This window comes from Dysidea avara, chromosome 5 (genome assembly GCF_963678975.1).
Source record: "Dysidea avara chromosome 5, odDysAvar1.4, whole genome shotgun sequence".
Classification (NCBI taxonomy): domain Eukaryota; kingdom Metazoa; phylum Porifera; class Demospongiae; order Dictyoceratida; family Dysideidae; genus Dysidea; species Dysidea avara.
Window position 1 is genome coordinate 34,376,878 of NC_089276.1, and position 144,179 is coordinate 34,521,056.

A 144,179-nucleotide genomic window follows, 5' to 3' on the forward strand; every position below is an offset into this window, starting at 1 on the left:
TTCTTAATAGTGTTACATGTGGTGAGTGTTCAATATGTAACTGACTGCTTTATTAGGGTATCTTGATCTTGGTTTTGTGGAATTTTTTGGGCAAACTATACAGCATAGCATTTCATTCTTATAGAGAATATGTAGCCCCTATATTACGAATAGAGATTTTGCAGGGGACATTCACATATGAGAATATTAGTAGTGGAATGAATACAGTAAAATAAATACCAATAGCCAGAATACATTAGAAACTTGCAACTGGATTTTAATTTCTCAAGTTTCAAAACATTAGTGTCACTGCAGGTTGCCTCTTGTTACAATGGTATTTTGACATAGTTGTATAGACTACACCAATATTGCTTGCTTTGTGGGTTTAGCAACATGTTACTAAAATGTTCATTGGTAACAAAGCTTTGAAACTTCAGTAATACTTCCAAAAGAAGCTCCGAAAGGTGTGTTTGTACATTTTTCCTTCCCTAGCAGTGTTGGGCAAGTTACTTTTTAAAAGTATTTAGTTACATATTACATATTACTTGCAACCAAACTATTTAGTTACAGTTACATATTACCCATAAAATAAAGTAACTATAATAATATTACATATTATATTACTTTGCGTCTACGGCCTTAAGCTGTCACGTGTGAAACTACCACCTTATCACGTGACATGATTTCATTGTTGGGAAATGTGCAAATCTTGGTTATAAGTAAGAAGCTGGTGAATAAGCTTCATTCAATAGGATTCATTACTTCGTTGTGGCTAAGCGTTAGTTACTCAGTGGATTACTAACGAGATTAGTAACTTCGTTACTTATAGTAATAATATTAGATTCGTTACAGTAACTATATTACTTAGTTAATGTGTTACATTTGTAAGTAAAGTAACTTGAGTTATATTACCTGTTTTTATAGCGTATTTCGTTATATTACTTATTTACCACAAAAGTAATAATATTACGTAACGCGTTACATAAGTAATGCGTTACTCCCAACACTGTTCCCTAGCATGTGTACATATGACTCAGGAATTCCTCATGCTACTTTATATGCTGGGCTAGTTACATCTTTGTAATCAGGGCATGACCCATAATAATCATGTTACAAGGAACAAAGGTGATGGGAATTGTTACTCTTACTAGGTAATTCCATTGAAGTTTTGATTAAAAAATAGTAAACCGACTGTTTGATTTAAGGAGTATTTAGCACTGCAAACAATCAACTATAATAGAGCATTCAAGTATGCCTAAATTAAAGTTCTCTACTGAGAGCATGTTAGAATGGATGAACTTGATCCAGGAATTTAATGATGCAAATTTGTTGTCTTGCAAAAGAAGTCCGCTAATTTGAATGTATGTTGGTTACCACCCTAGGATGCTGTAACACATTCATCTCCTGTTGTAAAACAATCACAATTCTTCATGTGGAGAGCTCCAGACAATGATGTGGGCAGGATTCATTTCATGTAAGAAAAGGATGTTTGTGCGTGCGTGTGTGTGTGTGTGCATGCGTGCCTGCCTTTCTGTGTGTGTAGTGTGTGTGTGTTGTGTGTGTAGATCTAAAGAAGGTGTATTACTTGGTACTTAGGGCTGCAATGTGGCTAATTCTTGCCAAGTACGGTGCATCTGATGTTCTGATCAGTCTAATCAGGCTGCACGAGAACATGCTAGCTGGAATTCCACTGGGTACTTGAGGTTTCCAACAGGGATGTGTTCTTGCACCTACTCTGTAAATTTGTTTTTAATGTTGTGATATTATGTTGGCGTCAGGGATGTGCACAACTTGGAGTCAAGTTTCTTTATAAATGTGGAGGTAAGCTTAGTAGGTGAGAGGATTAGAACACCATCCAAATCTTGAGTGACTCAGCTGAGCCTTGCTAATGATGTTGCTATAGTAACATCTACTAGAGAAACCTTGTTAAAGCTACTGTTGAGTTAAATAGTATTGTGACAGCTTGTGGGGGAACTATTAGTGTTTCAAAAACCAGGCTTTTAGTTGCAGGATGTGGTGTGGTGCAGAACAACTTGGATCTCATTGTTGTCAGTAATGTATCTGTAACAACCTTTTGTCATCTTGGTTCTCTTGTGGAATCCCATGGTGGAGTGCACATGGAATTGAACACTAGGATATCACGTGCTGCCAGTGTTTCTGGAGCTTTCAGAAGGTTTGTTTTCAGTGAATATATGCTATCTATAACCACAAAGAGTATATATGGTTAAGCAAAGTGTGGTGCTGGGTGCTGACCTTTGAGGCAGAGGGAGGTATGTACGTATTTTATAGACTCAGTCTGCTGTGAGGCAGTAGGACATCACCTTATGTATGGTGGTCTGATATCCAAGTCCAGGCACGTACATGCATGTGTGCATGTAGGTTTGGATGTGTGTGTTGTGTGTGTGTGTGTGTGTTGTGTGTGTCTGTCTGTCTGTCTGTGTGCGTAGTATATGTGAATGTGTTCATGTGACGTGCACGTGTGTAAGTTGACCGGTCGAGTACAAGCATATAATAGTAATGCGTGTATATAGTGTATGCATGTGTACCAATCTGTTTGTATGTTATGTTTTCTTTCATCAACAGCTACTCCATTGCTCAAGCCTATAGTACTATTTATGTCAGACTAAATGCAACTGTAGAGAGGGTAAGAGATAAACTGTACTGATAAATGTGCTATTATGTGTATTAAATTTTTTCTACATAGCCTTCTGGTGTTATTGGACCTCCTAGTCAACCAGTAAGTTTCATGTTTTGCAGTGTTTGCAATGTGTAGCTGGTGTATTTCTTAGTGAGAATGCACCAACAAAGTTTCTATACAGTGTACATAAACATCTACACATGTGGGAAGGATGCAGTGAATAATAGTCCTGCTGTAGTTCAGCTCTTTTCATGAGCCATGCAAGATTAGTGTCTGTGGGCATACATGCAGCCATGTCCAGCAGTATTGCAGTCTATGCATGAATCCATCTCCATTACTGTCAGCAGACGTATGTGGAGCCACACCCACTAATTGATTGTTAATTAATGAGACAAAGTCTAGTCTTACAGTAGACCAGCTTCTTTCATGTGCCATGCCCGCTGTAATATTGGGAGTGTGTGATATTGTTTTTGTAAGTATACATGGAGCCATGGTAATTTATCAGAACGATGAGTTGAATATGCATGAAGCCACACTCACTTACAGGAACCGTTTCTTGCTGTCTGTAAACTTACGTGGAACCATGCATGCCCACTGACTGATCATTAATTATGAACATTATATTACCTGTTAAGTGTAGCTACCCTTGTACTTAAATTAAGAGCATCTGAAAAGTAGCTCTTGTTGCATGTCTCATCAGTTTTAATTAATCCAGGTCACATCGTGGTCAAAACTGGGATTTCTATCCAAGTCATCAGGTCAGCAGTAGTGACCTGCTAACTCATATAGACCTCTGAAACATACAGTAGCTACAAGTGTTTAACATTAACAGCAATGTTAGCTACTGGGATTCTTTTGTTACCTGTCCATCATACCAACAATACTAATTTTCTTTTAAATACTGAATTATACAGATTTCTAACTATTTATTAACTTAGCAACATCAGTCTATAGAATAGATGTTATTAAACCTTCAGATATTATAGGAAAAATGTTCAGGACATATGATACAGTGGACGAACCCTTGGTTGTCCGAACCCCTTTGTTCTCAGTTAATGAAGTGAATTGTTTGATAACCAAGTCCATACATCAAGACACATGGTAGTGTGTCGTGCGGCCAAGTAAGCCAGTGCACCACACCATGAGTATGAGTATATGGACAAGAAGAAAGAAAACAGCTTTTTCATGCATGCATAGCTCCATGGCCCCTTCTCCAAAGTACACCATTTTTGCATTATAGCTGTCCCCCACGTAGGGTAGGCCACACAGCAAATTTGATTAAATTCGCAATAGCCATTTGTGAGATATGGGAATTTAAAGTTTTGTTTTTAATTTCTTCGGTTTTTCTTTTAAAGCTATAGAAGGGCTATAAGGGCTTCAATTTATTTTCGCACACTTTACAAAAATCGCTATAAAACACAAATGTGTAACTCAATTGCATCAATATTTGGTACAAATGAATAGCATATAAAGGTGAATTCGAGTACCAAGTTTGCTATGAATCTGATAAATATTCAAGGAGTTATAAGCATCTATTCACATAAAAAAGATGAAAATATGTCACGGCTACAGGGTGAACCAAGTAGGAATAACTTGAAAATTCATGTGTACATAGGCTGATCATCGTAATAGTGCCTTTTGGTGGTTAGAATGGCAACAGACTCACAGTTACAAAGTTATAAAGCAAAAGCCAAACAAGTGTAAAATTGTGGGATCGAGATACTCTAATAGAGCAGTCACCGCAGGGTCAAAAAGGCACATAAAAATGTGTTTAAAAAAAAAAACTTACCAGAGTTTGAACCAAAGACTTTCTTACCAAATGCCTGCATCCTTAACCACTGAACTGCTGCTACCTTGGCTGATCACTTCACTTAATTTCTCCTGTAATTTCTACCTTATAAATGAAAATTCTACTACTCAATATGTAAAACTTAGATCTACCAATAGAAAATCTCGAACATTCTATGAGATGATTTAACAAAAGCAAGATGTGCGCTCTATTAGAGCATTAGCACCATACAATTGTTGTAACACTTTGAGGTCTCTTAGGAGAAAAAAGAAAATTCAAACTTTTGTCACAGCTACAGGATAAATTGCTAAAGCGAGTAACTTGAAATTTAGTGTGCACATGGGTTAGCAGTGCCTTTTGATGGGTAGAAAAATTAAGAAGTAACAGCCTCCGAGTTACAATATGAAAAACAAACACTGTAAATTATGGGGTCAAGATAGTCTAACAGAATAGCAACTGTGGGATAAAAAAGTGAATGAAAAATTAGCAGAGTTTAAACCATGGACCTCCATACAAATCTTTAACTACTGAACCACTGCTATCACAGCTGTTCATCTCGTTTAGTTTGTGCTTAATAATTGAAACTTCTAGATAAAAATCTGCTCAGTAGTAAAAATTTATAATTTCATAGACCCACGAAATTATAGAACATTCTGTGTGTTCCATTAGAATTCCTCAATAAAATTGTGCTCTATTACAAATATTTACAATAACTGTAGCAATACCAAAAAGTCAAATAAAATAATACAATTATAACTTCTGTCTTCATTAATCATCATTGTGCTTATAGATACATAATAAAATTGTGGATAAAAACAAATGCCAAAGCCTTTGGGGTCACACAGAGCATAAAAAGAAATGAAATCCGCACAAAAATAGTCGAGCTGTAAAAAAAGGGGTGCAGCCTTCAATAAAAAAAATGCTGTTTTTTTCAACCAAACTAACCAATCACCCTTTTTTCACAGCTTGAAATTGGGTGTTTTTGTGTGGATTATTATGTTGAAATGGAGAAAAGTTGCTCAGGCTATAGCTAGCAGAGTATGGAAGTAATGGAAGCAGGATGTGTGGAGAAAATGATTCAACAACTAACAATTATGTAGTACAATTAAAAATAATAAAAATGAAGTAGGATTCCAGTTATAAAAAGTAGTGAAGCAAGAGCTATTACAATGTAGCTATGTGGAAAACCCCTATATTGGCATGTTATCTGTTCAATGTCAAAGTAGGGATTTTCCCACATACAGTATATAGCTAATAGCTACCATCATTCACTGGGTCAAAAAGTTTTAACATGTGACTGTAATCACTACATTAGACTGTTTCACAACTCCTCATCATTGGAACTCTGCATATGCATCATGTTTAATTTTCAACTGTACCAGTTTGTTAACTTTATAATAGCATAGCTATGTTATACACGTGTAGTTGTGACTGCTTTATTAGAGTATCTCAATCTCCCTGTTTGTCTTAATTGATCTGCGTAGTACATGTGGTTTGTCATGTCTATTCCTCTAAGGAATGTATCAGTGTGAAAAATTAATGTTTTGGAATGGTTTTATTATTATTTTATTTTATTATTACTGGACAGACAGAATAATTGATATGTTCATGGGACCAGCCATGAGTAAGTTATAAAAATCAATAGTTACATAAATAAATAATTAAAAACTGTTCAACAGTAGGAGATTCATTTGTTTCAACAGGTAAATTATTCCAATCATTTATTGTTCTGAAAAAAAAAGCTGAATTTGTATGAATTGGTTCTTACTGAAGGAGTGATAAAAATGAAGTGGATGTTGGTGGCGTGTAGGATAGGAGGTGGTGGAAAAATATGGAGGAATTTTCAAGGCCGAGTGATCATTAATAGGTCTTGAAATCATGTGTCGATATGATAAGGTGGGCCACTGAAGGTCTTCAAGAATAGCTGTAACACTACTATTCCAATTGTAGTTGGATCAAGCACCTCTTCTCTGTACCATTTCTATAGAATGAATAGTGCTCTGAACATGTGGGTCCCATACTGATTCGATTATGCATATTCTAGGGTAGGGAGGACCATGGTGATAAACATCATGTGTTTGATATTTGTAAAGATTCGTCTAATAAAGTTTAGCATTCTTGTGCCTTTTAGAACAATATTTTCTATGTGAGACTGAAGTGAAGCACTCATTTGAATCAAATATGACACCCAGGTAAGGATGCTGAGAAACACAGGTTAAAGGGAGATTGCCAATAGTGTAAACACAGGAGGATGGTGATAATAGTCTACTACATATAAGTATCACACATTTATTGACATTCAAACCCATCTTCCACACTTCCGTCCATTTAACTATATCCGATTGAAGTTGTAAATGGTTTTGTTCACAAGTAATTGTTCGGTAAAGAATGCAGTCATCAGCAAACAATCATATCTTAGAAGAAACCCCCTGTAGTGATGTCATTTATGTATGCTAAAAACATCAACAGTCCAAGTACTGTGCCTTGGGGGACACCAGACAGAACTTTAACAAAGTTGGATTCATGACCATTGATAACTACACGTTGGGTTTGCTGTATCAACCAAACATTTATCCACTGAAGTGCTCTCCCTTAAATTCTGTAATGATGAAGTTTGTAAAGTAGTTTTTGGTGTTAGTATGGTTTCCTTGCATGGAGAAGAAAATGACCATGTATATGAAGATAAAAGGAAAGGCAAAGCACAGAAGGTAGATACTCGGAATTTGTTATTGTGGCGTGAAACAATGGTCATACGCTGCTTTGTTTGGCCTCTAGCCTTGCAGGCAGTGAGGTAGGCGGATGAAAATAATATTATGGATTTTGACAATTTAAAAAATAACTGACTGCCTTGCTTTTAACACTGGATTTTAATTAGATACATGAATGGCTATTCCATAAAAGTGATTTTCATGTTTATTGTTATGTATTGTCCATTTGAACTTTCTATGTGAGATCAAATCTTACATAATAATTATTTTGTGTGTGTAATCTATAGTGACATCATTACACTGATACTACATGTATAAGATTAATAATGAGTGGACTGAGACAAATTTTATTTTATCAAATACACCTACCATACTATAAGCACAGATGATGGTGTCATCAGATGTCAAACTACACAATTATCTTGTCCATTGTAATGATGCAGTGATGTCACTTGCTATCATGTTTGGCAACTTCGAATAATCTCTTTCTAACCTGCTCATTGATTTGCCAATTTCTGCAGTTGAGCTATAGTGTAGTTTTCAGGTTCATGTTCTGTGCCACAGTCACCTTCCTGCAGGTCCCTAGAGGGCTATATACTTGAACAATGATATAGCATATCCATTGTGGGGACTATTCCTACCCTACATCTAATGTACCTTAGGTGTTAGAGGTCAGTGAAAACTCACTCACTGAAAATTTATATTTGTCATAGAACTTCCCGTATCACTTACTATGGCTTTAATTTTCTGTTGATATATTTAATGGTACGTGGAATAAATCACATGTTACATGGGGACATACCCTAAAAAGGCAAGCTGCCTATATAGATAGTCCTAGTATACCAATGCATTTGTGAAATACTTATTAATAGTATACAGAAAGTGTAAAGCTACGTATGTACACTGTACCAGTCAACAGCTAAGTTATACATGACATCATTACATAAACTATCCATTTAAACTTTCTATATGATATGACATGCAATATGTACATGAACTGAATGTGTACTAAATGTTATGGTGTGATAATGAACAGTTCATATCAAAATACTCAATCACTCATTTGTCCATATCTTGCATACCAGTGATATATGTAAGATTTTACTACAGATATTATACAACCCATGTAGTCAGTGGCACGAGACATGTATTATCAGTTTCATGCTTTGGTGTAGTAATACCACTAACATACATTCCGGTATCTCTAAAAATAAAACAAATCATGACAATGCTACTGGTCAGGAAAAGAAACATCTATTTTACATTTAAATGAAGGCCTTGATAACATCACAGGCATGCATGGTAGCACAAGACACAAAACAAAACACTAAAACAATTGTGGTGTGCATTAGAATGTGCCAAACATCTCATGTACCAGAAAACTGTGTCTGTATTATAATGATTGCAGCAAGCAGATTGCAGCTGCTGTGGTATTAGGAAGCAACTACATACCTCTATACATTTTGTTTGAAAACTCTCTGTCTGGTGTTAGTGATAAATTTCAACAGCCAGCAATGAATTTTAAATGCAATTATAGTTGTTCTCTTCACCACAGCCAGTTGATGCAGTGTTCCCCTACTCATATGGTCAACCAGAGGATTGTAAACAGGATGAGTGTTACTTCTATGTTGAGTGGAGAAACAATGGAGATTTTATAGACTTTAGGATGGAAGGAGATGCAAGTGGTTGGATTGCCTTGGGACTATCTGGAGCAAATACTCCTCTGGATATGGTGTGTATAGCTTGTGTGCGTGCGTGTGTGTGTGTGCGTGCTACCCATGTGTGCGTGTGATCGTGTTTGTGTGTGCGTGACTTGTAGTATTCACCTTATTGTGTAATATAATTAGTAGGGCAGCTATGCCATGAGACCTACTTGACATGGCCACTATAATGAGTTACCTTGGAGATGAACTAGTGGTGAAGTACACTATAGCTGTATTTAAACAAGTATACAGAAAAATTTGGAATTTTCAACTAGAATAGGGACCATAACACATCGATAAAAAGTATTGAAACAAGCCGGAGTAGTGGACGATATTAAATCACAGTAAAACAATAAGAAGTGTTATATCCCTACTGTGCACAAGATACCACAATGGAAATACACAGTAGGGATATGACACTTCTTATTGTTTTACGGTGATTTAATATCGTCCACTACTCCAGCTTGTTTCAACACTTTTTATCGATGTGTTATGGTCCCTACTCTAGTTGAAAATTCCAAATTTTTCTGTATACTTGTTTGGTAGCTTTTTTTGTAAATGAATTATTATGCCTGGTGAACCCACGCACATCACATCTGAAATGGCACCGCGCTCCCCAATTATCGTCTGAAAAGTGAAGCATCCATTACGCTTCGTTATCAGCTATGTTCAACCTGTTACGCAGCATTTCTAATCAAGAACTGTTCGAAAAGTGCCTCTGAAATCAATGCCTACCGAAAGAAGAAACGGTGCCGGGCGCCCCAGTTATATCAATTATTGTTTGAAAAGTGAAGTATCCATTACGCTTCGTTGTCGACTATTTTCAACCCGTTACACAGCAGTACGAATCAAGAGCTGTTTGAAAAACACCTCTGTTATCAAAATAGCCACTATGACAAATACGGACGATTTCCGTTACGAAGGGAAGCCATCACGTGCTATCACCAAATCAACACTTTTTCGCTGTCAGCAAAGATGAATGGGACACAAAGGAGGACACTGTTAAGTCCATGAAGAATGCATTGTGCATACTGCGGTATGCCAAAAGGCATGTCTCGGACCGAAGCGACGTCGAACAGTGAAAAAATCAAACCCGTAGCCTTAGCCGTTATCGAGTTACGCTTGTCTGGAGGCATCAGTCAGTTACTTACTTACTCAGTCTGTCAGTAGAAAATTCCGTTAAATAAATAATTTTTAAAATTCCGTAGCAACTTGTTGAAAACGTTTTGGGTCGATCTGAAAGTTTGCTTGGGCTTAGTTTTACCTAACCAATACTGCCTCATCGTAGTCTGGGAAAATTGAGGCTGATGTTTGGGTGATATTATTTTGTGGGCCACGCCTACTCCTTTGTGGTCCCTACTATACAGTTACTATTGTACTGTATGATTTTAAAAGCCCTGAAATCTCAGCTGTCTCTTAAGTGCAATTAAAACAATAGTTTTCTGTGCTCTACATTATATAGAGATTGCTTCCCATCCAATAAGTCACAATGTGAGGTTTTTATTTCAAGAAACCCAACACATGCCCACCACTAGCTTGTGGCCAGCTTTTAAATTGCATAAATTATCATGGAGTTTTGCTGAATGCTCCTTGCCTGCTTATAAGCTCCCAAGGTAATGTGTTAGTACTATTCCATCGTTACACTAAGTATATGTGTCCAGGCCTGCAGTGGGCTAAAAGTGGTGGGCACAAACTACATCCCATCATATATCTCAGTAGTGGACTTGGATTCTGTAAAACGTATCACAAAACCAAATTTAAGGCTGAAAGTTACACGACCATAGTAAAATTTATGAAAATTTGAAGAAGTGGGAAAATTTTATATGCCATGTATATACATGTATTTCAGGTGTTTTGACCTACAGTAGTAGACCCAACATGTAATATAAAATCAGTTAGTAATTGTATAAATGAATGTGAAATAGAAGTCATCCTTACACTACATGTTGTGTGGACTGTTCAGCTGCACAGTTGTTATACACACATCTCCACAGGTTGGTCGTGTGTTCAGTGATATATTGATGTGTCAGGCAGAGTCAACAGGAAGTGTAGCTAATGTCAAGGATATGTATCTTGCTGGTGGTTCAGTCAATCCATTGTTTGATAGTAGTGTGGTGAGTAATATTACCTCCTTCAATGTGTTGCATTACCAGCCAACAGTGTGTACAAATTGTAGATGTACTACATTTCTCATTGTAATATCACATAAATGGTTGTGTACAATGTGTTTTACTGCATTTCATGTACTTGTAGAATGGAACAGAATTTACCAGTGGAAGAATTGTCAGTGGTCGGATATTTTGCAAGTAAGTAGTTGTATTAACAACTACAAAATATGTACATAAATGCATACAAAGTATTGTAGTGGAGAAGTGACACATGTTTACTCCAACAATATGCACACTAGCAACGATATGCTCTATGGTATGATGCTATTCAGATATTTTTGGATAACCAATACATGTACTCTAATATAACAGTCACTTTGCTTGTCAGCTTACTTTCTAAAGAATTTTATGCTGGACTACTCTGCTTCTTTCTTTCTCCACCATGGACAATATTTTGTTTACACTTTTCATCCTGAATTATTGTATGCACAATCACTAGAGTAAAATACACAGCATATAGATTGTATTGTTGCTATAATCTTTAACAGTTTTAACCAGATACATTTCTGTGGCAAAATTTGGATGCATACATATCCTTAGCTGAAATCCACACACTGTAATATTGTTGCTGTGTATGAGATTTTACTATAGTATAGGATTATAAAATACAAAGTCTACGCATCTTACTTTTGGTTATGGTTATAAAGTTTAACAAGTGTTCTTTGTTACATGTACTGCAAGGAGTGTATTCTGGTCTCTTCTAATATAGAGGGTTCTTGTTGAAACATAATCATGACTATGATGTTGTGTGCAAAGTTTCACAACATGTTGTGACATACAAACATGTGACATAACAATATAATCTCTGTATAATTATGGACATCACTAATTAATAGTTCACCTCTTCTCCATCACTATGCACAAATGGTCAACAATATAATATACCTGTTTTACAATATCTTGTGTGATCTTCTCTTTCTCCAGTTTTAGTCGTGTGGGATTTGTGTTGTTAGGACAAGAGGGTCAAGATGTTTCATTTAGTGATGACAACTTTTTGTTCTTCTTGTTTGGAGATGACACTGGTAAGTTTGTTGGTCTCCCTTAGAATTGTGTTCTAGTCATTGTTGTTATGAATAGTTTGATATGTATTACAGGAATTTGAGCATCATTATATGCATCTAGTTAATACTTTTTAAGTAAGAAAGAAACTGGCATGTTTTGGTTTAATGGTCATTATACACACAAAAAAAATTTGCATCAAAATCACTCCTGTACAGCCATCAATGTTATTATATATCTGTATTGGAATTGGCCAATTCTGTGTCCTTTGTTTGGTAAAATTCAGAAACAGTTCAGTTCCAGCTCTATATGCTGTTTACAGGTATGGCAGGTGATATACCAGAAGATTTTAACACTTCAGTTAGTGATGCTGAGTTCAGCAGTACTGCGATAAACCTGGAAAGACCAATTTTGATTCCTGTGCATTTTTTTGGCTCGGTATGTGTATCTCTGTTTGCTGTGTGTGTCTCCATTCATCATTCATGCACCCCATCCAGCCATCCATCCATCCATCCACCCACACACACACACACACGTACACACGTACACACACACGCACACACACAAATGTACACACACATTATGCTCATACACACATTACTAACACTCATTACTAATATTATATGTTCACATGTTGTCATATGTGTAGTATATCAAACAGATATATACTCTACCCATTTCTAGATTAACTCTCTTCATGGGAGGGGAAGTTTTCCATCAGATGATTGTGATCCTAGTGATTGTGACTTCTACTTCAGATGGGGTGTCAACCCCAACAACTCTGATTACCTCACGTTCTTCATCAGTGCTGATATTGGAAGAGGATGGGCAGCAATTGGAGTATCACCTGATAGGAGAATGGTACGTGTTATATGAAGAATGGAATACTAAAGTGGTACAACCAAAGACTTATGTAGTTGTCAGGAGCATATGCAGGAATTTTGAAAAGGGGTTTCCACTACAGATAAGTGACTGTTATATTAGAGTAGTTTACATTGCCTGACTGTTTTATTAGCGTATCTCGACCTTTTCACCAAAATCATAATCCAGAACAATGCTACAAGTGTTGCTATCATGTGAGAAACTATTACTTAGCTAAGATAAAAGTTTAAAATGTGTCCTGTTCCATTGCAGATTCCAGATTCTGGAAACCTGCAGTTTCAATTTCTTGATGTTTCAAATAATGTGTAAAATCCAAAGGGATTTCCTGAAACCCTTGAAAACCCCCCTTGGTACGCCCCTGGTTGAGTAGCCAAGTGAGTACATTTTATAAAATTTAGTACTCTAATAGAGCAGTCAAGATACAAATTTCTGTAAGTGCATGTTTGCAGTATAATAGAGTAGTACTGACCATGATTGGAGCAGAATAGGAAAAACTTTGTATCATAGGCTGTATCAAAAGCATCAGGTCTACTTATACAGTAATTCAGGATACTACAAAACATGTATGTACCTACCAGTTGATATATATTTTTGTAGGGTGGTGAAAAAATTGATGATGTGTTTGGATGTATTACTAGAAGGACTGGTGATGGTGACGATGTCATTGTTGCTGCTATAGACACATATAACATACGAGGTGGAGGGAGAGAGAATGTGGGAGATGGTATAACGGTAATGTGTGTGTGTGTGTGTGTGTGTGTGTGTGTGTGTGTGTGTGTGTGTGTGTGTGTGTGTGTGTGTGTGTGTGTGTGTGTGCACAGCCAAGTGGTAGAGCACTAGTCTGGTAATACTTGGTTGTGTCTAGTTGCTGGTATTGTTTCCTTAAGCAAGAAACTTTGGTGCTGTCTTGGTGTGTACACACTATTAATTTTTAAGAGAAAATATAAAGTCTCTGTAAATAATTAATAATTATATTCAAATAATAGTTATAATGAAATATATGTCATAGTTAAAACACCGCCCTGCATATGTATGGAAAATACAGCACAAGGGTTTTTTTCAAGAGGCTAATGACAAAGCTGAGTGCTGTATCAGTTTCAACACATCCCTTGAGTGCTTTTAAGTGTTATATTGTACGTACTTCCTGGTATTCTTGCTCAAAGCATTTATCCCAAACCACTTCAATTTTCGGTGATCAAACTATTAGTAGTGCTCATAATTATTCTAGTCATAAAACAATCTGGTAGGAATAGTTTAACTAGTTTTAGGAATTTACAATATCATGCACATGATCAATCATGCTGTTTGAGGGGAACATTTCTTACATAACCATATATATATTTTACTGTATTTGTCTAAGTGTACTGTATTTGCCAAATTACCATATTTCCTCATATAACCGCTCGGGCTTTCATTTCCTTCCCAGCATCTTTGACCCAGCCTATGAATAAATACGGCCGTCCTTGAGATCAGGCATTTATTTTTGATAGGTATAGTGACACCCAGCATTTAATCAAATTCTAATAGTAGTAGTATGTCATGATTGTAACAGAAGGCAGAGAATTTTTATACAGTGTGTTACTATACTATTATAAAAAGGTGATGCTGGCCTAAATGTTTGGCAAACAGTTGTACGAAACATATCTGTGTGCACACTGACAACTCACATAATTATTCATCACCCCACAAATGGTTGTATACTAAGTTAGAGGAAACAGGAGCAGCAAAATAAAGAAGTAACAGTTTACGGCTTTATATATATTAATTTTGCTGTATGACTCATAATGTGGATAATTGGCCATACTGTATAGATAGTATAGTACACGTCAGCACTTTGATCCCTGCCACACAAATTAAAGTACAATTCTGCCCATAGGAGACTATACTACTAACTAAAGACTATGAGAGGCTACAAGGACTACTATTATTTGCAGAGATTATATATTTCTCTTATCATTGGTGTATACAATACCAAGACAACACCATTACATCACTCGCATTGCTCCAGTGTATCCAGTTGTACCTGTGAAGGAAATACCAATTGTCCATGTCTCCCATACAATAGCTATTGGGTAAAGGTTTAGTGCCCAAACCAATTACCTATGAGATATGGTACAGCATTATTGGTCCTACCCCAGGAGGATTTTTCTGTGCTAATTCATAACACCTTCGAAGGTAGCACATCCACAGCTGTCCCAGTGCTGGTTCAGTCATACATTCCACCAAATCTAATCACAGAAAGTTAATTTTCAGGCCATGCCTCCCCCAGAAAACTTATGCTTTACATTTCACATAGTGCGTAAAGCATACTCTGCAGTAGTCACTCCTACCAGTGCCCCCCCCCCCTTCTTAGCAAAAATCCTAGATCCATCCTGACTGATTGAGAGCAATTCTGTTCTATTTCCACACATGATAACACAGGCAACACTTGCTGCCTTGATTACCTGACCATATTTTATTTTTGTATTAAGCTATTAATCATGATGTGATGTATTGAGTGTTTACACCATATGTCATTAACCCTGTGTTCAATTGGCATCACGGGTTGCATATTCTCTGGCAGGATGGGATTGTACTACACAATGGATCAATAGTTGATGCTCGGATAACTTGTATCTTTAGTCGTGTGATTTCCGTGCTCCCTGAAAGTGAAGCTTCAGATTTAAATCTTGACAACTCTTACTACATAATGATTGGAATTGGAGAATTTCCAGGTTCTCCAGGTATGTAGTGTGTGTGTGTGTGTGTGTGTGTGTGTGTGCGTGTGTGTGTGTGTGTGTGTGTGTGTGTGTGTGTGTGTGTGTGTGTGTGTGTGTGTGTGTGTGTGTGTGTGTGTGTGTGTGTGTGTGTGTGTGTGTGTGTGTGTGTGTGTGTGTGTGTGTGTCAGTGTGTGTGTGTGTGTGTGTGTGTGTGTGTGTGTGTGTGTGTGTGTGTGTGTGTGTGTCAGTGTGTGTGTGTGTCAGTGTGTGTGTGTGTGTCAGTGTGTGTGTGTTGTGTGTGTGTGTGTGCGTGTGTGTGTGTGTGTGTGTGTGTGTGTGTGTGTGTGTGTGTGAGTGTGTGTGTGTGTGTGTGTGTGTGTGTGTGTGTGTGTGTGTGAGTGTGTGTGCAAAGGTATATATGTACTTCCTATTTACATAGACTCTTCTCGCACTCGTTTCCTACAACATGAGCATACTCCTCTAGTAAGCACCTCCAAAGTTAACCTGGTTACAGTGACTTCTGTCAACTTTGACTATTCCAAGATTATACTCATCAAGTTACATGGTATATGTTAATGTAGTTGAGATTTCTTTGATACTGGCTATTTAGGAATTTTCATGATTGTGGCATGGCCACTATTAGCCTACATGGGCACATTTTTGGCTGCAAATATGAAGCCTGCTCTCCCTAATGGTGAATGGTTCCAGGCACACCGGATCTTTATGATTCTAGCCTTGTTCTTATCATGTCTGGGTTTTATACTAATATTTGTGGCATTCCATAATGCTCCCACTCGAGGGTTAATAACTCTAGGTGAATTGGTGAGTATATCATTATTATAAGAGACACTTTATTTTAATTTTGTTATACAGAACAAAACTGGGACAGCTCATTTCATATTAGGAATCATTCTCACTACTCTAATAATATTGAATGTAAGTGAACACAACATACATGCTTTAATATTAGTAGAACTCCAGCCTCACCTTTCCTTCACAATGACATGGTAGTAACTGGTACCTGTCTCCACAATTCCCCTGACACGTTACTACAAAATATTATTATTTAGCCAAACTTAACAACATGTGACATCTCCAGTCCTTTCCATTATCTGTTGATTTGTAAACAGCTCAGTAATGGTTGCTGTTCTAGATATCATGAGAAACATCAGTAATATCCATACTTAGTGTAGAATACTTTTGTTTGTTTGCAATACTGTATAATGGACAGAACATAAAGTAGCAGAATAGCCACTCCAATTTTTATTAATTGATAGTCAGGTGGACATTCAGTTGTGTAGCTGCATGTACTAGTGTATCCCTACATAGTTACGTATCCTATTAGTAGTATACAGTAGCTATGCGATGATGTTAAAACCTATATGTGACTGAATTTTGGAAAATCACCTATGGGCGTGCAGGAAATAATTAGAATTTCATGTTTAGTGGGTTGCTAACAGTGTTGGGAGTAATGCGTTATATAAGTAACGCATTATGTAATATTATTACTTTTGTGGTAACTAAGTAATATAACGAAATACGCTATAAAAACAGGTAATATAACTCAAGTTATTTTACTTACAAATGTAACACATTACCTAAGTAATATAGTTACTGTAACGAGTCTAATATTACATAATATTATTATTAAAAGTAACGAAGTTACTAATCTCGTTAGTTATCCTCTGAGTAACGCCTAGCCACAACGAAGTAATGAAGCCTACTTGAAGCTTATTCACCAGCTTCTTACTTTAACTCAGTCTTCTTTCCAGTGTGGTGGAGGTTATTCCATCCTCGATTCCATCAGTAAGGCGAGTACATGTAGACTCTATGTATTTTTGTAATTTGTGACACGGATTTCTATTTGCTTGAAATCCACCTGGCTTCGAAATATGCATTCTTTGAAATTAAAATCTTCGTAATTCGGATTTTAATGTTCCTATGAAAATATCTGGTTCAAAAATATTAACCAGCTATACGGTAGTTGAAAACAAAGCTAAATGATTGGATCACAGAAACAGAAAGCAATGAAACAAGGGAGGATGTGTACACCTACAACACTACTATAGTTACACAGTGACATAAATGAAGAACAATAAGAGATTGCCTCTATAATTGTTATCAATCATGTCACTAAAGAAATTACAGATGATTATGATAGATAGCACAATAAGCCATTGATGCTCTAACAACAGAGTAAGAAATATAACACAAAGGAGGGCAAAGTAAGCCTGCTTTAAACTTTACTGATTACTGAAAGTTGAGGCTAGTTTTTGAGTTTTATTTTTGGAATTTTCATTATCCCTACTATACAGTACTACCTACCATACACAATATGTAATTTATAACACATCTGATGTGGATTTCTTATTCATAACAGCCCATCCTTGCAATCTTCCGCTGTAAGCCTGATTCAGACAAGTAAGTTGTAATATATATGTATGTTAACACACACACGCACACATGAACAACACACATGTATACACACATACATACATGCATGCACGCACGCGCTCACAAACACACACATTCAGTCACACATGTGCATGCATGCACACACATACACACACACTCACTCAAACACGCTACACTACACGCAACACACACACTCAATCAAACACATGCACTACACTACACTACACTACACTACACTACACACACACACGCACACACACATAATGCTTTATCATAGTTTCTTTCCTACACCAGTCGGTGGATATTTAACATCATCCATGGTGTTGCTGTTGGAGTACTGACCATAATATTGTCTGGTGAGATGTCTTTATAGATTTATGATGTATACAATGTATAATATCACGAATCTGGAGGAATTGATCACATCTGTTCAGTAAACTATCAGTATACTATTGCATTTCAAGTGATTCAAAAAATGAGCTTCATTGATGCTTCATAATCTATGTAGCTAGCCACTTTCAATGGAGCAATAAATTGTTTGTGATTCTGTCCAGCTTGTCAACTAAGCAGGGAAGTTAATTTTACATGAAAGATAATGAATTTATACGAATATGATATGGAAAATCCTTTTACTTCATACTGTGATGTTATCAGCATGTTCTTGTAGGTGTCAATATTGGTATTGGATTATACCTGTTCGCTGAAAAGTATGCTTCTCATGAAGAGCAGGGTATTGATGCCTTTGGAGCAGTAATTACATTTATCATAATCTATATCATCACTTATATTGTAATGAACATCTATACCAAAGTGACCAAGAAATACAAGGACAAATGGGTGGTGCTTGAAGAAGAAGGAAAAAGGAAAAATCCATCACAGGTAAGTCTGTTGGTATGTCCATAGAATCAATTGTCTGTCTGTAATACCATACCATTCCATTCTGGTTATAGGACTACCTCTTTCGCTGGGTTATCTGGATTTCAATGTTCATCCTCAGCATACTTTTCACTATAACTGCCATAGCTCTTGTGAGCAGTGCATAGAATGACTAGAAACTGACTGATTGTATATTGAATATTTTCTAATAAATTTCTAATTGTTTGTTTTGCACTCATACTCATAATTTAATATAAAGCTGTACTTTAACTTTGTTGTATTATTTAAGATCACAAAATAAAGTACTAGCGTTGTGTGTACTTGGCCTATGTACGTAGCTATATACAATTAATTCACCATGGTGAAAATTCTTTGAAGCAATTAAGTTCTTCAAATGTTACAAGATTGTTTAAAAACCAATTACCGTATAGCTGGTAATTTTCGAACGGTTTTTGTTTTTGGATAATTTGAAGAGGCCCTTCTCTTCGAAAATAAATTCCCACATCCGGTTGCTCTTTGAAAATAAATTCCCACAATTGAAAGCAACGATCCAACTTTCGGTGATATGCTTGTTTTGGTTCAGTATTGCTGATGATAGTGGGTAAACTGTATTATTAACCGTGCCAATAACCAGAAAACAGAATGGGAATTGATGCCATCTGCTCTAGAATCTATTTTTTTTTTTTTATTGTACTAGGCAGTCAGCATAGCTGATAAATGCCCAGGAAAAAAAAGAAACAGCATACAGCAGAATTAATATACAGTTAATTATTGGTTAGGTGTAGTAAATTATTTGAAAAGGTGTCGTAGTCAGTTGTGTCTAGTGGGTAAGTTGTTCCATTCTTTGATTGCTCTTGAAAAAAATGATTGTAGCTAGATGTGATGTGGTTGATACAGATGGGAGAATGAAATGATAAGTGTGATAGGGTGATCTATGGTAGATATGTAGCTATAGCTATGATTGAGCATAGCATGATCAAGCCACTGAATTTACTCAGCCACTCAAGACTCCCTCAGTCTTCAGTGCACAGGGATGGGGATTATTCTATCGGTAAGTCAGTTTTTGACAAACATTCATGCATCTTCATAATTTGTGACATGAATTTCCATTTTTGAAATCTATCCAGACTTCGAAATATACATTTTTCGAAATTAAAATCCTTCGAAATTCAGATTTTGTTTCTTGTGCAAAATTTTCTGTTTTGAAAATAACCAGCTATACAGTAGCTAGTATAACTGCATGCTTAGCTTGTTAAAAAATTTAATGAATTGTGCAATTGGTACAAACCCAGACCAGACAAAGAAGTATCTTCTTGGCTGTTTTATCGCTCTGTCGTGTGCTTGTAGATACAGTTCAGTATGTAGTAGTGTTTTCATCATCTGTGGTTCACTAGAAGTGCTACCACCATACAAAGCCAGAGTTTTTGCTCTTGATATATAAAAAAGCCTAAGGTTTTTAGAAATGGCTGCACCCTTTTAACATGGCAAAAATAGTTTATAAGAAGCCAACTATCACAGCTGTTAGTACAGTCCATCTTCGTTAATAAAGTAAAGTACGTATTTAGCATTAAGCTTTATTGCTCACTTGCATGGGTGTGGACAGACACAACCACATGATCATTTCTAACCAATTTTAGGAAACCAGGCATGTCTAAGTAAAAAATTACATACTGTTTAGGCAATCTACAATTAAACCAGCCACATGTCCTACTAGAGTCACAATAATGTGAATATAATATATAATATTGTACATGATAGGGTTGGGCAATATAACGATACAACATTGCTATTGCAATAAAATCATGAGACAATAACTGTATTGAGGTTAGTTTTACTCTTCATGACATATTGAGGTTATGATATATCGTGATATATTAAAGTAACCCTGCTGAGATACTGTATCAGTAAGAAACAAATCACCATGTAGAGAGTTCAGCTACAAACAAAATCACCCTGTAGAGAGTTCAGTTACATTTCAAGTCACCCAGTAGAGAGATCAGCTGCAAACAAGTTATCTATAGGAAATAATTGACATGTAATAAATGTGTGTATTTGTATATAGTTTGTACATTTACTGATAAAATCTGAAATAGTTAAAGTATTTAAAATCTGCTTCATCTTGTTCTTCTTCCTGTGGTAAAGAAAAAAAATAGGTTAAAAAGCCCTAAAGCCGGCCATAGGCCAGCTTTGGGGTATATAAATACAAAAAGAAGTGAAATCTAATCTAAAACAGTCAAGCTGTAAAAAAAGAGTGCGGCCCTCAGAAAGGCTATGGTGAAAAAAGATGTGAAATCCAAGGTGGCGGCCAAGAAATGGCTGTGATGATAGGTTAATGGTAAAATTTTTACTAACAATTCAGGTGAATTTTGTGCCAAGACCAAACAGAACCAAATTCACCTTAATTGTCGTTATTAAATTTTTTACCATTAACATACCATCACAGCCATTTCTTGGCCGCCACCTTGGATTTCACATCTTTTCACCATAGGGCCAAACTCTTTTTTTTACAGCTTGGCTGTTTTGGCTTAGATGATATTGAATGTAAGTAAACACACCATACAGTATAGTGGAGATCCTGAGTATTTACATTTAATATCAGTAGCACTCCAGCCTCACCTTTCCTTCACAGTGATGAGTCAGTATTGGTTACTAATAGGTATAATCAAACCCAACCTGTCTTCAGAATGACCCACAAATTATGCATCCCTGACAAGTTATTACAAAATTTAAGAAAATATTATTTAGGCCACATAAACTTAATTATTAGTTTCTCATCCCCACCGTCATCGCCATTTTTCTTACTTCATCGAGGATTTTTGCACCACTGGTGGCTAAGGAAGGCCATTTATAGTTGGTACCTTGCTAGAGCCATCTAAGAAAATTGCATTTTGAGTTATTTTAGCTAGCTAATTTAGCTACCTAGTTAGGAAATTAAAAATCCACCCTCCTGCACTGATATTTTGAGCACAGGAGGATAACAAACTAATAATTAATGGCCTTAGCCAAAAGTTTTAATGATATAATGTGCCTCCATCAAGCACAACTCAGTTATGATAATTGCTACAGATCTTCGCTGCTCAATGTTTCTTAGCCCCAAATATGCCTTTTCATGAACTACAATATAATATAATACATCATGGACTTACCTTTTTGTCCCCTATTTCTTTCTCCATTACTTGTTGATTTGTAAACAGTTCGGTAGTGGCTGCTGTGCTAGCTATCATGAAAAGCACCAGTAATTTCCATGCTGTCTGGATTGATTGCAGAGTTGCTTCTCATACTGTACTTTGTAAGTTTGTAATGCCGTATAATGAGAAGAACATAGCTGAAAAAAGGAACAGAATAGCCACTTCAATTTTCATTAATTGATAGTCAGGTGTACGTTTAGTTGTGCAGCTGTACTAGCAGGGTGACCCACGGGTGGGGGGGAGGGGGGGGCAACTGGGGCATTATGCCCTGGGCCCCAGCCTGATAAGAGTCCCAGGAGGCCCCACAAAGGGCCCCTTGAATACTTGTGTAAAAATCAATATACTCTAATAGAGCAGTCAAGATCTAGATACTCTAATAGAGCAGTCACGGTATTCTTCAGAGGAGCAGTGTAGCAAACTTATAAAAAAGGAGATATGGTTTGTAAAGGGCAGCTATTGTCATTGTCAGTGTGTAATGACCTTTTTTTTTGGTCTTCAACTTACAGCTAGGCTGAAGTTGTGATTCAGAGTGGAACCGTCCTTGCCCCTGGGCCCCATTTTAACTCTTTGCCCTGGGTCCCTTAATTTTCTGGGCAGCCCTGTGTATTATACTAGTGTGTCTATAATTCCTTTGTATGTAGTTATACAGCATAGGAATTAAACAAGCACTAGTACTGCTGCAGGTGTGTGCATCCTCCCTTGTTTCATTGCTTTCTGCTTCTGTGATCCGACTGTTTAGTGTTGTTCTCAATTACGCTGTGCTATTTGCGCAGTGCTACAAATGCAAGAACAATAAGAGAAGTGTCTCTGCAATCATGATCAATCATTTCACTATAGAAATTACAGATGATTATGATAGATAGCACAACAAGCCATTATTGCTCTAGCAACAAATTACCAATGTGATAATTGAGAAAGAAATGTTACACAAAGGTAAGCCTTATTTTTGCTGCTTTGAACTTAATTGATTGAACGTTGAAGCTGGTTTTTGGGTGATATGTTTTGGGAGAAACCTTCATTATCCCTATACTACAATGGCGGATCCGGGATGGGGCATTTGGGGCAAATGCCCCCCCCCCTCCATAGCTACTTCTGGTTAAAATACTAAACTTTATGTCAGGCCTGAAACCCTAACCCTAACTCTAAAGTACAAGGCGTATCCCCTAAGGTCGAATGCTCGGGGCATACTACGCGCGTCCCCTAAGGTTGAAGGATATCACTTTTTTCACCCTATTTCATAACCCTACAGAACTTAGACAAAAAACGGTGAACCAAAAAGGCGGAAAAAAAAGTGCAATATTGAAGGGGGATCGAACCCAGGATCCCAGTGTGATGGTCCAGTGTTCTACCGATTATGCTACCGCTGCTAGCCCCTTCTTTTGTAGCTATCTTATAAATGTGAGTAACGAAATAAGCTGTATATAGTAAGAAGAACCTAACCCTAAAGATGAAGAAGAAACCAAAGCTGAACTCTAACCCTAACCCTAATGCTACACTACTAGACGCTTCCCCTAAAGTCTACTACTCGTGGCAACTACTGGACGCTTCCCCTAAGGTCTACTACTCGCGGCAACTACTGGACGCATCCCCTAAAGTCGACTACTCGCGGAAACTACTAGAAGCGTGCCCTATAAAGTCGAAGAGAGAGAGCAACAACTACAGTAGGAAGTCTGGATGCTTTTGAGCTTAATATTACGTAAGGGTTATGAAAGGTGGTGAAAGAGTAAAACCCTTCTAACCCGCTGCATGAAACGTCGATATTGTATCACAAAGATCCTCTGCGATATTTTAACACCAAAGCATTCGACAATTCACTCTAGTGCAATTATGTGCATTCGCGGTGCCAGGTCCAGTTTGCGCTGTCCCATTGCTGAGGCACCGATTGCAGTGCAGGTCGCTGAGGCCCATATGTAAGATAATTTGTTTTTGTTTATTATAGTTTGTTTTTGTTTATTATGTACTGTAAAAAAGAAAAAATATATATATATACCTAAAAAAAAAAAAAAAAAAAAAAAAAACAATTCACTCTAGTCAAAGATGTACCAGACGTTCGCACCACCAAACGTGTGTATAGTTCCGGAATGCAAAAATAGTTGACTCGACTAGCTCGTTTATTATGAATCACGTGACTGCCGTACAAATAACCTAAGAACAACTATTCATACGCGAGTGCCGTACGAATAGCCACTCCGTATTTTTTTACCTGGGCTCAATCCCCTGAGTTACAAGTTAATCCACGGGGGTCAATTTTTTTCTTCCCCGGGCTGGATGGACTACCACCCCCAGCACAAAGAAAGCACGTGCTGCATGGACAACTGAATAAAAAGGACCAGATTGCTGAAAGTTTAAAAGTCCTGTGCTCATCAATGCGGCCCATCTCAGGAGAGGCATCAGCCGGAGGAGCGATGCGAGATGGACCTATTTCCACGTATACACATTGTAGCTGACCGAAGTAGAGAAAAAGACAATGTGCATCGGATAAAAGCCAGAATAATGTGCATTGGATAAAAAGACAATGTGCATCGGATAAAAGCCAGATAGCTATTTAGATGTTCAATTTTTTTCATTGCCAACCCTAACGCTTGTGAATGCGTCATGACCTAAACGTTAGTGCTACGTTTAAGCATGCACTCGGATATATTAGTGAAGCACGTAGATTAAATTTCAACTGGGGAGGCTGAGATGGAGCAAAGTATCGACGTCAGGTCGACTAGATCGTCAAGTGAACAGCCTCTCTACACTTTGTTGTCTCTTCCAATAGAGTTGCTAGTGTACATTTTCTCTTTTGTGACCAGCGCACGCGACAAAGCAAAACTGCGTTATGTCTCACAACGACTACTAGAAGCTGTAGAAACCCCATCATTGTGGAGGAATTTTACTTGGCCACATTACGATTTTCGTGAAGAACGCTCAATTGAGGGTGCGTTTAAGTCGTGCGGTAGGCACATGAAGGAGTTATCGTTTCCGGATCGGACCTTGTTACCTGTTGAATCACTGCAGCATTGTAGTAACGTCCTACGACTTAGTCTGCCATCAGTTAAACTGAATTTTATTCAACTGAGAACAGTGATGCAATGTATGAAAAAACTACAATATTTAGATGTTTTGTGGACAACAAGAAACGAAATTAAAACTTTACTTTTAATTGTAGCTTATCCTGTCTATGGTTATGCTATCAAAGAGCTTACGATCAGAGAGAAAGTGAAAGATTCGTCATTTTGTGAAGCATTACATTTTTTGCTAAATGAGTGGACAGCATTGAAGCTAATGCCACATACTTTAAATGTTGTTACTGCTACTCCTTATCTTACTATGAAAAAGGTTGTTGAACAGTGGGTGCATTTCGGGAAATCCAGTTCAGCTAATCACATTAGCTACCTTAATATGTATGGCAGATTTAACACTGTCATAGATTTTGTTTCTAAACCTCCCTTATTCCAATATCAGATTTTCGGTTCACAATGTGGCAACTATTCATTTGTAAATGCCAGAAATTATGGGTTGTTGGAATTGGATAGTGATTATTTACTGTTGAGTAGTCGTACTCTCAGTAATGGTGATTTACTACAGAAGGCTATCTTAAGTCACAGCAGTATTCAGGGTACTCCATTGAACATAACCAGCATTCAATTTTTGACACATTTTGTTGCTACTCAATGTAGTTTCCTTTACTCTGGGCACCTAGAACAACTAGCTATTGCTTGTCCCAATTTACAACAACTAGACTTAACGGAAACTTTTAACTGTTTGAAATGCTTGGGAGGTTTACGTGCAATTGCTACTTATTGTCAAAAGCTAGAAGGTCTAAACATCATGGGAATTTCAGTAAAAGAAGTGGAGAATTGCATAGAACTGTGGAAAATTTTAGTTGATCTACACCTGAACTACCTAGCTATTGAACTATGCTGTCTGCTATGTTTTGAAGATGATCAAACTAAGCAGATCATTACCGATCTACATCAGAAGTGTTTAAAGTTGAAATCATTGGAATCGGAATATGATGATCAGTGCACCAAGTGTGTTGTAAATGAACAATCATTGATGCTATCTAACTTTCCATTTCTCATCCATTGCTATACATACTTTGTGAAGAATGTCAATATTAGTGAGACACTAAAGTATCTATTTTATTTAGGAGATGCTGATATTTGGTGGCCTTGGTCAATAAAACATTGCAACTTAGAACAGCTTTGCATTATATCAGAATTGCTAGTTCTTCCTGACAGTTTCATGAACACAATATCTGCTCATGGTGGACTGGTACATGTAATTTTGAATGTAAACTGTGTTTCTCAAACTGGTATTACTTCTCTCATAGAAAATTCTCCAAATCTCATAACTTTCCATGTTTATATACAAAATGAAGTTGCTTGGCATATTTTCTTTAATGCAAGCGATTTCAGGTCAGGACTAGAGGAGAGATACTCTCAAAGAAAATTATTTTTGTGCGGCAGTTACTGTTTGATTGAAGGAGACTCAACCGAAAATGAGATCCGTGATTGTTTGATACATAGTAATATTGATGTCTTCTCGCTCTGGAGGTGAAGTATAGTGCAATTTTCTATGTTTGTATGTCATTTTGCACATTTAGCTTTTATACAATTTTCCTAGCATAAATTTTTTAAAAGTACGTGACACATTACAATACTAGATCATGATGATGAGGGTTAGTGTTTGTATAAAGTTCAATATCGATAGTGCATGTATGGGTTCATAATAGGGATTGCCCATGTATTTTTTTGCTAAAATTCTTATATGTAGAACTGCACACCTAATAGGCATGAGGCTATTATGCTCCAAAAATTGAGCATTATGCTTTTGAGCAGTGCTCAAAAAGTCACCTATTATGCTTTTGAGAGTTGCTCATTATTCCCAAAATTATGCCACCATAATTGGCCAGTTTATTGCTGTATCGGGCCATTTTCATTGATTCAAATTGTCTTGAAATCTTTAGCTGGTTGCTGTATTAGAGTATGTGTGACTGCTTTATTAGAGTAAACAATTTTCAGTGACTGCTCTATTAGAGTTTCTGACTGCTCTATTAGAGCATCTTGATCTTTTTAAACAGAATTATGCAATCTGCAGATTTTCCTACTGTTAGAGCTTTACAATCACCTCAAAATTCTAGCATAATTCCTGATTCCCACGCATACCTATTATGCCCAAAATTATGCTAGCATAATTGCCCCATCCCTAACGCCTAAAAACCACTTTGAAAAGCATCCTTTAACCCTCTGGGAGTTCTTTGCAATGGGTGTAGGTCCACTAGTAAGTATCAAGTGTTAGTGCATAAAAGTTAGTATCTGTATACAATCTGTGTTACATGATCCTCTTCACTTGTACCAGTTGTTTAGTGAGGATGGATCAGGGTACTGGATTAAGACATGACTAGAATAGCCAAGAACAGACCACAGGGATAAAAGAAGCAGACTATTTCAACTGTATCTGAGATATTATATATTTTAGCATGAGCTGGGTCATATGTTCTAAAATGATTACATGATGCCATGGATACCTGCAAGAGGAAATTAAATACCCTTAGCAAAATCCGCTGACTGATTGAGAGCAACTCAGTTCTAATTCCACACAGGATAACACAGGCAACACTTGCTGCCTTGATCGCCTGATGAGTATTAGTTTCGTAGAAAAAGCTATTAATGATGTATTGAGTGTTTACCATAATATCATTAACCCTTATCTTCAAATGTCATCACGGGTTGCATATTCTCTGGCAGGATGGGATTGTACTACACAATGGATCAATAGTTGATGCTCAGATAGCTTGTATCTTTAGTCGTGTGATTTCCATGCTCCCTGAAAGTGAAGCTTCAGATTTATATCATAACAACTCTTACTACATAATGATTGGAATTGGAGAATTTCCGGGTTCTCCAGGTATGTAGTGTGTGTGTGTGTGTGTGTGTGTGTGTGTGAGTGTGAGTGCGTGCGTGCGTGCGTGCGTGTGTGTGTGCAACGGTATATATGTACTTCCTATTTATGTAGGCTCTTCTCGCACTTGTTTCCTACAACACGAGCATACTCCTCTAGTAAGCACCTCCAAAGTTAACATGGTTACGGAGACTTCTGTCAACTTTGACTATTCCAAGATTGTACTCATCAAGTTACATGGTATATGTTAATATAGTTGATATTTCTTTGATACTGGCTATTTAGGAGTTTTCATGATTGTGGCATGGCCATTTTTGGTGTACATGAGCACATTTTTGGCTGCACACATGAAACCTGCTCTACCTAATGGTGGATGGTTCCAGGCACACTGGATCTTTATGATTCTAGCCTTTTTCTTATCATGTCTGGGTTTTATACTGATATTTGAGGCATTCCATAATGCTCCCACTTGAGGGCTGATAACTCTAGGTGAATTGGTGAGTGTATCATTATTATTATAAGAGACACTTTATTTTAGTTTTGTTATACAGAACAAAACTGGGACAGCTCATTTTGTATTAGGCATCATTCTCACTTCACTGATAATATTGAATGTAAGTAAACACACCATACAGTATAGTGGGGATCCTGAGTATTTGCACTTTGTTATCAGTAGAACTCCAGCCTCACCTTTACTTCACAGTGATGTGGCAGCAGGGGCGGATCCAGGCTTTTTAAAAGGGGGTTCTACTCTGGAATTGTTGCAATTCAGTCTAGCTGTAAGTTGAAGACCCCAAAAAAAGTGGTCATCACCTGCTGACAATAGCTGCCCTCACCAACTATATTTCCTTATTTATAACTCTGCATGTAGCCTGCCTGCTACACTGCTCCTCTTGAGAATACTGTGACTGCTCTATTAGAGTATCTCGATCTTTACTGCTCTATTAGAGTATCTTGAGTAAGAGAGGCTCTTTCAACAGGGGGACTCCATGGAACCCTCTGAACCCCCCTGGATCTGTGCCTGGGCAGTATTGCTTAGGTATAATCAAACCCAACCTGTCTTCAGAATGACCCACAATGCATCCCTGACAAGTTATTACAAAATCTAAGAAAATATTATTTAGGCCACATAAACTTAATTAAAAGTTTCTCATCCCCGCCTGCATCACCATTTTCATACTTCATCAAGGATTTTTGTACCACTGGTGGCTAAGGGAGGCCAATTAGCACCTTTTATAGTTGGTACCTTGCTAGAGCAGTCTAAGAAAATTGGATTTTGAGTCATTTTAGCTAGCTAAATTCTGCTACCTAGTTAGGAAATTAAAAATCCACCTCTCCTGCACTGATATTTTGAGTACAGGAGAGTGACAAACTAATAATTAGTAGAAATTTTTAATGACATAATGTGCCTCCAGTCAAGCATAACTCAATACATCATGGACTTACCTTTTTGTCCTATTTCTCCATTACTTGTTGATTTGTAAACAGCTCAGTAGTGGCTGCTGTGCTAGCTATCATGAGAAACACCAGTAACTTCCATGCTAACTGGATTGACGGCAGAGTTGCTTCTCATACTATACTTTGTATAATGGGAAGAACATGGCGGAAAAAAGGAGCAAAATAGCCACTTACATGTTCATTAATTGATAATCAGGTGCACATTTAGTTGTGCAGCTGTACTAGCAGGGCCGCCCACGGGGGGGAGGGGGCATTTTGCCTAGGCCCCAGGAGGCCCCATCATGTATGTATGCATCCTCCCTTGTTTCATTGCTTTCTGTTTCTGTGATCCAACTGTTTAGCGTTGTTCTCAACTATTATGCTGTGCTATTTGTGCAGTGTTACAAATGCAAGAACAATAAGAGAAGTGTCTCTGCAATCATGATCAATCATTTCACTAAAGAAATTACAGATGATTATGATAGATAGTACAACAAGCCATTATTGTTCTAACAACAAATCAATACCAATGTGCTAATTGAGAAAGAAATTTAACACAAAGGGAAGCCTTATTTTTGCTGCTTTGAACTTAATTGATTAAAAGTTAAGGCTGGTTTTTGAGTAGGGACCCGCTGATTATGCTGGCATAATTATGAGCATAATAGGTGTCTGAAAGCATTGAGCATAATGCTAGCATAATAGGTAGAATAATTATGTAATGGTATGAATTCTTGCTTATCAAAATAGCTATCACAAAAAGATCGATATACTCTAATAGAACAGTCAGTAACTCTAATAGAACAATCATATAACTGACTGTTCTATTAGAGTATATCGGTCTTTTCTGTGATATACATTTTTACAAGTAGGTTTGTGCTTCAGCCACTTATTAAATTGGAAATTATTACTAGAGCATGGGAACTGAAGCATAAATAATTGGGCATAATTTGAGCATAATGGGTAAGTATTGAGCATATATTTAAGCATAATAGGTAAATTTTTGAGCAGTGCAGCATAGCATAATAGGTAAAATTATGAGCATAATCGGCGGGTCCCTATTTTTGAGTGATATTTTTTTTGGGAGAAACCTTTATTATCCCTACTATACAGTACTACCATACACAATACTCTATGTAACTTCTCACACATCTGATGAGGAATTCTTATTCATAACAGCCCATCCTTGCAATCTTCCACTGTAACCTGATGCAAACAAGTAAGTTGTAATACATTCACACACACACACGCACGCACACATGCACGCACGCACGCACACACGCTGCTTTAATGTATTTATTTTCTTTCCTATATCAGTCGATAGATATTTAACGTTGTCCATGTTATTGTTGCTGGATTGCTGACGATAATATTGTCTGGTGAGATTATAGATTTGTGATGTAGCTATACAACGTATAATATCATAAATCTAGAAATAATCACATCTGTTCAGTAAACTATCACATTTTCATGTGATACAAAACACTTTGTATAATGAGCTTCATAGTAATGCAGTTTCATTGTAGATGCATGGATGAAGTTAGTCATGAGTGCTTCATAATCTAGCTATCCATTTTCAATGGAACAATAAATTAATTGTTTATGATGCTGTCCAGCTTGTCAACAATTAGCTAAAGCAGGGAAGTTAATGAATTTATGATGATACAATATCATAATTAGCTATATGAACAAAATCCTTTTGCTTTTCACTGTGAGATGTTATTGGCATGTTCTTGTAGGTGTCAATATTCGTATTGGATTATACTTGTTTGCTGAAAAGTATACTTCTCATGAAGAGCAGGGTATTATATCATAATCTATATCATCACCTATATTGTACTGAAAATCTATACCAAAGTGATCAAGAGATACAAGGACAAATGGATTGTGCTTGAAGAAGAAGGAAAGGGAGATGAAAAGAAGAGTCCATCCCAGGTAAGTCTGTTGATATGCACATAGAACTAATTTTCTGTCTGTTATACCATACCATTATATGTTTCATTCTGTATATAGGATTACCTGTTTCACTGGAATGTCTGGATTACAATGTTCATCCTCAGTATACTACACTACTGGAGATTTTGTTCATGAAAATCCAATGAAAAAAATGTTCACCCTGTGAAAAGTGAAGCTTTCATTGGGTGGCACCAATGAAATTTTATTTTCATAGCATTTTTCATAATGAAAACCTTATGAAAAAGTTAACTTTATTATAGTCAAGATCACAAAAGTGATTGATGTGTATAGGTAAATGGCCTATGTATATGCTTCATGGTAAAAATTCTTAGAAGCAAATTATTTTAAGTTTTTCAAAATAATAACAAGATTGTTTAAAAATCTATTAGCAACTATTTGCTTAGCTTGTTAAGAAATTTATTTGCAATTAGCTGTTTAGCACAAACCCAGACCAAACCAAGAAGTTTCTTGGCTGTTTTATAGTCTCTCTGTTGTGCGCTTGTAAGTGCTATTACCACACAAAGGCCAGGCTGCCTGAGTTTTTGCTTTTGATCAGCACATGAAAAAACCCTAAGTTGCCAGAAATGGCCACACCATTTTAACATGGTTTATTGCAAGGAGCCAACTATCACAGGTCCATCTTTATTTTTATTAATAGAATAAAATATTTAGCTTTTAAGGTTTATTGCTCACTAGCCTATTGATGCATGGCTATAGACAGACTAGCTAGCAGCCACACAATTATTTCTAACCAATGTCAGGAAACCAGTCATGCATATATAATTTAAATATATATATATATATATCTGTTTAAGTCATCGGTGCTCCAAAATTAAAAAAAAGAACCAACCATATGTCCTCCAGTATAGGTTAAAAGAATTTGAATCACGATAATGTGAGTAATATGTGGCTTCTAATTGTCCTCTAAATAAACTACTCTTAGCTAGTAATGTGTCTTGCATGCACCGTGTTTTGTTTGTTTGTAGTTACATATATTCATACATTTACATGTTTGTAATGGTACTGGCTGTACTGCATGACTACTGTGAAGTTACATAATTAGTAACCGATCAATATATTGTCATGTTTCTCTTCCTTGACAGAATGGGAGTGTGATACAATGATTTAGTTGGTGGCCAACTGTTTTTACTTTCAGTCATCTGTGTTGCTTCCCAGTAAAACTGGAGGTGTGTGTAGTAGCTATAGTAGGACTGTACATAACCACGATACAGTGGAATTTCATGCAGTTATTTGAACCCATAGTGACCACCTATTATGTACGTGTTGAGCTGGATCCTCAAAAACATTTAATAACAGCTCATGCATGGATGCAATATTTACACATGAACTTGAAATTTGGCACACTTGTAGTACTGCTTGACCCACCGTAAAATATTTCAAAATCATTTCATTCGAATATCTGACATAATATTTATGACCAATGTTTTATCATACATTTCCTTTGGGGAAGCCATAAAAGTGTAGTGTCCATTACAGCTCTTTCCCAAACCTGTCAATTGAAACTTGTAATGGAGCCAAACTGTACACATGTCCGTTGTTGACTTCTCTGCTGTCACCATTAATCATCTGGTTGGCTGAAATGTTTACTCTCTTGAGAAAAATCCACTTTTATTTCTTAGCTGCATGTATTTCAGGATCCAGCTCAACTTGTACTATATAGTGTTCAGAAAATTATAAAATAGCTATGCATGGTCACCTTTCTAACCTTTCTAACAAGATCTACTTGCTGTTGATAGCTAAATGGGGTTACTACTTATCCAGTTGATAATATACTTTTGTCCGGCATGATACAGTGGAGCTTCACTTAATTACCCCATGGCCACTTTAAACACCATGCACAAATGTTTGTTCTGTTAGAGTAGTTGACAATTCTAAAGTGTTGATATGCATTGTTTACAAGTACAGAGTCACGATCAGTATATAATGTCCACCATGTCAATGCTAGCTATATTGTTGTAAAGCAAAGTTTGCAAATTGTAGCTACTCCGGTGTACTTTCTGTTTCTGCTTCTGATTCACCTCACACAACCTATAGGCAGTGTTGGGAGTAACGCGTTACATAAGTAAAGCGTTATGTAATATTATTACTTTTGTGGTAACAAAGTAATATAACGAAATACGCTATGAAAACAGGTAATATAACGCAAGATACTTTACTTACAAACGTAACGCGTTACCTAAGTAATATAATTACTGTAACGAGTCTAATATGACGTAATATTATTACTAAAAGCAACGAAGTTACTAATTTCGTTAGTAATCCTCTGAGTAACGCCTAACCACAATGGAGTAACGAGGCCTATTGAATGAAGCTTATTCACTAGCTTCTTACTTATAACCAAGATTTGCACATTGTCCAATAACGCAATCATGTCACGTGATAAGGTGGTAGTTTCACACGTGACAGCTTAAGGCTGTGGACACAAAGTAATATAATATGTAATATTATTACAGTTACTTTATTTTATGGGTAATATGTAACTGTAACTAAATAGTTCTGTTGCAAGTAATATGTAACTAGTTACTTTTACAAAGTAACTTGCCCAACACTGCCTATAGGTTGCAGCTAGAGGATTGCGGAATCTTTGCAATACAGTAAGTGACCAGAAATGTGACCTTTCAAAGTTGTGGTGATGCATTTCAAAGTTGATGGATCACGTTTTTCGGTTGGCGCTTTACGGTTTTGGTGCAAACATTCCGCAAACCTCTGTAGCTATTATCATAGATAATATACGTAATAAAGGATTGGCAACGCGCATAGCAACTATTAGACAATCCTCGTTACGGTCGCGTGACTTATTATGTAACTTATGCGCGTCTATTGTCATAGATACGGCTACCCGACATGAATGCTCCGCTTTATCGTTCCCAGTGCTGTTATTTCGCTATCCAGTAACAGAGAGGAACTACTCATGTAACCAGTATCGATCGTAGCGAGCTATCAACCAGCGGATTTTGGGGGCGGCAGCAACTTGGTGAGTCGTGGAGTCTTACCGTTTCACATGAGCATCGAATTCTATCAAGGATTCGATACGCTCCTGGTAGCCAGCTACAGTAGGTCATAATAAGGATGGACTATGTAAACCAGGATTTATGTGGATTGTATGCTCGTTTAGGGCTTCAGCAGCAAATACCTTATATATCCAGTGGCAATGTTTTTTTAATGGAGAGCTCGAGATGGATATTGGGAATTTGCTTCCCCAGTAAACGCCAGGTACCCATTGATGTTGCTGTGACAGCTCACCAGGTCCCCAACTGTATACAGCTGGAGCAGTGTGAACAAAGTTTCTTGCTCAAGGAAACACTAAATTTCAAAAAACCTGGAACCTTTCAATTACCAGGCTAGTGCTCTAGCCACTTGGCTATGCTGCCTCACTGTCCTTGTCTCAACTTAGTGGTTGTTGTGGAACTTTGGGTTCTGCGACCTCTCCCTGTGAGATCTATATAGTCCCAGGAGGATTCTGCACAAGACTATAGTGCCTGAGTGGTGCACAGGCATCCCAGTGTTGGTTTTTTTTGGGTGACAATAGGTACAGCTGCCGGCTTAGGCTGTGTGTATGTGTGTGGTGGAGGACAAGAGTTCACTGAACACTCCATTCTGTTTTTGTTGTGTTGTTCACATGTGTGTCGTATTGCGTGGGTGACTAGGGTCACCAATGCCAGGGGTCAGTCACTCAGAAAATCCTCGAAATTCAGCTATCTTTATAGTGCATGTGCTGTTGACAACTGTTACTGTGTGCTATGACCATGTAAAGTGAACAACTAAATAGTGCAGTAAGCAAATTTCAATGATGAGATTTCCTTTTATATCTGGGGCCAGTGTTGGGAGTAACGCGTTACGTAATATTATTACTTTTGTGGTAACTAAGTAATAACGAAATACGCTATAAAAACGGGTAATATAACTCAAATTACTTTACTTACAAATGTAACGTGTTACCTAAGTAATATAGTTACTGTAACGAGTCTAATATTATGTAATATTATTACTACAAGTAACAAAATTGCTAATCTCGTTAGTTATCCTCTGAGTAACGCCTAGCCACAACGAAGTAACGAAGCCTACTGAATGAAGCTTATTCACCAGCTTCTTACTTATAACCAAGATCTGCACATTGTCCAACAATGCAATCATGTCATGTGATAAAGTGGTAGTTTCACACGTGACAACTTAAAGCTGTGGACACAAAGTAATATAATATGTAATATTATTATAGTTTATGGGTAATATGTAACTGTAACTAAATAGTTCAGTTGTAAGTAATATGTAACTAGTTACCTTTTCAAAGTAACTTTCCCAACACTGTCTGGGGCTAATTGTTTGTGGGAAACCATACCAAGGGGCCATATTTACATGAAAGATCTCGCAATGGCTGTTGTTTTAGGTATGTGATTGAAAGTATCTGAAAAAAGTAATCGTTTGACAAATTTCTGAACTTTGATCAACAAAATTTCACTGAGTGACAGACCTCTCAACCAACATCTCTAAATTGTGTTATGTTTAGGGATTTCTAGTGTTTGTTAGAATTTCAATAATATAAATCTTTATCTAGGTTTTACTTGGATTTCACACTTCTATTATAGCACAAAATGGAGTAGCCGACAGCCTCAATGGAGATGCAGGTATGCTTTGCATTGATCAATCAATGGAACATCCATCAGTCATTTATCTAGCTAACTCCAAGCCATCCTGGACCTGGAAGCCTCACTGATTTTGTGTGATTCCAGAGTTCAGAATTTAAGATTTCTTTATGAGATTGTGTGTGAGAGTCCCATGTCATTTGTGTGTGAGAGTCCCATGTCATTTGTGACTCTGAGGGTTGTGATGTTGCTGGTGTTTTATCTGATATGAATACTACTACTAGTGCTTGAGTTCATTGAATGTAACACAGTCATGATTACCTTGACTGCTATACACTGGGATGTGGGACCTACTGGCAAATGCTCTACAGGTGTACAGTGGAATCTCAGTTATCCAAACCTGTATGTCAAAATTGAATACTCTATTAGAGTAGCGAGTGTTCTATTAGAGAAGTTATTTTTCATACTTTGCAATTGACTAACATTGTGTAAAGAGATTTTGTACAAACTTCAGTTATCAGGTATCTGAGCTGCAGGTGGTGCCTAGGAGTTCAGATAACTAGTATAATATGTGTCCATTGTTTATATCAGTTATTATAACAAAGTGAACTAGCTAGACTTAGTCCACATTAGTTTCCAGCACTTGAAGGGAATGTCTATTTTTGTGGCAAAACACAAGGACGTCACTTGATATCCAGTGGATGGTATTTGCTGTGAGCTGCTACATTTATAGATAAGCTCATCATTCCCTGTCTAAGCTTGAAGTCACGATACACTACTCTTTACCACCAACAGCTCCTTCATGTTGATAACATGCTCTGTTCCACTACACTTTTTATATCCCATTTTCACATACTTTGATGGTTAATGCCACATCTGAATTTGAGCTCATGCATATTTGCATAACACCACCATAACATTAAGCTCTCTTGTGCTGAATAGTAACTTGATGCTTCTCCTCATGGTACCACGACAAAACTCCAAAACCCAGCACAATGAAACAGCTTCAAACCATAGTTTGGGTAAGTGGTACGCCTACACAAAACAAAGCATGACACTCTACTAATGGTTACGATTAGTTCTTTATATATTGTTCGGAAAAAAGCACTTCAGTGTCCTTGTTAAAACTCCAAAACTGTGAAAAGCCATGAAGCAGTGGGCCTTATCTTGCGCTGGGTTAAAACTGACAGTGTGTTCCACTATTTTATTACATCAGATACTCACCTTAGTAGTTGTACGTTCGTTTGAACTAAGCTTTACGTCTTTACTCAGTAGTACCCTGCTACGGTACAAGGAATGAAGCAGCCTAGTGCGTTTAGCAACGGGTGAGAGGGCGCGTTAACTGGATGACGAACCGTAACGAGGATTGTACGTGACGTCACTACAGGTTTAATAGGCGCGTTGCCAATCCTTTATTACGTATATTATCTATGCTATTATGAGGTCATACTACGTGATAATCTAAACATACAACAAATGGGTGAATGGCCATAATTATACTTATGGTGAAACATAATCAGGTGCGCACCCTTGTAGGAGTGCCGGCTACGTTTTAAAAACATGTGATTCAATTTCTGAGCTGGGAAGATGAAGTTGAAGCTCTTAGTATTCGTCTTGTTCTCTACCGTACCTGGTCTACTAGCCCGTGGTAATGGCGCACCTCCCGAGGCATGCGAAGACTTGATGCCTCGACATGGAGTGAATAGCCAACCAACCAATAATGGCTACTTCATACTATCAGATGCCGTGAATGACTACAGTCCTGGACAAGAGTATTTAGGTACGAAATAGCCAATAACTAGACGATACGCTACATAGTCGGCTACTGCACATGTAGTGCAGCTGGCCACGTGTCCGTCCCGTCTTTTGAACGGGATTTCATGTGCACTACAAGTATGCTCTATTCACACCTGTGTTGTTAATTTCAGTGGAACTGAGAGCGGATTCAGATCCGTTTATAGGCTTCTTCATACAAGCTAGAGTAGAGAGCGATCAAGGATCTAACTCCATTGTTGGAATATGGACTCCACTCAACACTACAATGGCCAGAAGAGCTACGTGTAATAGAGTGGATGGGGTGAGCTATTTTACACACCGAGGCACATACTCATTGTGTAGTTAGATACTGTGGGATCAGTTTGCATACTGATATCGACATTTTGTAAAACAGTTGTCAGCCATGTTAATTACTAATGCTATATATGCTGGTTGCTTGTCGATAATTAATTGATGAATGCAAGGAATCGTTTGGGCAAGCATATTATATAATGCTAATTATCCATAGACCATGAGGGAGGTGACAATTAATAACTTTGTTACCAACAGAGATTTTGTGGGGGCGTTTATCATATGTGAAAGCATTATGAGTGGAATGAATAGAGTATAACACTGAACCATAACTCATTACTCCAGCCTAGTTTTGCTAAATATTTTGTATATACTCAAAACTCCTTGTTTTGTGGATTTAAAAGTTACTGCAGAACATTATCCACTTGTAGCAATGCCAAGATAATCAGTATACATGACTCAGGAATGCCTCCTGCAAGCCTTTATACTATACACAGGTCTAGTTGCATCTCCATAATTGGGCCAAACCCCACATTAGTGAGCCTCGGTATTATACTCAATATGTGCTGATTAAATTCTAAAAGCAAATTGTTTAATTTCTTGAGTGATGCAAGTCATGATAATATCGTGAACCTTCACTGTTTTTGTTTCCATCTATGCTATGATGAAATGTCATTGTCATGTAGTCATGATGTACTGTTCAAGATGCATGTGGAAGTTATAACATGACAATGAAGAGAGAAGCCATCACTTGTCTATAGGTTGTTTCTTGGTTAGCACTTGGATGGGTTGTACACACATCGATACCTTTCAAATGTTGGGGCATATAGTATTTCAGAAGGCTCAGCCTTATCAATCAACCTCAACCACTTCATGGTCTGAACCATTTATGAATTTACGTATTGTGGAGCTCCCTGAAGCATGTTACAGAAGGTGATAGGGCTTATGCCTTGTGCAATGCATGCTCTTGCTAGGGGAGTAGTGGCAGCTCAGTACATAAAATTAGAAAACTGACTTTGATTGAGGAGTATTTTACACTGCGCACAATCGAGATACTCAATAAAGCAGTTAAGTGTGATTCTCTTAAATTTCTCTGGCTATTCTCCTGAGAGCATGTCAGAACAAATGAATGTTTGACTTGGGTAACTTAATGATGCAAATTTGTCACCTTGCTATATATGCATTACATTTTTATATAAAGTTTGCCCATGACAAATAAAAATGCTAATGTGATATTCCTTACCACCCTAGGATGCTGTAACACATTCATCTCCTGTTGTAAAGCGATCACAATTCTTCATGTGGAGAGCTCCAGAGACTGATATGGGCAGGATTCATTTCATGTAAGAAAAGGATGTTTGTATGTGCGTGCGTGTGTGTGTCTGTGGGGTGTGGATGAGTGGGTGGGTGGGTTGACCAGTTGAGTATATGCATACAATAATATGTGTGTGTACTGTGTGTATGTTTTGTATGCATGTGTACATTTGTACCAATCTATATATAGTTGTAGTACTTTACGTGGGTGAGATCAAAGGAAAAGGTGTACTTTAAATATCATAAATTACACTTTAGGGCAAACAGTGCTTTATTGCCCACAAAGAGTGCTTTATTGCAATAAAGTCTTGCGGTGCAATAAAACACTCTTTGTGGGCAATAAAGCACAATTTCCCACATGCTTTAGTGCAGGCTAATAGCCTGTGGGGCTCGACTAGAAATCATTTAAAACACTGCCTTGCTCATGCTTTATTCATATAGCACTCGCGGCTATGCTGTAACATATACTAATTGTTTACTTGTTGTAGTTTATTTGTTTTCTTTCATCAACAGCTACTCCATTGCTCAAGTCTATAGTACTATTTATGTCAGACTAAATGCAACTGAAGAGAGGGTAAGAGATAGAATAATAATGATGTATATGCTATTATGTGTATTTGTTTATTTGTCTACATAGCCTCCTGGTTTTATTGGACCTCCTAGTCGACCAGTAAGTTTCTAATTACATGTTTTTGCAGTGTTTACAATGTGTACCAAAATATACATAATACATAGCTGTTATTATAAGGGAAGGCAAATTTAAGGTAACATAGTGCAGTAGTGAAGAAACTACGGCTGTTAAATTAACCCTTAAACTAGTGCATGAACAAATGTACTGTATTCATTCAATGGTTCGAAGGGTGCATTATTCGAATGGCATAAGTGAAGTTCAAATTTTGTGCATGCGCAACCTGATCACATTAGCGAGCAGAAGACCATAAGAATCCAACTGCTCATCATTCCACGAATAATTTTTGTCGTGGGCAGTTATGTTTGAGACATTAGAAAGTAAATGGAAGGTGGTTGTACTAGGTGTCTGACAAGTAGATTAGCTTGTACCACGAGTGGCCACGCCCACCACTAATTGCAAAGTGCCGCTAATTGCAAAGTGCAGTTGGGAGAGTTGTAGAGGAAGAATATTTTGTGAGTTATGTGCTACTGTAAGGTCTTTTAGCAGCAACTGCATCTTGTTTTGTGTTTTCTCCAACTGCAATATCTTGTTTAACAGACAAATAATAGTGTCAACACAAGAAATTCCATTTGCCAAAGGGAGCCAATACAAAAACTATGGATTAACCCTTAAACCAGAAAACTGGATTTACACTTAATAAATACACATGCTTTGCACAAAGCACTGTATCTTTTGAAGCGTCCGTCCTACGGCTATATATGCAATTTATGTCATTCTACTTGTGATGTAGCAAGGATCAAAATGAAACCTAGGGTTTTACCCTAACGCTAAATGGTGAAGCCAAAGCTAGCCGTGAAAATAACTTTTCGGTAAGGAAACACGCAAACCCTTTACATACCTTTATAAAATGGTCGATAACTCGATGGTAGTTGATCCTATTGCTTTGCAACAACTTTCATTCAACTCTTCTTGAAATTTTGCATCAGGCCATATATGACTCACGTGAGTAAACCCACAATCGAAATTAAACATGTAGCAAGAATTTAGAAACACAGAGACGTGACTCGTCTCTGTTCACCGCTTCATAACAAGTAAGCCACTGTAGTTACAGTGTTCATTTAACCTTCTCCAAGTAGCCCAGTAAACACACTTTTAATCTGTGTGTATTTGTAGGCTGTCAGAATTAAGTTACCCCACCTAGTGTCGCCATGCATGCCCATATTGTGTAAACACGCATTTCCAAAAAAATTTCTGCGGGTTTAAGGGTTAAGCTACAATACACTCAAAATTATGCCACCTAGCTACAGCACCATACAATATTCATCAAAGCTTTGAATGTTGTATTCAAACTTTCAAAGCATAAAATGGACATTTGTTTATGCACTACCTTAAATCCATTTGGGAAATGCATGTTTACACAATATGGGCACGCATGGCAACACTAGGTGGGGTAACTTAATTCATATATCCCACAACTATACATTGGTTAAAAGTCTGTTCACTGGGCTACTTGAAGAAGGTTAAATGAACACTGTAACTACAATGGCTTACTTGATGAACGGCAATGAGTCACGTCTCCGTGTTTCAAAATTCTTGCCATGTGTTTAATTTTGATTGTGGGTTTACTCACTTGAGTCATATATATATATATATATATATACATATGGCCTGATAGAACATTTAATGGTAAATCAAATGGAAGTTGTTGCAAGGTGATAGGAGCAACCACCATCGACCGTTTCCTAAAGGTATGTTAGCCATAGGATGAACGCTTCGAAAGTTACAGCACTTTGTGCAAGGCATGCATATTTGGGCCAGTTTTCTGGCCTAGCAGGTTTAAGGGTAACCCTTAAACCCGCTTAATCCAGAAAACTGGATTTGATAAAACGAATTTGAAATGCACAATACTTTTGCCAATTTACATAGACGGTGGTTACAAACAAGCATATCTCATGAAGCGTTCATCTGATTGCTTTAAAAAACAGATTTTATTAATTGGTAAAGATTAAGCTATCTGCCTGTATATGAACTTTCAACATACAAACAAGGAACTCACCCACTAAAATGCGCTGAATCGTTTTGCATGCTTTCACATTTGTATCGTCATTGTGCTCGTCTGACAGTGATGTTATCACATGATATCTATATATCAACTGAATCACCATCACGCGAGGAGTAACAGGACACCAAGCAAAAGTCGATACAACAAAGTACGGCCGAGTTATGGCCTTTTGTACATCGTTACGTGAAGAAGGAAGACGGAGGGATAGTTCTTTTTACTCTTTCAAAGTGAAGCAAGTATCTCTAGGTTGGATGGACGAAACGAAGTATGGGACCATTCAAGCTAAAATTTAACGGTGGGTAAGATGGTGTTTGTCGTTTTTAGATAGCTTTAACAGTTTTTGTGTTATAGAGTTTAGTTTTACAAGGGATGCATGTGATCCAGTTTTCTGGATTATGCATTTTCAGTGCTTGCATTTTATAAAACAGCTGTGGGTTTAAGGGTTAAGTGACATCAAAAGTTTTTAGCCACCAATTGCTATACGAACAAAGAAATGTAGTATTATAAATTACCAGATTGCAATACCTGGTTCCTGATGCTAAATCATATAGCAATAAATGACTAATAACTTTTGATGTTACTTAATAGTAGTAGCTTCTTTACAGCTGTGTTGCCTTAAATTTGCATTCCCCTATATTATCTGTAATACAGCAATGACACCCCTGCTTCCACGTATTCAACTACTTGTAGTTTAAACAATGTTTTGATAGAAATTTGTTAGCATAAGTGGAACTAGCTCAAAGGAGTACAGTATATTATGATTGTGGTTTTTAGAGTATTAAGTGCATTGATCATGAGTACAGTGTAACTGCAATGGAACAACATTTAACAAAACATGTCACATCACATTATCTCTTAGTTTTATGAACTGTCCTTTTAAACTTTCTATGTGAGATCATATCTTACATAATATTGTTTGATACTTTTGTGTGTGTCACCTATAGTGACATCACACTACCTGTATAGAGTTAGGTAGTAGTGAGTGGCCTGAGATGTATTCAAAAACACCCACCAGATGAGGTTGCTAGTAGTGATGATGTCATCATGTATCCCATTGTAGTGATACAGTGATGTCACTTGTTACCATGTTTATAACTTTTACTATCCACCCATTGTAGTGATTACGACGGGAGCCCAAATCCTTACCACTTCACACACTTGCTTTTCATATTTAGGCCAATTAGCTTAGATTATTAAATTTTTAAAACTAATTTTTCTAAAGTAAAAAAAAAAACTGCACACCTGCAGAAATTCTGCAATGTGGTACCACCCAAGTGCAATGTTGCACTCGCCCATGCCTCAAGAGTGCAAGGGATTAAAAATACTTGCTAATTAAAGGGTATGGCACCCATTTTGTGTGTATCCTGGAATAAAGACTCGCATGTGAAATGGGTGCCATGCCCTTTAATTAGCAAGTTTTTTTTTTAATTCCTTGCGCTCTCAAGGTATGGGAAAGTACAATGTTGTGCTTGGGCAGTACTGTCTATAAACAAGTAGAAGGAAAAAACAGTTGGATTAGGAGGTGGTCATTATGCTTTGTTTTCAGCTATGGTTTGCCTTGTTCACAGCGTTACAAACGAAGAACAGTATGAGAAACGTCTCTGCAATCAATCCAGATGCTACAGAAAATATGGGCGATTAGCCAACAAAGTCACAGGGAAGCGGCATCATGAATCACACCTTGCGTTGTCAGCAAAAAGAACTGGAACACTAAGGAGGACAAAGACAAGTCCATGATGCGTGTCTTGTATGTGCTGCGGTCGCTGAAAAGGCACATGTTGGGACGAAGCAACGTCGAACAGTGAAGAAATCAAGCCTGTAGCCTTATCCATTGTCGAGTTGTGCTTGGCTGGAGGTATCAGTTAGTCAGTCAGTGTAAAATTCTGTTACTGTAAATAATAATAAATTTCCATAGAAACCTTTTGGAAGGGTTTGGGGTTGGTCTGAAGACATTTTTGGGCTGAGCTGTACCTATATCCAATGCTGCCAAGCTGTCATGAAGGGAAATTGAGGTTGGTTTTAGGGTGATAATGGCTGGAAAAACCCAGTCTTCATGACCTCTAATATTACTGCCGTACTATATGATACCTGAGCAAATAAGCTATGCTAAAATGGCTGTGTAACTTTTGTACATAATTACCAAGTGCTTTAGTGCGAGACAAGTAATATTGTAGTTTCGAACTTTCTGTATATTTATTTACGTTTATATCTGTGTTTGTCTGCAATGGAGGGGTGTAGCTGTGTTTGATGTAAAGGTTGTTGTGCAATACAATACAGTGGGTCTTTGGAGACATGAATACTGTGACTGAATAACTCAGATTACCAGAGAGCAGTCTTACAAGGCAGTGTTATTTTTGATGACTAGACAGATGCTAAAAAGCATGATGGGGCGAGCCTGAGTTGTGTAAAAAGTGGTGTGTGTGCGTGCGTGCGTGCGTGTGTGTGTGTGTAGCTATACATACAGAAATGCTCAGGCTACTCTAGAGGTAGCTGGAGGAAGGTGAAAAAGTTCAAGTTGGGAGGCTCAGTGGCCTGCCAGTATATAGCTACATAACTGTGTGGAAGCATAGTCAGCTAGTACTTATCTTCCTGTCTTCTGCAGTTTCATTGGCCAACTGCATGCTCACTTCTGCGAGTGTGCATGGCGTCTATCAGGTGTCTACTTGCTTGTGCTTCATGTGGCATTTCTGCTGCCGTCCTTGCCCTGTCTCGTTCTCTCCCTGCCTTCTTCTAAGACGGTCTTCTTTTTCCATGTCTATGTAGATAAGAAGTTGTAACCCATGTGACAAATTCTAAGTTAGTGGCACAAATACGGCCTTCTTCGTACAAGAAGTTTTCGTGAATGTGACGCACGTACCATTCACCCGGGCATTCACCAGCCAGTGTTCCCTCCTCGCCCTGTCTTTTTTTCTCTCAGCCTTCTTCCAAGACGGTCTTCTTTGTCCATATAAGTTGTGAGACAAGTGACAAATTCTAAGCCATGTGGGGCTTTTTTCCGTGTTCGTTACGTAAACTCTCGGGAATGGTCAGACGTATGGTCGTACGTACACTTGAGCACTACCAGTGTGGGGCTGTCCATGTTCGTTACGTAAACTCTCGGGAATAGTCAGACGTACGGGTCGGACGTACGAGTGACTACTGCCATTTGTGGGGCTCGCTCAGGCTCGCCCCAATTAATGGTGGTGCCGCAAGATGAAACCTCAACAGACTTTGAGGTGTAAACACCACACTACACAACACACACTACACAACACACACACACACACACACACACACACACACACACACACACACACACAAACAACAACACATACACACAAACACACACTAAACACACTAAACACACACACACACTAAACACGCACACAACACACAACTTTTTATCGTATATTGTAAGTACCTCACTCTTATCCCTTGTTTGTGTAAGTGACTAGAATTAAAGGACCCCATATAAAGGATGCTGCTCCCTCCGTTTCTGAGGTCCCTATATACCTCTACAATCTTGCCTCTGAAAAGAGACTACTTCCGCATAAGTAAAATTTTGCCTAAATCAGTTGGTCCCAAAGTGTCTGACTTTCCACTTTATATCACTGTATGTATTTGTGAATATGAAATTTGTACAGTATCTTGCAAGTCAACAGCTAAGTCAAACATGACATCATTACAAATTACACTTTCTGTGTGTTTTGCACCTGAACTGAAAGTGTTTGTGATGTCATCATGAGCAGTGTATATCAACCACAGCACTCAATCAGTCATTAATAATGTACTGATTGGCTTGTAGTACAAGTGGTATGTGACAGGCAACTCTTACTTTGATATGGTTTCATGTGAGGTTTTAATGTAGCATTTGTAATGTTTCCATCCCTGACTAGTCAAAGGTAAAGAATTTATTAGTGCCATGTGACATCCTGGTAATATGCATCTCTATAGTACTAAACAAACCACAACAATGTTACTGGTCAAGGGAAAACAGTGAATATTTTATGAATGAATAACACCTTACAGGCATGGCAACACAGAGCACAAATCAAACACTAAATGCAAAGCATCAAACATTTCACATGCATGTTGTGTGCATTATAGTCCCCTGCTGGTGTTTCTTGTGGTAAATTGTCAGTGCTCTCCAGTGTTACCATTTATATGAAGGTATTATAGTGACAGTTATAATCATAGCTGCTGTAGTATTGGGTTAGCCTGACAGAGTACTTGTTCAGTTTACGTTTGCCAAAAAACTTTTAATGTTTATATGATACGTAGCTTGGGATGGATATTTAAATGAAAAACAATTTGATGTTGTGCTACTTCTAAAAACCAGGCGCTAGTGGCATAGCTGGAAATATATTTTAACTAAGTAATAATGCAGTTATTGTAATTTTGGATTTCGTAATTGGTAAATTATTTGTATTTCTCTAATTACATTGCTATACATTGCTAAGGAAGCGCATTTATAACAAACTGCTTTCAACTACTTATTACACACAGAAGTATCTTCCCAACTGTTTTATAGTTTTTTCCCGCAAATTCTCTCTACAAAACCTCAAGGCTACACTTCATTTTCGTTCGCGTACGTAAGGACTTGCCTTTTCGATTCGAAGAGATACGCATTTCCTAGTTGCCTAAGAAGCCGGTGTTTTTCAGTAGTTAGATACACAAAGAACCCAAGTAGTTCACAAAGTGTGTAGAAAGTAGGGCTGGGGGATAGTATGTGCATATCGGAATATCGGGATAGCATCACTATCGGTATCGCCTATATTGCTTGAAAATTTACTATCGGACAGTAATTAACAAGTAAAATACGGAGAAATATCTGCAAAATACTGTAAAATAATAAGTTTTTGGAACAAACATCAGCCTAAAAGGCTGTTTAATATCTTATGTAAAATACATGCATGGGTACATCCCTCCTTACAACTCTCTTTGAAGGCAACTAATAGGAAATAGGTGAATTATCACTATCGTTTTACTATCGTCTATCGTGAACAGTGTCTTGATATCGTTCGGACAGTGAAAATTTCACTATCGCTCAGCCCTAGTAGAAAAGTCGCTACACCCATATTTCAAACCGGCGAGAAGAAAACGTCTCAGTGTAAACTATACCTATCCTCAAGTTTAATACGAGCTTCATTTAGTGTTTAATTTTATAGGTTGACTGCATTTTACCTCTAAAACAATTTGCTCACGTTGGTGCGTACGGACAAACATAGATAGGTAGATAGATAGGTACACACATGTTTTTACAAAAACAATTCAGTAAAGTGGGCGATTGCCTGGTTTAAAAAGAATATAATATATATAGTTACATACTCTGTAGAGTACTGTTCCACCACTGACTGCTCTATTAGAGCTGTTCATATGTGACCAGAATATATTGAACACAATGGGGTGAATTATTACAAATTATAAAAGTATAACTTAATGCTTTTTTTGCAATGAAACTGCAAGAGCCTTGGTATCATTGTATTTCCCAAAGCAAGAGGAGTTTTGACAGTGTTTTGTGTCAGTGCTCCCAAAGAAATGAAATCTATGACGTTTCAATAGATGCAGAGTTTACTCCCATAGTTTTTGCCTTTGCCCTTGTTGTAGGAAGGACCTCTAAGAGATAACCTACCCAGCAATGGATTTGCTTGTAGCATGATGGTGAAAATTATTGGCTGTTATAGATGTTTATTAAGTACTTTTATTTTTTTGTATTATCACTGTACAGCTTCTGTTGTTACCACTTTATAGCACTGTAACTTGACTCTAAAGCTCTCAGCTTCTAGGCTGAGAATTTTGGTAGACTATTCCTTTGGCTATGTAAAACTGAATTTGAAATATGTGCAAACATGGGTTAATTCTTGTAGATCACAGTATTACTACTGGATGTATGTAGTATCAATATCATCTGGTAATAGTATTGTAGACACCTATCTGTTGCCTACTAATTTCAACAGCCAGTAATAACAATTTTAGATGTCATGTTGTTCTCTTCACCACAGCCAGTTGATGCAGTGTTCCCCTACTCATACGGTCAACCAGAGGATTGTGAACGGGACGAGTGTGAATTCTATGTGGAGTGGAGAAACAATGGAGATTTTGTGGACTTTAGGATGGAAGGAAACGCAACTGGTTGGATTGCCTTAGGGCTTTCTGGTGTTAACACTTCTCTGAATATGGTGTGTGTAGCGTGGTGACATTGGCGTGTGCATTAGTATGGGACCTACTTAACATTAGGAATTAACATAGTCATTATAACGAGGTGGTCTTATTAATGAGGTCCTTAGCTATGTTTGGAACCTTGTGAGGTGGTCTTATTTGAGCCCTTACATATGGCAGCAAAAATGAGGTGCCTTGTTAATGAAGTCATGAAACATATTTAAATAAAGAAGTTTGAATCTCAGCTGTCACACAATATCATCACAATCCAAATTCATAGAAACGTTTTAGTTTCCTGTGCTTTATTTTACAAATTTGATTACTTTCTAGAAAAATGGCACAAGCAACAATAAGACACGAATTAGCTTCAGGAAACCATATGTATACCCACAACTGGTCTATTACCAGCTATTCGAATGTGTTACATCATTAGATTTTCATGAAACATAGTAATTTATTAGCAGTACTCCATTGTTATACTGGGTGTATATGTGTCCAGGCCTGTGTGTGAGAACTTCCATCACTTAACTGAGTGCTGGAATAGACATCTGCAGTCAGTAATTTGTAACACAAACCCAAGTAAGGTGTGAAAATTACACGACCAAAAGTTTATGAGTCATGCGGTGCTAATTTAAGTGCCCATGATCCCTGTATGTGTACAGGTTTTTTTTTGTTACAATAGTGTTATAGGATAGTACTTGTCCTATAAAACACTACATATTGTGTGGACAGTTTAACATTTGTTGACACACACATCTCCACAGGTTGGTCGTAGTTTCAGTGATATATTGATGTGTCAGGCAGAGCCAACAGGAAGTGAAGCTAATGTCAAGGATATGTATCTTGCTGGTGGTTCAACCACTCCACTATTTGATAGTAGTGTGGTGAGTAAAATTAGTTGCTTCAATATGTTACATTACCAGCCAGCAGTGTGCACTAATTGTACCGTATTTCTATATTTATAAACCATTAAAAATATTTCGTCGAAGCTAGCATCTGACGAAAATTAATTACGCGAAAATTTTTTACCAACGTAATATTAGAGAGGTTGAATAAATTCGGTTAATTGCTTTCTGGCCACCTGGATCGAAGCTTGGCCCTTGGCGTTTCAAGAGTATGTCTTCGCTGCAGTATTTTAATAAAACAAGAATGGCCTCCTGCATCCCAGGGGAGAGCTTCCGCTGGGTCCTGGCATGGGGATTTCACCACCAGCGATAGCGTTAGCAATGATGCCATGCCATATGATAGACAGCTACTACAGGACCCATTAAATGAAGTATATATATATACGAATATGTAAATTGCATGGAATGAGCTTCTATAGTTCAGCAAATCCACTCCAGTCCACTCGGCTTGAGTTTGTGACCGGCGGACAACTCTCAGGGTGCAGCCTCCATGGAATGGAGATGCCACAATTAAGTTTCACTGCTTGTTATTCTGCTTCTCCTATATACAAAAAGGACAGTATAATTTTAACGAATTAATAAAGCTACATAATTCATTGTTAAAAAATTTTCGTCGCTTGAGGACACCGGTGAAAATTTTTTAACACGAAAATTTAACTCGTGAAAATTTCTCGCAGCTTATATTTATAGAAATACGGTATATGTAATTCCTCCCTCATTGTGACATCACATTGAAAGGTTGGGTTATACCAAAGTAATCATATTTGTCATGGACCATTGGCCCTCTAGTAGTGACCTGGCAAGTCGAAATAAAAATGTTGCTCTATCTCAATCTATATGGGCGCGGGAACTGAAGCCCTTCTGTAATATTTATAGCCATATTTTGTCTTCTGGTAGATGTGATAACAAGTTGTATCAAAACGTATATGCATTCTAAAGGGAGAATGGCCCATGAGCGAAATGGCCGTCACACCCTTTAATTGGAGAGTTTTTTAATCGCGTACACTCACAAGAAATGACGTTACGCTTAGGTGGTACCATATAACTGTTTTCACAATACTTGGCAGTCAACAGCCATATTAGCACTCTTTTTTAGAGAGTATATTGTTGGGTTTTGCCAAAAACATTGACCTGCTGCACCTGTGAAACATGAGATAAATTTGCTATGGTCTTTTGTACAAATGTGTATTACATTTATTTGTAGAATGGAACAGAATTTACCAGTGGAAGAATTGTCAATGATCAGATCTTTTGCAAGTAAGTAATTGTACTATGAACCACATACACGACAAACACATGTACACATGCCCATACATACACTGTACATACACAACATGAAGGACCACCGTACGTGTGTATGGAAAATACAGTACAAGGGGGCGTGTCAAGATGCTAATACAGCACAAGGCAAAGCTGAGTGCTGTATTAGCCTCAAGACCCCCCCTCCCCCTGAGTGCTGTATTTTTCGTACACACAAGCATAGGCAGTGCTTTAAGTGTTACATTGTACTTCCTGGTCATCTGGCTCGGAGTGATGTTCTCTAGTACTCAAACAGCTACGATTTTCGGTGATCAGGATATCAGTAAGTGTTTATATAACCTATCTCTAGTTGTAGAACAAACTAATAGGATTAGTTAGGCTAGTTTTAGTGATTTACAATGTCACACACGTGATCAATTGTGCTGTCTTAGTGGAGTCATGTTTAATTAGCTTGTGATCAGACGATCAGTAAGTGCTTATACAGTCTATTTCTAACCTTAGAGCAAACTGGTAGGATTAGTTTGGCTGGTTTTAGCGATTTATATTGTGTTGTTTTTGTAATATTTCGTAAATAAATACGCATAGCTGTACTGTATTTACCTGAGTGTGCTGTATTTACCCAATTAGCTGCATAACTATACTGTATGACTCATACAGTACAGTTATGCAGCTAATAAGTAGTGTATTGACAATACACTACGTGGCATCACTTTGATCCTCCCACACAAAGTACAATATGTATGCATATAAAATATGGTAATAGAAAGGAAACTCCTCTAATAGAACACACACTAATCATTTTTTACACTATTGATGTGTTCATATAATTATGTAACTGAGGTTTGGGTAACCCATTATGTGCTATACTTTTATCCACGTACCATAAAATGATTCTGAATTACTGCTAACACTGGCATCTCAGTGGTTTCTGAAAAACATGCTGGATTAGTTGTACTGTTTACCTAAGTAATGATGCTAGTAGGGGATTGCAAATGGCAACTGTAAAGTGAACTTTAATATTCTACAAGGCTTTCTATATCAGGTTTCCATAATAAGGTTTTAAGAAGCCTGTATGAATGCTGATACTTGACTGCTGTGTTAGAGTATTTTAAACTCAATCTTTCCAATAATATTTGTGAGGTAAGGGGTACTGAAAGTGTCATACTCAAGCTAGGAACTTTTTTAGGAACCCCCTCTATGGCCCTGAATAATGCATGTGTACCAACTTTAGTGAAGTAATCAAACAAATACGACTCTAATCAAACAGTCATTTGGCTTGCATTGGATTACCAGCTTGTTAAAATGACCTTATGCTTAATATTGGTAGACTACATGTGCACAATTTGGCGACTATTCAAATTTGACCACCACTTGATGCTTGAAAACAATATTGAAACCCTCATTTTCAAAAATTGATCGTTGCACACTCGAGTGCGGCTACTACTGAAGGTGGCATTTAATCAAGTAAACACAGTAGGTAATATATACAGGGTATTTAGGTAGCACAACTTTGCATGTACTATGTAAACAAAGCCTACACTTGTTTTACACTGAATATCTGATCTCTTTCTCCAGTTTTAGTCGTGTGGGATTTGTGTTGTTAGGACAAGAGGGTCAAGATGTTTCATTTAACGTTGACAACTTTTTGTTCTTCTTGTTTGGAGATGACACTGGTAAGTTTTGTTTGTCTCCCTTAGAATTGTGTTCTAGTCTTGATGTGATGAATAGTTTGATATATATTGGTTATATGGGATTTTGCTTGTGCGCTACAGCCCGGGCCTGAGGGTTTATAAATTTCATAGACTCCACATTGTGCCCGTATAACTGCTGTAGACTCTATTTTGCATTACACTCAACCTCATTCATGGCTGTTTCTGCTGTAGGCTCAGCAAAAGCGGCTGGTTTTCTTGCGATGATACTAACGCCATGGCAACTATGTATGCTCACGTGACAAAATAAGTGCCCTTATTACATCACTGCATGTGAAAAATGCATACTGACTGGATAAACCTAGTTTTTTGAGCATATGTTATATTGTGCCTGAAGGCGTGGAGTATACTAGAAGACAAGGTGGAGTATATGAGCCCACCCAAAACAGCCTAAATAGAGTCTAAGTGTATCAAACGGTACGGTTGTTCCATTTAAGTAGGAATCCAGGTGAAATTTTCGAGTTCCGCCCAAAATTCTGCCTTTAAAAATCATCCTAGAGTTATCTTACGAGACGAAAATCACCTTTACGGAATAGTACTAGTCCATATAATACATAAAACAGCATTAAATACAACAAAATGCTTACAGGTGGCCGGATACAGAATTTTAAAAATCACCAAAACTTGGAATTTTAGACTGACTGCCTGACTGACTGACTGACTGACTGACTGACTGACTGACTGACTGACTGACTGACTGCCTGACTGACTGACTGACTGACTGACTGACTGACTGACTGACTGACTGACTGACTGACTGACTGACTGACTGACTGACTGACTGACTGACTGACTGACTGACTGACTGACTGACTGACTGACTGACTGACTGACTGACTGACCACAGTCACAAGCCTAGAGGCCAAACGAAGCAGTGCACGGCCACCATTTTATGCCACAATGACAAACTCACCAGTGGGATGTACCTTTTGGGGTTCCGACGAGTGTGTACCCTCTGTGCCTTATCTTTTCTTTTATCTTCAATCAGGCTGCTTGTCTTCTTCATCCAACGAAACCATATCGAGGCATTAATTTTCCGTATCAACACCTTCTTTAAGCAACATAATAGATGCCACAAGTTAGAGTTAAAGCACCGCCGCACGTGTGTATGGAAAATACAGTACGAGGGGGTGTGTTGAGAGGCTAATACAGCATGAGGTGAAGCCGAGTGCTGTATTTGCCTCGAGACATCCCCCAAGTACTGTATTTTTCGTACACACAAGCAAGGCGGTGCTTTAAGTGTTATATTGTACTTCCTGGTCGCGTCTGGCTCGGAGTAATTTTCTCTAGTACTCACACCGCTGCGATTTTCAGTGATAAGGATATCAGTAAGTGTTTAACAAATCTATTTGTAGTCATAGAACGAACTAATAGGATTAGTTTGGCTATATAGTTTTGGCGATTCACAATGTCACGCACGTGATCAATCGTGCTGTCTTAGTGGAGTCGTGTTTAAAAAGCTTCGTGATCAGACGATCAGTACGCGTTTATACAATCTATTCCTAGCTGTAGAATGAACTCGTAGGATTAGTTTGGCTGGTTTTAGCGATTTACAGTGTGTTGTTTACGTAACATTCCTGAAATAAATTCTCCACATAACTGTACTGTATTTGCCCAAGTGTGCTGTATTTGCCAAATTAAGCACATAACTGTACTGTATTTGCCCAATTAGCTGCATGACTGTACTGTATGACTCATACAGTACAGTTATGCAGTTGATTAGCACTGTATGGAGAATACAATATGCGGAATTGCTTTGATCCTCTCACGCAAAGTACAATATGATTATTTAAGGCGCTTAGACTACGCTACTGTACCGAGGAATAGATTATATATTCCTTACTTATATTATAATCTATGATGGAGCCGGGCTACTGTACGGAGGTACCAATACTAGATAACTTTCATGATAGGTCACGGGATCACGCCCATTCTTCATTCTACGCATTATCAATCTATCGATTGAAACCACGATGACAAACCCCTTTTGCACTAGCTGTATTTCAGTGACCACACACCTTCAATTTGGAAGGCTGACTCGAGCTAATCGGCCGAAACCACGCCCCTTTTTGGAAAAGCGCACATCTTTGCAGCCTGAATCGAGATACTCTAGCACAGCAGTCACCCTAATAGAACAGTCATATGTTTATAGCTAGCTGTATGCCTTAACGAAAAACTTTAAAAAACAGTATATTAAAAATTATAAATTTAAAAATAAGGTAGGAATCCAAGCAATAAAAAGTAGTGAAACAATAGATGAATGATGGTAGCTATTATAGCATAGCTCGGTGGGAAATTCCTACTTTGGCATTGAACACAAAATAATGGCTATATCATGCCAAAGTAGGGATTTCCCACCGAGCTATGCTATAATAGCTACCATCGTTCATCTCTTGTTTCACTACTTTTTATCGCTTGGATTCCTACTTTATTTTTAAATTTATGATTTTTAATATACTAGTAAAATAATCAGTGTTGGGACAGTTACTTTGTAAAAGTAACTAGTTACATATTACTTGCAACTGAACTATTTAGCTACAGTTACATATTACCCATAAAATAAAGTACGTAACTATACTAATATTTCGTATTATATTACTTTGTGTCCACAGCCTTAAGCTGTCACGTGTGAAACTACCACCTTATCACGTGACATGATTGCGTTGTTGGGCAATATGCAAATCTTGGTTATAAGTAAGAAGCTGGTGAATAAGCTTCATTCAGTAGGATTCATTACTTCGTTGTGGCTAGACGTTACTCAGTGGATTACTAACAAGATTAGTAACTTCGTTACTTGTAGTAAGAATATTACATAATATTAGATTCGTTACAGTAACTATATTGCTTAGGTAACGCGGTACATTTGCAAGTAAAGTAACTCGAGTTGTATTACCTGTTTTTATAGCGTATTTCATTATATTACTTAGTTACCAAAAAGGGTAATAATATTACGTAATGCATTTCTTATGTAATGCGTTACTCCCAACACTGAAAAAATTGTATACTTATGGATACTACAACGTCAGGGATTTTTCTAGGGGGGGGGCAAAGGGGGCATTTCCCCCCCCTGAAAATGATTTTGCCTCCCCTGAACTCTGCCTCAACCAGCCCAATGATGAAACAATGATAAATTGATTTGAAATCATAAAATTTAGTCGATGGCTAGCTAGCTACAATAAAACTAATTTAGCCTAATTTTAAGTTCTGCCCCCCCCTCAATTTCTGAAAAACACGGATTGCCCCCCCCCCCCCTGAATTTATTTTCTAGAAAAATCCCTGAACGTAATGAACATTGAATAAATAAATTATTACTAAACAAGATCACTAAAAGAAAACTTTTCTCTCAGTTTGTCCACTTTAAAGCTTTCAAAATGTGCTATTCAAAATTAACTACATACATAATGATTCTAAACCCTTAATTTTGCATCAAAACCACTCGTGGCCATCAATGCAGTGGACTCTTGGTTATCTGAACCCCAGTGTGTTGTAGGCAATGATAAAAGCATCAGATAACTGAATTGTTTGGATAACTGAATCCCATACTTTTATATATTATATTGCAGAGTTCTGTTAAAACTCTGATAAAACATACATATGTACTCAAAATACTCTAATAGAACAGTCATTTTCAATTTCGGATAAATCAGGGTACAGATAAACGACGGTCGGATAACTGAGGGTTACTCTATTGGAATTGGTAATTTCTGTGGCCATCATGTCCAGTAAATTTCTTCAGTTCCAGCTCTATATGCTGTTTACAGGTATGGCAGGTGATATACCAGGAGATTTTAGCACTTCTGTTAGTGACGCTGAGTTCAGTAGTGAAATAAATGTGGAGAGACCAAATTTGAGTCCTGTGCAATTCTCTGGCTTGGTATGTCTTTGTTTATTCTGTATGTCTCTTTTTGTATGCAAACTATATGTACACTGCATGCCTCCATTCATGCACCCACTCCCCTCCCCCCACCACACACACACACACACACACACACACACACACACACACACGCACACGCACACGCACACACACTTATGTGTATATACACATATTATGTACACTACATGCTTACATGTGTACACACACTACAGTACACATGTGTACACAAAGAAGTATAGAGTGTAGTGCATGTACGTATGTAGATCAGTGATATGACACAATATAATTATGTATAATGGTATACTCTACCCATTTCTACCCATTTCTAGATTAACTCTCTTCGTGGGAGGGCAAGTTTTCCATCAGATGATTGTGATCCTGATGATTGTGACTTCTACTTCAGATGGGGTGTCAACCCCAACAACTCTGATTACCTCACATTCTTCATCAGTGCTGATCTTGGAAGAGGATGGGCAGCAATCGGAGTATCACCTGATAGGAGAATGGTATGTGCTATAGACACTTCTAAAAAAAGTTGCATGGTAGTCACATAGCCAATTTAGTGAATCACCTAGCTACGTATATATAGTGGTTAAAGTTTCTTCCTGTTGTGTAATAATTTTAATGAGTCCTGAGGTAAATTCTTTTACTATAGTATGTTCACGTTGAGCTGAATCCTCAAAAACATTTAATAAGTCATGGATGCAATTACTCACGATCTTGAAATTTGGCCCATTTGTAGTACTGCTTGACCCGCTAAAATCATTTCAAAATCTTTTTGTTCAAATGTTTGACATAATATTTACAGCCAATCAAAATTTTCACTATACATTTCCTATGGGGAAGCCATACAAATACAGTGTCCGTTACAGCCATTTCCTAAACTTGTAATGGAGCCAAACCGTATGTGTCTGTTGTTGACACCTTTGCTGTTACCAATAATCATGTGGTTGGCTGAAATGGTAACTCTGTTGAGAAAAAATCCACATTTAATTTTTAGCTGTTTTTCAAGATTCAGCTCAACGTGAACATACTATAGCTGATTATAACTTTGGTGCAATATGCATGTGTAAAATAATGTGTATAGTGAAGTCTGTTAGAAGTAGGGTCTTGCAGGTGTAAAGACCAAATGATGATTTCAACCAAGTTGCAAAGAAACTTTAATAAATTCATAAAAGTTATAACCAAGTTAATATTTTATTATTTATAATAATAACAATATTGGTAGGTTGTTCATTATACATCATGTATAGTGCTTACTGTACCTTATCAAGACACACGATAGTGTGTCGTGCGGCCCAAGAAGCCGGCGCGCCACACCGTGAGTATATTTACAGAAAGAAAGTAAACGCGATTTTCACACCTTTGTAGCTCCGTGATTCCTTATCCTATTGAAACCAAAGTTGCTACAGATATGCCGGCTAGGTAGGGGAGTCCACATACCAAATTTGAAGAACATCGCTCCAGCCATTTCCGAGATACGAGCGGCCAAAGTTTGGGTTTTTTTTCTTCATTTTTTTCTTCTTCTACTTCTTCTTTTCGCACACTTTGCAAAATCTGCAATAAAACACGAATGCGTGCTTGGATTGGGCTGAAATTTAGCACACTTAAAGGGCTCATTAAGGCAAATCTCAGTACCAAGTTTGGTAGGAATCCGATGAACATTCACGGAGTTATGACCAATTATTTGCGTAAAATAAGGTCGAAGGTCTGTCACGCCCACAGGGTAAACCGCTTGAAGGAATGAGCTGAAAATTGCTATGTAGATGGAGTAACTATCGTAGGAGTGCCTTTTTGTGGTTTGAAAGGAATCCAGTTAAAGGCCATCGAGATATGACACAAAACCCAACCTATGTCACAATTACACGATCGACTTTTATGAATAAAATAACTATTAGTTTTCACGCCTACCAGGCAAACCGCTTAGAACAGTGAGCTGAAAATCGGTGTGTAGTTGGAATAATTATCATAGAAAGTCCTTGCAGTAGTACATAAGAATCGGATTACAAACCACTGAGTTATGATTCCAAAGCCAACTACGTGTAGCATATGCGAGATCGAGATACTCTAATAGAACAGTCACCCTAATAAAGCATTCAGGTACGTTTATAACTTACTCCATTATAGAATTATATGGCATTGCAAGTTATTCTGTAGGGAGTTCAGCTACAAACAGTTGATCTTATAGACAATTCAGCTACAAGCAAGTCATCCTGTAGAGAGTTCAGCTACAAATATGTTGCTGTAGAGTTTCAGAACATTATAAGTCACACTGAAGAGAATTCAACTATAAACAAGTCACCTTGTAGAGAGTTCAGCTACAACAAGTCACTCTGTAGAGAATTCAGCTACAAACAAGTCACTGCGTAAAGGGTTCAGCTACAAAAAAGCTACCTAGTAGAGAGTTCATCTAGATCAGCTACAAACAAGTTACTTTATGCAATGTTCAGCTACAAGTAAGTCACTCTGTAGAGAGTTCAGCTACAAATAAGTCACCGTGGAGAGAGAGTTCAGCAACCAATCAAAAAACCACCATGTAAAAGAGTTCAGCTATACAAACAAGATATAACTCTATAGAGAGATCAGGTAGAAACTTAACAGATCACACTGTAGAGAATTCAGCTAGAAACAAGTCATCCAGACTGAGTAGAGAGATCAACTAGAAAACATCACCTTGTAGAGAGTTCAAATCACCCTGCAGATAGTTCAGCTACAAACAAATCACCCTATAGAAAGATCAGCTAGAAGAAGTCACCTTGTAAAGAGTTTAGCTACAAAGAAACTACCATGTAGAGAATTCAGCTATGAACAGATCATCCTGTCGAGAGTTCAGCTAGAAACAAGTCATCCTGTAGAGAGATCAACTAAAAGAAGTTACCTTGTAGAGAGTTCAGCTACAAAGAAATAACCATGTAGAAAGTTCAGCTGCAAACAAATCAAACTGTAGAGAGATCAGCTAGAAACAAGTCACCGTGTAGAGAAATCAACTAGAAGAAGTTACCTTGTAGAGAGTTCAGCTACAAACAAACCATCATGTAGAGAGTTCAGCTGCAAACAAATCACCCTGTAGTGAGTTCAGCTACGAAAGGATCACCCTGTAGAGAGTTCAGCTACAAAGAAAGCACCATGTAGAGAGTTCAGCTGCAAAGAAAGCACCATGTAGAGAGTTCAGCTGCAAACAAATCGAGTTGTAGAGAGTTTAGCTACCAAGAAATCACCCTGTAGAGAGTTCAGCTAGAAACAAGTTATCCTGTAAAGAGATCAGCTAGAAGAGGTTACCTTGTAGAGTGTTCAGCTATGAACAAACCATCATGTAGAAAGTTCAGCTGCAAAAGAATCACCCTACAGAGAGTTCAGCTACGAGAAGATCGCCCTATAGAGAGCTCAGCTAGAAGGAGTCACCTTGTGGAGAGTTCAGCTGCAAAGGAACCATCATGTAGATAGTTCAGCTGTAAACAAATCATCCTGTAGAGAGTTCAGCTATGAACAGATCACCCGGTAGAGTTCAGCTAGAAACAAGTCACCCTGCAAAGAGATCAGCTAGAAACAAGTCATCCTGTAGAGAGACCAGCTAGAACAAATCACTTTGTGTGTAGAAAGTTCAGCTACAAAAAAAATCACCCTGTAGAGAGGTCAGCTACAAGCAAATCTCCCTGTAGAGAGATCAGCTAGAAGAAGTTACCTTGTGGAGAGTTCAGCTACAAAGAAACCATCATGTAGAGAGTTCAGCGGCAAACAAATCACCTGTAGAGAGCTCAGCTACAAACAAATCTCCCTGTAGAGAGATCAGCTAGAAGAAGTTTCCTTGTAGAGAGTTCAGCTACAAACAAATCTCCCTGTAGAGAGATAAGCTAGAAGAAGTTACCTTGTGGAGAGTTCAGCTACAAAGAAACTATCATGTAGAGAGTTCAGCTGCAAACAAATCACCTGTAGATAGTTCAGCTACAAACAAATCTCCCTGTAGAGAGATCAGCTAGAAGAAGTTACCTTGTGGAGAGTTCAGCTACAAAGAAACCATCATGTAGAGAGTTCAGCTGCAAACAAATCACCTGTAGAGAGTTCAGCTACAAACAAATCTTTCTGTAGAGAGATCAGCTAGAAGAAATTACCTTGTAGAGAGTTCAGTTACAAAGAAACCACCATGTAGAGAGTTCAGCTGCAAAGAAACCATCATGTAGAGAGTTCAGCTGCAAACAAATCACCTGTAGGGAGTTCAGCTACAAACAAATCACCCTGTAGAAAGATCAGCTAGAAGAAGTTACCTTGTGGAGAGTTCAGCTACAAAGAAACCATCATGTAGAGAGTTCAGCGGCAAACAAATCACCTGTAGAGAGTTCAGCTACAAACAAATCTCCCTGTAGAAAGGTCAGCTAGAAGAAGTCACCTTGTAGAGAGTTCAGCTACAAAGAACCATCATGAAGAGAGTTCAGCTGCAAACAAATCACCTGTAGAGAGTTTAGCTACAAACAAATCTCCCTGTAGAGAGATCAGCTAGAAGAAGTTACCTTGTGGAGAGTTCAGCTACAAAGAAACTATCATGTAGAGAGTTCAGCTGCAAACAAATCTCCTGTAGAGAGTTCAGCTACAAACAAATCTCCCTGTAGAGAGATCAGCTAGAAGAAGTTACCTTGTGGAGAGTTCAGCTACAAAGAAACTATCATGTAGAGAGTTCAGCTGCAAACAAATCACCTGTAGAGAGTTCAGCTACAAACAAATCTCTCTGTAGAGAGATCAGCTAGAAGAAGTTACCTTGTAGAGAGTTCAGCTACAAAGAAACCATCATGTAGAGAGTTCAGCAGCAAACAAATCACCTGTAGAGAGTTCAGCTACAAACAAATCTCCCTGTAGAAAGGTCAGGTAGAAGCAGTCACCTTGTAGAGAGTTCAGCTACAAAGAACCATCTTGTAGAGAGTTCAGCTGCAAACAAATCACCTGTAGAGAGTTCAGCTACAAACAAATCTTCCTGTAGAGAGATCAGCTAGAAGAAATTACCTTGTAGAGAGTTCAGTTACAAAGAAACCACCATGTAGAGAGTTCAGCTGCAAAGAAACCATCATGTAGAGAGTTCAGCGGCAAACAAATCACCTGTAGGGAGTTCAGCTACAAACAAATCACCCTGTAGAAAGATCAGCTAGAAGAAGTTACCTTGTGGAGAGTTCAGCTACAAAGAAACCATCATGTAGAGAGTTCAACGGCAAACAAATCACCTGTAGAGAGTTCAGCTACAAACAAATCTCCCTGTAGAAAGGTCAGCTAGAAGAAGTCACCTTGTAGAGAGTTCAGCTACAAAGAAACCATCATGTAGAGAGTTCAGCTGCAAACAAATCACCTGTAGAGAGTTCAGCTACAAACAAATCTCCCTGTAGAGAGATCAGCTAGAAGAAGTTACCTTGTGGAGAGTTCAGCTACAAAGAAACTATCATGTAGAGAGTTCAGCTGCAAACAAATCACCTGTAGAGAGTTCAGCTACAAACAAATCTCCCTGTAGAGAGATCAGCTAGAAGAAGTTACCTTGTGGAGAGTTCAGCTACAAAGAAACTATCATGTAGAGAGTTCAGCTGCAAACAAATCACCTGTAGAGAGTTCAGCTACAAACAAATCTCTCTGTAGAGAGATCAGCTAGAAGAAGTTACCTTGTAGAGAGTTCAGCTACAAAGAAACCATCATGTAGAGAGTTCAGCAGCAAACAAATCACCTGTAGAGAGTTCAGCTACAAACAAATCTCCCTGTAGAAAGGCAGTCACCTTGTAGAGAGTTCAGCTACAAAGAACCATCATGTAGAGAGTTCAGCTGCAAACAAATCACCTGTATAGAGTTCAGCTACAAACAAATCTCCCTGTAGAGAGATCAGCTAGAAGAAGTTTCCTTGTAGAGAGTTCAGCTACAAACAAATCTTCCTGTAGAGAGATCAGCCAGAAGAAATTACCTTGTAGAGAGTTCAGTTACAAAGAAACCACCATGTAGAGAGTTCAGCCGCAAAGAAATCACCCTGTAGAAAATTCAGCCACAAACAAATCACCCAGTAGAGAGATCAGCTAGAAGAAGTTACCTTGTAGATTGTTCAGCTACAAACAATTCACCCTGTAGAGAGAGCAGCAAGAAGAAGTCACTTTGTAGAGTGTTCAGTTACAAAGAAACCACCATGGAGAGTTCTGTAATAAATATATGTATTAGATATATAATTTGTACATTTACTGATAAAATCAGAAATATTTAAAGTACATCTGCTTCATCTTTTCTTCTTCCTGTGGTAAAGAAAAAAAGACAGGTTTAAGAAGTCCCAAAGCCGGCCTATGGCTGGCTGTGGGGTATACAAATACAAAAAGAAGTGAAATCTAACCCAAAACAGCCAAGCTGTAAAAAAAGTGTGCGGCCCTCAAAAAGGCTATGGTGAAAAAAGATGTGAAATCCAAGGTGGCGGCCAAGAAATGGCTGTGATGGTAGGTTAATGGTAAAAATTTTAATAACAGCAATTTAGGTGAATTTTTTGCCAAGACCAAGTGGCACAAAAATTCACCTGAATTGTCGTTATTAAAATTTTTACCATTAACCTACCATCACAGCCATTTCTTGGCCGCCACCTTGGATTTCACATCTTTTTTCACCATAGCCTTTTTGAGGGCCGCACACTTTTTTTACAGCTTGGCTGTTTTGGGTTAGATAGAACTTTGCGTGGGCGAGATCAAAGGAAAAGTGTACTTTAAATTTCATAAAGTACACTCTCAGCCGGCCAACCGCTTCATCGACCACAAAGAGTGCTTTATTGCACCACAAAGAGTGCTTTATTCGTTCAATAAAGCACTCTTTGCGGTGCAATAAAGCACTCTTTGTGGGCAATAAAGCACAGTTGCCCACTTGCCTTAGTGTAGGCTAATAGCCTACGGGGCTCGCACCAGTACGACTAATCACCCAAGCCGGTGAAGGCTGATAGCCTTGCCACGCTGAGTGATCAATTACCCCCAGCCAATACGAGTTCCACCACTGGATTGCTTTTATAATGCTTCGATGATGGGTGGGAGAAGGTAACGTTGCAGTTACGTTTGTTAATGTAAACGGACAAGTCCTGGAGATATCACGGAAATACTTCACCATGTGACTCACAATAGAATCGATTGTGGGTTGCGAGCAAAACCTGCCAAAAGACACAATGAACGTCTACTATGCCAAACTATGGTGAAATACGCGTGAGTTACTTTGTTAAACTAGTTTGTGTGCGTTCAGGCTGCTAATAGTTCGTGCAGTGCTTATTAATTACGAGTCCTAGTGTATGGTGAAGCTACACGACTAGAAAGTTCCATAAATCATTTAAAGCATAGCCTTGCTCGTGCTATATGAAAAATAAAGTACTCGGCCGCGCGCCTCGTACTTTATTTTTCATATAGCACTTGCGGCTATACTTTAACATATACATATATTATAGAGGAAAACTTTAGCAAACAGCCAAGTAGTGTAGACTGTACTTGGTGAAACTAAACATTAGCTGCTCTGTACATTTTGCAGGTTGGAATTACTTAACAGGCACATGAAATAAAATATCAGAGATTTTTGTTAATGGAATTGTTAGTAAAGATTGAGATGTTGTACTCTATAGATCGAGCTATTACTGAATATTCTAATAGAACATTCACAGACATATATAATATTGTAATAGAGCAGTCAAGACACAAGAGCATATTTGCAGTATACGCAATAGGTGACTGTAATTGGAGCATATTAAAACAATATTTGGAGCAATGCTCAAAGGCATAACAGACTCATACTATACAGTATCTGATTTAGTTCAGGTTACTACAGAACATGTACTACCAGCTGACATGTATTCCTGTAGGGTGGTGATGAAATTGATGATGTGTTTGGATGTATTACTAGAAGGACTGGTGATGGTGATGATGTCATTGTTGCTGCTATAGACACATATAACATACAAGGTGGAGATAGGGAGAATGTGGGAGATGGTGTAACGGTAATGTATTGTGTGCTCTGTGTGTGTGTGTGTGTGTGTGTGTGTGTGTGTGTGTGTGTGTGTGTGTGTGTGTGTGTGTGTGTGTGTGTGTGTGTGTGTGTGTGTGTGTGTGTGTGTGTGTGTGTGTGTGTGTGTGTGTGTGTGTGTGTGTGTGTGTGTGTGTGTGTGTGTGTGTGTGTGTGTGTGTGTGTGTGTGTGTGTGTGTGTGTGTGTGTGTGTGTGTGTGTGTGTGTGTGTGTGTGTGTGTGTGTGTGTGTGTGTGTGTGTGTGTGTGTGTGTGTGTGTGTGTGTGTGTGTGTGTGTGTGTGTGTGTGTGTGTGTGTGTGTGTGTGTGTGTGTGTGTGTGTGTGTGTGTGTGTGTGTGTGTGTGTGTGTGTGTGTGTGTGTGTGTGTGTGTGTGTGTGTGTGTGTGTGTGTGTGTGTGTGTGTGTGTGTGTGTGTGTGTGTGTGTGTGTGTGTGTGTGTGTGTGTGTGTGTGTGTGTGTGTGTGTGTGTGTGTGTGTGTGTGTGTGTGTGTGTGTGTGTGTGTGTGTGTGTGTGTGTGTGTGTGTGTGTGTGTGTGTGTGTGTGTGTGTGTGTGTGTGTGTGTGTGGCACAGCCAAGTCGTAGAGCACTGATCTTGTAATCACAAGGTTCCAGGTTTGTTGTTTGTTGCTGGTATGGGCTTGAGCAAATTTTGGTGCTGTCTTGGTGTTGTATGCACCAATTATAAAACAAATTTAAAATTTATAGTGAAACATATGTTACGGTAAAGCACTGCCACACATGTGTGAAAAATACAGTACAATGTGTTTGTCAAGAGGATAATACAGCACTTGGTTTTACCTCATATTGTATTCTTCTTGAGACACCCCCGAATGATGTATTTTTCACACACATAAGCATAAATGGTGCTTAAGTGTTATATTGTACTTCCTGGTTGTCTTGCTCAGGGATTTTATCTCTAGTACCCAAACCACCTCAAATTTCGCTGTTAGTAAGTGTTCATATGTCATAGTCATAGTGCTGTAAAGCCTTAATAAATAAACTAATGTCCATTTGGTTCCACATGGGGTACTTTGAGATAATAAGAAACACAGTTTATGTAACAACTTTAAACAGGCTGTAGGACCAGGTGTCCTACAGACCTTCAGCACTTGTACTGTAAAGCAATAAATAAATAAATAAAAACAAACTTTTAGGATTAGTTTTAGCAATTTACAATGTCACACACATGCTTTCTGAGTGAAGTTGTTTTCGTAACATTCCTTGCGTAACTGTTCTGTATGAGCAGATACAGGGTGTACGTATGAGTACAGTTATGTAGCTGTATGGAAAATGTGGTACTTTGATCCTGCCATGCAAAAGTGCAGTATAGTGTATGTATAGGTGCCAAATTGTTTATTGTAGTCTCTGATAGTCTCTGGTTGTCTCTTGTAGGCTATGTGAGGCTATAAGAGACCATAGGAGACTATGAGAGACTACTAGAGACAATTGGGTACCAATACACACACACTGTATATTAGTCTTGCAGGCCAGACCTTTTTTCTGCGCAGGGCATTATCACTTTCAGTATAAGCACCCGTGCAGAAGGGTCTGTGCAATCTGGACCAAAACTCGTGACAGAAAAGATTGTATAAATCGACTACGTTATCTGTCCCTTGGTTTGACAATTTCATGACGTAATTTCTGCAGTTACATCAAACAAATGTTTCGATCTGATTGGTGTACCTAAATTCCAACCAAGTTCACAAAATGGGGTCCAAATTTGCCAGAACTTTCTGTACAGGCGTTGTTACTGAAAGTGATAATTCCCTGTGGGGAAAAGGGTCTAGCCTGCGAGACTACTCTGTGTGGTTTCTAGCGGTAGTAAGTTATATAGGTACAGAGGTCTGGGGGTGCACCCCAGCCACTGACCGATTTTGAACTTAAAATTTACTAGATTCTTGATTTCATGTAGAATATTTTCATGCATACTGGGTATGTCAGTAATGTGGTTGATAGATGTTTATTAGGTCAGGTAAATATACATACATACATATCCAAACTGAAATTGTATTTCATTAGAGAGTAGTTTTGACTGTTCTATTAGACTATCTCGATCAGAGCATACCCTTGCATGTTCTCCCTTAGTCCACTTTTGTGAAATTAATGTATATTTCCTGTACTGTAGTTATACTATACTGCTATTCTGTATATTTGTGCTGAAGATAGTCTGGTATTCTTGCTGCAAGCCCACAAGTTGAAATTCCAGAATCTAAGAAGTTTCCAGGACCCCAAGAATGCCTTACTGGGAAGGAAATACCTTTCTTCATGTCTCACAAAGTAAGTGGGCAAAGGTTCAGGTGCCCACACCTTCACCTGTGAGACATGGTGCAGCCTCATGTGGGTGACTAACTCCTGCTCTAGGAGAATTTGCCTGTGCTGAACTTTATTAGCCTCGAGACAGTTCCCAAGTGCTGTAATATTTATATACACAAGCATAGATGATGTTTCAAGTATAATATTGTTGTGCTTTCTGATCATTTTGCTCGGAGCATTTATCTCGAGTACTCAAACTACTTTGATCAGACTAACAGTACATAAGTCTTCATATCATCTATTTCTAGTTGTGGAACAAACTGGTAGGATTAATTTGGCTAGTATTAGTGATTTACAATGTCACGCATGTGATCAATTGTGTTGTCTGAGTGGATCTTCCCACACAATTGTACTATATGTATATTTGCCCAAGTGTACTGTGTTTGCCCAATTATCCACATAACATTTGTACTGTACAACTCACACAATACAGTTTTGTGATAGTCATGCAGTATAGTTACTAGTATACTTACTGTATGGAAAGTACAGTACTCAACACTTTGAACTTCCCACACAAAGTACAATATTAACAACACAGACTTTTACAGTGGGACCACAGTTATCTGAACCCCCATGGGACCAGGGATGGTCCATAAGTCTGAAAAGCCCGTATCTCTGAAACTGTGTATAAATACCTTATCAGGGCTCAACCCAGAATATAAACCTAGAGAGGGACGAAGTAAGTCGCTTCGGATTCTAAGGGGGTCTGGGGGCATGCTCCCCCAGGAAAATTTTGAAAATTTAGATGTAAATATACTCAATTTTGGTGAAATTTTACTGTGATGCCATTGAATATTGACCATTGGATTATACAACTTTGTGATCAATTAAACCTTTCCATTTCTCAAGGCTTTAGGTATAAACCTAGGGGGGGCAATAGCTAACCTAGAGGGGGCCTGTGCCCCCCTCACTCCCCCCTAGATTAACCCCTGCTTATAATACCAGAAAAAACTTAAAATTACCAGTATTTTAAACTACCCTAATAGAACAGTCATTATTGTAATAGAGGAGTCATTCCGTAGTTTAGTTAACCAAGAATCCGGATAAATGGGGTCCAGATAACTGAGGTTCCACTGTACTTAACACTTGCTGCAGATCACCTGACCATATTTGATGAATGTTATATTTGTAGTAAACTTCATAGTGTATTGTATCAAGTGTTAACCATATGTCGTTGACCCATATCTTCATACATCATCACTGGTTGCATATTCTCTGACAGGATGATATTGTACTACACAATGGATCAATAGTTGATGCTCGGATAACCTGTATCTTTAGTCGTGTGATTTCTGTGCTCCCTGAAAGTGAAGCTTCAGATTTAAATCTTAACAACTCTTACTACATAATAATTGGAATTGGAGAATTTCCAGGTTCTCCAGGTATGTAGTGTGTGTTTGTGTGTGTGTGTGTGTGTGTGTGTTGTGTGTGTGTGTGTGTGTGTGTGTGTGTGTGTGTGTGTGTGTGTGTGTGTGTGTGTGTGTGTCAGTGTGTGTGTGTCATTGTGTGTGTGTGTGTGTCAGTGTGTGTGTGTGTGTGTGTGTGTGTCAGTGTGTGTGTGTGTGTGTGTGTGTGTGTGTGTGTGTGTCAGTGTGTGTGTGTGTGTGTGTGTCAGTGTATGTGTGTGTATGTCAGTGTATGTGTGTGTATGTCAGTGTATGTGTGTGTATGTCAGTGTATGTGTGTGTGTCTGTGTGTGTGTGTGTGTGTGTGTGTGTGTCAGTGAGTGTGTGTGTGCGTGTGTCAGTGTGTTTTTGTGTTTCAGTGTGTATCCTTGTGGTAAAAATCATTATAAAGTTTTATATTGTTTCCACTTTATGTAGACTCTGCTCGCACTCGTTTCCTACAACATGAGCGTGTTCCTCTAGTAAGCAGCTCCAAAGCTAATCTGGTTAGAGAGACTTCTGTTGACTTTGACTATTCCAGGATTGCACTCATCAAGTTACACGGTAAAATATTATAGATGAGATTTTTTTTGATGATGATATGTTTGTAGGAGTTTTCATGATTGTGGCATGGCCATTTTTAGCCTACATGGGCAAATTTATGGCTGCACACATGAAGCCTGCTCTCCCCAATGGTGGATGGTTCCAGGTTCACCGTATCTTTATGATCATGGCCTTGTTCTTTGCGTGTGTGGGTTTTCTACTGATATTTGTGGCATTCCGCAATGCTCCCACTCGAGGATTGATAACTCTGGGTGAATTGGTGAGTGTATCATTATAAGAAATACTTCATTTTGATTTTGTTATACAGAACCAAACTGGGACAGCTCATTTTGTAATAGGCATCATTCTCACTGCGCTGATAATATTGAATGTAAGTAAGCTCCTCCATTGTCATATTTTCTATAATTATTTGTCTTAAGGTTCAGTAACGTTACACTATACTTATGGAATAAATTTATAAGTAATAGTTGTAACATGGGCACGAGGGAATATGTACATATCAGGCAAAAGCCCAAATGCCCCATGTTACAGCTAATATGTAACACTTCCCATCTGTGTCAGGCTGATAGCCTGCACAGGGTGATCAATCACCCAAGCCAATATGATTGCAACCACTGGATATTATATATGCATGCCTAAAATATTTTTATTATGGGTCAGCAGCTAGTGCGTTCTGGATATGTTTGGTTATGATGAACTGACAAATCCTTGAGATATCATGGGAGCATTTCGTTTACTCAAGTTTAATGTTTTAATCAGTGCTATTGAATCATTTATGGAATATTTATGGAGTTCAGATAGGCAAGCTTTCTTGTATAGTGGTTACTTTGTGCAGATTGAGTGGTAACTTCGTGATTTGATGTGGTCCATATTTGCATACTAATCATGTGAGCATTAATTGATCCCCACAATCAATTTTGGCCTTAATGTCTATATAATTACTGCCCAGATGTACATTTCGTATGTAGCCTGCTACATATGAAATGTAGCCCAGGCGGTTCCTTTGATCTGAGGTGTGAAAGTGTTACATGTAATTGTTGTAACATGGGCACGAGGCTGCAGTCCCAAGTGCTAGTGCGTATATAAGTGTCCATGTTATATTAAAGCTAATATATTCCACTTGGGAAGGAAACTGCAGGCATGCTTTGTCAGTGCCTTTATTATATTGAGCAATGTGAATTTCGATCATGGATAATCTAGCTAGATAGGAGTAACAACAAGGTGTTACTGAGGCCTAACATTGATGTAACGACATGAGCATGCAGAGAGCATTGATTTTTGAGTGTATAATTAAGCATAGAAAACCGAAAAATACAGTAGCTCATAACAGTGTTTTAAAAGTGTGCACTTAAACTTACTTTAAATACAGTACTAATGCCATAGATCCTTTATACCCCCGAGACTGGAATCTGTTGTTTTCAACACCTCCTTTCACACCTCCATCAACACAAAAACATCTTTGAATTATTGTGTTAGTAACTCGACTTTAATGTATTATTTCTGTGTTCATTGGACAGTAGGTATGATGGGTTTACTTCAGTTCAATTAATGAAGGATTGGTAAGTACACAAACAAACTGCAAGCTAAGAAGACAATATTTTAGCTAGGCAGGTAGAAGTTTGCCACATTGTTCAAGTAGTATGATTCGAACTTGCATTGTTAAAGGAGAAATGGGATAGTGACTTTGTTGGTTCGATTGCTTTACCCAAGCTATATTTACAGACTGAATTTGATGTTCACAATTATTCAAGACTTACAGCTAGCCAAAGTTTCAGTCACTTGGGCCTGACAGTGAGTTTTGTTGCTGTTATTTGCCTCCGCAATTGCCTTTTCACCCTATTCGTAGTAAAGAACAAGATTACTTAGAAAACAACACAGCAGAACAATAGTTCAGCTTTTCTCCACCTTATTGTTACAAGAGCCAGCTGCTCAAACATTTAGTAGCGCTGTAAAGCCCTTCAAATGCTAGAACTGTTGATATGGATAAGAACAAGTGAGTTTTGAAGCTTTAAAAATATCCCATACATTTAGTATGGATAATTCAGGCACGCAAACATGTTCACAGCATGAAAACATGCTTGTTCCAGTACAAAAACCATTGGGAGTGAGCATATGTTCATCTTTTTGATGTTACTATATTTGGAAGGGGCTCAGGTGAACGCGTACCAACTATAGTCCATAGCATTAGTCACAAAACTAAACAATTTTTCCTGTTTAGTTGCAATATATTATAGCAGAGAAGATAACAAAGTTTTGTCAAATGATATCTGGGAATACCTGACATGCATTAACGAGAAATTGATGTAGTATATCAAGAATATCAAGACACATGATAGTGTGTCATGTGACCCAAGAAGCTGGTGCACCACACCGTGAGTATATTGACAGGAAGAAAAAGCAATTTTCACACCTTTGTAGCTCCGTGATCTCTCATCTGATTGGAACCAGTTTCACTGCAGAGGTGCCCGCCAGATAGGCCACCCCCATAGGGTGGCTCCAGGATTTTTGGCGACTGGTTTCTGATCAAAAGCACAGCTAGATTTTAGGTGAAGACCAATAAAAAAAGGTCAACACCTCCTAAGAATGGCTATTCTTCACTAAATAATATTTGTATCACTGTTAAAGCACTTAAAAATCTTTATTCACAACTTCGTAGTTTGCTACACTACTTTGAATACTGTGACTGCTATATTAGAGTGACTGACTGCTCTATTAGAGTATCTCGATCTAAACCTGACTGGTTTCCGGAAACCTCAGAAACCCCGTTGGAGCTGCCCCTGACCCCACATACCAAATTTAAAGAAATTGCCCCCAGCTGTTTCCGAGATATGAGTGGCCAACACTTTGTTTTTATTTCTTCGTTTTTTTTTTTCCTTTGTCTTTTTGCATGCACACTTTGAAAAATTGCTATAAAACACAAACATGTTAACCGATTGCCTTAAAACTTGGCACACTGAAAGGGAGTCTACGGGTGAATCCTAGTACCAAGTGTGGTGCAAATTCGATGAACAGTTCATGAGTCATGACCAATTATTCGCATAAAACAAGATTGATTTGTTGTCACGCCTACAGGGTAAACCGCTGTGAAGAATGAGTTAAAAATCAATTTGTTGACAGACCAACCATCGTAGGAGTGCCTTTTGGTGGTTTGAAAGGAATCAATTTAACAATCATGGAGATATGACTCGAAATCGAAGGCGTGTAACAATTGTACGATCAAGCTTTGTGAATAAAAACACCATTAATTTTCACTCCTACCAGGCAAACCACTTCGAGCAATGAACTGAAAATCGGTGTGTAGCTGGAATAATCATCATAGAAAGTCCTTGCAGTAGTGCATAAAAATCGGATTACAAACCACTGAGTTATGATTTAAAAACCAACTACACGTGTAGCAGTTGCAAGATTGAGATACTCTAATAGAACGGTCACCCTAATAGAGCATTCAGCTATATTTATAAGTTTCTTCATTATAGAATTCTACTACATTGCAAGTTATTCTGTAGGGAGTTCAGGTATAGACATAGACAGTTCAGCTACAAACAAGTTACCATGTATAGAGTTCAGCTACAAATAGAGATTCAGAACATTACAAGTCACACTGAAGAGAGTTCAGCTGCAAACAAGTCACCCTGTAGAGAGTTCAGCTACAAACAAGTCACTTTGTAGAGAATTCAGCTACAAACAAGTCACTATGTAGAGAGTACTACCCTGTATAGAGTTCAGCTACAAAGAAGCTACCTTATAGAGAGATCAGCTACAAACAAATCACCCAGTAGAGAGTTCAGCTGAAAACAAATCACCCCGTAGAGAGTTTAGCTACAACCAAATCGCCCTGTAGAGAGATCAGCTAGCAACAAATCACCTTGTAGAGAGTTCAGCTACAAACAAGTTACCCTGTAGAGAGTTTGGTTACATTTCAAGTCAGCCGGTGGAGAGATCTGCTGCAAACCAGTTATCCTGTATAGAAGAGTTGGCATGTAATAAATATTATATAAAATTTTTATAATTACTGATAAAATCAAAATTAGTTGAAGTATTAAAAATCTGCTTTAACTCTTTTTCTTCTTTATGTGGTAAAGAAAAAAAGACAGGTCAAAAACACTCCCACTTTGGTATATACAAATACAAAAGAAAGTGATATCTAATCCAAAACAGCCAATCTGTAAAAAAAAGAGTGCGGCCCTCAAAAAGGCTATGGTGAAAAAAGATGTGAAATCCAAGGTGGTGGCCAAGAAATGGCTGTGATGGTAGGTTAATGGTAAAAAAATTAATAACGACAATTCAGGTATATTTGGTGCCAAGACTATCATCACAGCCATTTCTTGGCCGCCACCTTGGATTTCACATCTTTTTTCATCATGGCCTTTTGGGGCTGCACCCTTTTTACAGCTTGGCTGTTTTGGATTAGTTACTCCCTACTAGAAAGGTTATATTTTTGATATACTACCTCTGTTTCTCATCAATGCATTCCTGAGCACTGCTATATGGCATTTATATACATTTGAAGTGAGGTGTGAAAGTGGTATATACTTAGCCTCGTGTACAATGAAGTTGTTGCAAGGTAGCCACAAAAGGTTGTACTATACTGTTCTCTGCAATACTTTAAACTGCTAGTATTGTACTCTAAGAGATCTTTCAATTTATTTATAATTTTTTAGTTTTACAATAAAACTGTTTTCTTATGTGTATGTGATACCTTGGCCCATGCACAATACTAGCTCCCTGCATTATCTGATGTGGAATTGTTTTTCACAACAGCCCATCCTTGCAATCTTCCGCTGTAAACCTGATGCAAACAAGTAAGTTCTATTCACTGCTGCTTAACCATATAGTTTCTTTCCTATGCCAGTCGGTGGATATTCAACATCGTCCACGGTGTTGTCGTTGGAGTACTGACCAAAATACTTTCCGGTAAGATGTGACCTTTATAGATTTGCTATTTGTAGACAAAATTGCAAGTGCAACGTTTAACTATAATTTCAAATTAATCAGACTTATGGTGAAGCCAAAGTTTGTTTGTTATTCTTCTTGTATAAGCAATTAATATTCATGTAAACCCAACAACTGTGTATTCGGAACACCTCTAGAAATATTTTTGGTGTTAATATAGTAGCTCCTTTTGTATTTGCCTGTAAAGGCAAAAAGCCTAGATAAATATTGAACAGTGAAGCATTGCTTGAGAGTATTTATTTGTAATCACATGTTACCTATATTCCAGAAGGGTATGGAAAGTGTTGATACTGAAAATTAACGTCTTAACACAGTTCTGTTTCATGAAGAAGAAGACGAGATTGAAGATTTACGGCACAATTGGCAGACACTTGTCAGAACCCCTATGCCATGCATGAGTTAAGTGTTGTGGCAAAATGGTGACTGTAAGATGAATCATTTAGCCTCTAGGCTTGTGACCATTGTCAGGCAGGCAGCTTTACACCTGTAGTCAGGCGAGCAGCCTTACAACCATTTTCAGGCAGTAAGGAAAGCAGACAAATCAAAAATTAGGCTTTAGTGATTTAAAAAAATTCAATATTGGTACTTATATGACATTTTGTTTAAAAATTTTGACATTAGATACACCAAGATTATTTGTTAAAGTACTTTTTTTTGAGGCATTTCTAGGGTAGTTTTTAGAGGTGGTATATGTACATAATTGAACATAGTAGGTTAAATTATTTATGAACACTGCATCATAGCATAATACGCTGGACCCTAGAATACTGTACCACCAGCATGATATCACCACCTATTATTGAGGCAATCTAGTATTTGATAGGCTTACACTAAAATACTCATCTGATTGGTATAGAGACCAGTCCAGTGTGCAATTATGATCAGACCCTTTTATACCAGATTCATCCAAAACTAATATGTAAAAGGTTTAGCTATAGGTCTACATGTGCATGGAATCAAATATGCAATGTTATTGAAAACTTGCAAATTGTGATGTTTTTGGTGTGGTCCTACAAGTTTGTCCATCAAGCACATCAACTTTGTATGCAAGTTCATAATCTATAGATAAAGCTGAAAAGCCGTCTGTCCATCCATCACGCCGCTTACTCACAAAACTCAGCGTGAATCAACACAATCAGTGCTGATAATCAAGCACTCATCTCTAAGATTATTATTATGAGTTCATTCATGCTTCTGTTTGTTCTCTACAGCACATAGGTCAAGGTGTAGAGAAAACTTGAGCAACATTCTTTTGTAAACCACAGCACAAACTGTTCAAGTGGTAGAACACCTGACTAGCGTGTAGGAAGTTGTGGGTTTGAATCCATGTGTTGACTATATTTTTTCTTTCTAAACATGCAGTACCTTTTTGTGTACACTTTTTTTTAAAACTCAGCTTTTAGTTAATAGTACGTTGGCATGCAAAGCACATATCAATATGGGATTTAATCAAAATTAAATGCCCATCATCTGGCAACTGTAGCGTTGTAGCAAATCAATACGTGCTTTTGTTTGTCCTTTATAGGCACTGGCGTAAGGAAAAATTGAGCCACATTCCTGTCAAAAAACACAGACAAATAGTCAGTGACCTTTCACATTTAGTGTGATTCGAACCACTTTCTGAAATAGACTCATGAATGCTCCATATCTAGCTACCCACTACTTACAAGTTAAACAATGATTGTCTGTGATTATGTCCAGTTGTGAAAAAAGCACAGAAATTAAGTGAAAATATTTAAAAATTATAGCACATTTACAGAAATTTTTTTTACAATTCATTGTGACATTATTTGTCATTTTTTGTTCCCTTAGGTATCAATATTAATATTGGATTGCACTTGTTTGCTGAAAAGTATGCTTCTCATGAAGAAGAGGGTCTTGGTGCCTTTGGAGCAGTAATGGCGTTTATCATAATTTATACCATCACTGACATTGCAATGAAAATCTATACCGCAGTGGCCAAGAGATGTAAAAAGGACTGGGTGGAACTTGAAGAGATAAAGGGAGAGGAAGCAAAGAAACCATCTCGGGTAAGTGTGTTTGATATATGTGCAGAATTAACTGCTCTCTGTGTTATACCTTACCATTACATGTTTTGTCCTGCTTATAGGATTACCTGTTTCGCTGGATTGTCTGGATTACACTGTTAGTCCTCAGCATACTGTTTACCATAACTGCTATCGGGCTTGTGAGCAGTGCATAGGACATTGAGTGTGTGATGACAGTAGTGACTATAAACTGACTGATTAGTGTATAATTATTTTGTAAATAGTTTTATAGTAGCATTTTTTGTACTCATACTCAGCAAGATTTAAATTATTGTATATGAACTGTTGTTGACATCATGCACATGTGGTAAATTGCAACCTCCTGGAAATGACAAAGTAGTTTCAGAAACAGTGCCTTTGTCATCTCATTTCTTTACAAAGTATGCAGCTTGAAAGCAGGCAAATTTATTCACAACCAGGTCTTTGATTTGTAGACAATGCATGGTATTTTAAAAAACAATGTGAAGATAGTTGGTCATTTTTCTATTACCTAACCTAACAATTACTACTCTAACAATGACGTGAACCAGAAACTGGGACAAGGAGAGAGAAAAATCCCAGGATTTGAACTACAGACCACCCAATGTCTGCTTGTAGATTTATATTCACTGTAATTTTTATGTGTACAAAAATGAAAATGCTTTACACAATTTTAGCTATATCTTAGACTTAGAGAAGAAATACTAGTCATAATTTCCAAGCATTAACTGTGTGGCTTAATAGCTATTGGCTTTCGGCTAAGCATCAAATAATGTGGCTATTAATGTAGCTATGGTATAGCAGTGTTGCAAAAGATACTCTAATAGAGTGGTCACATAACTTGTATAAAACTTTGACTGCCACTGGTTGAAGGCTTTGTGTGTGTGTGTGCATAGTACATGGAAAAAGCTTCCAAATGCCAGTTCAAGTGTAATGACATATCTTAACAGGTCACCTAATATGGAACCGGCTCTTACAAAATGCGTCGATATTTTCTCCCTGCTTGCAATCACCGGCAGACTTTGCAACAGACTGGCAAATGCGTATAACCATCAAATTGGTCACTAAGTTGTCTTGGGAAAGATATGGTGTAATGAGAAGTGACCTCACATCTTGAGGTCTATCACAAAACATGTGGTTGGAGTGGCCTGATGTGTACACACTAACAATTATGAAGCTGCCACTTGCTTTTTTAAGAATTATCAGATGATATGAGCAATGCAGCCACCTATGACTGCGGAGACCAAATTAAAGCCAAAATAGGCATAGTAAGCTACAAGATTGAATACAAAAAATAATTGTAAGTTAAGTTGAGTTACTGCAAGCAAAGAATATCTTTAGAGGTGTGGTGATGGCAATTGCTGCTGCTTCATCAAGTATTTTTTTAAATTTTGGCTTGTAACTAGGCCTGCATCAAATATGCCAGCATAATGCTAGCTGCTCTAATAGAGCAGTCAGAAACTCTAATTATCTAATAGAACAGTCACTAAATATTATTTACTCTAATTAAGCAGTCACATTGAAATGAAATACTCTAATACAGCAACCAGCTAAATAATTCAAGACTATTTGAAGCTTAAACATCAACGAAAATCGTCTGATACAGCATTAAACTGGCATTATTAGCCAATTATGGTGGCATATAACTCACAGCAAGTTGGGAACTTCGAGTGCATGGCAATGGCGGATCCAGGATGGGGCATTTGGGGCAAATGCTCCCCCCTTCAAGAAATTGCATACAAGATCGAGATACTCTAATAGAGCAGTCAGTTACTCTAATAATGCAGTCACAATGTTCATGAGGCAGTGTAGCTTACCTATGAAGCTATAAATAGGATTTTATTTTACATAACAGGATATATTTGGTAAAGGATTACTAGCTATTATTGTTGTGACCTTTTTTTTTTTTTTTTTTTGGTCTTCAACTGTTTTTCAGCAAGGTGCCCCCCCTCTTTCCAAACTCTGGATCCGCCCCTGCATGGATTGTAATTTTGCTTTATACATAATATATTTCTGATCAGTACTTGATAGTTAGCTAACCAGCTATAAATATAATACACTATTATGCTTAGTTAATACTATTCTGTGGTGTTGCTTGCTCTTTTTTCAGTCTAAACTTTTAAAACTACTGCCCTGTGTGACTGACAAGCTTTGTAGCTAGCTATACACTGTACTGCATTCTAACTATATTATATGCTGGAAAGAGAAGTATGAATCAACTTGTAGCTGTATGGATTATGATTGCAGCTCATGACTCATGTATAACTAAAGATACCCGAGCTTTATAGGGATGCATGGCTATACAACTGTGGTGTTGCACATGAACTTGCATCTGCATATGAAAGGCCAGATAAAGCTAAGGCCATTCAAGAACACAAAAGTAGATTTAAAACATGATTTAAGTGTATTTTATTATAGTTATCATAATATTATGTAATTAGATAACATTATGAAGGTACAGTTGTAGGATACTAAATCCTGTATGTGTTGATGAAGGAAACTTATTTCGTATCTTCGTTACAGCACAGGCAGGCAACACTACTCTCATTGATCTTCCAAGCCAACCCCAACACCATCTTGTCAGTTGTCGATATGCTATAAATTGATATTGCCTGCAAGATTATAATAACAAATACAAATTATTTTAACTTACTCATTGGCTGATTTTTCTACAAAATCACCATACTGCTGATAATACTGAAAACAAGCAGTTTGCAGGACCCTCACATTCAAACAGACAGCTTCAGAGCCTTCATGTTGAGTGATACACAGTGCACCTGTCTCAGTTATTTTATCTATACTGTCTGATAAATTTCACAACAGCACACACACTCAACTACAGTTGACATAATTTCACAATTATCACATCTGCACCTTGTATGAATACGTACAATACATGAATAATTAGCTGTAGCATAATAGAGTAGCTATCTAGATTAATATCTAGGCTATAGAATCAGTGTAGCTAGCTTTATAGCCCAGCTAGTAGCTCCTGACTTACCAGTCTTTATTCAGTAGCCTTTCGCTGGAATCTTCTTCGCTAGGCTACCGAGTACGAATCTTCATCGCTGTCGCTGGCTACTGGTTCTAATTGATATGGGTCAACTAGGTGCTCCATCTCTTCCTTCATGTCCGCGCTAGCTTGCTCACTGGCTTCGGATGACTCGGTGATTGTACTGGTATCTGAGCTAGTGATGCTTAATTGCTGTATCGTTTGTAATGATGCGGCTAATTTTTACATTGAAACTTATACTAAAACTATTACTTAATGTTTACAAATAACTGAAACTAAAACTAAAAGTACTTACCATGAATACAATTAACTAAAACTAAAACTAAAAGTACTTTGCTATATTGTAGTAACAATTGAACACATAGCTAATTCACTATATACACACTATCAATATAAAAGCTTTTAAAGCACCTAAAAGTGCTGTGCAATGAAGATATTTAATAATCAGCTTTAATGCTAAAAAGTTACTACTGCAATGTTTTCAAGCAGAATGCAGCTAACTTAAGAATTTAAATCATACAGTACAGTAGTACTATATATTAGGGATCATGGAGGTTTGGGTTTTATTACTAAAAATATCACCCCAAAACCAGCTTCGTAATACCATCCCGGCACCTTGACACTAGTATTGGTTAGGTATAACCAAGCAACGTTGAAACCGGGTCACTACTGCTGACCCGGATTTGACCCGGATGTGACCCGGATTGACCCGGATTAATTAAAGCCGAGACGTGTTTCGGCTAGTCTCGAGCGAGCGAACGAGTCTACATTTTGAACGTTAGATTTGTGTTGAGTAAATATTGCAACTTCAGCCTAGCTGTGTAGCTAGGTTGAAGACCAAAAAAAAAAAAAAAAAGGTCTTCACCTACTGACAATAGCTACCCCTCACCATAGATACCCTCAATTTCGTGCTACATACTACACTTACTAACAAATGAGCGTGGCTGAGCGTATGTTGGTATTGCGTTAAGTGGGCGTGGCTCTAAGAATAACCGGTACACCGGTGGACATAGACACTCCGTTTTTGTTTTTTTTGCGGAAGCCAGTCATTCCGCTATACTAATGGCTACGCCCATTTTACGATTAACGATGAAGATACAAGTGTATTTGTTCGTTACCACTTTGCTGTGTACGGTTCCTGGTCTACTGGCCCGTGGCACTGGCGCACCTCCCGAGGCATGCACCTCAATGATGCCGAACCATGGAGTGAACAGCCAGCCAGAAAACATTGGATACTACTTAATATCGGACGCCATAAACAGTTACAACCCTGGACAACAATATTTAGGTATATAAATTATCATACGTGTATAACTACACTCTTGAGTGATAGCCACTTGGCGCTTAGCCACGTTGGTATACTACACGTAGTGGTATGCTATTCACTTGTGTTGTTGAATTCCAGTACAGCTCAGAGCAGATTCAGACACGTTTCGAGGCTTCTTCATACAAGCTAGAACAGAGAGCAACCAGGAATCTACAGCCGGCATTGTTGGAGTATGGACTCCACTCAACACTACAATGACCAGAACAGCTACATGTAATGGAATGGATGGGGTGAGTTATCGCACGATACAGGAGCCACTTTTCAAATGTGACCTCTCTGTTATGGGATATATATGGTTACCATGTTTTTGTTGTGGCTTAACCACATAGAAATATTTTTACTGCGTTTACATACATGTGGAACTATACATATCAATGGCGGATCCAGGATGGGGCATTTGGGGCAAATGCCCCCCCCCCCCCCCCCCTCACCTTTTGGAGGAATCATACTTCTGATTAAAATACTAAACTTTATGTCAGGGCTAGATCAATTAACTCATGAAAACGATATGCAAATCTTAGTAGCATTTATAAATTCACCTGAAATCAAAGCAAAGCAAATCAAAGTCAAACTAACTGTGAAATTTCCCCCAGCACTTTCGTGCGTACTAAGCGCCTCTAAAAATAATTATCATGTTGCTGTAGTTTAAGAGATTCATAGCCTTTTACACAGCTTTTAAGACTTCACAACCATCTGCAAAGCCAAAATGTCAAAAATCAACAGTAACACACTACTAAGTGGTGATTATTTGCTGCTTCAAAAATGCAGCAACTAACAAGAGAAGTTTCCCAACCACCTAGCTACAACTCAGCCTGTTTGTGCCCCTCCCCATGCCAGCTCCTGGATCCGCCCCTGCATATGGAACTATACGTACTCAGCAGAGTGAGCTCAGCTAGACTGAGTGGCTGTTTATATTTACCCATATATGTTACCAAGTTGGCTTTAGAAATTCTCACCTGGCACTACAAGCTAGCTTGTTAGCCAAAAGCAACCATATATTGATGCTGGACAGAGAGGCTAGTATGATTTTTATTTTATATATGCTACGTTAGGTACCAGATGAAGGTATTACAGTAGATTCATGCATAGCAAGTAAACTAGTTGTTGACTGTTAAAGTTTTGCCTTAATTCTATTTTATACTCTCACATGTGGGAGAGCATATTGCCATAATTGTCTTGTGTGTAGTTTCTTTAGCATTTGGATAATATTTGGCAAGATGCTCACAGCTAGTTGATGCCACTGTATGTCAAATTTATTTTATATTTTTTTGTGTATATCCTCTACTACAGTAGTGTTTAATGCAAGTTATCAAATAGTTTATTTGAAGATGCAATAACTTCCACCCTAGGATGCTGTTACACATTCATCTCCTGTTGGTAAGCGATCACAATTCTTCATGTGGAGAGCTCCAGACAATAATGTGGGCAGGATTCATTTTTTGTAAGAATTAAAATTTATAGTGTAGTGTGTAATGTTGTATCTGTGTGTGCAGTGTTTGTGCGTGTGTGTGTGTGCGCGCGCGCGCATGTGTGTGTGTGTGTGCATGCATGTCCACGTGATGAGGTAGTGGGTGATTTGTGTGCCATGGGTGTTGGGGATGAATGGTTCCAGTTGTGTCAAGAATTGTAAGCAGTGGTCAGAGATGTGTTCCAGTGCTGTTGATGTTCTGGCACAAAACAGAGGGACAATTACTTGTGCTGCTAATGTTTTTTCCAACCTCAGGACTTTTTACTGTGTTTGTGGTCGATGTTTCAGGAAAAAGGGTGACTTAACAAGACATTGTAAGTTTTGTGGGGCTAGCATCTTGCTACTGGCTAGAACTCTGCCATCATGGTTCACTGTACTGTGGGCAGCTACCAAGTGGCCAAGTATGTGTGTGTGTGGCATGTGTGTGTGTGGCATGCATGTGTGTGTGTGTGCGTGTGTAGTGTGTGTATGTTTGTGTGTGTGTGCGTGTGCGTGTGCGTGTGCGTGTGTGTGCATGTGGTGTATAGTGTGTGCAGGCTTCAAGAAGAACAGCTACAGGGTAAGTGGTTTGAGCATCAGCCTGGTAATGCTTTTGGTTCAGTGCCTATGGTGACTCAAAGTATTCCCAGAAACCCATCATATAATTATTGTTCCTAGCTGGTGCAGCAAAATTTAATGATTAGTTCATAACAGATGAAAGTGAGGTGTGATTTTTTAGTGCCTGCACTTTCGCCTGTGAGTCATGCGTCCTTCCTTCCAAGTGCATTTGGGTATGCTTTGTGCCTGTGTAACAGCATTGACTAACTGTATTATGTACCGTATGCCCAGAAATTTTTGCAGTGTGTAATTTTCATGGTTTTCACAGTTAGTAAAGCTATCATGAACTTTTATCACGTGACAAATTTATGCGTGTCGACACATGCAGCAAAGAAATGACCGCAATGTTTAGTCTTGATGCTAAAGGATCTACTAATTACCTCTCATGTTTACTACCTTGGTCATCATTCCCGGTTCACAGACAGCAAGCATAGATATTCCATGCTTCTCGGCATAAAGTGCACACTAATTTCAACTCATTTTACTAATAAATTAACGTAGCTCCACATATGCTTATCACACATTCCCAATATTAAAGTGGGCATGGCTCATGAAAGAAGCTAGCCTACTGCTACATCTCACACATCGATTGCCACTACTCTGGTTCAGAAGTGTTTTAACAATTCGTATGACCCCTTGAAGTAAAAATCAATTGTTTGAGAACAAAAATCTTCAAGTATAGTGATCCATATTTTACGTAAAAGCTAAAGTGTGGAAAGAGAGACATCCATGAAGACAAAGTGCATAACCGTGAAATATACACACCATGAAAATTCCCGTATATATCATCACTAAAGGTGTACTTACATAAAGCACAAGTGAAGAGGTAATTGTAATATTATTATTGTTGTGTGTTGCTTATTCTTATGGTGAAGAGAGTCATTTGTTACATCCATATATGCATGCAGACTTGCACAGGGTCAATTAGCTGCCCATATCAGTGGCTATTTATAATGGTGATACATGCAGTATAAATTTTATTGCTTGTGTATAGATATTTACTTTGCTTTTTGTCATTAACAGCTACTCCGTGGTTCAATCTTATAGAACCATTTTTGTCAAACTAAATGCTACTGAAGAAAGGGTTAGAGAAGCTAATTATGTTTATGCTATCAATTATATTCTTTCTCTACATACAGCCTGTTGGTGTTATTGGACCTCCTACTCAACCAGTAAGTCTTATAATGTGTCACATGGTCCTGGTAAAACACCTTGATAATCAAGATTTTTCCAGCATGCATATAGTACACAGTGTGTAATACCATAAGACAGGTAACATTTAAGTATGTAGATATTATAGAGAATCTTCTATTAGAATGATTTTTTTGTTAACATGTACAGTACACCCAATATGTTACTATTATAACAGCATTATGTTTGTGAAGTATGGCAGTATAAGCTATGGTGAAGCCAGTGAGCTATTGTGTGTGAGCAGCATTTCCGTGAAATACACTTAGGACCATCCATTTTACTGGTTTTCCTCTTGGTTAAAAGAGGGTTTAATTAAAAAGGAAAGTACATAAACATGATACCAGAGATGGTTAAACAGATGAACACTTTGCTTTGCTTGCAACTTGTTTTAGCAATCAAGCTCCTTAATGATGCATACGTAATTCATGAATGTTTATTCGTTTCACCACAGCCAGTTGATGCAGTGTTCCCTAATTCATATGGTCAACCAGAGGATTGTGAACAGGATGAGTGTGAATTCTATGTTGAGTGGAGAAACAATGGACGATTTGTGGACTTCAGGATGGAAGGAAATGCAACTGGTTGGATTGCCTTGGGCCTGTCTGGAGCTAACACCTCTCTGAATATGGTGTGTGTGTGCTTGTGTGCATGTGATCAGCTGTATATCATAGTACGGTACTGCCCAAACACAATGTCGCACTCGCATGCACATGCATCTTTGCTCGAGATTTTAAAAATCACTAATTAAGTGGTGTGGTAACTGTTTCGCTTGCGACTCTTGTGAGCGAAACAGCTGCCACACTGTCTCATGAGCAAAACAGTTGCTACACCCCTTAATTAGTGATTTTTAAAAATCTCAAGGAAAGTTGCGTGCGTGTGAGCAAGTGCGACATTGCGCTTGGGCAGTGCTATATACTGTGTTCATGTAACACATGTACAATTGCAAAAGTTCTCTATATATTTACTGCTGACATAATATATAATATGATATGACATGTAATATGACATGTATGTAATATGTTTGTATGTATATATATACTTACATCCCAGTGCGTGGGAGTATCAAAGCGCCGTGCTGGGTTATAACTACCATACAGCTAGACAGAGCGGCACTGCTACTGTACGATATATTAGTTATCACCCTGTTGCGGAGCCACTCAGTCTCTTTCGTGACATCATAATAACCGCGAATGGCATTGTTTACCAATGGAACAAAGAGCCAAATAAGGAAATATTGATACAAAATACACCAGTACAGCACTTAAAACTAGCTAAATCTTACAAGAAAACTGTTAATCCTTTACACAATAACACTACAAGTTACCAATACGATAGTTTAACAAATGTCAAGAATAGTCCGTGACGATTTTCGCTCCAGCAATCACTCCCAACGGTCACTATGGTGAAGAACTAACTTCCTCTAGCTTCATCGTTCTATCTCGGACTATGGTAGCCACTTGTTGGTCTTTATTTTTCTCTTGCACACCACGTGACACCACCATACCAACTTCTGACGAAGGCGAATCGTACCTGGAACCGCTGCTTCATAACACCGCCCTTCGCTACAGTTTGTAGGCAGTATGTAAGGTCTCTCTTGTAGCTACGAAGTAGAATCTCCACACAATCCGGACGAAATCTTGAGCACAGTGACAGGAACTCAAACCGGAACTTAATTTACTATCCGTAAACTTCTGCGCACTCCTGCGCACTGGGATATAAAATAGTTATATCCCGTATACTCGGATGATATCATTGTTATTACACTCATCTTTGGCTCCTCCTCGGACTCGTGTAATAACAATGATATCACCCTCATACCGGGATATAACTATAACTTACATTTACACATGCTTTGAGGTTATGTTATGATGTTAACACTTGTCAGCAGGGGTAATTTATGGTTTACCAAGTGGGTGGGCAATAACCAGTTTAAAGGTTTCTTCACCAGTTATTGGCTGACCTAGACAACACCTGTTAATAACTGGTTAATTGCACACCAGTGTACAGCACTAAATTACTCCAACTCTGATACATATATATCCCTGAAGAGCTGAGCTTAGTATAAGCTTTGTGCATTTTGTAGTGCCAATATTGAACACAAACACTGTTGAGAATCAATAGAAGGACGATGATCAATTTGTGTTTGTTTATAAACTTGCTCCAAGTATTGTCCTGAAACCATCTAATAATAATGTTATTGTTACTGTACTGAAGTTGAAATAGTCTTCTTGACACAGCAGGAACATACTGTAGGTCCTGTTAATTGTTAGCTCTAATAGACTTTCTCTAAACTCTCAGAGATATATGCAGTGATTAATTAATTATAATCATGAACAATCATTCACTTGAACCTTGAATCCATTTACTAGACCATAAAAACTTTTTTGTTGGCTGGTTTTAGAGACATTATGTAATAGTAGGATATGTATGTCTAGTTAAATTCCTGTGAAATATCTCCACATGCAGGTTGGTCGTACATTTAGTGATATATTGATGTGTCAGGCAGAGCCAACAGGAAGTGTAGCTAATGTCAAGGATATGTATCTTGCTGGTGGTTCAGTCGATCCATTGTTTGATAGCAATGTGGTGAGTAATATTATTTGCATATCTCATTTCTGTGCATCTGATGTCATCATGTACTACCTTATTTGTACATAAACAGTTTACCCTTCATTGAATTTGCTATATAATAACCAGTGGCGTGGGCAAGGGGAGGCATTTGCCCCCCCCGTCACTAAGTGATGTTTTTTAAACTTCCGTCACAAGCATCCCAAATTACTGTTTGTGCGCTACTACGCGAGTGCACACAACATTCAACTCGTTTGTGAATGGCGATAATAATACGATGATTTCTTGCGCGTTACAAGCAATTAATAAAACGATTCGCTAAAAATAAGGTATGCCCGAATCCCCGGGGGTTTCCCCCATATAGACACTTGCCTTCACCGAACGAAAATATTAGACACAATTCTATATTTAGCCTACACTACTCACGTGATAGTGCATTTTTCGAACGTAAAAAGACAGATTATTATGATTATGATTACTGAAAACACAGTTACAAACTGATATGTTCAGGTAAGGAAAAAACATTACAAATCACATAGATAAGAGTCAGTTATAATGACCCGCTCAAAGTGACTTCACAAGAGTCGCAACTCAGAAGTGACAAGTGATATGCAATGATGCTACAAACCAGGTGATAAGTGTTAAATGGACCAATTTTATTTTCCCGAGTTAATCACACTGGATCTTCATACAGTGTAGTGGCATGCCAGTTTATTTTTCACTTTGTCAGTCAGATGATCCGTCACAAGTTTACAAATTCTAACAGGAAAGGTGTAGAGTTGGGATTTCGTGCCAATACATGGCATTTGAATTTCGCCCGCTGAAGTGAGTGAGCTCGTCCTACTATGCCAGTGTGCTAGGACTGCAGCACAGACTGTGGCTGACGTAAGTAACTGTGACACATTGTATTTGTACTAAAATATTCATAATATAGTTCTACTGGATTGTGGGCGAATTTGTTGGAGTACAGTTGTGGCACGTGCGATGATGCTCGACGAAAATACTTCCATTGATAAGTGATAACTTGTAGCAATCAGTAATGAAGTAGTTATGTAGCTAGTTGCATAAGCTGTATTAATACAACACCGTATGTTGGCTAGCCCATCATTGGGTCATTAGCCTTTTGTGCAATTATGAACAATGTCTTGTGTTTTGTGGGGGATGCCTGCCCCCCCACCACCGTCTGGCTAGCTACGCCCCTGATAATAACTGCACAGCGGGTTTAGTGCCAGTGAATGTTAACATGTTATTGTGAATTACACATCCATTGTCATCAAATCATGTGATAATAAGCCAATCAGATATGGTATAGAGCTTATTTTAGTAGAATTCACAAAACATTACGACTACGGATATGTGCAATCCGCAATAGCTATATGTGTCACAATAACTTTCCTATTAACTTTTACACCAAAGACTTTATTGTCTCAAAGCTTCTGAAATTTGCAAGATTAAATAAATGTCAGTCATTAAATTTGTTGCAAAACACTATAGAGGAATAAGGTACGTACATTGAACTTGTGACAAAACCATATTCAGTGAAAATTTTAATGTTCAAAAGTTTTGTAGAGCACTAGCTACCTGTAGATATTACAAAAGAACTTTAATCCAAGCACTTTTCAGCTTTATCATGTAATAGGGTACTTTTGTTGGGCAAGTAGTACTGTACCAAGCTGAAAAAGTACAGTAAATAATGGACTCGTTAATTAAACAATGTTGTTATTTCTTGATCGCAGAAATTCATGATAGTATATACCAGGCAAGAAATACTGTTGCCATTAAATAGAACAGTCACTTCTCAAGCATAATTTGAAGTTGATTTTGAGCTTTCTAAACTTCCTCTGACTTTGGAGTCGGGGTGTATATTCACAGGTTTTAAGCCTTCTCACAGCTCCCATGCAGTCACAGAATATATAAGTGCAATGCACCTTGTAGCCATGGTTTATACATATGTTGTTCATGTTACAGAATGGGACAGAATATACCAGTGGAAGAATTGGTAATGGTCGGATCTTTTGCAAGTATGTAAATGATTGAACATGTTAACAAGTTGCTTATACATGCTTACTATTGTGAGGTCGTATTTTATGCTTCTTGTTCTCTTTTTCAGTTTCAGTCGTGTGGGTTTTGTATTGATGGGACAAGAGAATCAAGATGTTGCATTTAATGATGCTAATTTTCTGTTCTTTTTGTCTGGAGATGAAACTGGTAAGTACGTACTTGTCATGGCTCATTGATTTTGGTTAATCAGCAGCACCTGAAATTACTCCATAGTTTAGGTGCATGATGTAGTGATGTAGTGATGTAGTGTGTCACAGCGTAACTTGAAGTTTAATTTTTGATGTTTTAAAAATACTTTATAACATGCAGAGCAGCTGTCTTTTTCCTTGTATGCAGTACATGTATACCACAGGAGAAACTAATCACATGCACCAAGTGTGAATGACATCATTAGTAGTCATACAGCAATGTTATGAGTGGTAATGCAATAGATGCTCGACCTATGGTCCTTTACAATGTGTATATATAGCAAAATGTATTCTAAAAACAGCTCATAGTAGTGACATACTATAAACCTACCCTGTAAAATGCTGAGGTTGCTTGCATAAATTGAGTAATAATTTTTTAAAGGTTAAGCATATTATATAGATTAGCTACATCTGAACAGTTGACCATATACATACATGGTAGTATGAAACTGTAGATCTTGGGCCATACACTCATGCAGCAGTTGTGGACAATGTGAGCTTGTTTGTCAGTATCCTCAGTGTTCCTAATAAACAAACTATATGGTTTGGCGCACTTCCTATTATTATAATGTCTAGTTACCTAGCAAGCTCACTTAATAGGACTATCATTATGTATTGCACTTCTCAATGCTGAGAATAATTGCACATTAAGTGGTCAGTGCTTCAGAGCCAGAAAATAGAAAATGTATTACGGTACCAAATGTCTCTTTCTGTGTGATTCATTTTACTGAAGGTTATGTCTCCACAGGAATGGAAGCTGATATACCAGAAAATTTTAGCATTTCAGCTAGCAGTGTTAGCTTCAGCAGCGCTGCTGTGAATTCGGACAGGCTCCAGTTGGGACCTATAGAGTTTTCAGGCTCAGTAAGTATTCTGAAGTGCATTGTATGTATTATGTGGTCTCCACACACACGAGCATGTGTTTACGTACAAAACAAACAGGTAAAGCTTCAGCAACTGCTACAAGGCACTGTTGGGATATGTACTTATGTGCTACTCCAGTGCTTAGAATGGCTGAAGCAAATTGTCTTGGGGGCAGCAATACAATTATCCCACTTAAAACTGGATTAATTAATTGATCATTTAAGCAGTTCGGTATAGTAAAATGAAGTACTTGAAGTACTGATGTCGCCTGCCTGTCACATAAATAGTAGTTCCATATATTTCTGAAAGTAATTGTTTTTCCATTTGAGAGTATCTAAATCTGTTCTTTGAATATTCCTACATCTCACAACTGTAAATTAGGTCCTTGCTAGTAGTTAAAAGTTCTCCACGCAAGATCTGCTCGGTTAACTTATCCTTGCTACACAACCTAACCAGTGCAGGTGACACTGTACCAGCAACACACTAAAGCATCCAAAATTATACAGCCAACTGAGATTTGACCCCTTCACTCTTGATGTCTCAAGAAATACCCAAAGTCCTCCTTGTGTAATGATTACGGACCAATTCCAGTCTCGTCTGATCAGCCTTCACAGCCCTAGAATCACTCATACAACAATGTAGCCATATGAATCTACAAGCTTCACGAAGAATAGACATAGCTGCCGTGGCTAGCCACCCAGACACTCAGCATATAACTTCCCATCATTACTTCCCACCAAGTCTACAACACTTGCTGTAGCTTCCTCCACAGAGATTAAAGAAAAATCCAATTCTTGCTTGGACTTGCTCAGGCTTACTATTAAATCCCAATCCCTTGCTATACAAATACAAACTCCATAAATTAGAAACTTGGACTCTGTTATAGAGGATGGTACCAAGCTTTGGCTACATGATCTCCAACAACTTGTGCTCCTGGGAACAATGAAAAGCCACACCCGCCTGAGAACACTGTTGATATGTATCAATCCTCAAAGACAACACAGAAGTTTAAAAGTGCAGAAGTCCTGTCATAAACTGTTGTGTGTCTCAAAGTTGTCAGACATGTTACCCTTGACATGAACAGAAGCCCTAATAGTCTCTCTCTCTCTCTCACACACACAACACACACACAACACACACACACACACAGAGTACACACACACATAGTACACACACAGAGTACACACACACAGTACACACACACAGTACACACACACAGTACACACACACACACACAGTACACACACACAGTACGCACACTCACACACATGCGCGTGTGCACACACACACGCACATAGTGCTGAGCAGTTTTGATATTTCATAATGGTACAATATTGTCAACTTGATATTGTGGTGCATTAGTTGATGATCTGTAGTTCTAGAGTTAGCCCTAATTATTTTCAACAGAGGTAAAGTTGTGTTGAAAGCTGATTGCAATATGTATATATATATATATTCCATTCATCATACAGTACAGTAGTACTGTATATTAGGGATCATGGAGATTTGTATTTTCCTAGCCAAAAAATCACCCAAAAACCAGCTTCACAACTCAGTATTGGTTAGGTATAACCAAGCCCAAAAGTGCCTTCTGTATGATCCTAAAGGCTTCCAATAAATTGTTACGAAATTTAAAAAAAAAAAAGAATTATTCAATGCAATTTTCTACTGACTATAACTGCCTGCTTGCCTGATGCCTTCAGGCAAGCGTAACTCGATAATGACTGAGGCTTTGGGCTTGATTTTTTCACTGTTCGACGTCACTTCATCCCGAGACATGCCTTTTGGCATACCGCAGTACGTAAAATGCATGCATTATGGACTTACCTTTGTCCTCCTTTGTGTCCCATTTCTTTTTGCTGACAGCCCAAGGTGTCGATTCGCGGTAGCACAGTGCATGGCTTCCCTACAGTACATTTGTAAACGGAAATCATCCGTATTTTCTGTGGTGACTGGATTGATTGCAGAGACGATTCTAACACTGTTCTTCGTTTGTAATGCTGTGTAATGGGTTGAACATAGCTGAAAGTGAAGCTTAATGGCCACTGCACTTTCGAGGCAGTAATTGATAGTTGGGGGTTTGCGAATTGTCGTGTTTCGTGGTGACTGGATTGTTGCAGAGGCACGTCTTCTGTTTTTCATCTGTAGCACTGTATAATGGGCTGAGCATAGCTGAAAGCCAAGTTTAACGGCCACTGCACTTTCAAAGCAGTATTTGTTAGCTGGGGCACGCGTTCAGACAAAAACATTAATTCTGGTGCCATCCTTTCTTTTGATGCGGTATGTATGGGTTCGCTAGTCATAATAATGTTACAAAAATAAGTAAACAAACAAATTTAGGAAAAATTAGGAATTTTAAGTTGGGAGTTTGGATTATAGAAAAAAAAAGGAAAAAAAGGAGGTTGCCTACACCTGCAGATATACTAGTGAACATTCAGTCTTGGTCTTATAGACTGAGTTAGGGATTAAATGTTCACTAGTATATCTGCAGGTGTAGGTGACCTCCCTTGTTTCCCTACTTTTTTTTTCTATGATCCCTTAAAATTCCTAATTTTTCCTTAAACTTGTATGTACTGCAAGTCATACAGGCTTATTATTTTAGCTTTTACAAGACTTATGCTTCAGAATCCGTGGTATTTGCAGTAGTCAAATATTGGATGGTATCAAAAACAGATACCGTGGTTTGACAAAATTATTGCCATATTGTTCAGCATTACACACACACACACACACACACACACACACACACACACACACACACACACACACACACACACACACACACACACACACACACACACACACACACACACACACACACACACACACACGTACACACACACACAACACGCACACACAGCACACATGTACATACATGCATGCATGCACTCACAAACACACACACAGAGATGAATAACACTACTTTGTAGTTGCATGTGTTTTATCTATTTTACTAGGTTAATAGTCTTCGTGGAGAAGGAAGCTTTCCAACAAGTGGTTGTGATCCTGATGATTGTGATTTCTACTTCAGATGGGATGTTAATCCTGGAAATCCTAATTTTCTGACCTTTTACATCAATGCTGATGTCTCTAGAGGCTGGGCAGCAATTGGAGTATCACCTGATAGGAGAATGGTAAGTTTTATATGTATTTTGTGGACTGGTAAACATATGCAAGCACACACACAAAGTGTCAATGTATACGTATGTGCATCAAATTCATAAGACTATAGCAAATTTTATATAAGATTATAACACTTTTGAATGGTAAACTGGACAGTTCAGTATTATGTCGTAACTAAGTTCAGTGTTGGGTAATACATTATACTACAGTAATATAACACATTATGTAATATTTGTAGCAAAAAGTATGTAGCTAATTTTCATGGGCTAGTAGTAGTATGTAACAGATCATGACTTAAAAAAGTAACACAATACTGTAAAATGTAATGTCTTACTGGTTAATTGAAGTATTGTGATCATGTTAAGAAATTTTGTGGTTTGAACTTTTGCTAGTTTTCGTTAAAACTTCCTTTTAATTTTCGCTTCTGTATCAATACATGAGGAGAATTTTCAACCTTATTTATCTACTATATGTGTCAGCGGTATGTATGTAGTTTCATTTAATAGCCATTGCTAAACCTTCAGCTACACTTTGTCTTTGCCTCGCATTTCATAAAAGCAGCTGAGATACTCTAAGAAATCCATCAAGTAACTATTCTAATAGAACAAACAATGTTATGCACTTTGCCTTATAGCTTGGTGTTTACAGTTTAAAATATTGTCTCCAGATCAATGCATTGTTTCCAGAAACCTCCTTAACAATCCTAGAGCTGCAACTGAAAATATGTTCCTTAAATGTTCCAATCATGGTGGATTCCAATTTCCTGATCTGCTTAAATTTGTACTCCAATTTTAAAGTTGTGTGTAAAATCTCTAAAACTGTGTTATATGAGAAGTGTAATTTCTCTACATCCTGTCTAATGAGTATTTGGGTTTACCTTAGTGTATATTTATTTTCAATAGCATGTACTTGTTCTATCTCCCCAACTATTACGGCTTAGAAGTGTCACATACATGAAAACTCCATCCAGCAAGTTGGTAGGGTAACATGTCCTTCATAGGCATGTCCTTCATAGGCAGGGCCTTTCCCCTGCTACGCCCCACTGTAGATACACATGTTTGTGTAATTCATACAATACTGTAGTACTTCATTGCACAAAGGAAACACAGATACATATATGTAATAGCCAAACAATTTTTTTCATAGTTTGTATGTACATTCATATGTAGCCTAGGTGTTGCCAAAAACCCTTATTTAGTATATATTTAAAATATTACCTCAGTATTGCTATTGCCCTTGAATGGATGCTGTACAACAAATGTTGAGTAGGAATAAGTGGCAGGGCAAAAAACATGCACTCAGCTACCCAGGGGCGGAAGAAGTAGTTGATATGAGTGGGGGGCTGCAGGCTTATCTCTAGTTTGGTAAGGTAAGACCAAAAAAAAAAAAACGGTCACAACCAACTGACAATACCTCTCCACCTCATCAGCTACCATTTCTAGCTGATAAACTACATAAAAATGCTTACATAGTTCGCTACACACTGATTACTTTATTAGAGTGACTGCTCTATTAGAGTATCTCGATCTTTATCACGGTTTTCAGCCCCACTCCAAGAAAGATAATTTCGGTGTGATATCATTCTGAGGGGGGGGGCTTCAGCCCCCTAGCCCCCCCCCCCCCCCCCCCCCTTTCCGCCGCCTATGCAGCTACCCATTTTGTAAACAAACTGTGATACTGAAATATCAACAATACCAAATATATCATAGTGGTTAATATAGTGAAATGCAAGGAATTAGATGTTGTAGCATTAAATTAAACTGTTCGGTATTGGGCCTTGATATATGTCAATACCTCGGTATGACCTAATATGGGTATGTTGTAGAGTCCTAATGTAGCCTATTGTTTCATTCAAGTGATGTGTATTTTATGCCCTAGGGTGGTGATGAAATTGATGACGTGTTTGGATGTGTCACTGTAAACACAAATGGTGTGAGCACGATTGCTGCTATTGATACATATAACATACGTGGTGGGGGTAGACAGAATTTTGGGGATGGAGGATCGGTAATGTTGTGTGGTGTACATATGTGTGTGGTGTACATATGTGTGTAGTGTGCAGTGAATAATTATGTATTCATGCATGCATCTCACTCGTATGCACCGTAAAACTGACTTAGAAACATATCCTACAAAAACATCATTGGCCAGTCAAGGATGTTTTCGCAGACCAGTAGTGTGTAGGCACAAACACAGACATATATTATTCTGTATAGCTATGTACTAAATGTTAACTTTACCTATCACTGGTTATGTCAGGATAATATTGTGCTACATGAAGGAATAGTGGATGATGGTCGGATAAAATGTACTTTTAGTCGTGTGGTTTCAGTGCTACCTGGAAGTGAAACTTTAGATTTAAACCTAAACAGCTCTCATTACATAATGATCGGAACAGGACTTCCAGGTGTGTGTGTGTGTGTGTGTGTGTGTTTTGTGTATATCATAGTGCATGATTGTGCATGTAAGTGTTTAGTGTGTGCTGTGTGTTTGTAGTGTGTAAAAGTGTAGCAATATGTAAATTGAATCATTTGTACGTGATGTTTATACAGATGCTGGTAGCAGTTTCCCAAGACATGATCGTAATCCTCAAGTCAGTACCTCCGAAGTTAACCTAGCTAGGGAGTTTTCTGTTGACTTTGATTATGCCAAGATCCCACTAATCAAAACACATGGTGAGTGTTGAGTTTAGTCAACAATCCATATATGTACTATTTGAATAGGTGTCCTTATGATTGTGGCATGGCCAGTGCTAGCCTACCTTGGTATGACTATGGCTCGTTTCATGAAGCCTGCCCTCCCTAATGGTGGATGGTTCCAACTACACAGGATTCTAGTGATCTCCTCATTATGTTTCACATGTCTTGGATTTCTACTGATATTTGTAGCATTCCGTAATGCTCCAACTCAAGGACTAATCACTCTGGGTGAAAATGTGAGTGTAGCACAGTTGAAGCAGCAGTCACTAGTAGATGTGTGTCCTATTTTGTTACACAGAATGGAAGTGGTACGACACACTTTGTATTTGGCATCGTTATCCTTGGTCTACAACTGGCAAATGTGAGTAAACACTTACAGTGGAACCTCTCTAATCCGACACCTCTATAATTCAGAATACCTCTATAATGTAACACTGTTTGCTGCACCAATAAGACTTTTTCTACCTCGTATCCTTGCTAATCCAATGCAAATTTTGAGCCCCAATGAGCATTGAATTATAGAGCTAGCTATACATTGTCCATCTCAATTTTGATAACATCATTTATTTAAAAAAAGTACTTTTCTACTCTGTACTGTATTGATATGTGCATATGTACATGTTTGTTGTGTACTGACAGCTTGACGTAAAAACTATGGAGTAAAGTCACGTTGATATACTATTTGACCAGGTCTTGAAATTTTGAAATGGCCACTATAGAGGTGGTTATTGTATGTAACAAGGTGATTTCTAAATGACACTTTATGTACAAATTACAATGCAGACATATTTGTTGTGTTGTGTTCAATTTACCCTATTAGATAGCATTACATATTCTCTGTTAATATATTCCACTATTATGGTTGATTATCCCCATAACAGCCAATCATTGCACTGTTCCGCTGTAAACCCACAGATGAAAAGTAAGTCACAGATTGCTCCCTATTTGGATTATGCTCCTTCCACACTATAGTCGCTGGATATTTAATATAGTCCATGGTAACATCATTGGATTAGGATTACAAATCCTATCTAGTAAGAAGTTTAATTGTAGTATGACAAAACAAAACTGTTGCACACAATTATTGTTGTACACTGTTGCTAAACCAGAACATGTGGTAAGGGTCCAAACCCCAGTGTTCTTGTTACTCACAGTACATATGTAATTACATATGTATTTAATATTAACAGTGTATAACGTCATGTATTTGGACAAACCCCAAACAAGATTAATTTTAATTTCATTATTGTAATAGAACACATACTTCTATTGTGCTAGACTCTGATTATGCAAGTGTAACGTTTTTACATCTGTGCAGACTGCTTTACTTGGGCACTACCAGTGTCATATCCAGACATCATAGTTTACATCTGCATATACACATACGTAACAACTGTCCAATCAATTGTATGTATTAGTCTAAATGCAATGCCAATCCACACATAATATTCTAATATGAAGTTATCGATAATGACCATTTTCGTAGGTATCAATGTGTGTATTGGACTATACCTGTTTGGTAACAAATATGCCAATCCTGAAGAATATGCTACATTCTGGCTGATGCTTGCTTTCTTTATCATTTTTGCCATAATTGATGTTTCATTTGGGTTTTACCAGGGGATAGCTTGCAAGCTTAAGAGGGACTGGGTGACTTCTACTGTGAAAGAGACTGAGATGAAACCAGTTGGTGAAGGAGATACTGATCCACCCAAGAAGTCTCCATCTCCAGTAAGTTCATTTGTAAACAGAATTGGAGCCATTTGTAAAACAAAACACATCTCGTATCAATAGTATTATACTGGGTAAAATTCTCTTCTGTGCAGTTTATTCAGTGTAAGAAGTGAACTCACAGAATTTCATAAACCATGGTCCATACCTTATAGCTTAAGAACTTAGTTTGTGCTGTGTATAGTATTTATTAAACTAATTTTATGAGATGTTTAATTAACTAGCTGCTTAAGTACATTCTCTGATTTCTCTCCTGGCACGTGCTGGCTGTGGGTGTGTCCGGTTTACTGGAATAATTTTTTTCCAAAAATACGTGTGTGCATGTATGTTTGTATATTTGTTTGTCTGTCCACACCCATGTACAACCTTGTAAACTAAAAACAGCATGTATGTGAGAACCATATATTGCCTGTAGTAAGTTTTCAGGCAGTTAAGCTCAGTTAATTCTTGCTGGTTTAAAGTATGGGTGAAACAAGCTTATGAAGATGATGTGAAAGCCTTTCCCAATGAGCTCTGTGAGCATCAAACAGCCTTAAAACAATGTAGTTGGCCTCCCACACTACCAGAGATAACAAATTCCTTAAGAGCACATCCCTTTTGTATGCAAACAAAAATAAGAGCAGCCATGACAGTCTTGTGTGGCCAGACCCTATTTTTTTGGATTTGTGTTGAGAATCTGCATGTGAAGCATGATAGGCAAAGATACTTCTGTGTGTAATTTGTGGCTTAAAGTGGTTTGCTTGAGCTAGCAATGCAACATAATTGATGAAAAATACATTTCATTTGTACTACATGTTTTGTTACAAACAAGGTGAAAAACAAGATGTTGTGCTACTTCCAAAAACCAGGCACTAGATATAGAGCTGGAAATATTTAGTAGTAATGCAATTATGCATAGTTATTGTAATTTATTTGGTGAATTATTTCATAATTGCTAATTACGTTGCTATGCATAGCTAAAGAAGTGCATTTCGAACAAACCGCTTTCAACAGCTTATTATGCACAAAAGTATCTTCTCAACTGTTTTATAGCTTGTCTATAGTGTTTTTTTTTGCTGCAAATTCTTTCTACAAAGCCTCAAGGTTACCTTTCATTTTTGTACATATATGTAGGGACACGCCCCTTTTCAAGTCAAAGAGATACACATTTTCTAGTACCATAAGAGGCCTGCTGCGTTGTTCTTTAGTAGTTAAATACATGTAGAGCGTAATGGGAAGGTAGTTCACGAAGTTTATAGAGAGTTGCTACACCCGTATTTCAAACCGGAGAAAAAAAGCTACTGCTTCAGTGCAAACCTTGCCTATGCTCATTTAGTGTTTAATTGTCATAGGCTGACTGCTTTTGCCATTAAAAGGATTTGCTCATGTGGGTACATATGGACAAACATAGATAGGTAGGGATGGGTAGAAAACAATTTCAGAATACCAGGCGTGCCCACAGCAGCCAAAGGGGCACTCCCTGGTTTAAAAGCTACAATATTTCATAGTATTAATATTAATTCAAGGGATATTTAGAGGTTACATAAAATGAACTTTGTTTTTAATGGAGCAGTCACTTACTGATTTAAAAAAAAAAATTATTCAGACTTTACAGCACAAGTGCTGAAGGTCTATAGGACACCTGGTCCTACAGCCTATTTAAAGTTGTTACATTGATAAAATATAAAATATGTTTGAAAAGATGGATAAAGGAGAAAAAATCCATGCCTTGATATGGGCAGCCTCAAACCTGCAGCCATCCGATTAACACTCGAATGCTTACAGGAATCTGCCAGGCAGTCAGGATGTGTTCTCCTTGTCAATTTTATGTAGTGTATCCATAGGAACTCTAGAGAGTGACTTATTATCTCAAAGTACCCCATGTGGAACCAAATTAATTCCTTATTCGTACCAACTATTATTACTATGCTAGCATAAGATTGTGTTGTGTGATGTCATTTGTGTGTCTCATTCTGTTTACAGGATCACTTATTTCGCTGGGGTGTGTGGATTGCTGCTGCAGTACTTTCTGTGATGTTTGCTATAGTAGCTATTGCACTTGTGGGAAGTGGATGAGAACAGTACACCACAGTAGCTGCTGGACTTCACTAACACATTCAAGCACATGGTTATGCATGCACAAGCACAGTTTGTTATTATGTATGAATGCTTTTTATTGAAGAATTAACACACTACTAGATTGCTGTTTTCAGTGTGAAGTTACTAGTCATCTTCTTCATCTGATAAGATTGAAAGACAATGGACCAACTCATTAAAAGTGTGTACAGAGAAGTCATATATTTCACCATGCTTTCAAATACCTCAGGATGGTGAACAAAGTACAACAGGCAGTTTGAGGTCAATGATGGATTTTCATGGCTGCACCTTTTTTACAGCTTACATGGATTTTTTTTTGCATGATGCAAAATACCTTTATTAAAACGTGTGAATACAACTGATATCCAATCTAGCAAGAAAACCTTTATAGAACCACATATGTTGAATAATTACTGTGTAAAAGTGTTCCAGCCTGCCAACCTAACCTCTTTGTCATGGCGATTAGGATTATATGCTTACAGGAATAACCTATTATGTTTTTGAGTGTTGAAATCAAAACCATGCAATGATTACGTTCAAGGGTGGACTGTTCTATTAGATTGTATCAGCATTTCTTAGCTGTTGAATTAATACTACCTAAGTTTCTTGACTGTTGTATTCCAGTAAGTAGTTTGTTTATTGGAATATCTCAATTAGTACTGTACCAATTGCAAGAATCAGTAATTTTGATATCACTGTTAGGGACCCACCGATTATGCTGGCATAATTATGAGCATAATAGGTGTCTGAAAGCATTGAGCATAATTCTAGCATAATAGGTAGAATATTTGTGTAATAGTATGGATTCTTGCTTATAAATAAAAATAGCTATCACAAAAAGATCGATATACTCTAATAGTAGCGATTTCCAACCTACCAATTTTTCACACATATTTTTGCTACTTAAATTATACACCTTCAATAAACGTTTCACAAGCTGCCGTTCCAGTAAATGGTAGCCAATGCTTCGTACTTTGTATTGCACTTTACTGGATTAAAATCCATGCGGTATTTATTGAAATACAGCAAATCAAAGTTTGAGAAATAAAAATCCCCATAGGAAGCCCATACAAATAATTGCGTACGTAATTCTAATTGGAAGAATGTGGCACCTGTGATAGCCGAAGTTTCCGAGTGTTTCCGCGTGAATCTGCTGCTGATGAGGACGAAGAAAGTGGATCTGGGCAAACCGTATATGCTGATTTCGATTTTTCCATGTGTTTTTTGATTGGAGGACGATTGATGTTGGATTACGATGGAAATATGGCCCTTTTAAAGGTAAATCGCCATCTAGCACTGCTCAGAATTCAGCATTACAATCACCCTGGGCTTCAAGGCATCCCCCTGCATCGATGCAAGTATAGTTTGAAGGTGAGCAGTTTGTTGTCTTGCGCGGAATTGCAAAATAAGGTTCAAGGTTGAGCATAATCCGAGGCATAATCTTTTCAAAAGTGGAGACTGGCATGTGATACCAACCTTACATGGGCTTCACACGTACCTGTTGTTATATTCTGGTGTGTTTACTGCTGTTTTGATCCATTTTATAGCAGCTTCAGTGATTGTAATTTTGATCAGAAACTATTTATAATTTCTCTTTGTAGTACAGTGATGTCATTGTGTTATATAATAATTATTATCCTTAGTGCTTACAATGTGACAAATAAAGCTGAGCAGTGTCCAAACAAATCTATTTTAAAAATAATGTTGCTCTTACATTGTGTTATCTGATTGTCATGTTTCCGAAGTACGTGTTAATTGCGACTTGTGATGCCAGTACTTGCCATTTATAAAATATTACCGATTTTTCTAGTTGGTTATCCTTGAAAATGCTTTAAGTACCGTATATATATTTAGTATTACATAATACACAGTTTTATTTATGCATCACTTGCTTTATTCATGTAATATTCTGAGTGGTCAGTCTACAAAGAAGTGGTCACTTTTGAGAGGTTTTACTTACTTCATATGCTGTTTTTCATAAAATAGATATGTGGTGAAAATTTCATGTCGTTATTAGTTTCCTATCTAGATTTATGACACTTTGTATATTGTGTTTGGTGCCATGCAATATACATAAAAAGCATTGAAATGCTGTACACAAAAATCATCACACTGTCAACTTCTTTTCCTTATATCTTTTGATAGGAACCACTGATTGAGGTGTGGTTTGCACTAAAATGACCCTGACAAAATGCACAATATTGTTCATACCAATGAATGTATGGAATGTTAATTATTTAATTTAGTTGGAAATCTCTACTAATAGAACAGTCAGTAACTCTAATAGAACGATCATATAACTGACTGTTCTATTAGAGTATATCGATTTTTCTGTGATATACATTTTGACAAGTAAGTTTGTGCTTCAGCCACTTATTATTTATCCATAAATTGGAAATTATTACTAGAACATGGGAACTGATCATGAAGCATAAATAATTGCCAATGGGCATAATTTGAGCATAATGGGTAAGTATTGAGCATATATTTAAGCATAATAGGTAAATTTTTGAGCAGAGCAGCATAGCATAATAGGTAAAATTATGAGCATAATTGGCGGGTCCCTAATCACTGTATGAGTTTGGCAGTAGCTAAAACTTTTAATGTGTAGTGTGTTCATAATTGGATGCATCTATTTTGCCATTTTAGGCCAATGAAACTTGATTACCAGTTTCTCGCTCAGATTTTTGAAAATTTGATGCGGGCGGGCGGTTATTATTCATTATTCATTATTTTTCCAAAAGCACAACACACATCCAAACATGAAGATTTCTGCCAAAAAACAGTGAGATTACTCTTGCATTAAATAGCTAAAGTACGTTACTAATCTATAACAAGTGATTTTTCCATTATATTAGAGTACAGCTGATTTCTCTATTAGAGTAAAAGTGACTGTTCTATTAGAGTATTTCGATCTGAAATACCAATAATGAAATTCCATGCGGGTGTATCAAAAGCATGCGAGCAATGACGTGAAACTGCTAATCAAGTTTCATTGGCCTTAACTCCAAAGCTTTCCTATATATGCCCAAAATCATGCCAGCATGATTGATGTGAATGTAATGACGATGCTGTCATTTTTAAGATTGACTGACATTGGCCATTACCTTTGATTTTGCAACTTTTTAAACTGACTATTTTAAAGGCTGCACCCTTTTTGAAGAGTACATTTGTGCTATAATGTATACTGAAAGTGTGTGTACATTATGATTCTTTGGTCCCCTAATAGGCCATAATTACACTCTTATTGTGCAAACCAAACACTAACAAGTAAATTTTGTAATGCGTAGTCGTCCCTACTAATTTTCTTTTATTAGTTGTTGGATATTTAATGTCCTCCATGGATGTGAAATACTTGCTAGTGAGTTGAAACATAATAACTTGTTCTAACAAATGCAACTAGCTTTGACAGATCCAAGGTTTACACTGTAAAAACTACCTAGTGACATCACTACATTTTGTGGCAATTCCCAGTGACCATCACTACTTTGTCGGTGACCTTCACTGGGATTTGCCACAAAAAGTAGTGATGGCCACTAGGTCATTATTACTGTATAGTGATGCTTGTGTTCTTCATCACCTTCACTATAACAGACATACCATTTACTGTAATAGCTAGCAAATAATAAGAATGAGAAAAATGGGAGAGATGAGCAACTGCAAAGTGTTAATGAAGATAATCCACCCAAAACGTCTCCATTTTCTGTAAGTTGACAGGACCCATGTCAGTAAAACAACACTTTGTAAAGCCATTCATTTGGAATTAATTTCAAGGTGGAGATAAAGGATTTTGGTATAGCCTTGTATGGCTATAATTATGTGATTTTCTCCAACCTATGTACACATACAGGGTTTGGCTATACAAGACTAGTGTTTGGAGTGGAGTGGGGGTAGGTGTAATTATGGAGCAAGGGGGTCTATCCCCCAGAAAGCCAAAGGTATAATTTTTGTTTCAGGACTGAAAATTTGATGTAGAGTAGCTAGTGTTATGCACAAATATCTGAATCATCCAAATCATATGCTAAGTGGTCTGCATTGATCAAGAACTGTAAGGATCAGTAACAGTTATGAATAGTTCAATTATGAGCCTAAAGTAAATTGTCATAATATTATAAAATGGTATGTAAAGAACCATATGCACTTTATTTGCAAAAATTTTTAGCAGGCTATGTAAGTGTGCTCATAGGATGGTGCTACAGATACCAGTTTTCATACTTAGCAATGAGGATTCATTGATAGTGTTACCTGCAGTGACTGTTCTATTAGAGTATTAAACAGACTGCTCTAATAGAATATCTTGATGAAAATTAATTTTATATGTATGGGGGGAGTGGGGTACATAGCCACTCCAGGATCACCACTGGTATTGCCTGGATCCGCCACTGGTATTGAATGCTTTAATTCTGCTTCATAGAATTACAGTACAAACCATTTCATGTACAAACCAATTCATTTACAATTCTCAAATGCATCGAATGTTTTTGTGTAAGGTAGATGCTGGTAAGGGTTGCATAGCTTAAAGATATATAACTTCAGAAGGTTAAATCCTGCAGATTTAGGAAGAAATGGATGATATATTACTTCAGATCATCGGTGACAGTGATCATAAGCTAACCACAAATCCAATTAAGAGATAACATAGTTCTTTAAGCAGGAATACAGTGTTCCAGATTAGCTAAATGAGTAACATACCCCCTCACCATGTAGTAAGGAGTATGAAGATATAAACTGCTAAAACCAAGTCAGCTACAGCGTTTTGAATGCCATTAGAGTGCCTGTAAACATTTCCACAACATTTACCATAATTAGACATAAACTTATGAAGTAATGAATATTGTGACTCATAATAGGAACACTAGAGAAAAGCTCATACAGGCCACCACATGGTAGAATAATTTTTGAAATTTTGGAATAGTGTACAGTTTATGGTTACATCTTTTCCTACAAGTCATACAAAAAATTGGTGTTACATTATTAGGTGATAGGAATGCTTTTAACTTAAGTGACTCTTGATACCCACATATACCTTACATCATGTTTGAATATGGTATCTAGTGCATGTATCAGGATTGCTTATTCTGTTGGGATGCATGGATCACTGGTGCAATCCTTGCTGTGATACCTACAGCATTGACCATTGTAACTATTTGATAACAGATGATAAGAACAAAACTGCTAATTTTTATAGTAGCACATAACAGAGAACGTATAGACTTTTACTATCCGGATATCCTGAACTCAATCTTTCTGGATATACTACAGATAGTGACATCATCACTTACTATAAAAACATGACATATTTTGTGATGAACCTGCTTGCTATACTCATAATTTCAAGCATAGTATTTGTACGATTGGGATTATGGTATAATAATCAGTGTAAAGGCTTTATATCAAAGAAAACCATCGTGAAATTGTTTAGCAACTATCCCAATGGCTCAAATCACTATCCGGATATTGAAATACTATCAGGATATCCGGATATCTGTTTCAGCCCTGGTACGTACTAACACTTGCATGCTTAAAACAGAGTTTTATTTATCAGTGCTAATTAAAAAGAATTAACTTCCTACTAATTTGTGTTATGTGTGTAGCGTGTACAGTGCTTGTATTCTAGTCATCTTCACCTGATGAGGTTGACAGACGCTGGACCAACTCATCAAAATTATCTACAAACTTTTGATAGGAGAATATATCTAGGACACGCTTGCGGCCAGCCTTTCCAAACTTCTCAATTTCCTCAGGGTGACGTACAAAGTTCAACATGCGGTTCGAGAAACGGTTGGCTTTGGGCTCGGTCAGCCAACCTGTCTCCCCATGTGATACAGTTTCAGTAGGTCCTCCATCATTGATAGCTATTACTGGTTTACCCATGTACATTGCTTCTAATGGACCAATACCAAAGTGCTCTTTAGATGGAGGGTAGACAAATACGTCACAGAGCTTCAACAGTGCAACCTTTTCTTCATGGCTGATATTCTTATAAAAATGAACCTTATCTTTAAGGCGAAATTGTTCAGCAACCTGTTGTAACTCTTTGAAATATTCAACATTTTCTGGTAAACGAGGGTCATATCCTCCAGCAATTATCAAATGTGGCTCCTTGTGGTCAGTAATTGCGTACTTCTCAACCATCTTTCGTGTGCTCTCTATAACCAATCGGGTGTTCTTCTTTCTTTCATATCTGTTAATGACAAGGAAGATAATACGAGTACGGCCTGGTTGAACAACATCTGGCATGGGAGGAGGATCTATATCAAAACTGGAAAAATCTATGGAGGGATATAACACATTAACTTTGCGAAGGAAAAGACTCCTAAAAGTTCTTTCAAACATTTCCTTGGTGAAGTAAGAATTGCAGAGTATCTCATGTGCCATTCCAGTGGTTTGTTCTTCAATCCAGTTCAGTACATCGCGATAGACTTTTCTTGCTCCACTGAGTGAGTAAGTGCTGGTTAACAACTGATCTGGATAATGGCAGTAGAACACGACTTTAGCTCGAGTCATGTATCGCAGAAATGGCACACATGTGGACACCTGATCACATATGAACACTTCATACCTCCTCCAAAAGCATAGGCTCATCAGTGATATGTAAATAGCCACGTAGACCATCTTAATGTAGGCACAGAGGGCATGCCCATACTGGAATACATGCCGCGGTAGCCAATTTCCAATGGTGGTTACACCAACTTTCCCATTTCTTGTCTCAGGGAAGCATCTCTTCCTGTCATGGTGGGCAGTAAAGATGTGGACGTCATGACCACGTGATTGTAATGCTAAAGCAGCATCAACAACAAGCCTTTCTGCTCCACCGATGCCGAGATCAGGATGAACAAATGCCACTCTCACCATCACAATCACAAACACTGTGGACACAAAAAGAAATGGGTAACACAACAATTTACAACCAGTAGTTTGCATGTCATGCAGCATAAAGTTCAAACTACAATTCATACCCATGTTTAAAATACAAGGAAAAGTTAGGAATTTATAGTAAAATTAAAAAAGGGAGGTCCCCCAGATCTAGTGAACAATTTATCTCTAATTTATTCTTAATTTTTATTCTATGATCTCTAATCGAACTTAAAATAATAGTGGACCCTTGAATAACACTGCAGCGGAAGCTTTTTAAAGCGTTATTTTTTGGACAAAAGATGTCAACAATACAGTAAATTACAGGAGTATGTAAACAACATGTATATACTTGTAATACATTATAGCTAAATTACAAGTGTATATAGCTACACACACAAACTTTATTTATTTATTTATTAATGCTTTACAGCACAAGTGCTGAAGGTCTGTAGGAGACCTGGTCCTACAGCTTGCTCAAAGACTTTAGCTACATAAGGTGTGTTTGAAAAGTTGGAGAAAGGAGAAAAAATCCATGACTGAACCAAACTACCTACTTATAGCTACATTAATGCTGCTATACATATATCAGGCGTCAGAATAAAATTGAAAGTGGTAGGGCTCAGTCATGCCTCCAGAAAACTTTAGAATTGCATATTTAAAGATGCTATTTGAAGGCACTCTTTGGGCTATAATACTATGTGTAAGGTGCTAGTTAATAGCTAGCTACCTCAATGATAAAACTGGAGACTGACCAAAAAACATCCCCATAATACTGTTTAGCTTTTAACTGTATTGTAACATTGTTGTATGTAACTAGCCGTGCACATCTGCATACACTACTGTAACACTAATTAGAATACTGCATCGTGTGACCTTGTACATGTGCTTGTTGGCGGAGTTGTGTGTGTTGTCGTCGCTCGGATATACCATGCTACATTGGTGACAGGAGTGGGATTGGGAGTATCTTCAACCTCAAACGATTACCCTGGTACCGTGGGACATAATTCACTGAAAATCCTGTGAACGGTACCCGTAAAGGCAAGCAGATCGACACGTTGTGTGTTTGTTTTCTCCGTTCTCTGTCCCAGTTTGCGTTAGTACACCATGGCACAGATGGAACTGCCTCACCCTGAATTAGTAGCGGAGGACCTCAAACGGGGGTGGACTCGTTTTTAATTTGTCGCCGTTGCTAAAGAATGGGACGCTGCCAAACAGCTTGCAGTAATACTGACATTGCTCAGGAGAAAGCCAATTGATTATTATGCGGAACTTGATGATGCAACTAAAAAGGACTTGAAACTACTGAGGGCAGCACTTGAGGAGAGAGCTGGAAAGAAGGAGAATCTGCTGGTTGCATCTAAACATTTCAGCCAGTGCAACCAAGGCCAAGGTGAGAGGGTGTCTGACTTTGCATCCTCCCTTAAACAGTTCTTCAAGAGTGCATTCCCAGAAGAAGCAATGACTTCATCAGTGCTCCTACAGAGATTTCTAACTGGGTTACGTCCAGAAATCAGCTGCCAATTATTGCTGTGCCAAAAGCCAACTAATTTTACTACTGCTCTCACAGATGCCATGGACATTGAGTACGCCGTAGAATTTTGTGGAGAAGAGGAGAACATTCATGCCATAAACCAACCGAGCTTAGACAACCTCAGAACCTTCTGACACTGTTGCTCTACACCAGAAGCTAGACACACTGACCAAGCGGCTAGAATCTTTGGAGGTGACAATAGGGAAAAATCGGACACCCTCGTCTAAGCCCCACTACACCAGAGATAGGGGCAATGCAGAGGACATCGCATTGGTCCTTGCTACAATTGTGGAGAGAAGGGACATTTACGCCGTGACTGCCCTTTAAACTACTATGGACCAGCCCCGACGGTGGATGACAGCTGGTCTCGCTGCCCATAATCCACATAGAAACAGCCGTGAGTGCTCTAGTATAAATACAATTCTAAGAATTAATGGTGTGATAGGTCACTCATCAATAACTTTCTTATTAGACTCTGGTGCAGCACTCTCAGTGATACGGCTGAATATCCTTCCCACTGAATTTCAGGACAAGATCACTAAGGCAACAGCAGCACCTGTGGGAGCAAGTGGTACTCCGTTGGATGTGATTGGGCAGGTTCAGATGTTAGTGAGAATAGGGAGCCACCAGAGTGAACAGGTGTTTACTGTTGTTAAAATGCTGACTGTTGATTGTTTGTTGGGAGTTGACTACCTGACTGCTAATGAAGTCATAATTGACTATAAGCATAATCATGTAACCATAAGGGGCCATATCATACCATTCACCCTGAAAAATGGCATAGCCAACACTATTCAGTTCTCCTCTAACAATGCCGTAACATCAACTCTTAAAACCACCACTATCCCAGGCCGCACAATTCAACTACTTGATGTTCAGTTACCTAATGGAGTAACACAACAAAATTTCAGCAGTGTTCTAATCGAACCTTTACATACAAGTAGACTCCCCAAGCATAGAATTGCCGCCAGAACTATTAGTCCGACATCCAGTAGTAAGTGTGCTGTTATCCAGGTTATGAACATTATTCCAGCTGCTGTCACTGTTTATAAGGGGACCAAGGTTGGCAATATCACACCCTTATCAGACCTCCTTATAGTAGACAATGAATACATAGACCATCCACCTTCACCCATGCCCGACCTCCCTAATATAGATTTGACGAAATCAGGCTTATCATCTGACCAACAACAAAGCTGTTCACATTGTTACACCAATATAGTGATCTGTTTGCCACTGATGAACAGCCCCTGGGACGTACATCCATAGTGAAACATACCATCCACACCAAAGGTCCTCCAATCCGTCAGCCTGTGGCATTGCAAGACACTATTAACACAGAAATAGAGAAAATGCTCCAACAGGGAGTTATTCAAGAGAGTTTTAGTCCTTGGAGCTCTCTCTGGTGGTCATGGTTAAGAAGGATGGTACATGCAATTCTGTATCAACTACTGTAAGCTTAGTGACGTAACTCACCATGACGCATACCCCTTAGCAAGAATCCATGTCACCCTTGATTCCCTGGCTAGCTCAGTACTATTCACCACACTGGACCTAGCCTCAGGATATTGGCAGGTAGAAGTCAACCCCGAACAGAAAGAAAAACCTGCATTTTCTACATCACGTGGGTATTTTGAATTCAATGTTATGCCTGTTGGCCTTACCAATGCCCCGGAAACATTCCAACGTTTGATGGAATGCACACTAGCAGGGCTATCTGGCTTACACTGCTTAATCTACTTGGATGACATCATGTTTAGTGCAAATTTTGTTGATCATCTGACTTGTTTATCAGCTGTTTTAGACCGTCTTAAAACTGCAGGCCTAAAGTTGAAACCAGCGAAGTGTAGTTTTGCTCAGTCTCATGTCTGTTACTTGGGGAATTACATTTCTAGTAATGGCATCGAACCAGACAAGGCCAAACTATCAGCAGTCACTACCTACCCAACACCCTGCAACCACAAGGAGATAAAACAATTCATTGGATTGTCAAGTTACCACCGTCGTTTCATCTCATGTTATGCAGAGATTGCACAGCCCTTACATTGGCTATTCTGTAAGAATTCCAAGGTTTTTAACTGGACAACTGAATGTGACAAGTCATTCAATATCCTCAAAACCAAACTCACTTTACCACCGATCCTAGCTTTTCCTAGATTCACGATCCCATTCATAGTTGCTACAGATGCTTCAAACTATGGCATTGGTGGCATCCTCAGTCAAGTACAAGATGGCCAGGAAAGGGTTATAGCGTACTGGAGCCAACAATTGCAAAAAGCGGAAAGAAACTATTCCACTATTGAATGCGAGGCACTAGCTGTAGTAGGAGCAGTCAAAGAATTTTAACCCTATCTGTATGGGTTCCATTTCAAGCTAATCACTGACCATAACCCACTTACATCTCTGAAGGGACTCAAAAGACACTGGAAGAGGTCTTGCTCGCTGGCTACTCTACCTGCAACAATTTGACTTTACTTTCGAATACAAGGCTAGAGTAAGTAACTCAAATGCCAACACACTATCCAGAATCCCTCCACCCCCGGATGGCCCACTTATAACCACAGTAAATGCAGAAATGTTGCTGGTGAATCCTGATGAATTTATGAGAGCACAACTTGATGAACCTCAACCGGCTACTCTTAAGCAGCACATTGAGCATGGTACAGTTCCTCGTGGGTACCCCCCAGGTCTTAGGAAGTGCTTCATAAAGGATACCCTTATTTGTCGTGCTTATAGTGAAGCGGCCACTCAGTTGACACACACCCAAGTGGTTATTCCCTCCAGCATCAGTAACACAGTACTCCAGGCAGTACATAACCACCTTGGCCATCTCGGAACAAAGAAAACTCTTGCTCATGTGAAGACTCGGTTTTACTGGCCTGGATATGAACATGATGTCGAGTCCTGGATCAAACAGTGTGAACAATGTCAGAGGCGCAACCCCCCCACAGCCAAATCCCCCAGCACCATTGGGAACAATCCGTGCATCAAGACCTTTTGCGAGGCTGTCATGGGACATCATGGGCCCTCTCCCTACATTAGCACAAGGGAATAAATACATACTAGTTGTTACAGACCTATTTACCAAATGGGTGGAGGCATTCCCCCTTAAAGATGTTACCAGTACCACTCTAGCTACTATCATGTTAAATGAAATAGTATGTCGCTATGGTGTACCATCCACCATTCACAGTGATCAAGGTGCAAACTTTTGCAGTGCCATTGTTCAGTCTCTCTGTCAGATGTTAGGCATCGTAACTACTAGAACATCAGCTTAGCATCCTGAGGGAAATGGCTAAGTTGAGCGGTTTAGCTGTACCTTGGAGGCTATGTTGGCCAAGACGGTGGAAAGAGATCAACATGACTGGGACTCTCAATTGCCAAAAGATCTTTTTGCTTACAAAACAGCAATTCATGAATCCACCAGTTTTTCACCATTTCACCTCAATTTTGGCCGTTCACCTCAGCTCCCTATTGACCTGATGCTGAGCCGAGTACAGGCTTCCACAATATGCTCCTACCCTCAATTTGTACAGGCAACTCACTAACAAAGGCTTCTTAGTCCATTGTCACCAAACACCTACAACTGCAACATACTCGCCAGAAGTCGCTACACGATCATCAAGGCCTTGCAGAAGAGTTCCAAGTTGGTAATAGAGTTTGGCTACACAATCCTGCCATACCAAAGGGAAACACAAAGAAACTCACATCAATGTGGAAAGGCCCATACACAGTCATTGATAAACCTGGCACTATCAACTACAAAATTCAGCTGATTGGAGAACACAGACATTCGTGGTCCACAGGAACCGTCTTAAACTCTGCTATATGCTACCCCCTCACCAAGCTCCCCACATGTCAACCCTGAGATCTTGTGTACCATCCTACAGCAACGTTGTGGCTAATCGCACTTCAGGAGTGGCAGGATATACAAGTGTAACTGATTCAGCACCACCTTATGCAGTAGAACCAACACAATCTACTCATATTGGTAGAAACTGCAGACTTCCTGCTAGATTAAATGACTATATGCGCCATTGATTTTATCACAGACTGGTAGGGGAATGATGTAACATTATTGTATGTAACTAGCTGTGCACATCTGTATACACTACTGTAACACTAATTAGAATACTGTATCGTATGATCTTGTACATGTGCTTGTTGGTGGTTATTAAGAGTTGTGTGTGCTGTTGTCACTCGGATATACCACGCTACAGTATTATTTGAGTTTATTAATAAACAGTAAGGAATATGTCCAAAGCAGCTACAACGTGAAACAAAGCCAGAGCTAAGTATAACGGTAATTATTTTTAGAGGTGCTTATTACGCATAAAGTCTACACGAAGGCTGCTCCTTGAGCTATTCTGAGTGAAAGACAGGTTAGACAAGTTTTGCTTGTGTCCATTGTATTGAAGTATTACATGTTAACTACTTATAGTTTTGGCTTCAAGTTTTTTTTTTTTTTTTTAATTCCAGGAGCCAAAAAAAGTGGTGATTTTAGAATAACTGGTTGCACCTACTCTGACGCTCTTGTACATACATACATGAGGAAAATGACAGCCGCCTTGCAAATGAAACAGGCCTCAATAGTTGAGGGGAAGTTGTCTAACACGAGCAGTTCACAACTACCCTGCTGTAAATACAATACCAACTGTTTATTGGATGGGCTATGGGTTACACACGAGAAGGTACCAGCTTGCTGCATTAGGTTTTCCCAATTTCTCCTGCCGTACTCCCAATTTCAGCTGTTACAGAAAACTGCCAGAAACAACAACAGCACACTGGCTGATTTCTCTAGTCACATGCACTCACAGGACTTACACACAAAACAGTGACAATAAGACAAGACACGCCCCCGAACAAATACCAAGCATCTGTGAGGAGACCACGCGCACCATTATTCCATCATCACACTACACGCAACATAAAAAGGTGTACATAGTATCTCTAACCTGATCAATCCGCTACTGACTGCTAGTCGACTGATTAAAATGAAACACAGTATGGCAGTGGTGAGCTTTAAATAGAATTTATTTGTATTCTAATAATTTAGGGGATTTCGAGAGTAAAAATGGTAAGCGCGCATATCACTTAGCGATGCTGTATGTTATGGGGTGGGTTTGATGCAACAGGACGAGAAGGCGCTAGACACAACAGTTGCTAGCCTGTCCAACAAGGTGTTGGAGGTAAAGACGTTACTACAGCAACTACTCGCCAAACTGGAACAAGACCCAACGCTAGTATGGTGAGTGGCATCTGAGTAGTTTAGTATTGTGACAGATCAAGAAATGACATGAAGTTCTTCCATTACCATCCTACCATAGATTCTTTTAAGCTTCCATGCATCATTCCCGAATGGAACCGATTGCCTTCAGATGTTGTCCATGCCAATCAATTAGACAGTTTCAAAAGTTTACTGAATAGATACTATAATTTGTAATTGTACTTGTAAATTAGCTTGACGCCCCAGGTGGGCTCTGCTAATTAAATATAATAATTGCTCTAAGACTTTTAAATCACATCTTGAATGACCAATGAAAATTTTTGTGTAATATTTGTCAGCTATACAACCAAGAGTACATAATAATAGAAGACTTGATACAACCTAGCTTGTTCAAGCTATACTTTGCTCAGGACACCAAGGTAGGGTAATTAAAAACTAAATAGTGTCCATTCCAAGGTGTCCATATAGAGACCTTGTACATGTGATGACACAGGCTAGCAGCAGCTTTCTGGTGGCCATGTTTCAGGACAAATTTCTATGCGAACTTATAGGTCAGAACGAAACAACATTACTTTTATTCACCAAGTGCTGAGTATAGTGACAACTGGGAAGGAGGGCTAGAATTCCTCAACATCGGCTCTGTGAAATAGGTGGCTATTTAAATTTCAACACATTACTGACCAATTCTAACTTCTTTGCTGTTTCTAATGAACTGGGCACCATCTTGCTTCAGTACAGACCATCACAAATAGTGAGAAGGTGTTTTTCAGTCACAACTTTGTGGGTTGAAACATGGCCGACACCTACCAACATCTATGGTTGCTTAGCAATTACGATGAATTACGTTACCGTGCAAGTCCTCTATTGTGTATGTGGTTTGAATTTACTTTGGTGGATTGGCGAAATTAGTTATATCCGCCAAAAAGTAATTAATGGCTTTAGTACTCAGTGGCTAATGTGAGTGATTAAGCAACTCGTCCTATTCATTACATCAGTAGTCCACCAATGTATAGTGCGAAATTGCCGCATAGAATTCCTGTCAATTAAATTACATTCTACTCCAGTATACATTCTTCTCTGCCCTAGCTGTACTGAAGTTAGTCATGTGCTTTTGTTTACCTCTACAGGCCGGGAATGTTGGACAGCTTTTCAGCATTATCAGGTAATCAACATCTATAATAGTGGGTGGGTGGTTAGTTGTCATGACAACAGGTTCCATCAACACGCTGATGAAGCAGATGTCACATGACAAGACTCAGCCACTACAGAACTTTGTTTTCTTACCCCTCCAGCTATCTAGTGACCATGACCCAGCACTTGCAGTGAGTGATTATAACTCAATAAATATATATGGGGAGTCCGGTGGTGCTAGTTGTCACCTGGTATTATGCTCTATATCACAGGATGCTTTTTATAATATTTTATACACGAAGAGTGACCTTGCTGATAAGTCTCATTCTATACTGTATTGAGTGGCCAGTATAAAGTTGATTTTGTTTAAAAAATTACTTTTGTTTTTTCCAAAGTTTAGTTTATACGATCTAAAACATCACGACATAGACAAAAGAATTATGTGAATTGATATCCATATACCATGTTGTCTCTATGGCCTGGGTATTGTTTATTTCTTTCAGGCTACTTTTTTATCCCTGTCACTAATCAAAACTGGTGTGGTGGTTAGGTACAGTACAATACCAGCTATGTCATGTATTCCTTGGAATGTAGGGCTGAGCAATTGTGACTACAATTGCAAGTGATTACTACTACCTAGGGATAATTGGATTCTGTGTATTTTGAGCTGAATACCTTCGTTTATTGAAATTTAACAGATACTTGTCTCTATTTTATGACATGAGGTTTCCTTTACTAGCATTACTTATGTTACAGGTTGGTTTTGTGGTGATAGCAATTGGTTAAAAGTTGAATCATGGTTAGTAATATGGCTCTTGACTATAGAGAATGTATTAATTGATTATTTCAAATTTTTTTTGTGATTATTATATATTGTGATTATTGCTGTAATCGATTAATTGATTAATCGATATATTTGCATGGCCCTATTGGAATCACTGCACTATGGGTTTGCTTGAGACCCGACATGGTTCACATATTTCTTGTTGAAAGGCTCTATGCCCTTGGGGACAAAATGGGACTAAGCGTTTACAGTGGAACCTCTCTTAAAGGACCCTCCTTATAAGGACACTGTACATTTAATCTCTCCATAAAAGACAGTTTCTGAGGTCCCTATATAGACCTCTACCAAATTACAATACAGTGTTACCTCTATGGAAAACTTCCTTATAACAGTAAAATTTCATTAAAGTCAGTTGGTCCCAAAGTGTCCTCCATTAATATTCCACTGGGTCCAGCCGTACTTTGAGGCTTAAGTATCACAATAGATTGTATGGTTACACTGTTGTGTTGCCTAATAGAAATCAACTGAAGGAAGAGTATCAACATTACATCATGAAATTGGTATGTATGTCACTATCTTAATATGTTTAGTAACTTTCATAGTGTGGGTGTTTTGTGCACGTATAATCACAAAATTTGTGAATTGAAGTTTAACTTGCAAAGCATCTTTTAAGTGGACAGTGTTTTGCCAAAACCTTGATTCTGAAGTTCCTATCAGTAGAGATAACATGTGGAATTACAGAGAATTTTCAATCCCAAAAAAATTAGGCCAGAGGCTATTTTTGGCTGCTTTGCTAAAAATTGGACTTATGAGCTGGATATCTATACCAAGAGTTCATATTATAGTATAGCAGTAATATGAATCTTTATATCCAGTAGTCCAGTCCGCAACTGTCGCCACTCTCAATCTCATGTACACCATACGCGAAGTAGTTAAACCTTTTAACCCTGTGTGTAATGTATGAATCTAAAGTGAACTACTATTTACCTTACGTGCTAATTGTTGTCTAATGGTTTTCAGTAACACTTACTGTATGTGTCAATTAACTTAACTGTACAACTGCGCCCTATACACTGTAATTGTGTTATTCAGACAACACTTATTGTGACTGAACTGCTCATGTATACATAAGAAATGTGCTTGTACTGTAATGTCATGGGACCTACAATCATTGTATTGGTTCACCTATAGTACCGGACTACCTGAGGACCAAGCTAGACCTTGATCTTGAGAGACATCAGAAGGATACTGAGAAGGAAGCAGACAAGATGGAGACATCTGGGAACATCCAGCAACTAGTCGCCGATCATAACTCACTGCTCTCTGCAGTCATTGACCTTGTGAGCACTGCCAGAGAAGAGTGGACCGAATATTCCAGTAAACTAGGTCAGGAATTATGTACTATAAACAGGCAGTTAATATGTAATATTTATGATAAGAAAATATTCCAATATTAGTATCAAGCCTGCCCAAGTAGTTACTACAATAAGATTGTTATCCCCATGACCTGGCTCTTAATCAACAAACGTATGGACAATCCTTCACCAACCAACATACAGTAAGCCAGCATGATTACTATACCTCCAATGAGCGATGCTCACTGAGTGTAAGGCCTGCAGTATAGGCTGGCACTACAGCAGCTCTCTGAATATTATGTACATATTGATGCCTGTCTGCAATAGTTCCACGTTCACAAGTTTTGTACCTGATGTACAATACACCACTTCTGGGTCTGTAGCTATTTTGTTTGCAAATCAGCTTGTGGCATTCATTTGTTTTGAAGGCTCATTAGAACCTGGCAAAAATTGTGAGAACAATTGGCCACCAGTTGCCTTGCTGAAGCACCGTTTAGTTAAAGTTCAAGTCACCATGTCTGTATATATAGTGGTCTGTGTACAAAGTGATTGTGGGTTTTAGTATTCTACTATCCATATTAACATTACAATAACAATCAACAGATCTTCCAGGTTTTCAAAACCATACCAGAAGTAGTGTTGGGATGGGTACTTTTTAAAAGTAGCTTGTTACTTATTACTATTACTTGCAACCTAAAGTATTTAGTTACATTTACATATTACCTACTTAACAGTTACATTACTTAGGTAAGGTGTTACATTTGTAAGTAAAATAAGTTGAGTTATATTACTGGTTTTTATAGCATATTTTGTTATATTACGTACTTAGTATGTGTTACCCCCAATGTTGACCAGAGGATGGTTGAAGCTAAGAGCAGTATTCTTCTCTGCCACTAGCGTTAATAACTCAGTCATTGTACTGGGGTTAATATCTTAACATGTACCATGAAACCACCTAACTTCAAAGGAGAATTCCAGGATACATATCTCATAAACCATGGCCTTGATATCTGATGAGGTAACGTTGTTTGTTTTTATAAGAATCCTGGCAGTATTCGATTGTGGGAGTTTATTATTGCTCACGTGATGAAAACCATGAATCCGATTTTGCATTCTACAGCACTCAGACGGAGGCGATTTGACACCCTTACCGCACTATGAGTTGACAAACGGAAGTTTAAGGTGAGAACTAGTGTCATGGTTAATTTACAATCGCGCGTCCGCGTGTTTGATTACGTACCACACCCACTTTTCGTATATCACGAGGTAACCACTCTACAGTGAAGCTTACCCCTCTGGATGTTTAGAAAACGTAAACAGTGGTTAAACGATGTAGCAACTTTGAAACACTTATTAAATCGAAAAATTGAGTGTTTCCGTGATATTCATAGGATTTTCCCATTTATGTTAACAGACGTAACTGTAATGTTACTTGTTGCTGACCCATAATCGAATTTTACAAGACTCTCTATATAATAAATCCAGCGGGTTGCCTCGTATTGGCTTGGGTGATTAGTCGCCCACCACAGTAGGCTATTAGCCTACATGGTACATATCAGTTGTATCATGTGCCCTCGTGTTAACGTCCCGAGAGCGTGGGTGTACATATCAGGCAAATCACTCGGGTACATGATACAACAGTTACCAATTTCTTGTTTCCCATCCACAACCCACATTTATTTTTGGCCACTGCATTATATTTATTGTGGATTTCATATTTCTAAATAATTTGAAATATATAGTAATTTTATTGGCAAGATTGTGGTAGAATATGTTTGAATATAATATTAGGAATTAGAATTATTTTAGCAGGTATCAAATCTGAAGTCTAATAAAATCTTTTCTAATCAAATCTAATAGAACAGTCAGCCAATAGAGTAACTACAAGCAACTCCATTTGCATGATTTACAAAAGACAGCATGTGATTTATTAAAATATTCACATGTCTTGAGTCAGTAGCTTAAGGTGGTTGTAGAACATTTTTAGATATGTGATAGAAGCGATAGAAGCATTATTTCGTTGCATATTTTCTTCCCTATCTAATCTTGTCATTCTGCTATATGGCTAGTTGGCTGCTGCTACATGTATCTATGCCATGTGTCTGATGAAATGTAGTACACACTTCCTAAATAAGTGCCTTCTTTTCTGTCACATCAATTCTTAATGATGTTTACTGCTTCCCTAAATTATATTAAAGATTAGCTAGGAAGTGTGCACCTGTGTGTTAAGTTAATTTTGCTCAAACCTTTGCTATGGTAAATAGTACTGCTTTAATTAATAACCCTTTCATGGCTGTAACTGAATTTTTCCGGCACGACAGTATAAAACATGATTTGAATGTAATTCCAACATGCTAGTGCTTCTGTTGTGCGTTTCATAGTACAATGTACTGGGCACACCCACAGAGGTCCCATTTCTGGTATAACCGGATAGTTTGCACACTATTGCAGGTTTACTACATACAACTTTTGCTTGAAAATAGGGTTATTTTGTTTATGTTTGAGTTGATAGTCACGTTTTGAAATGATACATCGTTATAGATAGGCTAAGACAACCGCAAATGGCTGTTGATGATTTTTCAGACACATGGCGTGATTCAATTGTGTGTGTGTACACATGTGTGGCTGCCTGTTTCGCAAGGCTGCTTTAAGTATGTTTTGTTGTCTTATAATTACTTTGTGGCTTTTTTATGTAAACAAAAACAACTTAGTCAAGATTATTATTCCACAACATTTACGTAGAGGTACAGTAACCAAGTAGTTTAGTATACAGTGAGGCTTATACAGCATGATGCGTGCCTTGTAAAGTGTGCCAGGAAATTCAGCCGTGAAAAGGATTTTGCACTGATTCATATCTGTTTGTTGACCATGTTACAGTTCTAGCATGATAGGACAGGTATATGTACTATTAACACCACATAAAGGTGACATCACCATACACGCTACGGTACACTGTAGGACATGATCTTTAATGCTTCATTTCCAGTGCATTGATTTGTTATTGTGGTTAATGTAAAAATGTGAAATAGTCCTGTGCAAAGTGCAGGTACATATAAGGATACATGAAGCCTACAGTACATGAGTATTAGCTATTGTATTTTGTATTTAGGCTCTCTTACAATTCCCTACCAGCCACCTGCCTAAAGTTTTTGGCCCAAAGGTGTCTGATACAAATTTCACTGTATCAATGATTTACAGAGTACCATTGTTGCATTGTTTGTATTTATATCTATTTGAGCTGTTTTTATCTCTTACAGAGGACTCCACTAAGAATCGTTCAGTAGAAACCAGGAAGTTGGTGCACATAGTACTGAGAGGGGAAGGTAAGCTGTTTGTGTCTACGTTAGTGTGCGTTGTGTGAGTGTGTGTGTGTGTGTGTGCGTGTGCGTGCGTGTGTGTGTGTGTGTGTGTGTGTGTGTGTGTGTGGTGTGTATGTGTTGCACAATTTGATATGAACCTTTTTTTTGTCCAGGTCTATCAGCATTGTCAGCTGTCAGGAGGAATTCTTTACTTGGCAACAAACAACTCAAGGACAGAGGTTAGTTTAAATACTCATCCACAACAACAGATCTGAACACCAGGCTATGATAACTAAGAAGCCTATTTAGTTTCATGCAATACATGAGCTTCATTCAAACACCATGTTTGTACTCTAACAAATGTTCTAAAACACATACCTGTATTATGGTAACTGAACGGTCTTTTTTATTTATTTTTAAATAGTGTTCTCCAGATGGATGTTGGTGTGTACATTTGGTTATACCGAAATCAGTTTACTTGTGCGTGTAGTTCGTGTGGGCACTTGTGTGTGTTTGTCTGTCTGTCTGTCCACACCCTTATGTATATAGGAAAACTTTGGTGGGAGCTAGTTGAAAAAATTTGAAGAATCACCACAAAGTTGGCAAATTTTAACCCAGCAATTATTTTGTGGCACCTGAGATTTGTCATTTCCTAATCTGAAGATTGAGCCTCTGAGTTTAGTTTGCTGAATGTTATTTTGCCATGGTTCATAGTTCCCCCTCTATATACAGTAACTGATTACAGTAACTGATTCATATATGTAAGTACAAAATACACATTAACTACGAAGTTAAATTTGATGAATGCGATATTAACAAGAGCCCATAATATAAAATAGTGATATTAACAATCTATGTGTAGGTGCCTAGAAAAATCACAAGGTCAACTTGTTTGCATTATTAGTTTATCATCCACTAACACTCAAATAACACTTTAACTAGACACAGAGGAGGGTGAAGTGGTTTAAGTGCCATTAAAATTATGCAAAACCCTCGGTTTGGAAATGTGCGGATTATATAACAAAGTTTGGCATCATTGTTATGTTAAGAATGTACATACTTGTCTAGTGATAGAATTGCTACTATACATGCAAAAGTGTTTCATCAGTTTTTGCATAGAAACTTTTGTATGTAAAATACAACGCACATCGTCTGAATCCTTACACGAAGCGTAATCTAAAGAGCTAATTATCCCCACCATTCGCTGGTTATGTGTTGCGAGTGTTTACATGATATTCCAAGCAAAACTATGCAATTAATGTAGTATTTCAAGTAGTGCCTAAAACGCTTCCGCCCCCTTCTAAACTAGACAGTTGAACAAGGTAGCTCCAGAATACAACTTTCCTGAGTAATTACCAACTGTTTTATGGTTGCATTCAGTCACCTATGAGTGCCAAAATTTGCTGATGCAGCAAGAAATGGTTGAGACGAGAAACTAAGAATTATAGTTGTTGTGGCCTAACTATGATATATGTGAAGTTGTATTTTATTAATTTTTATTCTTTTCACTTGTCAGGTTTGAAGGCACCCAGTTCAGTTAGGGCGGACTTGAAGACATTGTCATATACATCTCCATACTCCATTCCTAAACCACCTAGATAAGTAACATCTCAATGGACATACACACAATTATATTGTTTCAGTCGTATTTTATTACATTTCATTTTATAGTGCAAGTTTTAATCATAATAACTATGGATACATTAATGAGTGCAAATGTATGAATTTGAATCTCTGGTCTTAAGGTCGGTTGTTTGGTGGGATCATTTCTCAGATCGTTTATAGTTTAGTTTAATAGAATTAAGTATCTTACAGCTTCTAGAGGTTGTTCTCCCAGACCCCATGATTCAAATTTGAACTCAAACCATACATGCATCACTGAGTGCAGCATTAATGATGTGTCCTCTTGGTTACAGTTAGTAGCTATTACCACTGCTATAGACAATAGTTATTTCACTTAGTTAAAGTGGATCATACTTACTCAGTCAAAACTATTACCGAATTCAATCTCAGAAAATTTTTCTGGCAAGGCACCCCCTAGATAGGGTATGCTCAACATACTTTCACTAGTTGTATCAGCCAGTTACATGTTGTTGTTTTTTAACTATGCCCCTAGCTTTGCACCCCCATTGGAAAATCATAGATCCACCCCTGGGTTACTCATGCTAAATATCTAGGTGTCATTGATCAACATTTTAACTAGAACAAACACATAAAACAAGTTGCTAGTAAAGCCACCAGAACTAACACATTCTTTATCAATGCCCTAGCTCCCACAGTTAAATGTAATATTTACAAAGCAATGATTCGCCTATTATTGAGTACTATTCCACAGTCTGGGATCCACACACATGTGTTAACATCAATAGATTAGAAGGTGTAGAAAGATCTGCTGCAAGAATGTGCTACAAAGACTTTACTAGATTCTCCAGTGTTTCCACAATATTGACTGAGCTTGATTTACCTACCCCGCAGAGCAGAAGAAACAAATTTAAAAAATGCTGTATAAAATTCTTCATCATTTAGTTGATGTTCCAGATGATTGTTTAACTCCCGTTCCCTTCTTTCTATGAAGTGGCTATTATTATTAGATACTAGAGTGGACAAGTTTAAACTGAGTTTTGTAATAATTCATAATTACACCTGTACATTATAATCATATTATATAAAATTTCTGCTAAGTACATGTACATAATATAATACGGAGCTTAATTCTTAATAGAGCAGTCAGTGGAAACTACAATACATAGCTCCTTCCCTAATAGAACAGTCACTCTAGTAAAATACTCTAATAGAACATTCACTGATTAAAATGTTCCAAAATAATTGTAAGAAATGTTGTTAATCTATATAACAGCATAATGGGGACACCAAAGAGCATAATTGGTTAAATTTAGCACTTTGGACAAAACTTTGACTCAGACTCAGGGGCCTATTCCTGTCCCTACATATACTATCCTACCAAACTGTTGGAAATATCACAAGTAGGGCACAACAACACCATATTCTTTTGTTATAGAAGTCACACCAGCTAATTATAATGGTAATTTAATGTACTAGACCCATCCTATATATTATACAGCAACTGTCCTATTACTTACTAGCAGAAATTATTTTGTGGGGTATAATATATAATAGTCTGTCCTGGTCTTTCCAACTCTTGCTCCTTTGAAATAGGAACACACACTAAATAGTTCTCTTCAACAGAATAACCATTCTTTCTGCAAGAAGACAAAATCATCATAATTATGGCTCAACAGATATGTCACTGCTGGGAGCTGGTGATGTTCTTGCCGGGATTTTGTGAAATACCCCCATCCACATCTAGAGTTCTTCACCTCCCTCTGACTGGGCTAAATGTTGGAAGGATCTCGGTTTTCCTTTCTGAGTCTTTACCTAAATCACTATGGGTATAATTACTGCCTGAAGCTTCAGTATAGACTGTAGGGAGAAAGTTAGGAGAAGGTAAGAATGAATACTATAATACCTTAGAGAATGATTATTTTAATGGAGGAACAAGGAGTACTATACAGGGAAAGAAAGCCTTGAACTTTTCTCTAGCTAAGCTATAAACTGCTAACTACAAAGAATTTAAACTTGAAAACCTCTTCTATCCTCCTCCTTGTAGCTTAAGAGTAGTGTCTTTCTGGTAGAATCTTGGTATAGACCTCCATTGTACCACTCCAGTCAGCCCAGACAGCAATTCTATCCAGCAAACAGAATGAAACAATAGTGACAATGACTTTCTAAAACTGAACATTAGAGACTCACAATACATTACAAAACATACTTTTAATAGTGTAATTACAATGTGACCTAAATTGCTAATTGCTTACCTAAGTCTCATGACTGGAGTCACTGAAACATGCCATTATTTATCAAGTTATAATTTGATGTAAACCCTAAGCTTGTTGGGGAGAATTTTTGATGATTCTTTAAATATGCAAATTAAATAATTATTATATTGTACAAGATGTCAAATGCAACCCTACGTAGGTAGCTACTGCTGTTTTTTATGCTATCAAACTGTATAGGTGCCAATTGCCAAAGAATGTAGCTTGTGGGTGAATCAAGCTACCAGCCATATAGTTCTAAGACCTCAAAATTGAGGCTAAAGCCATTCCAAGTAGTACTGACACCACCACAATATTAATGGTATAATATGTTCCTCCTTTCTTGCAATATAAATTAAACATAGAAAGTTAACATAGTGTTTGGTGATCGTGACAGCTATATGGCACATGCTTACGACTAGCTAGAAATTAAAACATTAATTTTTGATACCTGCTATAGCTATAGCTGCAAACAATATCATAGCTATGTTTTGATCTAAAACAGTTGAATTTTGCTAATCCAATATGTTATTCTAGCAAATAGCTCAGGAGGTTCTGAAGTTGAACGGATCACAGTAGTAAGCTCATGTAGAAATCCAGGGAGCATTACAGTTGGAGAAGCAGAGATTAGCAGAATTAAGTAGACAGAGAAAAGAACTACAACAATAGTTTACATGGTTTGAAGAGATGGTCCTGAGAGGACAGTACAAGATTGTAGAACTTTTCACCAGCAGTTGCTGACTCATGATGAAGTCAAGATATGTAAATTGAAGTTCTTTGTTATCGATTGGAATTGGCTATACGTGTGTGGGAACACAGTTAAGTGTAAGTCAGTACTTTGTTTGAGCCTGGTTAGAGGAACAAGAATAAATCCCTTACATGCTTCATTCTTTAAACACAGTTTTTCATGACATGCAATACAATAGTCACTAACCTACCAGTGCAGGCTCTGCATGTGTCAGGACAGCATGACGTTGTTATGATAACAACAACCCAAGTTTTATTGAATGGCTATGGCAGTCACCAATATCCAATCAGCACTACGGAGTATTCCAACAGTTCTACTTCTACCATCACGTTGAGAGCAACATCATCATTGAATGTCAAACCTAATGGATAAAACTAGTGCTCCAAAAATGTGCTCCACAGTTCAGCCTGAAGAGTGGGTATAGTAACTAGTCTGTATGAGGAGTGCTTTATCGTACTTTTTGTACCAGTAAGCCTAGGCCTGTCAGTTTTGCTGGAGCTGCAATAACTTGAACATTACATATGTTACGCTGACTGCTCCAATAGGTGACAACCAGCCACAATGTTGCCATGGCAAGGCACCACCAATTCAGGGGCGGATCTAGGATTTATAAAAAGGGGGGGCTAACTCAAGGTACTAATCTCTTGGGTAGAGATGCATGAAGCACACTTCCCAGCATGCAAAGCATGCTGGAACTAGGGGGGTCTGGGGGCATGCCCCCAGGAAAATTTTGAAAAATAGATGCTAAAATACTGCAATTTGGAGACATTTCCACATAAAATTCATAATATTTTCTGCCTGTAGATATTTTATATACTGCCTTTAGATTATAGGTATGGCTCTTTGAAGCATTTTGTTAATGGAAAAGTTTGGGTAGGTACAGACAACCAAGTACATGATGCACCCCTCTCACAATTGCACAACACTGAATAGGTGCATGTTAGAATAATAATGTTGAAAGTGGAAAATTTTGAAATTTGAACAATACAAGATTGAATCTGAGAGCATTTTCAATGGAAATTGTGTACCTGAATTAAGTATTACTATACATATTAACTACACAAGTAGATGAATGAAGCCCTTTAAACAGACCAATGCACTCCATTGTATGTATAGGTGTAGGCAGATTTGGAAAAATTCCATAACAGAACCAACTACATGTTTCAGTGAATGTTCTATTAGAGTAGTTAGCTGACTGCTCTATTAGAGTATCTCGATCCTGTACACCTCTAATGCTGATCCAGGTCCTTGTTGCATAAACTTTAGCATAAATCCACTGATAATACCTTGGAAAGATGTTTATAAGGTGGTTTTATGAGTATTTGTATTATTAGCGATCATATAATTATGCTAAGACAAAATTTCATTGTAGCACTCAGCATATTGATAAAGTAAAGCCTAAATATGAAAGGGGGGGCTTCAGCCCCCAAAGCCCCCCCCCCCCCCCCCCCCCCCTGGATCCGCCCCTGCCAATTGATGAGTTTACTGGTGACAACAGCCGAGTTACTTTTAATTAGGGACCCGCCGACTATGCTGGCATAAATATGAACATAATAGGTGCCTGAAAGCATTGAACATATTAAATGCTAGTATAATAGGAAGAATATTTGAGCCACACTACAAATCCTTGGTGATCAAAGTATATATCACAGAAAAAGATCGATATACTCTAATAGAACAGTCAATAACTCTACTAGTAATAGAACAATCAGGCCGCTGATTGTTCTATTAGAGTATATCGATCTTTTCTATCACAGGCATTTGGAAGAGCAAAAATTTGTTATTATGTACCCATAACTGCAAATTTATTAGCAAAACATTAGAAATGAGGCATAAAGCTTGAGCATAATTTGAGCATAATAGGTAAAATTTTTGAGCAGTGCAGCATAGCATAATAGGTAAAAATTTGAGCATAATAGGCGAGTGCCTACTTTTAAAGATTGGTTAACGGTTACCTATTCTTGAAAGAGCAACCACTTGGAATGGGTGGACCATTATATAGTGTTAAAACCTTGAGAAAGATATTAGATCCTGGGAACCAGTCGCTGCACTAGATTTTTGGGGCACAGGCACTGGCAACTTGAAGATAAATACTCCTGTTAGTATTTTTAATGATTTGGTTTTTGCTGACGTCCACCTAAACATGGCTATCACAAATAATATTTCACTGTGTTTAATGGTGGCTACATGCATAACCATTGCAATTAGTAATTTGTACCTCACCTGTAACTAGGTTATTATAGTCAGTTATATATGCAAAGTGCTTACAAGCAAAGTATACCAATAATTATGTGATGAGATTTGTGAAAAGGGCTATCCACTCACAAGCATCTGACAATTCACATCTACAAATTGTTAGGTCAGTGAGTTACAACATGATAATATAACAATTATATTGTGTAAAAAGACCATGATATGCATTTTACTTTATGTGCTTACAGAACTCTTTTGCATGTGACTAGAATGAATCACATGTTTGCAGTTCCAACTATACTTCCAGATGATTTACCACTGTAAGTCTTTTTGAAATGATCTCTTAGTTGTGTGTTTGAATGACGGTTTCTCTGTTTTCATAATTAATATTTTTGCTTATTCTTCAATTCAGCAAGCCTTTGTTAGCCACAACACAGTGCTCTCAGCATACAGGTGATTTTATCAGAAAAATATGATAACATACACACACACATACACAGCCTTCTTGTAACTGATCCATAAAGTAACATATATCTTGTCTCAGGAGATAAATTTTCCAAATACTATCTGGTAAATGTGTTATGAAGTTAGAAACATGGTCTCTGGCTGGCATGGAACATAGAGGGTCTCAAACCTGTCATGGAATCTCTTTGAAAATTGTTGCAATACCTACTAAGCTAAATATAAGCACAACAAACATTGCATCTTACATTGCCATAGCAACCTACTGTACCTACTTATGACATTATTAAGAATCAAAAATAGTCCATTGCATAAACTGAAATCATCCCATTATTAGGAGTCACAGTACAATTTTTGGATTTATGCCATACATAAAAATGTTTCCATACAAAAAGTCATCAATTGTGTAAAATCTTCCCATCTTCCCTTTAGATATAATGGCAAGATAACAAAAAGCAGTAGCTATGCCCCTATATATATTAGCCACCAAATTGTAACATCCTATTTTCGAATCTAATGGCTTCCTCAGTTCCCCTCTTGCAGTAAAAATAGGAAACTTCATCTTCCTCATTTAATCTATGCCGCCACGTTAGGTTATGTGAATGAGCATGCACATTGGTTATAGATTACAGCCCTATTTGGTGCACATCATAACTATGTTTAACATTGGTTAAACTTGCAACTAATGGTCAATGCTATTCAGTTGCTTGATCATGATGTTGTGCTATACAATGCTTACTAATAACACTTGCATTTCACAGATAGGATAGTGAACAGTTGTAGGATATTATTTCTTTAGGAAATTCTACCTCCTAGCTATCCTTAAGTACACAATACAACCTCAGCTACTGGAAATATCATGAGTCGTATAACTTATCCTGGTAATAGGGCACAGCAACTTTTCAGTATAACTCATCATGCAGACATGCAGTTGTACCAGATCTCCTGTATAGTATTGTAGGACACAGCATTGACACCAACTATTCAGTATAGAAAGAGAGATTTAATTGTTCTACTGCCTATACAGAATCAGTGCAAAGGTTGCCAAAACAGTCATACTCTAACTTGTGATGGCATGCTTTGATTGGCACTGACTACACTAAAAAATTAATGCAAGATGCAAACTTTTAATTTTGGGGTGTTGTTGAGGCATCCCCTGGGTTTATTTACTATTAACTACAATGCATGTGGATAATTTTATAGTGCCGTTGTCTATTTATGGACATTTTGTATATATAGCTATATTATGTTCATGGTCATCCTGGATAGAGATAAGGTATTCTTCACAGATTAGCTATGTGTATAAATTATTGTAACTAGTTATAAGGAAATGTGATTATTTATATTTCAATTTTAGTTACAGTTTAATATTATACATATCATTATCACAACATAAAAAGATTAATTGATTTGAAGCAGGAATTTCTTACAACCTGGACAATAATTATATGGCTGGTTTAATGACAACTAGTCATTACTTTGTAATACAATCAATTGGAAACTGTTATTTCTCCTAATGGGATTTCTACGGCTGGTGGCTTATCTTCTCCAGATGTAGCTATATCTTCTCTCACTGCTGCTGCTACTTTCTTTAAATTATGCTTTTGCACATAGTAAACAAGATACACAAAAAGAAGCAGAAACAACACCAATTCTGATGCAGCGGTGGCATATATACAACCAGCAGTAACCCATCCAAATATTCTCCATCCATTTTTTTCCTGTGCAGAGGCTCTGAAACTCATAAATATTGCTGCAGTGAAGTGTAAACTGCTCTCACATACAATGAGAGTAGCTATGATTCCATAAGAAATAATTTTGTGAATTATTTTCTTAGGGACACATAGTGAATGGTATTCCGAATGCTGCAATTAATACTGCTCTACCAAAAAATCCAACAATCACCATAATCATGGCACTTAGACTAAGACCTTCCAGATCATCCACCCATTTAGCAAAACGAATAACTAGCCCCAGTGAAAAGAATTCAAAGAATATAGGTATCGCCTGATTATAACCAAATAGAGTTTTAAATCTGCGTTCCTCCATTGCGTATTATATAAATTGACTATTATTGTCACACATAATACATTAACCCACAGTGAACTGTGAATCTGGTATAGTTGTAAAGGGTTAAATACAAGTTGAGATGTACGTATAGTTGCATGAATGCATACAATCCACTTATTGCATGTTGATCAATTTCAGAATACATGATCACATGAGTCACATTTACACTCAATCTACAAATATAATTCCCAGAACAGAATTTCAAACACAATCAAAATAATGTAACAGGAAGCTTCAAAGCTACACATGTACATGATAAAAGCTTCAAACTAATACATTTCAGTGAAGTGAGTGTTCATTATGCACAGAAAAGGGAGTCAATATGTAACAGATGATCATACGGTAGCATAATAATTATACATGCAGAGTTTCAAATCACGCGTACATATATCTAATCCAAAACAGCCAAGCTGTAAAAAAAGTGTGCGGCCCTCAGAAAGGCTATGGTGAAAAAAGATGTGAAATCCAAGGTGGCGGCCAAGAAATGGCTGTGATGGTAGGTAAGTGGTAAAATTTTTAATAATGACAATTCAGGTGAATTTTTGTGCCGCTTCACAAAAATTCACCTGAATTGTCGTTATTAAAATTTTTACCACTAACCTACCATCACAGCCATTTCTTGGCCGCCACCTTGGATTTCACATCTTTTTTCACCATAGCCTTTCTGAGGGCCGCACACTTTTTTTACAGCTTGGCTGTTTTGGATTAGATTTCATTTCTTTTTGTATTTGTATACCCCAAAGCCGGCCTATGGCCAGCTTTGGGACTTTTTTAACCTATGTTTTTTTCTTTACTACAGGAAGAAGAAAAGATGAAGTAGATGTACTTTAAATATTTTATCAGTAAATGTACAAATTATATATACTGTATAATACATATGTGACCGGATTTGCGAAAAGGGGTCCAATTTGCCAACTTTGACAATTGATAACTTCAGATTGGAAAGAGCTATTGCCTTGATATTTGGGCAGTGGTGAGCACCACTATAGCTGAATACATGGTGAAATGTTCAGGTTAATATGTTACTTGAACACTGAGTTATGGTCTCCAACATTTACGGAATTGGATGTGTGTGGAAGACCCCTTTTCGCAAATCCGGTCACATATATTGATTACAGAAATCTCCATGGTGGTTTCTTTGTAACTGAACACTCTACAAGGTGACTTCTTCTAATTGCTCTCTCTACAGGGTGAATTGTTTGTAGCTGAACGATCTACAAGGTAACTTCTTCTAGCTGATCTCTCTACAGGGTGATGTGTTTGTAGCTGAATTTTGTATAGGTGATTTGTTTGCAGCTGAGCTCTTTACAGAATGGTTTCTTTGTAGCTGAACTCTCTAAAAGGTAACTTCTTCTAACTGATCTTTCTACAGGGCAATTTGTTTCTGGCAGAATTTTCTACAGGGTGATTTCTTTGCAGCTGAACTCTCTACATGGTGGTGTCTTTGTAGCTGAACTCTCTACAAGGTAATTTCTTCTAGCTGATCTCTCTACAGGGAGATTTGTTTGTAGCTGAACTATCTACAAGGTAACTTCTTATAGCTGATCTCTACAGGGTGATTTGTTCGTAGTTGAATTCTGTACAGGTGATTTGTTTGCAGCTGAGCTCTTTACAAAATGGTTTCTTTGTAGCTGAACTTTCTCCAAGGTAACTTCTTCTAACTGATCTTTCTACAGGGTGATTTGTTTGTAGCTGAACTATCTACAAGGTAATTTCTTCTAGCTGATCTCTCTACAGGGCGATTTGTTTGTAGCTGAATTCTGTACAAGTGATTTGTTTGCAGCTGAGCTCTTTACAGAATAGTTTCTTTGTAGCTGAACTCTCTACAGGGTGATTTGTTTGTAGCTGAAATCCCTACAAGGTAACTTCTTCTAGCTGATCTCTCTACAGGGTGATTTGTTTGTAGCTGAACTCTCTACAGGTGATTTGTTTGTAGCTGAACTCTACAAGGCGATACTTCTAGGTGATCTCTCTACAGGATTCCTTGTTTCTAACTGAACTCTCAACAGGGTGATCTGTTCATAGCTGAACTTTCTACTGGGTGATTTGTTTGCAGCTGAACTCTCTAAATGGTGGTTTCTTTGTAGCTGAACTCTCTACAATGTGACTTCTTCTAGCTGAACTCTCTACAAGGTGACTTGTTTCTAGCTGATCTCTCTACAGGGTGACTTGTTTCTAGCTGAACTCTCTACAGGTGATTTGTTTGTAGCTGAACTCTCTACATGGTGGTTTCGTTGTAGCTGAACTCTCTACAAGGTAACTTCTTCTAGCTGATCTTTTTCACTGCATATTTGTTTGTAGCTGAGTTCTCTACAGGGTGATTTGTTTGCAGCTGAACTCTCTACATGGGAGTTTCATTGTAGCTGAACTCTCTACAATGTGACTTCTTCTAGCTGAACTCTCTACAGGGTGACTTGTTTCTAGCTGAACTCTCTACAGGTGATTTGTTTGCAGCTGAACTCTCTACATGGTGGTTTCTTTGTAGCTGAACTCTCTACAAGGTAACTTCTTCTAGCCGATCTTTCTACAAGGTGATTGAGTTTTTTGCAGCTGAACTCTTTACATGGTGGTTGCTTTGTAGCTGAACTCTCTAAAAGGTGACTTCTTCTAGCTGAACTCTCTACAGGATGATTTGTTTGCAGCTGGATTCTCTACGTGGTAGTTTCTTTGTAGCTGAACTCTCTACAATGTGACTTCTTCTAGCTGAACTCTCTACAGGGTGACTTGTTTTTAGCTGATCTCTCTACAGGGTGACTTGTTTCTAGCTGAACTCTCTACAGGTGATTTGTTTGCAGCTGAACTCTCTACATGGTAGTTTCTTTGTAGCTGAACTCTCTACAATGTGACTTCTTCTAGCTGAACTCTCTACAGGGTGACTTGTTTTTAGCTGATCTCTCTACAGGGTGACTTGTTTCTAGCTGAACTCTCTACAGGTGATTTGTTTGCAGCTGAACTCTCTACATGGTGGTTTCTTTGTAGCTGAACTCTCTACAAGGTAACTTCTTCTAGCTGATCTTTCTACAGGGTGATTTGTTTGTAGCTGAATTCTCTACAGGGTGATTTATTTGCAGCTTAACTCTCTACAAGGTGACTTCTTCTAGCTGAACTCTCTACAGAGTGATTGATTTTTTTTGCAGCTGAACTCTCTACATGGTGGTTTCTTTGTAACTTAACTCTCTACAGGGTGATTTGTTTGTAGCTGAACTCTCTACAGGGTGATCTGTTCATAGCTGAACTCCCTATAAGGTAACTTCTTCTAGCTAATCTTTCTACAGGGCGATTTGTTTGTAGCTGAGTTCTCTACAGGGTGATTTGTTTGCAGCTGAACTCTACATGGTAGCTTCTTTGTAGCTCTACAATGTTACTTCTTCTAGCTGAACTCTCTACAAGGTGACTTGTTTCTAGCTGATCTCTCTACAGGGTGACTTGTTTCTAGCTGAACTCTCTACAGGTGATTTGTTTGCAGCTGAACTCTCTACATGATTGTTTCTTTGTAGCTGAACTCTCTACAAGGTAATTTCTTCTAGCTGATCTCTCTACAGGCCGATTTGTTTGTAGCTGAACTCTCTACATGATGGTTTCTTTGTAGCTGAACTCTCTACAAGGTGATTTCTTCTATAGCTGATCTTTCTACAGGGTGATTTGTTTGTAGTTAAACTCTCTACACGATAGATTCTTTGTAGCTGAACTCTCTACAAGGTGATTTCTTCTATACCTGATCTTTCTACAGGGTGATTTGTTTGTACCTGAACTATCTACATGATGGTTTCTTTGTAGCTGAACTCTCTACAAGGTAACTTCTTCTAGCTGATCTCTCTACAGGACAATTTGTTTATACCTGAACTCTCACATGATTGTTTCTTTGAAGCTGAACTCTCTACGAGGTGATTTCTTCTAGCTGATCTTTCTACAGGGTGATTTGTTTGTAGCAGAACTCTCTACAAGGAAACTTCTTCTAGCTGATCTCTCTACAGGGAGATTTGTTTGTAGCTGAACTCTCTATACATGATTTGTTTGCGGCTGAATTCTCTACATGATGGTTTCTTTGTAGCTGAACTCTCTACAAGGTAACTTCTTCTAGCTGATCTCTTTACAGGGTGAATTGTTTGTAGCAGAACGATCTACAAGGTAACTTTTTCTTACTTATCTCTCTACAGGGTGATTTGTTTGTAGCTGAACTTTCTACAAGGAAACCTCTTTTAACTGAGCTCTGTACAGGGTGAATTGTTTGTAGCTGAACTATCTACAAGGTAACTTCTTCTAGCTGATCTCTCTACAGGATGATTTGTTTGTAGCTGAACTATCTACAAGGTAACTTCTTCTAGCTGATCTCTCTACAGGGTGATTTGTTTGTAGCTGAATTCTGTATAGGTGATTTGTTTGCAGCTGAGCTCTTTACAGAATGGTTTCTTTGTAGCTGAACTCTCTACAAGGTAACTTCTTCTAGCTGATGTATCTACAGGGTCACTAGTTTGTAGCTGAATTCTCTACATGGTGGTTTCTTTGTAACTGAAGTATCTACAAGGTGACATCTTCCAGCTGATCTTTCAACAGGGTGATTTGTTTGTATCTGAACTCTCTACAAGAAATCTTCTTCTAACTGATGTTTTAACAGGGTGAATTGTTTGTAGCTGAACTCTCTACAGGGTGATTTGTTTGTAGCTGATCTCTATACAGGTTACTTATTTCTAACTGATCTCTTGAATTCTGTTCAGGATGACTGCTCTATTAGGATGACTGCTCTATTAGAGTATCTCGATCTCGCACTTGCTACACCAAGTTGGATTTCGTGTTATAACTCCGTGGCTTTAAGTCTGATTCTTCTACACCATTGAAGAGCCTTTCTAAGATGATAACTCCATCTGTACAGCGATTTTGAAAGCATTACCCCGAGCGGTTTACCTGGTAGGCGTGGCAAGCATAATAATAATAATAATAATAAAATAAAAATATTAAAAATTAGCTAATCTCGATTGCGTAATTGTTACACACTGTTGATTTTTTCGCTGTATCTTCCTGGTTTTTAGCTCGATTTCTTTCAAACCACAAAAGGTTTGAGGTTCAATAGTTAACCTATTCACCCACCGATTTTCAGCTTCTTCCCATACGCGGTTTACCCTGTAGGCGTGACAACATATTGGTGTTATTTTTCGTGCATAATCGCTCATAACTCTTTGTCTGTTTATGGTATTCCAGCCAAAGTTGGTACCGAGATGCGCCTTTATACCCCCCTTCTGTGTGCCAAATTTCAAGGCAATCGGATAACGCGTTCGAGTTTTATAGCAGTTTTTGTAAGTGTGCGACAAGAAAAAGAAAAATAAGAAGAAGAAGAAGAAGAAGAAGAAAAAAAAAACGAAGAAACTTAGCCAATTTTTGAAGTCGCATATCTCGGGAACGCGCGAAGCGATTTCGCTCAAATTTGGAATGTAGAGTGCTGCAGTTGGGGGGCATATCCACAGCAAAAATCGTCTTGTTTCATCAAGGAAGCACAGAGCTACGGAGGTGCGAAAATTGCGTTTTCTTTCTTCCTGTCAATATACTCACGGGTGTTACGCGCCGGCTTCTTGGGCCGCACGACACACTACCGTGTGTCTTGATCTTATTTTCTTTCCACCAGTATACTGGAAGTATGCAGGCAGTATACTGGTGTGTATGTACGTATGAACAAATCTTTAAGAGGGCAGACAGATCTTTTAAACAATAGTGCATGCGGCCTAATCTACCTCCTCGTACAACAAAGAACATAAAGTGTATACATGAAGTAATACAGCCAATGCAGGGGAATCCCCTGGTCATGCCTGTCTCTATCACATGGCCAGGGACATGGCTACTGCTGTTATACCACACCACCAATAAGATCAAGGAGGAGTCAGGAGTATTAACATGCACAAAGACACTCAAAAGCAAAGCAAAGCATTTGGCTGCCATGCTATGTAGCCAGATGGTCCCAGTGAACCAGCAAACTGGGACACCATGTGCACTACTCAAGATTAGGTGATAAGAGTCAGTGTCCTGGGGCAGGACTATCATAGTAATCCGCAGGAGGCTGTACCATGTTTCACAGGTGAAGGTGTGCCCCAATGACCTTGACCCACTGTGTGTGTCATGACAGTTGGCATTTGCTTTGTGTTTGCAGTTGGCATTTGCTCTGTTGTATATGTGTGTATGTTGTGTGTGTGTGTGTTGGCAAAATGCCAACACACACACACATGTATAGACACATACTGTACATAAGTGGCCAAAAATTTTGGATCCCATAATGTCCATAATAGAGAAGTTCCACCAATATGCAATCACTATTATATGGTGGTTTTCAGTTAAGAGATTTTACATTATTTACTTGACTTTGATAGAAATTTTTAGTTGAATAGAAAAAACATATTATCTTGGATCACTATACTTCTATAATTTTCATATTATATTCATAATAATTTATTATAGCTTATGACCTATGTAGTTTCTTGTATATTACATAGAAATAACATAAATATCCATACAATGATCTTTTGCTCCTGCTTATATGTCACAAATGGTGTAGCTATCCAGCAAAATTCCAAATGTTACAAATAAACATATAATTAGTTAATACATATTGATTTAGTTATTTCATCATTTTAAATACATCATGATTATAAAATATGGGGTCAAGTGGAAAAGGGGTTACCCCAACCACGTTTGAAACTATAGTAATCAAGTATGTAGTGTACTAATTTTCACACACACCAGTATTGTTCAATTTCCACAATCTAATGATTGCAAAAGCATGACTTGAACTGTTGTTTTATTTTGCGAAAACATTATTAACATGCCTTATCAAGCAATAATTTCCAAAATGACAAAACTCAAATATTGTGTTGGTCATTCCCCCTTTTCCACTAATTTCCCCCTTCAGTTATTTATGTAAGTAAGCACTGCAGAAAAAAGATTATGATGATAGCTGCAAGCATAGGCGGCGGAAAGGGGGGGGGGGCTAGGGGGCTAAAGCCCCCCTTCGGTCTGTTCCCCCCTCAGAATGATATTACACCGAAATTATCTTTCTTGATAAAGATCGAGATACTCTAATAGAGCAGTCACTCTAATAAAGTAGTCAGTGTGTAGCGAGCTATGTAAGGATTTTTATGTAGTTTATCAGCTAGAAATGGTAGCTGGTGAGGTGGAAAACTCTTGTCAGTTGGTTGTGACCTTTTTTTTTTTTTTGGTCTCACCTTACCAAACTATAGAAATAAGTCTGGGTCAGCCCAGCCCCCCTCATATCAACTACTTCCTCCGCCGCTGGCTGCAAGTATATGTGTACAAGACTTTTAAGGGTTAAACATACCCTGTGTATATGCGTGATTATTATTGGAACATATCAGTAATATTAATTTTGGGAAACTTAAAATTTATTACATACAGACAATGAGACATAACTTCATTGTCTATGTGAATAGGTGTTTACCAGATGTTTACTAATAAGGAGTGTATGTTAATGATTATTTTGATTGCATAGTGAATATATAATACAGTACATTTTATTCAGTTTCATCATTTTGTATAACTTCAAACGTTAGTAACATGATGTAATGCAATTAAATGTCTAAAATGTTATTGAATTGTAAGTCTCTTCTTAATATATTTTATTCACCATATTGTATTTAATACTTCTCAACTGTAATCTTTACAAAACTATATGTAAAATATAAAAACGACAGCCTCAAATAATCAGCATGGCATCTGTGATCAGTTATGATTGATTGATTACCTACTATATTAACCTCTCAACAATTGGCAAAGTTGTTTTTCCTAACAAAAACACATGTAAAGCATATACAGTTACAAGGACGATTAAGTAGCTAAGCAGGATAATGCAAGCAACTACAGAAAAATACAAAGCAAGAATAACTAAAACAGAGTTTAAGTTTACAGATTGGATAGCACAAATGTTCTATATAGCACCAATGTAGAAATTGCTACATGTACTACAGGGGCGGGTCCAGCAGCTGACAAAGGGAGGGGCACAAACAAACCAAGTTGTAGCTGGTTGGGGAGAGCCAGATTCTCTTGTTAGTTGCTGCATTTTTGAAGCAACAAATAATCACCTCTTAGTAGTGTCTCACTGTTGATTTTTGCCATTTTGGTCTTTACAGATGGTTGTGAAGTCTTAAAAGTTGTTTAAGGGCTCTGAATGTCTTAAACAACAGCAACATGATAATTATTTCTAGAGGCACTTAGTACGCATGAAGATTCCAGGTGACTATTTCATTGACTTTAGTTTGCTTTGGTTTCAAGCGAATTTGTATTAAATGCTAGTAAAATGCATGAGTTGTATAAACTGATCTTGGCCTGACATAAAGTTTAGTGTTTTAATCAAAAGTATGGCTGGCTCTTCCACAAGGTGAGGAGGGGGGGGGGGCATTTGCTCCAAATGCCCCATCTTGGATCCGCCATTGTGCTAATTTCCTTTAGCTCTGATGGTAGAGAATTCCACATTTGAATGGCTTGATGTCTAAAAAAATTGAGTACAAGATAGGTGACAATGGGTGGAATTTGCAAAATACACAGGAAGATCTAAACAAATGTTATATTGTTAAATGATCTACTTGTTATTATTGCTGCATGAGCAAATTCAGGATTTAGGAAAGGGAGTGCACCGGGGTAGTAGATACATTGAGTAAGGGATCTGGAGGCACAATATACGTAATATATACAATCTTGTAGCATCATCATTTTTCTGAAGGCATTAGTTTAGTACGTTAGTTAATCATTTAGTAAAAAAAAAAAAATTGTAATTAAAATCCACAGAAATAATTATATTGGAAACATGCATGTAAACTCTTGATTCTATACTTATCCAATGTTATTAAAGATGTTGTGAGGCTGGAATTAAATTTTGGAGGGAAAGTACAAACATTTGTGGAGCTATTAACAGTACTACTGCTCATACGTATTAACATCACTACAGAGGTGATGACTAAGACATGGCTGTCATCTTCATAGGGCTATATATGCATACAATAATTAACACATGAAGCACAATTCTTCATATAACAATTCTTCATATAATAATTAGATACAATTCTTCTTTCCTCTGTGTGTGGTTGTGTATACCACACAGTCAGAGAGGAATGAAGAGTCCCCCTTAGGGAGTTAGTTGTCAATGAGGCTTGCAATGATGTCCCACGAGTGATACTGTTCAACCATTTTATCCGTGAATGCTGCATCTGAGGGTGTTCTACAAATGTTCAAATGGTAAATTTTAAAATTATTAACAGTAGTATTCTATGTATGTATTCATACCTTCCATTTAAAGGAAAAATGGACCAAGAAGGAGTTGGAAGTATTAATAGAATTTTGTGTCATTCACACAATAGGAGACAAATGGCCAGCTCACAAACAATCAGCATCTTGGACAGCTACTAGTGACTATATGAAACAGAGTATTTTATTATAATTGTCTAAAATGTATTATATTATAATGTATGTTTATATTAAACAATACTTCTGTAGGCCCAGAACACCTGCAGAAGCAGGTGCTTCTTACAGTAATCAGACGTTACCATCTCAGGCTTGTGCTACACCTTTGAGTTTTTCTATGAAGTCTTCTGATATACAAACTGATCCAATTAATTCATCAAAATTTCTGAATAAAATGCCTACGGAATCTTAATTTCCAAGGTTTTCTCAGCTTTAAAATACTAACCATGTTTAAGCTATCAGTCCCAAACGATTTGCCATGGTTCAGCTGTATAATAATGGACAAACAAACATTTTATATACTCTTGCAAATAAAGGAATAGGGACCCTGTGATATAAATAAGAAAGACTCCTGGTTTCCTATTAAATGCATGCCTATGGGTGTAGTGTAATATACACAACTCAATTTTTTGCCTTTGACAAATTGCAGCAGGTAAAAGAGTGTATAAATGGATTGTATTAACTGCACCATTACATTAGGTAACTTGTCCAGTGGATTACAGTCAATGATTGCAGACTATGTACTAGGCCTGCTCAAAATTTTGCTCAAAATTCTTTCAGGATTTCCCAAAATTTTCACCTATTATAAATAACCCTTCGGTGTTCCCATTATGCTCACATTGTGCTCCTAGGTCAGCAAACATTTCTTACAATTATCTTGGAAATTTTTTATTAGTGAATACTCTGTTAAAGTATTTCACTACAAAGTGACTGTTCTATTAGCGAGTATCAATCTAAAGAGCTATGTACAATGCATTCGAGTACTCTATGCAGTTTACACTGACTGTTCTATTAGGGAGTATTGATCTATTCATGGAATTAAGCTCCATAGTTTGAAATATCCACCTAATATGCTAGCAATTATGCTGACATAGCACTCCAGCCTATTATTATGCTTTTTATTACATGCTGGCATATTTGACGCAGGCCTACTATGTACTGTAACACTGGTGAAAAATGTGTCAAATTATACATCGTAGACCAATGCAGTGTGCAGCTAGAGCAAAGCAAAACTTGCATCTGGTCCTGTATCATGCAAGGAAAGGATCATAGAAGTATGGGCATTGCTACTATGCATATGTGCTATGCACATGTATGTATAGGCTCTATTCAATGTACCAGAGAGGTCTATTACATCTGATACATCTACATGTAAAATAAGACTTGATGCTCGGATACAGGAATATACCTGGATTGTATACAGTATGTTATATAAGTATTATAAAATCTTCAATTAATGGTTTATACCATCACTTTGCTTATTCATAGTTGAATGTTCTAGATGGAGCAGTTCAGCACAACCTAAATGCATGGTGGTGGCTAAAAGCTGATGGTTGAGATATGCACAAAGAGTCATCTTGACTTGAGTAGAGTGGTGATGTGGATTTGGTTGATGGTTTGCCACCAGGAATACAAGAATTACAGAAAACAACTGGAAACTGTAGAGAATATTGCTTTATGCTGAGACCATGTGGTACAGGAGCTTGCCAATGTCTTGGATACTATAAACAAGGATTTAGGGTTCCTCAAATCTCATATTATATGTATACATTTTCTCACTACTCTTCATTACTATGTATTCTCTTTTGTAGAGATAATCAAGTTCAACAACGCGTACTCAGAGAAACTTCAGTCTCATGTGCAAAAGGAGAAAGATTTAATTACCTGCATCAGTTGATTAAATATTTTGCATAGTTTTGTCAGAGTTTAGCTAAGATGTTTAGCTAAGATGGTGGAATCTATTGCTGGTAATATTAGCAATCTCAAAGTGGAGGAGCCCGAGGGTGATGTGTGGACGTACATTTATAACAGTTCTAACAAGGGGAATTACATTTGAATATATCCTGCCAAGCTTCCCTGTAATTCGCGCAAAGTTGATGGAGAAATGGGTGAATTATGAAGGAGAGCTAGATGTATTTGATGGCTTTGCACTCACGACTGTGCAACATTAGATCACACTCTGCCTGCTACCCTTAAGATACTGTTCATGTCTTGAGGTGTCTCTCACAACAGTAGAATAGTGATTCATTTCATACTGTAAACTTTATGTGGCTTCCTAGTATGATTAAGATAATCATCATGTAATTGAAGATAAAAGGAAAGGTGAAGTGCAAAGATAGACATTCGTTGGAACCAGAAAAGGCACATGACACGAGACAAAACAAGAGAGAGAATTTCACATTGATAATGTTGTAATCTCTACCTTCTTCCAAATATATGCTGGGCTAGAGGGGTTAAATGCTACATCAATGTGATATTGACTGGTATTAAAGGATGGATGAAGCCTGGCCATCATAATGCTGGCTGTCTGCCTTGAAATGTCACTTGTTCTTAGCACACTTTCAAGTCATCACAGATCACAATCCACTTATCCCTATTTGTAACCACCACCGCTTAAATGAAAAAGAGAATCCTCACTTTCAGAGGTTAAAATCAAGCTAATGCATACTAAAAGGCACAAAACTGATGCCACAGATGCACTGTCAAGAAACTCAGTAACAGATCTATCACCTGAAGAAAGCCTTCTGACTTAGATATTCTTTTTCAGCCAGACCTATCCATTGCTGAGATACGAACTCTCACATCAAATGAACCACTACCCTATTGCCTAGATGACCTCAAGAAAAAGTGCTCAAGAGAAATGGAGAGTACCAACAATGCCAGCACTTCATTACACATAGATTTCCACATGATAGAAATCAACTACCCAATGATACTGGAACACTTGAGAAAGTCCAACAATTGACGATGACCCCTTTGTTTATGGCTGCAGACTCCTCATTCCCACAAAACTGTGACATGCTATTTTGTCACAACTTAATGAATTCCATCAGGATTCTGCTTGAACAAAGCAATGTGACTACTTTCAGTACTGGCCAGGAATAGACTGTGACATTGACAACATCATCTCCTGCTAGCACTACCAAGATTATCTTCCTAGCCGTCCCAGAGAACCAATTGTTCAAAAGCCATGACCAAACTGCCCATTCCAGGAGATTGCCACTTACCTTTGTTCACATACAGGTTACACTTACCTAATTATCATGATTGCCATGCTGATTTTTTCCTCTAGACAAAGAAGAAGTCAGTTTGAGGAAAATGCACGTTTTCGTTCTGCAGGAGTACTCCAGCATTGCAGTACACTGTTACCATTTGGTGGGCTGTCATCCCTCTACACACTAAAACTACAACCCTCACAGTTATCTCAGCTTTCCAGCAGTCGTGCTATATACCTTTCTGCTGCACTGCCATACATGGCATTGTATGGTCTGATGGTGCATGACCACAATTCACTTCCAAGACATTTACTAACTTTTCTAAATACTGGAGTTTTCTCCACAAGCTTTCCTCACCAAGGTACCTTCACGAAGTTGAAGCCACTGTAAAGTCAAAGAAGAAACTGCTCCAACATTCATGGAATGCAAAGCCCTAGATGATGAGAAATTTTGTTGATTATTTTTGTAGTATTGCAATACACCAAGTAGAAAAGATGGCTTGTTGTCTGCTCAAAAACTGTTTGATCACTCAGTGCAAGATATCTTGCCAGCTCACTGAGAATCTTTCCGTCCATGGTGGCAGTGAACAGTTCAGGAGGCCACACAACAGACAAATGACACGTCAAATTCTGCAGCCTACTACAACCGCCATGTCCACAATCTGCCAGACAGTCACATGTTGCAGTTAAAAATCCTCGGTCTACATTTATGGGGTAGTTACAAAGATTAGTCCACACTGTAGATATTATGTGAAGACAACAGGGGACAGAGGTTTTGATCTGCAACAGACGCTTTCTACGCCATTGTATCCCAACCTCAGTACCAGAGAGACTTTAGTTACCCTCACACAACTTCAAAATACGTGTATGATACATCTGGGACTCCTCATACACAACACAGATCTACCCATGATAAGTGTTTCATCAGAATATTAAAGCCTGGCCTAAACCAACTACTCTTTGACCCTGACTGACAATGTAATATATAGATGTAGCTTAGGTTAGCAGTTGTTATGTAGCATTCATTTTGTAATTTATTTCCCCTATCAAATGCATGAAAAAGGAGATGTAGGAAATAGGTAATTTTATGTAATGTGATGTAAAGTACAATCACGTATGATTATGATTCTGATGTTATGTTCCTATAAAGGCCACTCTACATACTGTGGTTGGTGAAAAGGCATGTCTCGGGATGAAGCATTATCAAAGAATGAAAAAATCAAGCCCATAACCTAATGTATAGTTGAGTTATAGTTGACTGAAGGAATCAGTTAGGCAGTTGGTAGAAATTTAAAAATTTTTAAATCTCATAGAAACTTGTTAGAAGGGTTTGAGGTTGCTCTGAAAGCATTTGAGCTCAGTAATGATTAATCAAAACTGCCAAGCTGTTTTGAAGGAAATTAATGTGAGTGATTTCGAAGTGCTAGAAAGTCCAAAACTCCATAATATCCCTAACATACAGTACTATCATATTGTATGATACTATAGTAAACTATATACATACTTAATTCAGGTTACAGTTGAAGAGACATGTCACTTATTATTGTGATCTGTGTGATTGGATTACAAGAGTGTAGGTGAACACAGACCAGGATTATACCAGTTACATGTGCATAGGAAAATATCTAAAATGTGTGACACAACATTTGTGTGTCACTGGTCACACAAACACTCACTAGTGTGGGACTAGTTTGAATTAAACATTGTATTGTGTATTCAAGGCTAATTAGAGCCTCTCAAGAATTATGCAATAAATGCAACTAGGAAATTAAGTAGTTAGTCAAGTTTAACTAACTACTTATATAGTAGAAGGTGTACAAATTAATTGTGGGTTTTAGTTTTTATAACGATTATCCCACCACATTACTTTTTTCTATATCAAAACGACATTCTACAAACATCAGTCTTGTCTCAACCACAACTATAAACACCACACAATAACACAATCACTACAAGTACTACTATTGTAGCATGTGTACAAAATGACTTAAACTGCCGGGTAATATGTTCATAATCATGCTCACTGATTGCCTCAGCCTCAACATTATATTTTTATTAACAGATAGGCATAATAACTTCTGGTCTGAAAGCAATTAGTTAAAAAGTTAGCCATTGGTGGGTCACTTTAAGAGAGCATTGTAAAGTTAAGGCTCCTTTTTCATGATAGTGTAGGTATATATGGATAGTATTGATAGATATACCCCAACATTTCTTGAAGAAAACCAGACACACTTGCCATGTACCATCCATTTCATTTTAAGTATAAACACCGCAGCATATATCAAAATAGCTATTTTCTAAGAATTATATCAATGATCGGAATTCCTTTCATTAATTGAGATGACTATCAAGAAAATATTTTTACATCAGTGTAACATAGTAAGTAGCTATTCATTTGGAACTAATAATGTGTACATATGGTGTTGTAAATTGTTCCTCCCTTTGGGCATAATCATTAACTATACTTCCTGCCCAGTATAATAGTCTAAAAATATAGTTATGTGACAGCCTATGTTTACCTGACTGTTCTTTTGAAGTTGTTAGTTTTAGGCCAAGCAAAGTTGATTACTAGTTTCTCATTTCCACCCACATCCTTTAATGGAAGTGCCACAATCTTATGATTAGCTATATGGTTGATTTCCACCTCATGGATTTTCAAATGTTCATAATTTTTTTTCATTATTGTATTACTGGATTTATTTTAGTGTTTTTGTCAAGCTTGTATAGCCATAATGAATAATGACCACCCACCCGCATCAGTTTAGAAAATACTTGAACGGGAAACTAGCAATCAACTTTGCTTGACCTTAAATAGAGTCTGTCATTGGCTTTTCCATTACAATGGCGGATACAGGATGGGGCACTTGGGGCAAATCCCAGGGGCGGATTTAGGATTTATAAAAGGAGGGGGGGGGGGGGGGGCTAACTCAAGGTACTAATCTCTTGGGTAGAGGTGTGCAAAGCACACTTCCCAGCATGCAAAGCATGCTGGAACTAGGGGGGTCTGGGGGTATGCCCCCCCCCCCCCCCCAGGAAAGTTTGAAAAATAGGTGCTAAAATACTGCAATTTGGAGACATTTCCACATAAAATTCATAATATTTTCTGCCTGTAGATATTTTATATACTACTTTTAGATTATAGGTATGGCTCTCTGAAGCATTTTGCTAATGGAAAGTTTGGGTAGGTACAGTCGGACAACCAAGTACATGATGCACCCCTCTCACAATTGCACAACACTGAATAGGCGCATGTTAGAATAAGAATGTTGAAAGTGGAAAATTTTGAAATTTGAACAATACAAGATTGAATCTGAGAGCATTTTCATGGAAATTGTGTACCTGAATTAAGTATTGTCATACATATTAACTACACAAGTAGATGAATGAAGCCCTTTAAATAGACCAGTGCACTTCATTGTATGTATAGGTGCAGGCAGATTTGGAAAAATTCCATAACAGAACCAACTACATGTTTCCAGTGAATGTTCTATTAGAGTAGTTAGCTGACTGCTCTATTAGAGTATCTCGATCTTGTACACCTCCAATGCTGATCCGGGTCCTTGTTGCATAAACTTTAGCATAAATCCACTGATAATACCTTGGAAAGATGTTTATAAGGTGGTTTTATGAGTATTTGTATTATTAGTGATCATATAATTATGCTAAGACAAAATTTCATTATAATACTCAGCATATTGATTAAGTAAAGCCTAAATATGAAGGGATGGGGGGGCTTCAGCCCCAAAGCCCCCCCCCCCCCCCCCTGGATCCGCCCCTGAATCCCCCCTTGCCCTCACCTTCAGACTTCTCAACTTGGAACTAGGGTTAACCTTGAGTGGGGTTCATGTACACACACATTTTAAGATTGATAAAAAATGTTAATAAGCATGAACTAGCTATACTGCATGCATACTGCTGTTATTTGCAGCTTATTTCTGTGCTCTATGGTGTTATTCTACACACAGAATCTAAGCAACCTGGAATTCCAAGCACAGTGTAGCATCATATGAGTCACAGGTCTGCTATTCAGCTTTATGCCTATCTTTGTGATGATTGTAGATATCACTAATCCTTTCACTAGGTCTGAATTTGGCCTCTGCCCTGGCACGTGATATATTTCCCTCCCTCTACATTCATAACCAAGTCCATTTATAGTTGATTAATGCTAGAAAAACTTATTTAATACTAAACAAAAATGAGAAGTCACCTTACCAT

General features: G+C 37.8%; 5 protein-coding genes and 1 long non-coding RNA gene across 8 annotated transcripts in view; 5 read left to right on the forward strand and 1 right to left on the reverse strand.

Moving 5' to 3' along the window:
* The window catches only part of LOC136256837 (ferric-chelate reductase 1-like), a 21,960-nt gene extending 2,834 nt beyond the window's left edge, over window positions 1-19,126 (forward strand). Inside the window, exons 3-20 of the mRNA XM_066049882.1 lie at window positions 1,362-1,453; window positions 2,563-2,623; window positions 2,684-2,716; window positions 8,670-8,846; window positions 10,812-10,931; window positions 11,071-11,123; window positions 11,910-12,007; window positions 12,307-12,422; window positions 12,669-12,845; window positions 13,464-13,598; window positions 15,430-15,589; window positions 16,005-16,130; window positions 16,176-16,387; window positions 16,439-16,501; window positions 17,946-17,986; window positions 18,275-18,336; window positions 18,648-18,859; window positions 18,931-19,126. Coding sequence (XP_065905954.1) covers window positions 1,362-1,453; window positions 2,563-2,623; window positions 2,684-2,716; window positions 8,670-8,846; window positions 10,812-10,931; window positions 11,071-11,123; window positions 11,910-12,007; window positions 12,307-12,422; window positions 12,669-12,845; window positions 13,464-13,598; window positions 15,430-15,589; window positions 16,005-16,130; window positions 16,176-16,387; window positions 16,439-16,501; window positions 17,946-17,986; window positions 18,275-18,336; window positions 18,648-18,859; window positions 18,931-19,023 — 2,031 coding nt within the window. The 3' untranslated portion in view covers window positions 19,024-19,126. The remainder of the gene's footprint in view (window positions 1-1,361; window positions 1,454-2,562; window positions 2,624-2,683; window positions 2,717-8,669; window positions 8,847-10,811; window positions 10,932-11,070; window positions 11,124-11,909; window positions 12,008-12,306; window positions 12,423-12,668; window positions 12,846-13,463; window positions 13,599-15,429; window positions 15,590-16,004; window positions 16,131-16,175; window positions 16,388-16,438; window positions 16,502-17,945; window positions 17,987-18,274; window positions 18,337-18,647; window positions 18,860-18,930) is intronic.
* Window positions 19,127-34,085: 14,959 nt separating this feature from the next.
* On the forward strand, window positions 34,086-36,127 carry LOC136256544 (uncharacterized). 2 transcript variants are annotated; one of them, XR_010701536.1, is made up of 3 exons: window positions 34,086-34,318; window positions 34,460-34,873; window positions 35,897-36,123. It is a non-coding gene; the product is annotated as an uncharacterized lncRNA (long non-coding RNA). The 2 variants fall into 2 exon arrangements; XR_010701537.1 differs by lacking the exon at window positions 34,086-34,318 and having other exon boundaries at window positions 34,388-34,873; window positions 35,897-35,966; window positions 36,018-36,127.
* Window positions 36,128-37,430: 1,303 nt separating this feature from the next.
* LOC136256836 (uncharacterized) lies at window positions 37,431-75,441 on the forward strand. The gene is made up of 20 exons (XM_066049881.1): window positions 37,431-37,704; window positions 37,853-38,001; window positions 39,243-39,334; window positions 39,819-39,879; window positions 39,943-39,975; window positions 47,980-48,156; window positions 48,901-49,020; window positions 50,246-50,298; window positions 51,877-51,974; window positions 55,772-55,884; window positions 56,217-56,393; window positions 63,716-63,850; window positions 67,413-67,572; window positions 68,014-68,139; window positions 68,187-68,398; window positions 68,447-68,509; window positions 72,901-72,941; window positions 72,992-73,053; window positions 74,905-75,122; window positions 75,203-75,441. Exons 1-20 carry the CDS (start codon window positions 37,512-37,514, stop codon window positions 75,293-75,295), a joined length of 2,376 nt encoding a protein of 791 aa, XP_065905953.1. The 5' UTR covers window positions 37,431-37,511; the 3' UTR covers window positions 75,296-75,441.
* Window positions 75,442-79,180: 3,739 nt separating this feature from the next.
* On the forward strand, window positions 79,181-98,123 carry LOC136256835 (putative ferric-chelate reductase 1). The gene is made up of 20 exons (XM_066049880.1): window positions 79,181-79,420; window positions 79,538-79,689; window positions 80,809-80,900; window positions 82,548-82,608; window positions 82,664-82,696; window positions 83,167-83,343; window positions 85,182-85,301; window positions 87,252-87,304; window positions 87,394-87,491; window positions 88,281-88,396; window positions 91,354-91,530; window positions 93,398-93,526; window positions 93,779-93,926; window positions 94,072-94,194; window positions 94,243-94,454; window positions 94,517-94,579; window positions 95,100-95,140; window positions 95,191-95,252; window positions 95,705-95,949; window positions 97,912-98,123. The coding sequence occupies exons 1-20, from the start codon at window positions 79,195-79,197 to the stop codon at window positions 98,002-98,004; spliced, it is 2,421 nt and encodes an 806-aa protein (XP_065905952.1). The 5' UTR covers window positions 79,181-79,194; the 3' UTR covers window positions 98,005-98,123.
* A 5,434-nt stretch (window positions 98,124-103,557) lies between these two features.
* On the reverse strand, window positions 103,558-111,453 carry LOC136255964 (alpha-1,3/1,6-mannosyltransferase ALG2-like). The gene is made up of 2 exons (XM_066048874.1): window positions 111,370-111,453; window positions 103,558-104,894 (listed from the first exon to the last, which is right to left on the reverse strand). The coding sequence occupies exon 2, from the start codon at window positions 104,878-104,880 to the stop codon at window positions 103,639-103,641; it is 1,242 nt and encodes a 413-aa protein (XP_065904946.1). The 5' UTR covers window positions 104,881-104,894; window positions 111,370-111,453; the 3' UTR covers window positions 103,558-103,638.
* On the forward strand, window positions 111,446-119,917 carry LOC136255965 (mediator of RNA polymerase II transcription subunit 8-like). 2 transcript variants are annotated; one of them, XM_066048876.1, is made up of 9 exons: window positions 111,446-111,491; window positions 111,550-111,662; window positions 112,769-112,803; window positions 112,854-112,963; window positions 114,074-114,116; window positions 114,748-114,942; window positions 118,169-118,234; window positions 118,384-118,449; window positions 119,727-119,917. In XM_066048876.1, exons 1-9 carry the CDS (start codon window positions 111,489-111,491, stop codon window positions 119,810-119,812), a joined length of 717 nt encoding a protein of 238 aa, XP_065904948.1. In that variant the 5' UTR covers window positions 111,446-111,488; the 3' UTR covers window positions 119,813-119,917. The 2 variants fall into 2 exon arrangements, with proteins under 2 accessions (XP_065904948.1, XP_065904947.1); XM_066048875.1 differs by lacking the exon at window positions 111,446-111,491 and having other exon boundaries at window positions 111,541-111,662.
* Window positions 119,918-144,179: the final 24,262 nt, after the last annotated feature.

Coding starts and splice junctions, on each gene's coding strand:
- LOC136255965 (XM_066048875.1), top strand. CDS start 111,541: ATGCAACAGGACGAGAAGGCGCTAGACACAACAGTTGCTAGCCTGTCC. Junction 111,663..112,768: donor CAAGACCCAACGCTAGTATG/GTGAGTGGCATC, acceptor TTACCTCTACAG/GCCGGGAATGTTGGACAGCT. Junction 114,117..114,747: donor AACATTACATCATGAAATTG/GTATGTATGTCA, acceptor GTTCACCTATAG/TACCGGACTACCTGAGGACC.
- LOC136256835 (XM_066049880.1), top strand. CDS start 79,195: ATGGCTACGCCCATTTTACGATTAACGATGAAGATACAAGTGTATTTG. Junction 82,609..82,663: donor TAAATGCTACTGAAGAAAGG/GTTAGAGAAGCT, acceptor CTCTACATACAG/CCTGTTGGTGTTATTGGACC. Junction 85,302..87,251: donor CATTGTTTGATAGCAATGTG/GTGAGTAATATT, acceptor TTCATGTTACAG/AATGGGACAGAATATACCAG.
- LOC136256836 (XM_066049881.1), top strand. CDS start 37,512: ATGAAGTTGAAGCTCTTAGTATTCGTCTTGTTCTCTACCGTACCTGGT. Junction 55,885..56,216: donor CTGTGCAATTCTCTGGCTTG/GTATGTCTTTGT, acceptor ACCCATTTCTAG/ATTAACTCTCTTCGTGGGAG. Junction 72,942..72,991: donor TGTAAACCTGATGCAAACAA/GTAAGTTCTATT, acceptor TTCCTATGCCAG/TCGGTGGATATTCAACATCG.
- LOC136255964 (XM_066048874.1), bottom strand. CDS start 104,880: ATGGTGAGAGTGGCATTTGTTCATCCTGATCTCGGCATCGGTGGAGCA.